The sequence below is a fragment of the Cnephaeus nilssonii genome (genome assembly GCF_951640355.1).
Source record: "Cnephaeus nilssonii genome assembly, chromosome: 4".
NCBI classification, from domain to species: domain Eukaryota; kingdom Metazoa; phylum Chordata; class Mammalia; order Chiroptera; family Vespertilionidae; genus Cnephaeus; species Cnephaeus nilssonii.
In genome coordinates, this window is record NC_137075.1 from 33,227,533 (window position 1) to 33,368,745 (window position 141,213).

The 141,213-nt window shown below is 46.6% G+C and overlaps 4 protein-coding genes and 4 pseudogenes across 11 annotated transcripts; 3 read left to right on the forward strand and 5 right to left on the reverse strand.

Annotated features, from left to right (window-relative positions):
* Window positions 1–2,181: 2,181 nt before the first annotated feature.
* On the forward strand, window positions 2,182–3,338 carry LOC307098853 (small nuclear ribonucleoprotein-associated protein B-like; annotated as a pseudogene). The gene is made up of 2 exons: window positions 2,182–2,508; window positions 2,626–3,338. The product of its transcript is annotated as a small nuclear ribonucleoprotein-associated protein B-like (transcript).
* A 1,066-nt stretch (window positions 3,339–4,404) lies between these two features.
* LOC307097651 (elongation factor 1-alpha 1-like) lies at window positions 4,405–5,839 on the forward strand (annotated as a pseudogene). The gene is made up of 2 exons: window positions 4,405–4,430; window positions 4,730–5,839. The product of its transcript is annotated as an elongation factor 1-alpha 1-like (transcript).
* Window positions 5,840–23,632: 17,793 nt separating this feature from the next.
* MMP14 (matrix metallopeptidase 14) lies at window positions 23,633–34,883 on the reverse strand. 2 transcript variants are annotated; one of them, XM_079768970.1, is made up of 10 exons: window positions 34,511–34,883; window positions 29,655–29,803; window positions 29,061–29,183; window positions 28,394–28,698; window positions 27,517–27,678; window positions 27,095–27,252; window positions 26,778–26,916; window positions 26,508–26,658; window positions 25,936–26,051; window positions 23,633–25,571 (listed from the first exon to the last, which is right to left on the reverse strand). In XM_079768970.1, exons 1-10 carry the CDS (start codon window positions 34,613–34,615, stop codon window positions 25,240–25,242), a joined length of 1,740 nt encoding a protein of 579 aa, XP_079625096.1. In that variant the 5' UTR covers window positions 34,616–34,883; the 3' UTR covers window positions 23,633–25,239. The 2 variants fall into 2 exon arrangements, with proteins under 2 accessions (XP_079625096.1, XP_079625095.1); XM_079768969.1 differs by having other exon boundaries at window positions 27,095–27,248; window positions 27,513–27,678.
* Window positions 34,884–37,090: 2,207 nt separating this feature from the next.
* MRPL52 (mitochondrial ribosomal protein L52) lies at window positions 37,091–48,676 on the reverse strand. Of its 2 annotated transcripts, none has more exons than XM_079770005.1 (6): window positions 48,528–48,676; window positions 41,975–42,124; window positions 41,822–41,879; window positions 41,673–41,740; window positions 37,929–37,993; window positions 37,091–37,548 (listed from the first exon to the last, which is right to left on the reverse strand). In XM_079770005.1, exons 2-6 carry the CDS (start codon window positions 42,000–42,002, stop codon window positions 37,396–37,398), a joined length of 372 nt encoding a protein of 123 aa, XP_079626131.1. In that variant the 5' UTR covers window positions 42,003–42,124; window positions 48,528–48,676; the 3' UTR covers window positions 37,091–37,395. The 2 variants fall into 2 exon arrangements, with proteins under 2 accessions (XP_079626131.1, XP_079626130.1); XM_079770004.1 differs by having other exon boundaries at window positions 41,822–41,882; window positions 48,528–48,675.
* A 1,992-nt stretch (window positions 48,677–50,668) lies between these two features.
* Window positions 50,669–86,118, forward strand: SLC7A7 (solute carrier family 7 member 7). Of its 2 annotated transcripts, none has more exons than XM_079767877.1 (10): window positions 50,669–50,877; window positions 55,634–56,176; window positions 79,206–79,331; window positions 80,132–80,276; window positions 83,051–83,174; window positions 83,401–83,504; window positions 83,791–83,887; window positions 84,812–84,961; window positions 85,173–85,356; window positions 85,567–86,118. In XM_079767877.1, exons 2-10 carry the CDS (start codon window positions 55,678–55,680, stop codon window positions 85,671–85,673), a joined length of 1,536 nt encoding a protein of 511 aa, XP_079624003.1. In that variant the 5' UTR covers window positions 50,669–50,877; window positions 55,634–55,677; the 3' UTR covers window positions 85,674–86,118. The 2 variants fall into 2 exon arrangements, with proteins under 2 accessions (XP_079624003.1, XP_079624004.1); XM_079767878.1 differs by lacking the exon at window positions 50,669–50,877 and adding an exon at window positions 54,095–54,595.
* A 235-nt stretch (window positions 86,119–86,353) lies between these two features.
* On the reverse strand, window positions 86,354–92,802 carry OXA1L (OXA1L mitochondrial inner membrane insertase). Its single transcript, XM_079769968.1, has 10 exons — window positions 92,692–92,802; window positions 92,121–92,282; window positions 91,153–91,366; window positions 89,214–89,357; window positions 88,880–88,965; window positions 88,557–88,721; window positions 88,284–88,388; window positions 88,010–88,172; window positions 87,847–87,927; window positions 86,354–87,768 (listed from the first exon to the last, which is right to left on the reverse strand). Exons 1-10 carry the CDS (start codon window positions 92,752–92,754, stop codon window positions 87,641–87,643), a joined length of 1,311 nt encoding a protein of 436 aa, XP_079626094.1. The 5' UTR covers window positions 92,755–92,802; the 3' UTR covers window positions 86,354–87,640.
* Window positions 92,803–101,388: 8,586 nt separating this feature from the next.
* Window positions 101,389–107,791, reverse strand: LOC307097652 (hypoxanthine-guanine phosphoribosyltransferase-like; annotated as a pseudogene). The gene is made up of 3 exons: window positions 107,729–107,791; window positions 101,774–102,281; window positions 101,389–101,549 (listed from the first exon to the last, which is right to left on the reverse strand). The product of its transcript is annotated as a hypoxanthine-guanine phosphoribosyltransferase-like (transcript).
* Window positions 107,792–114,469: 6,678 nt separating this feature from the next.
* Window positions 114,470–116,760, reverse strand: LOC307097616 (polypeptide N-acetylgalactosaminyltransferase 11-like; annotated as a pseudogene). The gene is made up of 2 exons: window positions 116,468–116,760; window positions 114,470–115,987 (listed from the first exon to the last, which is right to left on the reverse strand). The product of its transcript is annotated as a polypeptide N-acetylgalactosaminyltransferase 11-like (transcript).
* Window positions 116,761–141,213: the final 24,453 nt, after the last annotated feature.

Consider the following 141,213-nt stretch of genomic DNA (forward strand, 5'->3'; position numbering starts at 1 on the left):
AAACGTTAAAAGTGTACAAGTTGTTTTGTTACAATAAAATTAAATGTGTACAAAAAAATGCTCAACAGTAGGAATAAAGGTATAGTAACTATGAAAAAAAGAACAGTCTGAGATAAAGAATGACATAACATAAATAAAGAACACATTGGAAGGAATACACGGCAGATTAGGGAAAGCTGAGGGTCCAATCAGTGAATTAGAAGACAGAGTTGAAAATATCACTCAATTAGAGAACCAAAACACACACACACACACACACACACACACACACACACACACACACACACACAATTAAAAAGCAGGAGGACAGCTTAAGGGAGCTGTGGGTCAATGTGAAATGTAACAATATTAGAATAATAGGTGTGCCAGAAGAGGCAGAAAGGAAGAAAGGAATAGAGAAGGTGTTTGAAGAAATAATGGTAGAAAACTTTCCTAACCTGGTAAAGGAAAAAGTCACACAAGTTCAGGAGGCACAGAGGACCCCAAACAAGAAGAACCCAAGGAGATCCAAGCCCAGACACATCGTAATTAAAATGCCAAAAATTAAAGACAAAGAGAGAATCTCAAAGGCAGCAAGAGAAAAGAAAACTGTTACCTACAAAGGAGTTCCCATAAATCTGACACCTGATTTCTCATCAGAAACTCTACAGGCCAGAAGGGAATGGCATGAAGTACTCAAGGTAATGGAAAGCAAGGATCTGAGACCAAGATTACTATACCCAGCAAGGCTATTATTCAAAATAGATGGTAAAATAAAGAGCTTCCCAGACAAAAAAAGGCTAAAGGAGTTCATCATCACCAAGCCAGCACTACAAGAAATGTTAAAGGGATTGCTGTAAGGGATTGCTGAGAAGAAGAAACAGAGAGAGAAACCTAGCCATACAGAATTAAAATAGCTATAGATAAGTACCTCTCAATAATAACCCTAAATGTAAATGGATTAAATGCTCCAATCAAAAGGTGTAGGGTAGCTGAATGAATACAAAAACATGACCCAACTATATGCTTGTCTACAAGAGACCCACCTCAAAACAAAACACACACACAAGATGAAAGTGAAGGGATTGGAAAAAAAAATTTCCATGCAAATGGAAAAGAAAAAAAGGTGGAGTAGCAATACTCATATCTGACAAAATAGACTTTAAAAGCATTATGCTAAATGAAATAAGCCAGTTGGAGAAAGATAAATATCATATGATCTCATTCATTTGTGGAATATAATCAACAACATAAACTGAGGAACAAAAATAGAGCCAGAGGGAAAAAATATTCTAGAATATAATAGAAGTAATTCTGTTATTTGCAGAATTTTAATATTTCCTACAACTTTTGTGATATCATACTATGTTAGTACAATTTTGGGAATATTGTTATACTTAAAATTCTTTTATTCTTTAAATGTTAATGTTTATTGCGTGTAACATTACTATATTTAAGATAGTTTTTCTTGAAATATTAAGGTTTATTGTATGTAACATTATTATATTTAAAATCGTTTTTCTTAAAATAAAAAACTGGGGGGGGGAGAGTGAATTCAAGCCAAAAAAATAAGATGAGGAAGAAATTAATGAGGACCAAGGTACTTATAACAAGTTTAAACTTTAATTTGCTTAGCGATTTTAAGTGTCCAAGCTCACATAAATCACATCCTAGACCATTAAGTACATTTAGGAATGGGCCTATGGAGATGTTCTTGGAACTCTTTGAAGAATTATGAAAAATATAGAAGCAGTGAAAAATGGGCAAGTGCTTAGTTTTCCAAATGACAACATATAACTTTTATAGAGTACTCATCATATGCTCAGCACTATTCAAAGTACTTCACATATATTCTCATTTAATCCTCACCACACCTCTGGGAAGTAAGTGTTATTTTTGTCCTTGTTTTATAGTTGAGGAAACTAGAGGTATGTGCAGGAGACAAGGTTCTATGGTCTGAATGTTTGTGTCCCCCCAAATTATTTTTTAAAACAATATGTTTTATTGATTCTTTTAGAGAAGAGGAAGGGAGAGGGATATTGAAATAGAAACATCCATCAACTGCCTCCTGCATGCCCCTTACTGGGGATCAAGCTTGAAACCCCAGGCATGTGTCCCAGCCAGGAATCAAACTGGTGACCTTTTGGTTCGTGGGTCGATGCTCAACAAATGAGCCACACCGGCTGGACTCTTTAAAAAACAACAACCATCTCAATAAAAATACCAGGTTTAGGGCCTGGCCAGGTAGCTCAGTTGGTTGGAGCAGCATCCTGATATGCCACGGTTGTGGATTGGATCCCTAGTCAGGGCACATACAGGAATCAACCAATGCCGGTAGTAGCGGCGAGAAGTGGGCTACAGGAGGGCCAGGCCTTGGCGCAGGCGAACCCGGAGGGAATCGGAGCCATCAGAACTGCCACCATGACTGTGGGCAAGAGCAGCAAGATGCTGCAGCACATTGACTACAGGATGAGGTGCATCCTGCAAGACGGTTGTATCTTCATTGGTACCTTCAAGGCTTTTGACAAGCATTGAATTTTTTTTCTTTATTGATTAAGGTATTATATATGTGTTCTTACCGCCCCCCCATTGCCCCCCTCCAAACATGCCCTCACCCTCACCCCCTGTTGTCTGCATCCATTCAAGCATATGAATTTGTTCCTATGTGATTGTGATGAATTCAGGAAGATCAAGCCAAAGAACTCAAAACAAGCTGAAAGAGAAGAGAAGTCAGTCCTCGGGCTGGTGCTACTTCGAGGGGAGAGCCTGGTCTCAATGACAGTAGAGGGACCTCCTCCCAAAGATACCGGCATTGCCCGAGTGCCACTTGCTGGAGCTGCTGGGCGCCCGGGATCGGCAGGGCTGCTGGCAGAGGCACCCCAGTGGTGTTCCCATGCCCCAGGCCCCTGCAGGACTTGCTGGGCCAGTTCGTGGGGTTGGTGGACCATCCCAACAGGTGATGACCCCACAAGCAAGAGGCACTGTTGCAGCTGCTGCCACAGCTAGTATTGCAGGGGCCCCATCCCAGTACCCACCGGGCTGTGGAGGTCCTCCCCCACCTATGGGCTGAGGGGCACCCCCTCCAGGCGTGATGGGCCCACCTCCTGGTATGAGGCCTCCCATGGGTCCCCCAGTGGGGATCCCCCCTGGACGAGAAACTCCAATGGGCATGCCCCCTCCAGGAATGCGGGTCCCCTCCACCAGGATTGCACCCACCAAAGCCCTAGACTCATCTTGGCCCTCCTCAGCTCCCTGCCTGTTTCCTGAAAGCCTGTACACAATCCTTTTATTTCTGTGTGGCCTGTGAAACAAAATTTCTTTCTTTTTTTAAATATTTTTATTGATTTCAAAGAGGAAGGGAGAGGGAGAGAGAGATAGAAACATCAATGATGCGAGAGAATCATTGACTGACTGCCTCCTGCACGCTCCTTACTGGGGATCGAGCCCATAACCCAGGCATGTGCCCTTGACCGGAATTGAACCCGAGACCCTTCAGTCCGCAGGCCGACACTCTATCCACTGAACCAAGCCAGCTAGGGCAAAACAAAATTTCTTAATAAACTCTTAATAGGATATATTAAAAAAAAAGAATAAACAATAAATGCATAAATAAGTGGAACAACAAATTGATGTGTCCCTGTACTCAAAATCAGTTAAAAAACAAACAGGTTTAACATGCCTGAAAGCTGCGAAAACCAATGATGCCAGATACTGAATTTATATGGCACTGTCCTTTGAACACTGTCCCTCCCAATTCTTTTTCTTAATTTTTATTGTTGAGATTATTACAGATGTCCCTCTTTTTTACCCCCATTGCTCCCCTCCACCCAGTTCCCGCTCCGCTCCAGGCCTTTGCCACCCTATTGTCTGTGTCCATAGGTACTGCATATATGCATGTAAAAATTTTGTTTAATCTCTTCCCACCTCCCCCCACTTCCAGCTGAGAATCATCAGTCTGTTCCATTTCCATGCCTCTGATTCTATGTTATTCACCAGTTTATTCTGTTCATTAGATTTCTTATTCTTTTATTTTGATTTTTAGATTCAATTGTTGATAGGTATGTATTTGTTGCCATTTTGTTCACATATCTTAAAAAAATATTTTTATTGATTTCAGAGAGAGGAAGGAAGAGGGAGAAAGAGACTGAAGCATCAATGATGAATGAGAATCATTGATCGGCTGCCTCCTGCACATCCCCCATTGGGGATTGAGCCTGCAACCTGGGCATGTGCCCTTGACTGGAATCAAACCCAGGACCCTTCAGTCCGCAGGCCAACGCTCTATCCATTGAGCCAAACTGGATAGGGCTTGTTCATATTTTTTATCTTTTTCTTTTTCTTCTTCCTCTTCTTAAAAAATACCCTTCAGCCCATCCCTTTGAGCACTTCTGTCTGGGAGAAAGCTGCCCCTGAGTTCCTGCCCCAATGCCAGACAATCTAGTTCCTCCTATGTGTCTATGTTCCCAGAGCCTCGCCCTGGTGCTAGGGCTCAGAGGAAGCAGGACCTTGTAAGTTCAGTTGGTGGTGCTGGCTTTTTAAGCGGAACAGCTGGGTCTCCAGCATCGTCTGTGTCGCTGAGCCCCAATCCACACTAGTTTTTACAGCCCATAGTTCTTTTCTTTAAAAATATATTTTTATTGATTTCAGAGAGGAAGGGAGAGGGAGAGAGAGATAGAAACATCAATGATGAGTGAGAATCATTGATCAGCTGTCTCCTGCATGCCCCCTACTGGGGATCGAGCCTGAAAAGATACGAGGAAATTGTTAGAAGAAGTCAGCACCTACATTAAGAAAATTGGCTACGAGCCTGACACAGTAGCATTTGTGCCCATTTCTGGTTGGAATGGTGACAACATGCTGGAGCCACGTGCTAACTGCCTTGGTTCAGGGGATGGAAGGTCACCCGTAAAGATGGCAATGCCAGTGGAACCACACTGCTTGGAGCTCTGGATGGCATCCTGCCGCCAACTCGTCCAACTGACAAGCGCCTGCGTCTGCCCCTCCAGGATGTCTACCGAATTGGTGGTATTGGTACTGTCCCTGTGGGCCGAGTGGAGACTGGGGTTCTCAAGCCCGGCTGGTGCTCACCTTTGCTCCAGTCAACGTTACACCTGAAGTGAAGTCTGTTGAAATGCACCATGAAGCTGGGAGTGAAGCTCTTCCTGGGGACAGTGTGGGCTTCCATGTCAAGCACGTGTCTGTCAAAGATGTTCGCCGTGGCAATGTGGCTGGTGACAGCAAAAATGACCCACCAGTGGAAGCAGCTGGCTTCACAGCTCAGGTGATCATCCTGAACCACCCAGGCCCCATCAGTGCTGGGTGTGCACCTGTGCGGGATGGTCACCCCGCTCACATTGCTTGCAGATTTGCTGAGCTGAAGGAGATCGATCGTCGTTCGGGGGAAAAGCTGGAAGATGGCCCCAAGAGTTTGAAATCTGGTGATGCTGCCCTCGTTGGTATGATTCCTGGCAAGCCCATGTGTGCTGAGAGCTTCTATGACTACCCTCCTCTGGGCCGTTTCGCTGTTCGTGACATGAGGCAGACAGCTGCTGTGGGTGTCATCAAAGCCGTGGACAAGGAGGCAGCTGCAGCTGGCAAAGTCACCAGGTCTGGCCAGAAAGCTCAGAAGGCTGAATGAATATTATTCCCAACACCTGCCACCCCTGTCTTAGTGGTGGAAGAACGTCTCAGAACTGTTTGTCTCAATGGCCATTTAAGTTTAATAGTAAAAGATTTGTTAACGATTACAATACATCGTAAAACCTTCAGAAGGAACGGAGAATGTTCTGTGGCCGATTTGGTTCTTTTGTGTGTGTGGCAGTTTTTAAGTTCTTAGTTTTTAAAATCAGTACTTTTTAATGGAAACAACATGACCAAAAATCTGTCACAGCATTTTGAGACCCATTAAAATAACAAACTTTAATGAGAAACCTGTGTGTTCCTTTGGTCACCACTGTAACTTTCCGTTACACTGTTTAGGTAAAAGACTCCAGAGCTGCCCATGACCTGTTTCCGGTGTTATATCTGCTGATACTTTACAATTGGATAGTTCTGTCAACGTTTTTTTTCTGGGTGGGAACTTTTTTTTTTTCCACTTAAAGGGAGGAATCACCTGTCTCTTCATGGTAAAAGCTATGGCAGTGGTCGGCAAACTCATTAGTCAACAGAGCCAAATACCAACAGTACAACGATTGACATTTCTTTTGAGAGCCAAATTTTTTAAACTTAAACTTCTTCTAACGCCACTTCTTCAAAATAGACTCGCCCAGGCCGTGGTATTTTTGTGGAAGAGCCACACTCAAGGGGCCAAAGATCCGCGTGTGGCTCGCGAGCCGCAGTTTGCCGACCACGGAGCTATGGGAAAGGGGGTCTGTTGGTGTAACACTAAATAGGTTAGGACAGGTAAGCAAAGAGTAACTTTGTGTTGTAAGCTAGTGTCTAAAGGCCAAATTCTGTAAAGGCCACGTGTTAACATATAAAATTTTGTAGTTACATCAATATTGAGTAAATTTGTTGGTATGTCGAATTTTAGTTTCCCAGTTTTACTGGAATGTGAATTCACATTTACAAATGCTGAAGTAGTTTAAGAACCTAAAGTGAGGTTTGAATAGTATTGAGCATTGTCTTGCTGCAGTTACTGTATCCAAATTCTAGGAAAAATAAATTGATGCTGGAAAAAAAAAAAAAAAAGTAAAAGGCCTGGGGTGGGAAGAAAAAGGGTCAGGAAGGCCTTTTAAGGAGCAGTTTCAGTAAGTTTCTGAATATCCTGGGTTGGGATACAGATGTTGAGGTTGGGTTAAAAAGAGCTGACTGGAAAAGAAATGCAGACAGCGTTTGCATATCTTTGGCTTGAGAGAAAAGGGGGAAATTGGGGAAATCATTCAAGACTGCAGCAGTGTCCAGGAGAGAGCTTTTCAAGATGGGGAAACCTCTATGTTTGAAGGGAATGGGGCAGTGGAAGACTCTACCATATGGTTGCCTTGTGCTTTGGAAGAAAATGAGATGTGAGGTTGGGGACACCGCTTGGAGGTTTGAGAGCTACCTCAGTCATGTCCATTGTTAGAGCCCCTGGTATATTACAAAATTAATACTAAGATGGTTTTGAAAATATTTGGTATATTTTAAATGTTTACATGTAACAAATGAAACTTTTAGCACAGAGCAATAATATAGTGCTATTCACAGAACACCTACAGGCATTTTTTAAACTACAACATTTAAGAACCTTTTAGGTGTGAAGATGGGATTAAAGGATTCTCCTGGCCCCAGGGTGAGGGTGAATTTAGGAGGATGTGTGCAGGTTAGAGCCACCCGCCACCCTTCCCCAAGAGGCCTGGCCATGATCTCCAAAGGCCTCAGGGAAGTGTCACAACAATGCCCCTCCCTTAGAAAGGGAGTTACAGAAGCCTGCTTGCCTTGGCTGGAGGGGGTTCTGTCACAGCGTTCTGAGGTTCAGGAGTACAGATCCACCTGGACCCCCACCCAGGAGCCTATGCGACAGGCACCCTGAGTGGTCAGTGTCTGAGGTATCCATAGGGGGGCAGTGTGACAACTCAGAGAGCTCTGAAGAGCTCCAAAGTGTCTCCCTCACTTCCTCCCGCAGACCCTCTGTCCCATACCCGGCCAACTCCCTCTTCCTTCTGGGAGTTAGTTATTCGAGCGCCCCCTGCTCCCCCCGCCCCAGTGACTGGAGACAAACTCTGACTTTTCCTTCTCTGCAGCTGTAAGACTAAGGCTTGTCATCCTGTCGCACCATAGCCCCACCCCTTTAAGTACAGGTATCTGGGGGGATACATGGAAAGTGGAAAAGGGGAAGGGATAGGCTGGTGGCATCTGTGGGGCGGTTGGCTTTGCCTCTGCGTCTCTTTCTTCAGGCTTGGCTTGCAGTACCATTACCCATCACAAGGGGGAGCTACCACCTTGCAAAACTTGCCCAGCGGTTCTCAGCTGCAGAGAGGTGGCGCCCCCTGCCAGAGAGGGGTGGGTTTCTGGGCGCCTTCTCCAGCTTTCCTCCACCCAGAACTTACTAGTACGTGCAGGCCAACCGCGTGGAGGAGAGGCTGGGGACCACTGGAATGGAGCTTCCAGGGGTGTAGCAGAGACCCTGCTGCTGGGCTCTGCGGGTCCAGGCACAGGCTGAACTTGGAGTGCACTGGGAAGAATTGATGTTTTCAGAAGAGCTAGGCTAACACAACAGAGTACTGACCCCTCCCGCTTAAGGGAAGGCTGGTGGGGAGGGTCAGCACACAAGGAGGAGCCTTATAGGGTCAAAGTAGTGGTTCTGAACTTACGAATCTCTTTACCTCAATATATTTTTCTTTAAAAAATATTTTATTTTTAAAAAAATATATATATTTTAAAATTGATTTTTAGAGAGAGAGAAACATCGATGTGAGAGTGCAACATGGATTGGCTCCTGCACACCCGCCACCAGGGCCCACAACCCAGGCATGTGAACCAGCAACCTTGGACGATGCCCAACCAACCGAGCCACACTGGCCAGGGCGTTTTCCTTTAGTTTTTTAACCTTTTAAAGACTGAGGTGAAATATAGCAACGTTGCAGAAATAGGGTTTACAGACATGAAATAAGTTTAGCTATACAGCTCAATTGTTTTTTAACTTATGTATTCACTAGTTATTATGCATAATATTATGTGCATATGTATACAGTACTTACATATTCACAGGTGCCACGGTTTACGTCTGTATGTCACAGCTCTTATTGGCAATTCAAGTCAGCAAGTTTTTATTAAATTAAGGAGCTTCTGTCTGCCTAGTACCATCCTACTCTTCTGTAAGAAAAGTCAAGACAGTCCTAGCCGGTTTGGCTCACTGGATAGAGCGTCAGCCTGTGAACTGAAGGGTCCCAGGTTCGATTCAGGTCAAGGGCATATGCCTGGGGTTGCGAGCACGATCCCCAGGGGAGGGTGTGCAGGAGGCAGCAGATTGATGTTTCTATCTCTCTCTCCCTCTCCCTTCCTCTCTGAAGTCAATAAAAATATATTTAAAAAAAGAAAGAGAAAGAGAAAAGTATAAGGACAGCCCGGCTGGTGTGGCTCAGCGGTTGAGTGTCGACCCAGGAACCAAGAGCCAGCCAGGGCACATGCCTGGGTTGCAGGCTCGATCCTCAGTGTGGGGGCCATGCAGGAGGCAGCCAATCGATGACCTCTCTCTCATCGATGTTTCTATCTCTCTATTCCTCTCCCTTCCTCTCTCTAAAAATCAATAAAAATATATTTAAAAAAGAAAAGAAAAGGAAGGAAGGACAGTACATGTTTGTCCAGGTGCTGTGATGAGGTCAGTCTTATTATAAATTGTAGTCATTCCTTGACAGAAGGAACCATTAGGGCCTTGGAGGGCAATGGCTGGGTGTGTCATCACTTGCAGTGGCCGTATTTTTGGAATCCAAAGTGAGACAAATTGTCATGTCTGAATATACTAACTCACAGAACCTCAGGAGATATTATTGGATCCAGGACACATGGTCAGGGCAGCCACACTCCTAGCACAGAGCCAGGCACCGAGTGGCTAAGGAGAGCATTTTTGGAAATGGATCCTGCTCTCTGGCCTCGGCCTACGTGTATCTGGAAGCTGTACAAAGGGTGATGTCTTTGACCACAGGCGGATCAAAATGAGTTGGAGCCTGTTGCGTGTGTGTGTGTGTGTGTGTGTGTGTGTGTGTGTGAGAGAGAGAGAGAGAAAGAGAGAGAGAGAGAGAGAGAGAGAGAGAGAGAGAGAGAGCGCGCGCGGGAGGGAGAATCCCTTAGGCCCGTGGTCGGCAAACTGCGGCTCGCGAGCCACACGCGGCTCTTTGGCCCCTTGAGTGTGGCTCTTCCACAGAATACCACGGCCTGGGCGAGTCTATTTTGAAGAAGTAGCGTTAGAAGAAGTTTACGTTAAAAAAATTAGGCTCTCAAAAGAAATGTCAATCGTTGTCCTGTTGGTATTTGGCTCTGTTGACGAATGAGTTTGCCGACCACGGCCTTAGGCCTTCGGAGGCACTGGTGTCCCATCACCTGCCCTCCCCATCTGTGCTTTGTGGTCAGCCTGGCCTTGTCTCACCCAGGCCCCATGACCCCATCTTGCCCAGACCAGGGAAGGGCCCCTATCGGGAAATCGAGTGAGTGAGCAGGATGTGACCCATGGTGAGGCAGCTTCCAGACCCGGCCTGATCCCTGAGTCAATGAGCTACTTCAGGTACTTAAAAGGAACTCCTTCTGCCAGTTCACTATAGTGCTGCCACCTATTCTGCCCCCTCTACTGCCCCTCCTTATACAGGTGTGGGTCTTCAGGGACAGGAAGGTAATTTCCTCTCTAAGCCCCAGAGGGCCCCTTGGAGGAATAAGGGATGGGTGTGTATTGGGGGGGGGGGGGGGGGAAGCTGGCCTCAGCATGGAAGCAGCAGAAGCTTCTCTCCTACAATGTGGTGACATCTCTGGTCCGGGGTGCCCCAGCCTGTTGTGGAACCTCCGGGGCCAGGACTGGTGAGGGACAGGGGAGGCCAGAGGGGGTTGGGCCTGACTGGGGAAGGCTGGCCTGGAAGGCGCTCAGCCATCGGCCCTGAGCCAGGGTGGAAAGTATGTGTGTGAGCTCATCTGGAAGGTGGCTTCTGGCCAGTCAGGCCTGCCTCCCTTTCAGGCCTCCTCTGCCCAGCCAGCCTCCTTGCAAGCTGCCTCTAGGTCTCCCCCTTGTCTCTGGGTCTCCCCTGTCTCCTCTCCCAAGACTGAGGGAGGAATGCAGAACCCCCCAGGCTGGGTGTGCAGGAACTGGTCTTCTAAAGAGGTGAATTCAGATCTGGGGGGCGGATAAGAAGGGGGAACAGGGACTTCAGGACAATGGAGCATCCTTGACAGGAGTTTTCTTGGGGTTTTGGGGAACGGGAACTGCCCCGGAAGCCCTCCCTCTCCCTCCTAAGTCCTTGCCATGGCCATTTAGCACCCCCATCCCTCCCCATTGTCCTACTTAGTGCCTTGGCTTCTGAGTCCTGCTGCCTCCTTTCTTTCCCCACTAATGCCTGTTCCTGCCCCCAAGAAGGGAGGTGACGGCTGGCAAAGTGGATTCCTGAGGAAGAGCCCTTCTCCCCCCTGAACCCCCAATCCCCATGCTGATGTGATGCGCCTCAGGGCACAGTGGGCAAGCACATGATCCCCTACCATGTAGATACCCAGCTAAATGGGGTCCATCCAGGAAGGGACACTCAAGAGACATGGTCACAATCTGCCTGTACAGGGGAAACACCAGACAGGCCTGAGTTTTAATTTTGGACGAATGAGCTGTGACCTCAAGCAAGTCTTATCTGGGCCTCAGTTATGGCAGCTGTAAAACGGAGGCAGTGTTAGTGCTTGTGCCATTGGGTGTTGTGAAGGTCTCAGCTGGTTTACCACCTCCCCTGCGCTGGAAAGGGAAATGGGGATACAGAGGGGAGAGGGCTGGGAAGTCCATCAGATTGTGGGCCCTTGGGGAGAGACTGTGAAAGGCCAGTAGAGCTGACCAGACTGGTGTGCGTGTGTGTGTGTGTGTGTGTGTGTGTGTGTGTGTGTGTGTGTGTGTATGCGTGTGCTGGGGGTCACTCTGCTCAGTCCTCTCTCCTCTACAGCACTCAGCTCCACGTAGATCTTCCCTTCCCATCCTGCTGACCCACTGCCTGGCCGGCAGCCTTGGAGGCCTGGGCCCAGCTGGTGGCCAGAGCCCTGGAGAAGAGAGGTGATGACAAGGGAGTCCATGGCTCCCCACTCCCAACGTGTGCGGGGGGTGGTGGTGGGCAGAGCACCGCCTCCCCTCAGTGCTTGCCCCAGTCCAGTCTCCTCAGAGCTGGTTTCTCTGGGTTCGGCCCAAACCTCCTTGCAGAGTCCCCTTGGCTCCCCTCTGGCTGCTCTAACTCACATGTGCTGCTTTCGAATAAAGGAACTTGGAACCATAGACATTGGGTCTGGCCCAGTGGACAAAGGGGGTAGGGCCAGTGAAAGTGCATTTGCAGGCCTCTCAGGAGCCGCAGGGCCCTCTGCTCTCCTCTCACCCGAGCCTGACCAGGGGTTTACTCAGCTGGGCCTGGAGAGCACCAGGTCATTTCCTAGGGTGGCCAGGCAGCCTCACGGGGTTGGATTCCTCAGGCCCAGGGCAGCACGGGACCAGCAGCCTCCACCCGGCAATGTTCCCTGCTTGCGAAGCCGCTTCCCCCCCTTCCCCCTTTGTCTCTGGTTCTCCAGTCCCATCTCTCCCCCTTGGCTTCAGAGAGCATCTTGTGATTCCGGAATCAGGGCCAAACAATTTCCTCGTGATGGGGAAACCGCACTTAGCCTCGGGAGCCCTAGGCTCCCCCTTCTCTCCCCTCTGGCAGTCTTTCCTCCTCGGGCTCCTCCACTGGTTCCAGCTGTGTTTTGCAGAACTCCCACTGGATAACATCTGTAATTGCCTCCAGATGTGGGCCACAAAAACACAAAGGGACCATGAGCTCATCTGTGAGCTCCTTGCCACATGCATGGGCCCCACCACACCAGACACCCCTGACTTCCTCCTGCCGGCTTCTCATGGGTCCCTATCCCCTCTGGTGAGGGTGGCAGGGAGGTGGTGTCCAACGCCACTGAGACGCACAGGCTGTGCCAAACAGCTGTTGGCAAGAGAGGCACAGGAGGCCGGGCACAGGGTCAGGGTTCCTGGCTGGAAGGTGGGGTACCCCTTCTGCCAAAGCAATCACACCAAGCAGCCCTGAATAGCAGCTGGGTAGAAGGACTGGCCTAGGTGGGGCCAGGACTCTTGGAGGCAGGCTGTGGAGGGGGCCTGGGCTCAAGCCCAGTGGGCTGGGCTGAGGCAGGAAGGGAAAGGGGCGGGAGGACTTGCTCCCTCCAGCTGAGCTGACTCAGCAACTGAGCCAATCCTCCCTGCAGGCTGGTTTCAGAGGAAGGGTGGGTCGGCAGCCTGGGAACCCTGTCTGGGCTGCAGTTCCTAAGGAAAGAGGAAACAAAGCCTTGCTATTCTGTTCTGCCCTTCCAACCTGACCATCCTGCCTCTCTTGAACAATTGGGTTGCGATGCCTGTTTTGTCAGGCTGCTCCTAGTTGGCCATGGGGCAACCTCTGTCCCCCTCTGTTATCTCTGCCCCAGGAGCTGAGCCCCAGGCCTGGAAGGAACATAGATCCTGAGGGCTGGGGAGGAAGGCCTGCCACAGAGCTGGGGCTGAAGATGATCCTGGGAATCTCCCCGCAGCAGGCAGAGGAGTGAGGAAACGGGGTCTGTGGCCAGATCACAGGACCGGGTAATGCAGTGTAGAAAGATTTTCCGAGTGGCCTCAGCTTGACCACTTCCTCTTGCCTTTGTAGCCCTGGGTCTCTTTGTAGTCCCTTAGGCCAGGTTGGCAGAGAGCAGCTGGGCTCTGTGGACTCTCCCTTGCCCCATGGAGTATGTACGCCCTCCTCCCCAACTCCGGCCTCTGAATCCCTTTGTCCACCAAGAATAAACATATTCCTTTATGAAAAATAGCAAAACCCCAACTCTTATAAAGCATTGCTCATGAGCATGCTTCCCCTTTTTATTTTGTTAATCCTTACCCGAGGATTTTTTTCCCCCATTGATTTTTATTTATTTTTTGATTACTGTTTTTATTTATTTTATTTTAAAAAATCTTTGTTGAAAGTATTACATATGTTCCCTTTTCCCCCCATTGACCTCTCACAGCCTGGCCCTGCCCACCCCTCCCACCCTCCAGCCCACCCAGGCCTTCACCCCCTTATTGTCTGTGTCCATTGATTATGCATATATGCATACAAGTTCATTGGTTGATCTCTTCCCACCTGCCCACCCTCCCCTGCCTTCCCTCTGAGGTTTGATAGTTTGTTTGATGCTTCTATGTCTCTGGATCTATTTTTGTTCATCAGTTTATGTTGTTTATTATATTCCACACTAGTGGCCCAGTGCACCGATTTGTGCACATTGAAAGGAAATTAATTAGAAGAAATATTTTAATATCGCTATTCGCCCTTTCTCTGTAATAGAAGTGTCAACCAAATACGACAATGACAGATCAAAACACTCGCCTGTGATTGGCGCCAGCAAGAGTTTTATATGTATCATGCATGTGAGAGTCAACGTTTATTTTTAAATTGCCAGTGTGCATCATATGTACCAGCAGGTCAGTCAGTCAGACAGACAGACAGTCAGATGGTCAGTCACTTAGGCTTTTATATATATAGATATGAGTGAGATTATGTGATACTTATCTTTCTCTGACTGGCTTATTTCACTTAGCATAATGCTCTCCAGGTCCATCCATGCTCTTGCAAATGGTTTTTCTTTCTTTCTTTTTTACAGCAGTGTAGTATTCCATTGTGTAGATGTGCCAGTTTTTAATCCACTCACCTCTTGATGGGCACTTAGGCTGTTTCCAAATCTTAGCTATTGTAAATTGTGCTGCTATGAACATAGGGTTGCATATATTCTTTCTGATTGCTGTTTCTGATTTCTTGGGATATATTCCTAGAAGTGGGATCACTGGGTCAAATGGGAGTTCCAGTTTTTGTTTTGAGGATTTTTTTCTTTTTTTTTTTCTTGTTAATCCTCACCCGAGGATATTTTTCCACTGATTTTTAGGGACAGTGGAAGAGAGAGAAACATCGATGTGAGAGAAACACATCCATTGGTTGCCTCTTGCACAAACCCTGAAACCCTGACCAGAGCCCAGGCAAGGGAGGAGACTGCAACCAAGGTATGTGCCCTTGACTGGAATCGAACTCAGGGCCCTTTGGTCTGCAGGCCGACGCTCTACTCACTGAGCCAAACCAGCTAGGGCAGGAGTTCCATTTTTAATTTTTGAGGAAACTCCATACTATTTTCCATAATGGCTGCACCAGTCTGCATTCCCACCAGCAGTCTGCATTCCCACCAGCGGTTTACACATCCTTGTCGGCCCTTGTTGTTTGTTGATTTGTTGATGATAGCCATTTGGACAGGTGTGAGGTGGTACCTCATTATCATTTTGATTTGTATCTCTTGGATGATTAGTGACTTTTAGCATTTTTTCATATGCCTCTTGGCCTTCTGTATGTCCACTTTGGAGAAGTGTCTATTAAGTCCTTTGCCCATTTTTTTTTTAATTTTTTATTGAGGTATTATATGTGTACATATCTTACCATTACCCCCACACCCCACACCCACACTTGCCCTCACCCCCCAGAGTTTTGCGTCCATTGTTTATGCTTATATGCATGCATACAAGTCCTTCATTTGATTTCTTATCTCCCCCCCCTCCCTAACTTTCCCCCTGTAATTTGAAAGTCTGTTTGTTGCTTTACTGTCTCTGTATCTATCTTTTGGTTCATCAGTTTATAATGTTCTTTATTATCCATAAATGAGTGAGATCATGTGGTATTTTTCTTTCATTGACTGGCTTATTTCACTTAGTATAATATTCTCCAATTCCATCCAGGTTGCTGCAAATGATGAGAATTCCTTCTTTTTTATGGCAGCATAGTATTCCATTGTGTAGATGTACCACAGTTTTCTGATCCAGTCCTCTGCTGACGGGCACCTAGGCTGTTTCCAAATCTTAGCTATTGTAAATTGTGCTGCTATGAACATAGGGGTGCATATATCCTTTCTGATTGGTGTTTCTAGTTTCTTCGGATATATTCCCAGGAGTGGGATTACTGGGTCAAATGGGAGTTCCATTTTCAGTTTTTTGAGGAAACTCCATACTGTTCTCCACAGTGGCTGCACCAGTCTGCATTCCCACCAGCAGTGCACGAGGGTTCCTTTTTCTCCGCATCCTCGCCAACACTTGTCGTTTGTTGATTTGTTGATGATAGCCATTCTGACAGGTGTGAGATGGTACCTCATTGTTGTTTTGATTTGCATCTCTCGGATAATAAGTGACTTTGAGTATGTTTCCTTTGCCCATTTTTTAATTGGATTGTTTATCTTCCTTTTGTTAAGTTGTATGAGTTCCCTATACATTTGGAGATTAATCCCAAATGTATCATTGGCAAATATGTTCTCCCATGCAGTGGGCTCTCTTGTTGTTTTGTTGATGGTTTCTTTTGCAGTGCAGGAGTTTTTTATTTTCATAGCCCTATTTGTTTATTTTCTCCTTTATTTCCATTGTCCTAGGAGATGTATCAGTAAACATATTGCTATGACATGTTATCAAACAATGAATGGGTTACCAATGAGATCAAGAAAGAAATAAAAAACTTCCTGGATAGATACAAATGAAAATGAACATACAATAACCCAAAATCTCTGGGACACAGCAAAAGCAGTCCTGAGAGGAAAGTTCATAGCAGTACAGGCCTACCTCAGAAACAAGAAACATTAATAATAAACTATTTAATGCTACAACTTAAAGAATTAGAAAGAGAACAACAAGAAAAGCCCAGAGTAAGTAGAAGGAAGGAAATAATAAAGATTACAGCAGAAATAAATGACATAGAGAGTAAAAAAAACAAACACACACACACAAAAATCAATGAAACCAAGAGCTTGTTCTTTTAAAGAATAAACAAGATTGATGAACCATTAGCCAGAGTCATCAAGAAACAAAGAGAGAGGACCCAAATAAATAAAATCAGAAACAAAAGCATAGAAGTAACTACGGACACCACAGAGATACAAAGGATTGTAAGAAAATACTATGGCCCTGACTGGTTTGGCTCATTGGATAGAACGTCAGCCAGTGGACTGAAAGGTCCCAGGTTCGATTCTGGTCAAGGGCATGTACCTTGGTTGCAGGCACATCCCCAGTAGGAGGTGTGCAGGAGGCAGTTGACCAATGTTTCTCTCTCATCGATGTTTCTAACTCTCTATCCCTCTCCCTTCCTCTCTGTAAAAAATCAATAAAATATATTTTTTTAAAAGAAAATACTATGAAAAAGTATATGCCAACAAGCTGTACAATGTGAATGAAATGGACAAATTTCTAGAAAAATACAATCTCCAAAAACTCAATCAGGAAGAATCAGAAAACCTGAATAAGCCAATAACTACTTATGAAATTGAAGCAGTACTCAAAACCTCCCAGCAAACAAAACAAAAGCCCTGGTCCAGACAGCTTCACAGGGGAGTTTTACCAAACATTCAAAGATGAAACTAACACCTATACTCCTCAAACTATTCCAAAAAATCCAAGAGAAAAGAACACGTCTTTTTATGAGATCAGCATTATTCTTATTCCAAAACCAGATAAAGAGAATACAAAGAGAGAGAGAGAGAGAGAGAGAGAGAGAGAGAGAGAGAGAGAGAGAAAGAATTACAGGCCAATATCCCTGATGAACAAAATCCTCAACAAAATAGTAGCAAATTGGATCCAGCAATACATTAAAAAGATCATACACCATGACCAAGTGGGATTTATTCTAGGGATGCAAGGCTGGTACAATATCTGCAAATCAATAAACATGATACATCACATAAGGAATTTGAAAGACAAAAACACATGATCATATCATTAGATGCAGAAAAAGCATTTGACAAAATCCAACACCCTTTTTTGATAAAAACTCTCAGCGAAGTGGGACTAGAAGGATCAACCCTTGACATGATAAAGACCATAATGTGACAAACTTACAGCTAACATCATACTCAATGGGCAAAAACTAAAACCATTTCCCCTAAGAAGAGGAACAAGACAGGGATGTCTGCTTTCACCACTCTTATTCAACATAGTACTGGAATTCCTAGCCACAGCAATCAGACAAGAAGAAGAAATAAAAAGCATCCAAATTGGAAAGGAGGAAGTAAAACTCTCATTATTTGCAGATGACATGATATTGTACATGGAAAACCCTAAAGACCACCAAAAAGCTAGTAGGTTTAATAAATCAACTCGGCAATGTAGCAGGATACAAAATCAACACCTAAAAATAAATGGCTTTTTTTTTTTAGGATCAAATACTGTTTTTATTAAAAATTTCCACGTAGAGTATGTTTTTAGAATAGATGGCTTTTTTATACACCAATAATGAAGTATCAGAAAGAGAAACTAAAAAAACTCATTTACCATTGCAACAAAAACATTAAGATACTTAGGAATAAACTTAGCCAATGAGGTAAAAGACTTGTACTCAAAAAACTACAGGATGTTATAAAAAGAGATAGAAGAAGATATAAACAAATGGAAGAATATACTGTGTTCATGGATTGGTAGAATCAACATCATTAAAATGTCCATACTACCCAAGGCAATGTACAGATTCAATGCAATCCCTGTTAAATACCAAGAGCATATTTCACAGACCTAGAACAAATACTCCAAAATGTATATGGAACCAAAAAAGACCCTGAATAGCCACAGCAATCTTGAGAAAGAAGAACAAATTTGGAGGAATCACAATACCAGATATCAAGTTATACTACAAAGCCATCATAATCAAAACAGGCTGGTACTGGCATAAGAACAGGCATATAGATTAATGGAACAGAACAGACCCCAGAAATCGACCCATGCCATTATGTTCAATTAATATTTGACAAAGGAGGCAAGAGCATACCATGTGTCAAGACAGTCTCTTCAATAACTGATGTTGGGGAAATTGAACAGATACATGCAAAAAAATGAAACTAGACCACCAACTCACACCATACACAAGAATAAACTCAAAATGGACAAAAGACTTAAATGTAAGTCATGAAATGATAAGAATCCTAGAAGAAACCATAGGCAGCAAAATCTCAGACATCTCTCATAGCAATATGTTTATGGATACATCTTCTAGAGCAAAGGAAACTAAGGAGAAAATAAACAAATGGGGCTACATAAAAATAAAAAGCTTTTGCATAGTAAAAGAAACCATCAACAAAATGAAAAGGGAGCCCACTGTATGGGAGAACATACTAGGTATATCTGTTAATAATGTGGATTTTGTAACCAAAGAAAACACGATAATTTCAAGAGAAACATCAAAAGTGCTTTATTCAAAGTAATGTCCATCGCTAGCTATACATTTCCCCCATCTTTAGGTTAATTTGTGGATATCGTCCCAATAGAACTTTCCTTGTTTTGAGGCAAACCATTCAGAGACCCAATTTCCCACTTCTTCGTACGTTTTGAAGTGCTGCTCAGAAAGTGAGTGTGCCATCGATCGGAACAAGTGGTAATCTGAAGGAGCAAGGTCTGGTGAATATGGTGGGTGGGTGGGTTAATACTTCCCAGGCAAGATCTTTTAATGTGTCTTTAACTGGTTTTGAAGTGTGTGATGGTGCGTTATCATGAAGCAAAATTACTTTGCCGTGTCTTCTGGAACATTCTGGTTGTTTCACGATCAAAGCGTGGTTCAAATTGATTATTTGTTGTCGGTAGTGATCAATATTAATGGTTTCACCTGGTTTTGGAAGCTCATAATACACCACACCTTCCTGATCCCACCAAACGCAGAGCATTGTCTTCTTCCCAAAGCGATTTGGCCTTGCCTTGTAGTCGATGTAGATGGCTGACCTGGATCAACCCATGATTTTGTGCGTTTGGGATTCTCAAAATAAATCCATTTTTCATCGCCAGTCACAATTCAATGCAAAAAAGACTTTCTTTCGTGCTGTTGAAGCAACATTTTACTGATGACTTTTCGGTTTTCCATTTGTCTTTCGTTCAGTTGATGTGGCACCCATTTCCCTTCCTTTAAAATCTTTCCCATTGCTTGTAAATGATCAGAAATTGTTTGCTGAGCAACGTTTAATCTTTCTGCAAGTTGTTTTTGAGTTTGACATGCATCTTCATCCAATAATGCTTGTAATTGTTGGTCTTCAAACTTTTTCGGTTGACCTGGATGTTCTTTGTCTTTCACATAGAAATCATCACTCTTAAAGCATTTAAACCAGCGTTCACAAGTATCTTGAGATGGAGCATGTTCACCATAAGCTTCCTGAAGTATACGATAACTTTCAGCAGCACTTTTCTTCAAAATAGTGTAATGAATTAAAACTTCCCGCAAATGCTCTTTTTTTGGGGCATGAAATTCGACATTCTTAAGCATAAAAATATCTATGATGTTAACACCTTCAGAAAATTGACATATGAAGTTTTGAAGCTTGTTGTCAATACAACAAAATAGCATACATATCAAATCACATATATATCAACATATGTGTAACTCCATCTATTGAAAAAAATCCGCATTATTAACCAGTACACCTAGTATTTATCTGATAAAGAGTTAGTATCCAAAGTATATAAGAAACTCATGCAACTTAACAAAAGGAAGACAAACAATCCAATTTAAAAATGGGCAAAGGACCTAAATAGACACTACTTCAAAGTGGACATACTGATGGCCAAGAGACATATGAAAAAATGCTCAAAGTCACTGATCATCAGAGAGATGCAAATTAAAATGACAATGAGGTATCACCTCACATCTGTCAGGATGGCTACTATCAACAAATCAACAAATGACAAGTGCTGGCGAAGATGTGGAAAAAAGGGAACCCTGGTGCACTGCTGGTGGGATTGCAGACTGGTGCAACCATTATGGAAAACAGTATGGAGTTTCCTCAAAAAATTAAATATGATGGGGGGATAAAGACACATTTGTAATACCTTAATCAATAAAAAATACATAATAAAAATATTAAAGAAAACCTAAATATGGAACTGCCATTTGACCCAGTGATCCCATTTCTAGGAATATATCCTATGAAACCCAAAACAGAAAGAATGGATGTACCCTATGTTCATAGCAGCACAATTTACAAAAGCTAAGATCTGGAAACAGCCCAAGCGCCCATCAGTAGATGAGTGGATAAAAAAGCTGGGATACATTAATACCATGGAATACTATGCAGCAGTAAAAAACGAAGAATCTCTTACCCTTTGAGAAAGCATGGAGGGACCTAGAGAATATCAAGCTAAGTGAAATAAGTCAGAGAAAGACAAGTATCACATGATCTCACTCATATGTGAAATCTAATTAATGAAATAAACTGATGAACGGAGTGGATTCAGAGATATGGAAGCATAGAACAGAGTGAAGAATCTCAGCGGGAAGGTGGGGGAGGGTGGGTGGGTGGGAAGTAATCAACCAAAGACCTTGTATGCATATAGGCATAACCCATGGACACAGACAATAGGGTGGTGAAGGCCTGGGGTGGGGGGCGGGGGTAGACTGGAGGGGGTCAATGAGGAAAGAAAGGGGACATAGAACAATAAAGAATTTAACAATAAAGAATTATTTAAAAACAAAAAACAAAGATGAAAAAAAACCATATTGCTATGAAAGATGTCTGAGATTTTGCTGCCTATGGATTCTTCTAAGATTTTTATGGTTTCACATCTTACATCTAAGTCTTTTATTCACTTTGAGTTTATTCTTGTGTATAGTGTAAATTGGCAGTGAAGTTTCATTTTTTTTTTTGCATGTATCTGTCCAATTTTCCCAACACTGTTTATTGAAGAGACTGTCTTGACACCATTGTATGCTCTTGCCTCCTTTGTCAAATATTAATTGAGCATAATGGCTTGGGTCGAATTCTGTGTTCTCTGTTCTATTCCATTGGTCTATATGCCTATTCTTATACCAAAACCAAGCTGTTTTGAGTACAGTGGCTTTGTAGTGTAACTTGATATCTGGTATTGTGATTCCTCCAACTTTGTTCTTCTTTCTCAAGATTGCTGTGGCTATTTGGGGTCTTTTTTATTTTTTATTTTTGGCTCCATATAAATTTTTGGAGAGTTTGTTCTAGGTCTGTGAAATATGCTCTTGGTATTTTAATAGGGATTGCATTGAATCTATAGATTATTTTGGGTAGTATGGACATGTTAATGATGTTGATTCTACCAATCCATGAACTTGGTATATTCTTCCACTTGTTTATATCTTACTCTATCTGTTTTTTCAATGTCCTGTAGTTTTCCGAGTCTAGGTCTTTTACCTCCTTGGTTAAGTTTATTCCAAGGTATCTTAATTTTTTTGTTGCAATGGTAAATGGAATTGTTTAGTTTCTCTTTCTGTGAGTTCATTATTGGTGTATAAAAATGCCATAGATTTCTGGATGTTGATTTTGTATCCTGCTACGTTGCCAAATTCACTTATTAAGCCTAGTAGTTTTTTGAAGTCTTTAGGGTTTTCTATGTATGATAACATGTCGTCTGTGAATAATGAGTTTTACTTCCTTTTTTTCAATTTGTTTGCCTTTTATTTCTTCTTGTCTGATTGCTATGGCTAGCACTTCCAGTACTATGTCAAACAGGAGTGGTGAAAGAGGGCATCCTGTTCTTAGGTGAAATGGTTTGTTTCTGCCCATTGAGTATGATGTTGCTGTAGGTTTGTCATATACGATTTTTATCATGTTGAGGTATGATCCCTCTGTTCCCACTTTGCTGAGAGTTTTTATAAAAAAAGGTGTTGGATTTTGTCAAATGCTTTTTCTGAATCAATTGGTATGATCATGTGATTTTTGTTTCGCAATTTGTTAATGTGCTGTATCACATTTATTGATTTGCAGATACTGTACCATCCTTTGCATCCCTGGAATAAATCCCACTTGGTCATGGTATATGATCTTTTTAATGTATTGCTGGATCCGATTTGCTAATATTATGTTGAGGATTTTAGCATAAATGTTCATCCGGGATATTGCCTGTAATTCTTTCTTTGTAGTCTCTTTATCTGGTTTTGGAATTAGGATAATGCTGGCCTCTTAGAAAGAGCATGGAAGTGTTCCTTCCTCTTGAACTTTTTTGGAATAGTCTGAGTATAGGTGTTAGTTTGTCTTTGAATGTTTGGTAAACTCCCTGTGAAGCTGTCCGGACCAGGGCTTTTGTTTGCTGGAAGTTTTTAAAAATTTTTTATTACTGCTTCAATTTCATAAGTAGTAATTGGCTTATTCAGGTTTTCTGATTCTTCCTGATTGAGTTTTAGAAGATTGTATTTTTTTAGGAACATGTCCATTTCATAAACAAGATTTATGAACCTCCAGCCAGACTCACCAAGAAACATAGAGGACCCAAATAAACAAAATCAGAAATGAAAGAGGTGAAGTAACAACTGACCCCACATAAATATAAGGGATCATAAAAAATACTATAAAGAACTCTATTCCAACTAATTGGACAACCTTAATGAAATGGACATATTCCTAGAAAAATACAATCTTCCAAAACTCACTCAGGAAGAGTCCATTGATTTTTAGAGAGTGTGAAAGGGACGGGGGGGTCGGGGTGTGGGGGTGTGGAGAGAGACAGAAACATTGATGTGACAGAGATACATCATTTGGTTGCTTCCAGCATGAACCCGGACTGGGCCAGGGATCGAGCCTGCAACTGAGGTATGTGCCCTAGACTGGTATCGAACCTGGGACCCTTCAGTCTATGGGCCAACGCTCTAACTGAACCAAACTGGTTAGGACTCCCCTTTTCTCTTGTTCTCATAGCCACATCAAAGGAACGATTTGAAGGGAATTCATATATAATAATTATAATAAAAATATACATTAAACAAAACAATAACCCCAAACAAGACAAATTTAGCCTAACTGCCAGCACCATTCATCCCATTTTCCCCCAACCTCCCCACCCCTGACATCCTGTTCACCCTATGAGAGAACTGAAGCCACACAAGGAATGTGAAACACCATTTATTTTTTGTGGAAAGGTTGAACAAGGTAAAAAATATCCTTAAAGGGCACTGACCCAGCCCCGCCCTGCAGGTTCCTGGGGTCAATGCCTCTGCCCTCCCACCCCCATCCCTCCCCATGCCCCTTGTTAACAAAAAGGAACGATTTGAAGGAAATTCATATATAATAATTATAATAAAAATATACATTAAACAAAACAAAAAACCCCAAACAAGACAAATTTAGCCGAACTGCCAGCACCGTTCATCCCATTTCCCCCAACCCCCCCACCCCAGACATCCCTCTCTTTTCACTCCCGGAAGGGTCTCTCACTTTCCCAAGTCCCCAGTACCATGACCACCTGAGGTGGCTGAAGGAGACTTCAAATGGATGGGCTTGGCGGGGGGGGGGGGGGGGGGGGGGTGAGGGAAGGGCAGGACACAGAAAGGATGGGCTGAGGGGTGGGGGCACCAGGAAGTGAGGAGGTAACCTGACCAAGAAACAAGAAATGCTCAGGCACCTGCCCTCTCTGAGGCTTGCTGACTCGGTGCTGCCTGCTGCTGGGAGCTCTCTGCTCTCTAACTAGGTAGCGACTCTCTTTAAGGGCCAGCTGCCAGTCCCCAGATGGGCCATCTTTGCTCCTTCTTCTGGGCTCCTTCCCCTTTCCCTCTATGCTCTCTGGTCAGAGGGAAGGCACGAAGCGGAGCAGGTGTGCCTTTCTGGGGCTCTTCCTCTAGCTCCAAGAAAACGTGCCTTCCCCCAGGTGCCAGGCCACCCTGTGCATCCCTAATGGCCTGGCCTGCTCAACCTCCCGCGCTCAACCTCCAGCTGTGCACTCCTGCTGAACCTCCTTTTGGTCCCATCCTATCCCCTCCGACTGCTCGGCCCCTGGCACCTGCCCCAGCTGCCTGCATGTAAGCAAGGCTCTTTCTCTGTGGCCTTGAGGCTCACCCCCATGGCTCCGGACTGAGTCTCTTCCTACAGAGACTCACCCCCGTAACTGCACTCCCTGGCCTCAGCTCTTCCAACCTTGACATCCCCATCCAAGGCTAACATTTGGGAGAGGAGGGCTGTCAGGGGTTTCTGCAGCCTCAGTTAACTCCTTAATGGCTCAGGCTCCTTCCATGAAGGTCTTGGGGAGCAGTATGAGGGGGAGAGGCAGAGCTTTGTGTAGAAGACTGATCCTCTCTGAACTTTCCTCCCTAGGTCTTAAGGTGGTCTTATGCAGCCCCCACCTCCTCACCCTCTCGCAGGGTCTCCCCCCTTAGCCAGAAAGAGGGGTGGGAGGCTGCCAATTGGGTACACCTGGGGGCCTGCCGGGGCTGGAGTGCCCAGAGCCTCCTGAGGTCAGAGTTCAGAGGTTAAAGGTATGTCAGGGAATGGAAAGGAGCAGATGACCCCATTTGACCTTTACCAGTGAGGTCTGAGGGTCCTGCCTTCAAGTGCAGAGCCAAGACATTCAGATGGGGCTGGACATGCGCCAAGCTACAGGGGCCCTTGAGGGGCAGGGACTGGAAGGGGTGGCCCCTGTTCAGCCCCCAGGGGACCCATCTAGGGGAGAAGCAATGCCAGGGTTGAGGTGGGAGGGGCCAGTCATGGAACAGAGAAGGGAGGCAGGGTGGGGAGAGAGCTTGGATCGGGTGGGAGCAGCCCACCCACCACCATCTGCTGCCACTGGCCTTCAGAGGCAAAGTCCACGTGGTAGGAGTGGGCGGGCAGCGATGGGGGTCAGACCTTGTCCAGCAGGGACCGCTGGCAATAGAGCAGTCGCTTGGGGGTCCCGTGGCGTCGGAAGAAGAAGACTGCGAGGCCCACCGCCAGCACCAGCAGCAGCAGCAGCACAGGCAGCACCACCGCGGCTGCGCTCACCGCCCCGCTGCCTTCCTCGTCCACCTCGATGATGATCACCTCCGTCTCCTCCTCAGTCCCCCCATCTGGCCGGCCCTCCGAAGGGCAGCCCATCCAGTCCCGCAGGGCTGACTTGGGGTAGCCCGGCTCTACTTTCAGCTTCTGGTTGTTGAATTTCCAGTACCTGTTCCCCTTGTAGAAGTACGTGAAGACTGCAGGGCGCGGCAAGAAGGTGGCAAAGAAGACACAGGTGGGGCGGCACCCAGGAGACCCGGAGAGAAGAGCAGAGAGGAAACCTGTCAGTGTGTGGGCTGGCTGAGTTAACCTCTCGACCTCTCCTAACAGCAGTTTCCTCAGCTGTAAACGGGGTGATTCTAGTACCAGGTTGGAGGAGTGGTGGGGGCTACGGGGTCTGACACATGGAAAGCACGAGCCCAGTGACTGGCCCATGGCAAAGGCTCCCCCGTCATTATCATTGTCATTATTTCCCCACAACACTCTCCACCTTTCTTCTTCCTCTCTCTTAACTCGTTGCTCCGATCCTCCCCTCACAGACACTTCCCATGCCCTTCTCACCTTCATCACTGCCCATGAACGACCCTCTGGGAGACTCAGGAATTCCTTCCCAGATCTTGATGTTTTGGGGGTAGTCGTTCTCCACTGCCCTGAGCTCCTCGTTGAAACGGTAGTACCTGGTGGAGAGGAGAGGAAGGAAGTGGTTGGACACTGGGCACTTCCTCCGAGGGTAGCAGGACCCGGGACTGAATTCACCAGTAAGGTAAGGATGGCTGTGGACGGGGGTTTTGAGTAATGAGGGCCTGCAGCTGAAAGCAGCGGAAGGTGGGGGTGGGAGGGAGGGCCCAGGCTGTAAGGAGCCACCAGCAGCCCTTAATGACAGTGCTAGGCTGCTGGAGCGGAGGCCTGGTGCCGGGGCAGGAGGCGTCAAATGACCAGGTCTGAAATGGTGACCCGGTCACATCCCACTCACTCAGCACCCAACGGAGGCTGCTCATTGCTAGGCAACAACAGAGGCTCAGCTAACTCCTTCTCCCGGGAAACCACCCAGGCATAAAGTGGGTCTTTCTCCAGAATTGAGGGAATCTGGTAGCTGAGGAGGCAGGCCTGAGGTCAAGGGGTCAAGGTCTTACTTGTTTCCCCGGAAGAAGTAGGTCTTCCCATTGGGTACCCAAAAGATGGCGGCGTCAATCCTGTCAGCAGGCAGTCCTCGGCCCAGCTCCTTAATGTGCTTGGGGTAGCCAGGCTCCAGGGAAGCTTCGTCAAACACCCAGTGCCTATCTCCTGGGGAGACAGAAGGCCAGGATGGGGGTTCCACTTGGGTTCTAGGGTCTATGGAGGAGTCAAGTGGAATCTGCTCATCCAGGGAGACTCCCCACACCCAAAGACTAAGGCCTGGTTACCTTTGAAGAAGACAAATTTGCCATCCTTCCTCTCGTAGGCAGTGTTGATGGATGCCGGCAGGCCCCGCCAGAACTGGCCGATGGGCATTGGGTACCCATCCATCACTTGGTTATTTCTCACCCGCCAGAACCAGCGCTCCTGGGAGGCAGTCGACGTAAGAGTTCATTATGTCTTGTCACTCAGTCCTCTGATTCAGTTCCCAAAGCTCCCCCAACTGCCTCCGTTTTAGTTTTTAGTCCTCATGCTGCTGTTTCCACTCTGCCTCCCGGTCATGGAGGCCTTTTGTCCTCCAAACCAGCCCACTTCCTCCTCTCACCTTGAAGACAAACATCTCCCCGCGAAGCACAGCCACAGTGTCAAAGTTCCCGTCACAGATGTTGGGCCCATAGGTGGGGTTTTTGGGCTTATCGGGGAAAGAGGGCCTGGAGGTGGTCCTGGGTTGAGGGGGCATCTTGGTGGGCGCTGACTTACTCCCTGGGGCAGAGAACAAGGGAGCACTTCAGACTTGGTGGCAGAGGGAGAGGAAAGGGCAGGCATATGGGCAGACAACACCCTCGGAAAGGGTAGAGAGGCTGAGGCAATCAGCTAAGAAAGAACAGAAGAGGTGGACTGAAAAGTGGGAGCAGACAGAGGCAGAGTCAGGAGGGGGCTGTGGGGAGGTGGGAAGAAATACGAAGGCCAAGAACACACAGACAAGGAGCAGAGAGAAAGGAGCAGGTGCGGGCATAGATTACTTGCCATAAAGTTGCTGGATGCCCCGGCGGTCGTCATCAGGCAGCACAAAGTTCTCTGTGTCCATCCACTGGTAAAAGGGTGCCATGATGGCCGAGGGGTCACTGGAATGCTCAAGGCCCAGGGCATGGCCCAGCTCATGCACGGCCACCAGAAAGATGTCATTCCCTGGAGGGAGGAGAGAGATTATGACGGCAGCCTGGGTCCCTTCCCTCAGGCTCCCAGCTTTCCCATCAGAGGCTTTAGTTTCACCCCCAGCCTGCCTGCTGTTTTCCACTCAAAAAAGCCACCAAACCACCATGCTCTTCCGGGAGGAGGTGAGCGTGCTCTGGGGACTAGAGCCCAAGCCCAGGAGACTTGTGTTAAGGGAAGCTGAGGGCTCTATCTGGGCCTTTTTCTCCCAGGGTGACATTTGTCTGGATAAGCGGGTGATGGGGAGACTTTGAAGTCTTTGACTGAGAAGTCAATTATTGGGTGAGAGAAGGAACCACATATAAATAGTTTAAAACTGGATTTCTGCCTTAACCAGTTTGGCTCAGTGGATAGAGCGTCGGCCTGCGGACTGAAGGGTCCCAGGTTCGATTCCGGTCAAGGGCATGTACCTTGGTTGCGGGCACATCCCCAGTAGGGGGTGTGCAGGAGGCAGCTGATCGATGCTTCTCTCTCATCGATGTTTCTAACTCTCTATCCCTCTCCCTTCCTCTCTGTAAAAAAATCAATAAAATATATTTAAAAAACCCCACAAAAAACTGGATTCCTGCTTTGTTGGAAGTCAGACCTGGAGATCTTTGCGGTCCCTTGTGGCCCTGAGATTTGGGGATATGAGGTTTTGGGAGGAGGTGGGAGAACCCTGTACAAATGATCATTGAGTCCCAGGGCTCACCATTCAGATCCTGATTTTCCACAGTCCAGGGCTCAGCAGAGTCAAAGTGGGTGTCGCCTCCGATGTTGGGGCCTGGGAAGTAGGCGTGTGCCAGGAAGCCACCCTCGCCATCAAAGGGTGTGCTGTCGCCATGGAAGCCCTCAGCAAACATGATCATGATGTCGGCATGCTCATGGCCATTCTCAATGTAGGAGTAGGGTATCTCTCGGAAACGCAGCGGTGTGTGACTCTCCCACACGCGGAATGCCTTGCGGATGGCCTCATATGTGCGATACTCGCCTACTTTGGGGGTGTAATTCTGGATGCTGAGGTCCAGCCACGTGGGGAGAGGATTAGAGGATGTTAGGATTACAGGGGACAACATTCTCCTTCCCGGTACTCTCCCAAGTCTGACTGAACTGCTCAGCCACCTTTGCCACCTCAAGATGCCTTTGCCTCAAGTGCTGAGAGCTCAGGGACCCTCAGGCTTTGGCTTTGTGGCCCTGGGGTGTACCCCTTCTCCCTTACAGGCTGTATCTCTCCCAGGGTTACAGCATTTCCCTCCCCACTCCCAAGGATGCATCCCAGGAAGAGGTGAGTATGGCAAGATGCCTCTGAGTCTCTGTAAGCACAACTGATAGGGAAGGGTAACCTGGTGTGAGTAAGGCCACTTGCCTGATAGACTCACCAGAAAGTAATCTCGTTATGCGGCCACTTGGGGCCCTGGATGGCATAGCGCTTCCTTCGCACGTTGGCCTTGATCTCAGCCCCAAACTTGTCTGGAACACCACAGCGGGGGCGCTTCATGGCCCTGGGGTAGTTGAAGACGGGTCAGTATAGTGTATGAAAGAGAAAGGTCTTTGGAGGACAGGGGGAGTATCTGGCCCCAGGGTCAGTGTGAGGAAGGTTAGGGTAAATAAAAAGGCTCAGGCCGAAACCGGTTTGGCTCAGTGGATAGAGCGTCGGCCTGCGGACTGAAAGGTCCCAGGTTCGATTCCGGTCAAGGGCATGTACCTTGGTTGCAGGCACATCCCCAGTAGGGGGTGTGCAGGAGGCAGCTGATTGATGTTTCTCTCTCTCTATCTCTCTCCCTTCCTCTCTGTAAAAAAATCAATAAAAATATATTTTAAAAAAATTAAAAAAAAAAATAAAAAGGCTCAGGATCAGCATGTGGCGATGAGGTATAGGGGCACGAGTCAGGCATTCAGGTGGCAACTTCTACGGTGCTCAGCGTTTTGTCAGTGTGTGCTGGGCAGAATCCCTGCCAGGGTCTAGCACTTACTTCATGGTGTCTGTATCAACTTTGCCTGTCACTCGCAGACCGTAGAACCTCTGCATGGCAGCGATGGCAGCTGAGAGTGACTGAGGTAAGCGCTGTGTGTGGGTCCGCAGGTCCCCAGGGGGCAGGTAGCCATATTGCTGCAGCCAGGCCTGTAGGGACAGGGATGTGGCTTAGAGCATCCCCGCCTGGCCCGAGGGAAGCCTCCGCCTCCTCACGTTACCTGGCATGCACCCTCACTTGCTGAGGAAAGGGCAATGAGCCTTCAGCCCGGCTCCGGCAGTGGGTCTGGAGGAGCTCCAGGGCTGGACCTGAATTCTGGCCCCGGCCCCAGTATGCCTTGTCCTCTCGGAGCTGTAGGCCTCAGCTCTGGACTTTGGCTACAGCTGTCTTCATGGGAACCGAGTTTAACGGAGTCCTCAGATGTCTTCTCAGGGGAGAGAGGGGGGAGGCTGAGGGGCTCCACGCTTGAGCCTGGCAGGAGGCCCTCATGGGAGGGGGATGCCAAGCCTCCGGGCCTCTGATAGCTGAGATTTTTTAAAGAAAGGAGGGCAGGAAAAGAGCTAGGGCTGAGGCTGGCTGCTGATAGTGGTGAGAAGTGTGATGCAGCCAGAGCCAGGACCCTGCCCCTGTTTCCATCCAAACGGCATCTGACCCAGGGCTTGGGACCTGCACTGTCCATTTAAGGATCACGTGGAGGGAGTGGGAGATGGGAGTGAGGTGGATTCTTGGTGACTGTATTTTATTTCAGGTATGTGGTAAATGGTTCATAATATAAACGCTGACATATAAAAGCAGGGGTGGGGAACATTTTTGCTGCCAAGGGCCATACAAAATTATCAACTTAAAAATTAGCCTGCTATATCTGGCCAAACATTTAATTAACTCACCCCTAATGCCCTGCCGGGGCCAGACCAAATGAATTCACAGGCCTTTACAACCCTCACCCCTGTGCCTTAAAGCAAAGTTAGATTTTTGGTGTTTGATTGAAAGGACAGCCCTCGCTGGTTCTGCCCAGTGGCTAGAGCGTCACCTCGGACTGAAGTGTCCTGGGTTCGATTCCGATTCTGGTCAAGGGGACATACCTCGTACCTCAGTTGCAGGCTTGATCCCAGGCCCTAGTCCCTGGTCCCCACATTTGGGAGGCAACCAATCAATGTGTCTCTCTCACATGGATGTTTCTCTCTGTCTCTCCCACTCCCTTCCACTCTCTCTAAAAAAAAATAAAATAATAATGGAAAAATATCCTTGGGTGAAGATTAACAAAACAAAACCTGTAAAACCTCACTGGAAAAAAAAAAAAATCAGCCTTTATTGTAAGAGCAATGGAATATTTTCCTAAAGCCTGCAAAGTAAAACGAGCCAAATTATATATGGGATATGAAAATACTTGGATTTTCCTACAGGGAGATGCTACCCCGACAGCTGGTCCCTGATCCAGTGTTGCTTTCCTAAGCAGTCCAGAGGGGCTGCACGTTGCCTGGGATGGGAGCTTGAGGCTACTGGTGTTAGGTGCTGTGCCCTCCACCCTAGGTTATGAGGGTAAATCTCCATGTGGCCTTTCATCTCTAGGCACACGCCCCACTGATGAAAAAGTACTCTTGCATAGGGGCTAGAGGTGACTCAGGAGCAGCTGATTGGGGACCTGAGCCTGCAGGGGCCAAGAATTGCAATAATGGGCCCGGCTGGTGTGGCTCCGTGGTTGAGCACTGACCTATGAACCAGGAGGTCATGGTTCAATTCCAGGTCAAGGCACACGCCCAGGTTGCAGGCTCCATCCCCAGTAGGAGGCGTGCAGGAGGCACCATTGATGTTTCTTATCTCTCTCCCTCTCCCTGCCTCTCTGAAACCAATAAAAAAAAATAATTAAAAAAAAAAAAAGAGAATTGCAACATGGTTTTGGGAAGTGATCCCCCAAGGATGATGGAGGTAGGGCCTGAGATGTAAACAACCCGGCCTTTCCCCAGCCAACAGGCCTGGCCAGAGTCACCCTAGCACCACCTGCTCTGAGGGCCCCACCTCAAGGGTAGAAGGAGGAGTGGAGTTTAACCCCTGGTACACCAGAGGGGAGCCGAGAAGGGTGCTGCAGGCGCGGGCCGCTCTCCAACAGATGCATGCTTGCCTTGACCTGTGCTGGCTGATGCCTCAGCTCGTGCCTGCAGGAAGCCTGCTGTGGCATGAGCCTGAGTCTGCAGGAAACTCTCTGTGCCCCTAGTCTCACCTGCAGGGTAGACACCCCAGGCCTATGACCTGGGTAGGAGTTCAGTTTTGTGATCTAAGCGGAACTGGAAGTCAGGAGGACTGAGGTCAGGCCTCCTCAACCCCCAGGAAGCCAACCTGAGGGGAATTCTAGGACAGGATGACGGGAGGGTGGGTGGCAGACAGGTGGGGAGAATCCACAGCCAAGAGCTCTGGGATAAATCCCCCTACCTGATGAGTCTTTCAGGAAGGTAGGCAGATGAAAACATCGACGCCCACCACCTCCACCCCACACCCAATAGTTAAAAGTAGAGACTTAGTCAAAAAAGGGCCATCCCTGGCGTCAAGGGAACTGAAAGGCCTGGCAAGGAGGTGCCCCTGCCCCACTCCTCCATGCCCAGGCTTTCTTCCCTCACAGGGGCCAGCCCTGAGCAAAGCAAGAACCACAGCGACTGGGATTGGAACCACAGAAGAGAGGACTCCTGTGTCTGCGGCTGGGTGGGGGAAGGGCTGAGTGCCAGACAGGGAGGAGAGGGCTGTTCTGAAGCTGGTGCAGGACGACGGAGGAGGCCTGGTGGGAGGAACCCGGCTGCCTGAGGCCCGGGCCACCCCAGCTTGGCCTGGAGAGGGAGCAACTATGTTGGGTCGAAGAACTCTGTTGGTTGGCTTTGTCTTGAAAACGGACTGGTGGAAGGTATTCCCCTAGGGCAGCGATTTTCAACTTTTCCCATCTCATGACACACATAAAAGGATTATTAACGTTCTGTGGCACGCCACAAAATACATTATATTTTTTGCCGATCTGACCAACAGGTAAAATTTGGTACATTCACACTGGGCGGCTATTGTTGTGTTGGCTGTTGTCATTTTTTTTTTTATTTGACAATCAAAGGGAAAAGAGGTCAATGGCCCTGACTAAACAGTCAGGTATTGCACGAGTTTTAAAATTCTTGCGGCACAACAGTGAGCCTCAGCATGCTGCAGGCCAGCTGAAAACTGCTGCCCTAAGGGAAAGTCAAGGGAACCCATCCCACCTTCGGCCTAGGGGTTTAGGGTGTGTGTGGGGGGCAATCTCGCTGGCTCTCCAGCAGGCTCTGGATGGGAGCCTCTGGGCCTGCTCCTCCCTCCCTCGGCCTCCCACTCCTCCACAGCCCAGAAGCAAATGGTGGTTCTGACACTGGGACTGCCCGTGACCCACTTAAAGCAGAGACAGGGCTGCTGCCCCTCCGGAAGGGGGCCCAATGGGGCAGGGGAAGGGAGAAGGCAGGGCGGGCTGATGGCAGTGGGCTGCCCCCCAGATGCCCAGGCTCCTATTGTTGAGAGCTCTCCTTTCGGGCCTCAGATGCACACTTCATGCCTGGAAAGAGGATGCCTCCTCCTCCTGGCTAGTGCCAGGATTGGCCACCGGGCAGATTTTCACACTTCCTGGTCACCCCCTTTCCTAGGGCCACCTTTTCCTTTCAGCCTCAGATCCCTTCAGGACAGAGAGTGTGTTCTTTCTGGGGGAGATGTTTCCTCTGGGGATGGAACCCGGGCGCCGACGGGGTTGGAGGAAGCCAAGTCCAGATCCCCTCCCCCTTCTCGGGCACTTCCCAGCCCCTCCAGACCGCACCCAGGCACCCAGGCAGGGCTGAGTGGGTTGGGACGTCCCAAAATAAGAAGCTGATCAAATCCGTCTCCCACCTTCACCCCAAAATAAAAGGGAGAGAGAGGAAAAACCTCCTCAGACAACTCCCACGCGACTTCCTCCAGGCCGGGTGGGCCAACGTCGGCGAATGGTGTGTGTGTGGGGGGGGGGGGGGGCACCGGAGTCAGTCAAGACCTGTGTGGGCGCCCGGGTCCAGGCCCTCTCTCCACTGCCCCTGTGCAACGTCCCCGGTCTCCATGCAATTAACGCAGAAAAACAATGAACAACAACAAAAAAAAGGCCTAAAGGCGCGGAGGGGCGGGGGGCAGGGGAGGAGGCGGCGGCCCCGGCGAGCCCCCGCGCACAAGGAGAGCTTTGTGTGGACAGCAGGCCGGCCAGGGCGCCAGCGCCGGGACCCTCGACGCCAGGGCTCGGGGGCCGGGACCCAGAGATCCGCTCGGGCGCCGGGGCCGCCCCGCCGTCCACCCGCGGCCCCACCTGGGCGCTGATGCGCGGGTGGAGGGGAGCCAGCGGGGAGCGGGCAGCGGGGAGCGGTCGCAGCGTGGGGGGCCGGGGCCGCTGTCCTCCCGAGCCCTCCGGGCCTCCCCGGCGCCGGTCAGCAGGGAAGTTGGGGAAACTGCAAGCTCGCGCGCAGGACAAGAGACCGAGGCAGCGCGGGGTCTGAGGGGTCCACACAGTTCCCAGGCTCCCAACTGGCTCCAGAGCTGAGCGCAGGGCGCAGGGCGCAGGGCGCAGAGCGGGGGCCGGGGAGGTGGGGAGAGGGGCCGGCTGTAAACTTCTTCCAAGGGAAGGAGTGGGGGAGAAGGCGGCGGCGGGGTGGGGGGAGGAGGCAAAAGTTGGATCGCCTGGGAAGTTTGGGGATGAGGAGCGGACGGAAAAGGAGGGGGTCCTGCAGGCCGGAGCCAACGAGACCTCGAGAGCCCTCCGCTCCGAAGGGGGCTGTCCCCTGGGGAACCCCGGGCTCGCCTCCGCGGCCGCGCGGCCCCGGGCAGGGCCGGAGGAGCTCACTTACTTCGGGGCTGAAGCTGCTTTGGGCCGAACCGAGGGAGGCGAGCGCGGCGGCGAGCGCGAGCAGGGGGAGCAGCAGGCTGCGGGCGGGCCGCGCGGCGGGAGACATGGTCCGTGGCCGTCCGGGCAGACCGGCGTGCGGCTCCGCGGCGGGGCCCAAGCCTGGGGGTCGCGCCGCCACTCCCTCGGACGCCTTTGTCTTCGGGAGGCCCCGGGTTTGGGTTCTTAGAGGGCTGTGCGCTCGGAGGAGAGGCAGTGGTTCCCGAGAGCGCCTGCCGGCTCGTCGCCTCTCCTCCGTTTTCCGATCTTTCTTCTGCTTAGTCGGCGGACTAGATGGCGAGCCCTCTCTTGCTCTCTGCTCTGGTCCCTCCCTTTATCCCACAGCCTCTCCTCCCGCCCACGCCCCAATGCCCTCCTTTCCCGGTGCGGACGTGGTTGTTTCAGCCTGAATCCAATTACAGCCAAGAGCCCGGTAAAAAAAAAACCAAAAAAAGGAAAAACCAAACCTAAGTTGACTTTCTGTGGTAAAGGCTGCCATCTCCAGGGGTTGAGGCCACAGCCGAGAGCAAGGAACTGTGTGTGTGTGGCGGTGGGTGGGGGCGGGGGTCCTCAGGGCACGGGATGTGGGAGACTTTCTCCCCCTAGGCATATTTTGGATGGCTGGATTCCTCTGGTGTTCAGCGTTTGCCTCACCTCGGGGTGGGAAGTACTGGGAGGCTCAGTGGCTGGGGCAAACAAGTTCAGAGTCTGGGATGTGGTGGGGGGGTCTTCCATGTCCTGAGACCTGGGTTAGGGGATTGTCTGTTGGGACCTGTGATTAAACCAAATTGAATCTTTGTCTCTTATTCTTGACAACCACCTCTGTCCCTGTTGCAAACAAACAAACAAAAACAGTATCAGCCCTAGCCAGTTTGCCTCAGTGGATAGAGCATCGGCCTGTGGACTGAAGGGTCCTGGTTTGATTCTGGCCAAGGGCACGTGCCAGGGTTGTGAGCTCAATCCTCAGAGGGGGGCATGTAGGAGGCAGCCAATCGATGTTTCTCTCTCTACCTTCCTCTCTGAAATCAATAAAAAACCAACCAACCAAACAAACAAACAAAAAAAAAACACAAACAATATCAAAACCCAACTACCCATCAACAAACCCCACAACCACACTGAATGGGGGCGGGGCGGGGGGCTCCCATACTTGTAGAAAAACCAATGTGCTCTCTTTATTATGCCATTTGCAATCTGGCTGATCCTTAAATTAGAACTGGTTGGGGAGGAAAAGGGTGCAAGGCCATGGAATCTGGGAAAAGGCAAGTCAAGTTTGGTGCAATTGTTAGAAGAGAGATTGGAAGTTGGAACTTCAGGGTTTAATTCCGTACCCTGGGAAAGGAGGCAGTTCCTTCAAGGGTAAAATCTCCTTCAAGGACAGACTAGTCTCTGAGAACAAAAGGTGGAGGTATGCAGGGAAGGGGGAGGGCAGGCTACAGCTGAGAAAGGGAGACAGATAAGAGGTTGAGAACTAGATGTGGAAAGGCAGAACAAGAAGCAGGAAAGTGTGGGAGACAGAAAACTCAACCATCAGCGAAATCTAAGACCCAAGAATTACATTGGTCAGAGAGAGGGGAAGGGAAGGAGGTATTGGGGGGAAGAAGGGAGGGAAAGAAAGCAAGGGAAGGAATAACTGGGAGGCTGGACAGAAAGTAGGTCAGGTAAGAAACTCCAAAAATCCAGGAACTCAAGTTTGTGACATGAAAATGGGAAAAAAAGTCGTGTTCTGTATGGTAATGAGAGCAAAGGTCTTTTCTACACAGAATCCACGATCAATAAGATGAAAGTTTTGCCCAGCCAGTGTGGCTCAGTTGGTTGACTTGTCCCATGCACCAAGAAGTGGTCCCGGGTTTGATTCCCGTCAGAGCACATGCCTGGTTTTCAGGCTTGATCATACAGGAGGCAGCCCATCAATGTTTCTCTCTAAAAATTAAATGAAAGGTTTCCCTGTGCCGAAACCGGTTTGGCTCAGTGGATAGAGCGTTGGCCTGCGGACTCAAGGGTCCCAAGTTCGATTCCAGTCAAGGGCACGTACCTTGGTTGCGGGCACATCCCCAGTAGGGGGTGTGCAAGAGGCAGCTGATCGATGTTTCTCTCCCATCGATGTTTCTAACTCTCTATCCCTCTCTCTTCCTCTCTGTAAAAAATCAATAATATATATATATATATATATATATATATATATATATATATATATATATAAAGGTTTCCCTGGGCCTTGGGGGGCAGCTAACAGGTTTGTAGGAGGTATATGGGATATACCTAACCCACAATGACTGTTTTTGGGGTTATCTCCAGGGCTCCCTACATAAATTGGGGCCAGGAGGACAGTCCTCTCTCCAATCAATTTATAGGATTCAATCAGAACCAGGGAAACCTCAAGATCCAAATCTTTAAAACATGCAACACCCAAGTCTGGTTCTTCCCATGTCAGCCTTCCCAGTGTTGGTATCCTCTTGGGCCATGTATCTGGTTTAGGAAAACTGACACTAGTTGCTTGCCAAGAAATGGACCTCAGCTGGAAAGTCTTTTTCATAAAAATATTTATTAAATGTGTAACTGTATGCAGACTGAGCTGTGTATAGGTTTCTCAAGGCTTGAATGGTGGCTAAGACCAAGTAAACTGTGGCCCCCTTTTCATGTTTGCAGGGCAGTAACTGCTCAAAGTTGGGCCAGTCCTAAGACCTGCAAAGGAGGGGGTAAATATCCCAGAGCAATGTACCCCTGACCTGGAAGGGAGCCAGGGGTGAGGGCCTGTAGCCAGCCCTTCCAGGCAGTGCTCTTACAACCTGCTCTCCCTGGGGTCCAACAACAACAAAACAGGCTGGGAAAAGAGACAGGAGTGGCTTTTTATTGACGTGGCAGTGGGCTCTGCAGAGCAGCCCCTTTACGTTGAAGAGCATTTTTCTTCCTCTGTTCTTCTTTCTGCAACTTCTCCTGCTGCCTAAGCTGCCATGCCTGTAATCCGGCATCCATTTCCTGTGACAGCAGCACAACGCGTCTCTGAAACAGACAGGAAAACAGTGTGAATCACATCTGGGGCTTGAGCTCTGCACCATATATCCTTTCATTCACAGATCAAAGTCAGAGGTTTCAGCTGGAAAATGACACTGCTGACTGGGGAAGGGGTGGGGCCAGGTCCTGGGATGGGAAGCAGGGGGAAGACAGTAAAATGTGTGGCAGAATGTCTACTACTGGTTCCTGCCCTGGGAGTACCCCCTCTATTCCCTCCTTCTCACAGTACTGTTAAAACCTTGACTGTTAAAACAGTGTGAGGGGTACCTGTTAGCTTAGGTGTCAACACAGCTCAAGACAAATTACAATTGAAACTCTGTCCCTCAGATTACATGCAGGTTGCCCTGGATGGGGCTCTAGCAACTCACTGCAAATTTTTCTCTTTGGGCTTGTCTTCGAAGCTGGCCTTTCATCGGAGGAGCAGGGCGGCCATCTGGAGATAGAAGTGAGAGAAAAGGCATGGCCTGTAGATGTGGCCTGTAGCACCTTGCGAAAGCAGGCAGAAATGAGGGAAAAACCAGTTTCTAGCTTCTCTTTCATTTCACACCCACTGTAAAATTTCCCTAAAACATGTTCCTCATCTTCAAGGGTGAAGTATGCCAGAACCACCAAGAATAAGCTCCTGGGCATTTTCCTATTGTATCTCACTCACCCCTCAATAGCCTGGAATTCAAGGTTCTTTGCAATGCTGAATCACCTGTTTTCTCTTCATAAAGCCCCCACTCAAGCAAACTGATCACAGTTCTACACACCTTGAATCTTTGTTAAATTCCACCTACTCCATAACAAACACCTCTTGCCTTTCCTTCCAGCCAAATTCTCATCCTTAGGCCCACCTCAAGCCCTACCTGTCCCAGAAACCCTTCTCTTAAAACTCTCTTCTGAAAGAAGTGCATATCACAATTTACCATAGCTAAGATTTGCAAACAGCCTAAGTGCCCATCAACAAAGAAACAGATTAAAAAACAGTGGCACATCTACACAATGGAATACTATGCTGCTGTAGAAAAGAAGGAACTCTTAGCATTTGCAAGAGCATGGATGGACCTGGAGATCATTATGCTAAGCGAAATAAGCAAGTCAGAGAAAGATAAATATCACATGATCTCACTCAAATGTGGAATATAGTGAACAACATAAACTAATGAACCAAAATAGATCCAGAGACAGAGAAGCATTGAACTGACTGTCAAACCTCAGAGGGAAGGTGGGGGTAGATCAATCAAAGGACTCGTATGCATGTATATAAGTATTACCAATGGACACAGACACTGGGGGAGGGGAGGGGAGGGCATGTGCTGGGGGGTAGGAGTGGCAGGGGAGAGGTCAATGGGAGAAAAAAATAATATTGTAATAGCTATGTACAGGCTGGGGGGGGGGGTACTTGAAATATCAGGGGGACCACTCTATAAAGGAAAATTGTATGTTTCTCATCACAATAAAAAAGAGGAAAAAAAAAGAAGTGTATATCATTCATTTAATACTCATCTATTTGCCTTGTGACATTTATTGTACTATTGTTTTTTTTATTTAGCCATCTCAAATTGTTTTGGAAAGGAGCAGAGCACTGAAGTGTTATCATTTAATTTTTAAAATGTCCATGCTTTGTTTTCCTAGCTAGACTTTAAGTTCCTTGGGATCAGGGACTGTATTGCTAAGCTTTCACTATAGTGTAGTGTAGGCACATATGCACATAATGAAAATTTCATAAATATCTGCACACTTGCTATAAACTATCTCAAATGGCTTATAATGGAGTTGATAAGGGCATTTTCAACAAAGAAACAGAGTGGACTCTCTGCCCAAATGTTTGAAGGTAAGACAGGTAAGAGATATTATTTACTTATCAATAAAGGGAACCAATGTTGTGTATGCGAGGTGTTTACATTGGTCATTTCATTTTATCCTTACAAGAACCATATGAGTTAGGTATTTTTTACAGATGTGGAAACTGAGAGATACAATTAAGTAACTTGACCAAGACCCACAAAGTTAGCAAGTAGAGAAGCCTGGATTAAGAATCAATTCCAGCCGAAACCAGTTTGGCTCAGTGGATAGAGCGTTGGCCTGCGGACTGAAAGGTCCCAGGTTCGATTCTGGTCAAGGGCATGTACCTTGGTTGCGGGCATATCCCCAATAGAAAGTGTGCAGGAGGCAGCTGATAGATGTTTCTCTCTCATCGATGTTTCTAACTCTCTCTCCCTCTCTGTAAAAAGTCAATAAAATATATATAAAAAAAGAAAAAAAAGAATCAATTCCAGCCCTGGCCAGTTTTGCTCAGTGGATAGAGCGTCAGCCTGAGGACTGAAGGGTTTGATTCCGGTCAAGGGCACATGCCCGGGTTGCGGGCTCAGTCCCCAGTGGGGGGCGTTCAGGAGGCAGCCGATTGATAATTCTCATCATTGGTGTTTCTGTCTCTCTCTCCCTCTCTGAAATCAATAAAAATATTTTTAAAAAAGTTAGCAAGTAGAGAAGCCTGGATTAAGAATCAATTCCAGCCCTAGCCAGTTTGGCTCAGTGGATACAGCATCGGCCCCTGCAGACTGAAGGGTCCTGGGTTTGATTCTGATTCCAATTCCGGTCAAGGGAACGTACCTTGGTTGCAGGCTCAATCCCCAGCCTTGGTCAGGTACGTCCAGGAGGCAACCAATCGATGTATCTCTCTTACATAGATGTTTCTCTCTCTCTGTCTCTCCCCTTCCCTTCCACTATCTCTAAAAATCAATGGAAAAATATGCTCAGGTAAGGATTAACAACAACCAAAAAAGAATCAATTCCAGAGTCTTTCCAATATTCCATACTATTTCAAGAAGATCCTAGTAGCCCTGGCCGGTTTGGCTCAGTGGATAGAGCGTCAGCCTGCGGACTCAAGGGTTCCAGGTTCGATTCTGGTCAAGGGCATGTACCTTGGTTGCGGGCACATCCCCAGTAGGGAGTGTGCAGGAGGCAACTGATCGATGTTTCTAACTCTCTATCCCTCTCCCTTCCTCTCTGTAAAAAATCAATAAAATATATTAAAAAAAAAAGATCCTAGAAATGACAAGTAGAAAAAATATTCACCATCCTCCTCAGGCAGCAACTCTCCGCTTAAGCAAAATCATACTCCTGTAAAATCCAATAGGGTATTAATATTCAGGTCTCTGTGCTGTTGAAGGGGGCCTGGCCTCTGCCCTGTTCTAGTCCTGGCTTTGCTCTTACCTAGTGGGTGATCACAAGCAATTCACATTTCTAGGCCTCAATTTTCCTATCTGTAAACTGGAGTCCTATACGGGCACGAGGAGTGGTTTCAACTTTTCGAAGGTTCTCCCTCCTAGGGCTAATAATTCTTTTATTTTTATTTTACTTTGCGTTTTGTTTATTAAGTGAAGGGAAGAGCCCGGCCTGTGTGGTTCAGTAGTTGAGCATTGACCTATGAACCAGAAGGTCACGCTGGATTCCGGGTAGGTTGGATTCCTGGTCTTCAGGGAACATGCCCGGGTTGGGCTCGGTCCTCAGTGGGGGGTGTGCAGGAGGCAGCCAATCAATTATTCTCTCTCATCACTGATGTTTCTCTCTCTCTCTCCCTCTCCCTTCATCTCTGAAATCATAAATATATATATGTATATATATATTTAATAATAAAGGGAAGAGACCTTTCCGAAGGGCGGACACCATCCTCACTATTCACGTTTCTACTCCTCTCTCTGCGATGCTCCTGTTGGCAGCCGTTCCAGGAGCTCTCCCTGCATTTGGTACCAAATTCTCAATAATGCACTCAGCACAGAGAACTTTCTAAGAACCACACCACCCTTTCAGAAACAGGAAAGTCTTTTCACCCTCTCCCCCGGCATGGCGGGGCGGGGGCGCTCCAAGTCAGAACAGTTTCTGCTTACCTGCACAAGCCTGAAAGACCCCGTCTAGCTTTAGTTCCCATTGGCCTAGTTTGATTCACAAAGTAAACAACAGGGCTTCTTCCCCCGATGACGTTCAATACATAGTTCACTCAGACACACCGCCACCCTGACACCCTCTACCCCACCCCCATCCCCACCCCATCCCCACCCCATCCCCACCCCCCGCTCTCTGCAGGGCGTTCTCTCCGGGTGAAACGATCAGGTCAGATCGGCGCTCACCCGCGTAAGACCAGTCTGGAAGCTCCGTCAGGGGCCCGTAGCCCGAGGGGTTGGCAGCCATGCCCTGCCTGGGTGGAGAAGAACAGTTCGGTTAGGACTCAGCACAGCTTCGGCACCCCCATCCTCCCTTCCCCCAAACCCACACTCACTGCACTCTCCACTGGCTACCCGCCCGAGCCGCCGCGCTGCCGTGCAGCCTCCGGGCACCTGCTGGGAAAACGGCAGAGGCGAGAGAGAGGCCGTGCTGCCAGCCCAGGGGTCCCAGACCCCCGCTCCCCGCGCGGGCTCCCGAGCCCACTTACTGAAGAGCAGAATACCTAGAGCAGCCATGCTGCGGGCGCGGGACCGGAAGTGGGCGTGGCCTCAGTGGCCACGCGCTGCTCTTTGGGAGGAAGTAGGAAGCCGCCATCTTGAACCTGGTTTTCAATCACGGGCCCCGCCATCTTGGGTCACTGTACGGAAGAGAAGGGCGAGATTGCGGCTGGGAGTTTGCGCCAGACCAGTCGGTCATCGCCTGCATCCTCAGTGGTGGATGCTTCCTCAGGGGAAGTTGTGTCCTCTGAACTGTTTCTACGTCTTCCCTGCGGCGGTTCTTTGAAATTTATAGCTTATCTCCGTGGAGTAACATACACGTTACCTTATACTGGCCCTCAGCACTGTAACGTATTTTTCCCAGCCTATGAGTCAAACCTAGAGTGAATCAGAAAGTGCGGGCTTCCGTTTTCACTCATTTATCCAACAGAGACGATTTTTAAAGTATGCTTTTATTGACTTTTTAGAGAGAGAGGAAGGGAGAGAGAATGATTGGCTGCCTCCTGTATGCATCCCAACCATATGTGCCCTGACAGGATTGAACCGGTGACCTTTTGGTGCACCCCACTTATAATGGCAGATCATTATTCTGCCAGTCTATGGAGAGAAGACAATAATCAAATAATCACACATCACTGTAATATTAATTCTGAGAAGTGCCGGGAAGGGAAGTGTGTGATGTTGGTGAAATCAATGGAAACTTAATCTAGAGTAGGTTGTCAAGGCTTTCTTGAGGAAGAAGTAACAAGCTAGGATCTGATTCAATTTTTATAAAAGCAAGCAGCACACATTGCAACAACCTTGTGAGGTAGGTACTAGTAAGTGGCAAATTCAGATCTGTAACTCTTTCCACTTTTTCAATCACTTACTTGCCTTGGCTAAGTCATCCTCAATTTCTTCACTTAAAAAACTTTAGCCCTAGCTGGTTTGGCTCAGTGGATAGAGCGTCAGCCTGTGGACTGAACGGTCCCGGGTTCGGTTCTGGTCAAGGGCTCTATCCAGGTTGCGGGCTCAATCCCAGTAGGGGGCATGCAGGAGGCATGATTCTCTCTCATCATTGATGTTTCTTTTTTTTTTTTTTTAAATTATTTTATTGATTTTTTACAGAGAGGAAGGGAGAGGGATAGAGAGCTAGAAACATCGATGAGAGAGAATCATCGACCAGCTGCCTCCTGCACACCCCCTACCAGGGATGTGCCCGCAGCTAATGTACATGCCCTTGACCGGAATCGAACCTGGGACCTTTCAGTCCGCAGACCGACGCTCTATCCATTGAGCCAAACCGGTTTTGGCTCATCATTGATGTTTCTATCTCTCTCTCCCTCTCCCTTCCTCTCTGAAATCAATAAAAAAATATTTTTTAAAAGTTTAATATATCACATTTGTGCAAACATTTAAAAATTTTTAATTGATCTTTTTAGAGAGGGGGGGGGTGAGAGAAAAAACACATTGATTTCTTGTTCCACTTCTGCATTCATTGGTTGATTCTTTGTTAAAAAATTATCATTTCCTTCTGCAAGACTGGAAACTTTTTCCACAGGAGGTGCCTCTGAACTGTGCTTTGAAAGAGGGGAAGGGTGGATCCTAGTTTAAGAAGTAAAAGAAGCTATTTTGATAACAATAAGAATAGTATAGGCTAGGGCTGAACCAGAAGGGACGGGGACAAAAGAAACTTGGCTATAAAACACCAGATGGACCCAAAAAATTAAGCAAGGGAAATAAGGCAATAGAGTACCATTGTTATCTTACATTCATACACTCAATTTTCACTTATCAAAAAACACTTGTATATAAATGATTCCTACAACTTTCATAATAAACCTGTAAAGTAGGTAAGACAGCCCAGGAAGTAATCATTTATACAGATTGTTTGTAGTTTTCAGAGATCAGGAAATTGAACCAAAATATGGCTGTGGATTTATTGTTTTACAGTTGCAATAACCACTGAGTGACACCTTTCCTAAGCTGGGCTCCACGTGCCTTTGGCAGGTTCTGAGATAGACAACTGAGGCAGACAGCACTGGAATCCCATTACATAGTTTATAGTTGGGGAATCAAGTAGTAGAAGCCAAGCATTGGAAAAATAACCTCAGTGTCAACATTCACGATTGGCAAGAAAGGTGACAGGCTGGCACTACCACCAATGCTATCCTATCTAATAAAAGAATAACATGCAAATTGACCATACCTCTGCTACACCCACCAGTCACACCCACCAGCCAATCAGGAGTGAGCATGCAAATTAACCCAAACCAAGATGGCTGCGGCCATGGAGAGATCAGGAGGCTTGGGTTTCCCCGGCAATGGAGGAAGCCAAGCTTTCCGCCTGCCCTGGCCTGCCTTGGCCTCCGCTTAAGGCTACAAAGTTTCAATTATAGAAGATAAATAAATCCCAACAAAAATGGCGGCAGCCACAGAGCTGGAGAGAGCAGGAGGCTTGGCTCCGCTCAAGGATACAAAGTTTCAATTATAGAAGATAAATAAATCCCAGATACCAGGGCCTCCACTTTGGTTGCCGGGGGGCATGGCCAGCCTGCAAACCACCACAGGCCCCTTGCTCAGGCCACCCCATGCCCAAAGGGAACCCCCACCCTGATCTGGGACACCCTTCAGAGCAAACCATCTGGCCTCCACCCGTGCACCAGGCCTCTATCCCATCTAATAAAAGAGTAATATGCAAATTGACCATCACTCCAACACACAAAGATGGCTGCCCCCATGTGGTCAAAGATCCTGCCCCCATATGGACACAAGATGGCCACCACAAGATGGCCAGCAGGGGAGGGCAGTTGGGAGGGACCAGGTCTGCAAGGGAGGGCAGTTGTGGGTGATCAGGCCAGCAGGGGAGAGCAGTTGGGGGCTATCAAGCCTGCAGGGGAGGGAAGTTAGGGGTGACCAGGCCGGCAGAGGAGGGAAGTTGGGGGCAACTAGGCCTGCAGGGAAGGGCAGTTGGGGGGGACCCAGGCCTACAGGGGAGGGCAGTTAGGGGTGATCATGCCTGCAGGGGAGGGCAGTTAGGGGTGACCAGGCCTGCAGGGGAGGGCAGTTAGTGGCAATCAGGCTGGCAGGGGAGTGGTTAGGGGGTGATCAGGCTGGCAGGCAGAAGCGGTTAGGGGCAATCAGGAAGGCAGGCAGGCGAGCAGTTAGGAGCCAGCAGTCCTGGATTGTGAGAGGGATGTCCGACTGCCCGTTTAGGCCTGATCCTACCTAGATCGGGCCTAAACGGGCAGTCGGACATCCCTCAAGGGGTCCCAGATTGGAGAGGGTGCAGGCTGGGCTGAGGTACACAACCCCCGTGTACGAATTTCGTGCACCGGGCCTCTAGTATCTTTATAATGTTTGTAGAACCGAACCAGCAACATTCCTTTATTCTAGTAGCTCACACAGTAGGGGACACCACTGATTTGTAAAATAAAAAATAGGGTATATGCATTAAAGTGCACAAATAGGGTGGGTGGACACTGTGAATTCCACATGCAGAAGTGAACACATGTAATACCCGAATAGCTGTGGGAATAAAGGAGCTAGAGCTGGAGAACTCTGGGGGCAGGATAGGAAGTTTGACTAGGAAAACTGGGAAATATGGAAGGGAAAAGGTCTTGGGAAGGAAGACAAGTTCAGCCTTTGACGTGGTTGTTTTGATGTGGCAGGGTGACAATCCATGGGTTGTAAATAGCAGGAATTATGAGTGAGGATTTTGAGAAAGAGGGAGAGAGAGAGAGAGAAAGAGAGAGAGAGAGAGAGAGAGAGAGAGAGAGAGAGAGAGAGAGAACTAGTACTGACAGTTAACATTGGCCAGGCAAATTAGGTGCTTTTTTAACCATTGTGATGAATAATGATGATGTTGGAGAAAGAGCATAAGTAAAGCTGATGGGGGGAGGGGGTTGCCAATTCCACCTCATTTTGCATACTCTTCCCCTTTTTGCATGCTTGTGACCAAATTCTAAGGTTGGGGAAATGTCTTATTTCACATTCCTTCCGTATCTTCCTTCTTAGGACAGCTCAAGACCAAATCACTGTCACACTCAGCAAGAAGTGTGGAAATTGCCCTCACCAGTGTTCTCAGTGGTTAAAGAGTTGCCCCAGGCACTGAAGGGTCATGGGTTTGACTTCCGGTCAAGGGCATGTACCTGGGTTGCAGGCTTGATCCCTGCCCTGGCTGGGGCAACGGATGTGTGTGTGTGTGTGTGTGTGTGTGTGTGTGTGTGTGTGTGTCTGTCTCTCCTTCCCTCCCTTCCACTCTCTCTAAAAAGCAATGGAAAAAATATCCTCGGATGAGGATTAATAAACAAACAGAAAAGTGTGGGAATTGATGGCTAGAAACCACCAACCCACACAATACATTGCTGTGCATGTTATCCTTTTGCACTCGGATGTCGAGTGTGACTCCACACGGTTAGCATTAGAATAAAGGAATCGAGAAAAAAGCAAGCGAGTGCAAAGGGTTATTTTATTACATAATTTATTGTAACATATTCCTTTTTCTTTTCCCATGGCTGTCAAGTCCCTGCTAAATTAGTATGACCTCGGACTACACTACTTTTTAAAAAAATATCTTTTCATTGATTTCAGAGAGGAAGGAAGGGAGGGGTAGAAACATCAATGATGAGAGAGAATCATTGATTGGCTGCCTCCTACAGGTCCCCTACTGGGGACCGAGCCCATAACCCCAGCATGTGCCTTTGACAGGAATGGAACCCGGGACCCTCCAGTCCGCAAGCCGATGCTCTATCCACTGAGCTAAACCAACTAGGGCTACACTTTTTTCTTTCTTTCTTCCTTCCTTTCTTCCTTCCTTCCTTTCTTTCTTTTTTTTTTTTTAAAAATATTTTATTGAGTTTTTACAGAGAGGAAGGGAGAGGGGGAGGGATAGAGAGTTAGAAACATAGATGAGAGAGAAACATCGATCAGCTGCCTCCTGCACACCTCCTCTGGGGATGTGTCCGCAACCAAGGTACATGCCCTTGACCGGAATCGAACCCGGGACCCTTCAGTCTGCAGGCCGGTGCTCCATTCACTGAGCCAAACCAGTTAGGGCTACACTACTTTTTCTTGCCTGATAGCTTTGAAGTCTCTTTAGCAGGGTGCTTTTTCCCCAGGCTGGTCTTGAAGGAGGGTGGCTCTGTGAATCTCTGCAGAGGAGCAATGTTGGCTTTGAAACTGCAAAGCGAGACTGTCCAAAAGGTATACAAAAAAAAGGTAACTATTGCCGAAACCGGTTTGGCTCGGTGGATAGAGCGTCGGCCTGTGGACTCAAGTGTCCCAGGTTCGATTCCGGTCAAGGGCATGTACCTTAGTTGCGGGCACATCCCCAGTAGGGTGTGTGCAAGAGGCAGCTGATCGATGTTTCTCTCTCATTGATGTTTCTAACTCTATCCCTCTCTCTTCCTCTCTGTAAAAAATCAATAAAATATATTAAAAAAAAAGGTAACTATTATTTATAAGTCATCCTTTAGCCTTAAAACATGTGGAAGCTTTTCCAAATGCCTTTTTTGAACTCGCCCAGCAAATCCCTCTATTGTGGGGTCCACGCTGCTTTGCTTCTAAGACTCCTCAGATTGAAAGGTGCTTTGGTGGCTCCGGCCTCCCGGGCACCCTCAGCCCGAACATTTTTTGTTAAGTGCTGCCTCCTGGCGGCGGCTCTACTGCCCGACACCCATCAGGCCCGGCGGAGACCACTTTCCTTAATTTGGGATCTCCAAACTGACGCAACAGCTCCCCCGAGGGGGCGGGGAGCGGAGAACCGGGGCCGGAGACGCCCTTCCGGGAGACCCCTCCCCGGGCTCCGGTCGCGCGCGGTTCGCTCTTCCCTCCGCTCGGGCTTTGCAGTCCGGAGCCCCTCACAGCTGCAGCCGCTCGTCTCGGGGCCGGAGGCGGGGTTGCCCGGGTTTGGGGCTCTCGCCCAGACCCCCGTCGGGCCGCCCGCCCGAGCGGGATTGGCAGGGAGGGAAGAGGGAGCTGAGCGTTTGGGGCGGAGGACGCGCCGCGGGGTGCCCGCGGTCACTTTCCTTTCCGAGGGGCCGGGAGAAGGCCGGGGGCGGGTTACGGGGCCCCCCGGTTCTCGCCCTTTGCGCCCTGCGCGGATACCCACCACAACCCCCTCTTGTAGCGCTTCCCGGAGCCCGGGAGGCAACGGAAGGGACGCCGGGTGCAGTGGGGTCCAGGCGCCCCAAGGCAGAACCGCGTTCGGCCCCCGCAGCTAGACCTGTGCATCCGGGAAGACCGGCCTCCCGACGGGAACCGAGGGCGGGCGGGGCAGGGTCGGGGTCTGGGGAGGCGCGATCCCAGGGCCGCGGCCGCGGAACTACAGAGGCGGCGGGGCCGGGGGCCGGGGCCGGGGCCGGGCCGGGAGTGTGGCTGGGTGGGGAAAGCGGGGGAGAGGGGCAAAGGTGAACAGCGGCCCGCGGCCGGGCGGGGGCGGAGGCGAGTGGGGACGGGGCGAGGGCCGCCGGGGAGGGCAGAGAGAGCTGAGGGCGGGGAGCCGGGAGCGGGGTCTGCCAAGAGCTCATGCCTAAGGGTGGGCTCCACTCTGCTCGAACCCACCTGCTGCGTTTGCGTGGACCTGCGCGCTCCCCGCTCTGCCGTCTCCTCCGCCCTTTCCCCGCCGCGCGGCCGCCGCACTTTGCTCTCCTGGCATCCGGAGGGGTCACCCGAGCCTGGGTGTGCGACCGAGCACCGAGCTTTCCGGATGTGCGAGAGCGCAGGAGAGGAGGGCCTTTTGGTTTTCCTACTAATGAAACAAAAAGTCCGTTTCAGATCATTCTAGGCCCCCCAGTAAACCCGAACATTATACCTTCCCCTTCTTTCAACCCGTTACTCTAAAGAAGAACCAACACTTCCAAATACTCCTTGCTTAGGAGCCAGAGCAGCAGCAGCTTCTTCAGGTGGGCCAGAGGGCAAGTTCAAGGGCATTCCCAGAGCCGGGCCGCTAGGAAATCAGTGTGTGTGTGTGTATGTGAGGGAGGACAACATTGTTCATTCCTTCATTTATTCTTCCAGCAAACATGTCTTGGTCTACATGTGCCCTGTACTGGGCATAAAGCTCTGGTGGTGCGTGCATTCTAGTGAGGAAGTCGACAACCAATGAACTCCCAACTCCATTGAACTCCCAACTCAGGAGTGGTAGTGAGTGCCCTTGAAGAAAAGTCAAGCATGTAGCTTCTTCAGAGACTCCCCAGGAAGGACTCTGCTAGGTGGTGTTTAAACACAGACCTGAATGGAGTGAAGGAATGAACAATATCTCTGGGAAGAAGGTTCCAGGCAGAGGAAACAGCAATTGTAAAAGCTCTTGTCAGGAGCATGCTTGTGTGGCAGCAGCAGGGCCAGCGTGGCTGGAGTGGAGTGAAGAGGGTGGGGGGGCGGGGGGGGGGGCAGAGCCGAGGGGCAGCTGCAGACTTTCCAGGACTTCCCTCATTTACAAGTTGGACCTGACCCCAGAGTAGGATAAAGGGGTTGGCCAGCCGGGCAGCAGCCTGGGTCTAAAAGGGCACTAAATGATTCTGGGAGTAATTCAGACATCTGGTGCCAGTGAACTCTGATTTCTGTCTGTCTCTTGGTGAACTGTAAGTTGGCTCCCATCCACTGAGAGATCCTTAACAACTGCTTACCTGGACAGCCTGTCTCCAGAATAATTTTGCAACATGCAGGTACAGGTATAAGCTGCACGATGTAGTCCTGTGACCAGCTTTCAGTTGCCTAAAGGCAGCAGTCACAGCTGGAATTCTAAGAATGCACCATACCCTGTGAAGTGCCACTCCCTGAGAGAGATTTATGCTGTATCTACATTAAAAAAAATACTTTAAATTGATTTTTAGAGGAAGGGAGAGGGAGAGGGAGAGAGACATCAATGTGAGAATGCAACATCGATGGGCTGCCTACTACATGAGCCCCTCCCCCCCCCCCCCCCCCCGCCAGGAATTGAGCCTGAAATCTGGGCATGTGCCCTGACCAGGAATTGAACTGGCAAACTTGGGTGCATGGGATGATACTCAACCAACTGAGCCACACTGGCCAGGGCTGTATCTACATTTTAAATAGTTTAACATGGTGACCAAGAAGTTGTCTGCTTCAGAAAGTGTATGTAATGAATTCATGTAATAAGTTCTAATTTTGAATCGAAAGAATGAGGCTAACAGTTTTTATTCCCAGAGAGTCGTAGTTCCCTACTTTTGTTAAATAAACATGCAACAAATATTTAAATAATCCTGGTTTGGAGGGGTGCCAACTCATTAGCCCTGTGCCAGGCCACCTGGGGGGGCCTTCCTTCGCAACACACACATCACCTGAGCCAACTGGGGGCCTGAGCTGTGAGTGGGCTTGCTCAGCGTTTAGGTATGCGCTCACCTGTACCCCCACAAGTGACATTCCTCGGCATGCATTGCTTTACACAGGGGCTGACATGGCACTGAGACAAGAGGTGAGGCCACAGGGGTCCATTATTGCCCTAGCCATGGAGCCTATGCCCTCCGCAGGACCAAGGACAGTATTCCAGGGGGCGATGCAGAGGAAATGGGATTATGGGGAAGAGCTGTAAAGGCCCTGAGAAGGGCACTGCAAGTCCCTGGGAATAAATGTAGGGCAACAAGGAAGTTCGGGGGGCTGAGGTAGGGAAGAGGAGGAGCCTAGAGGGGGGCGGGCAGGCTTTGAGGTCTTCTGGGTCCCAGCTCCAGCCCGTCCTCCAGGCCCCTCCCCGCTGCCGCTGCTGGCCAGAGTCACACATATGTTTTCCTGTTTTTCATTTGGTCGGCACCCTCTGCCTTTTCTGCTCCCCAGAGTCAACAGCTGCTGCAGCTCCAGCCATACCCTGGTGCCCCTTCTTAGCACCTTCCCTCCCCCTAGTCCCAGCGTGCTGGTAGCCCCTCCTCCTCGCACCTGCCCAAAGGGCAAGGGACAGGTAAGAGGTGGGAGTCGGGGACAATGGGTGAGAGGGGAAGTGCAGGAGGAGGATGGAGCGTCCTGAAAATGGACTGATGGAGGAGACTCCTGTTTCCTGGTCCTGGCTCTGACCCCCCTAGGCAGAGCCCTCTGCCCAGAGACTTCAGCCCTACGTTAGTGGGAGTCCTGGCCACAGGAGTAAACAATTTCTTGTTTCACTTTTTTAAAAAGGGGCTGTCGTAGCCACAGTGGAGCATAGAAAAACAAATGGAGAGCAGGGGAGGGAGGAGCTGAGCGTCCAGCCTGGGGTGATGGGGCAATCTAGCTGTACCAGAGTGTATCTGTTTTCCGTTTCTGTTGTTAGGGAGGCAGCACAGACCAGTTGGAGCTAGGAAGGCAGGACCTGGGGTCCCTGGGGGAGAAAGTATCTGCTCACATTTAGCTCCCTGCGCATGACTGAGGAGCCAAGTCCCTGAGCTGTGTGCTGGTTCCTGGAGGAAGGGTGTTTGGTGTTGCCATTCATGGGTAGGGTCAGGGCAAGGGGTTCCACTGGCTGCTGTGCCAGGCACTGCATACTGGGGGCCCTGCCACCTGTGTTTCCCGAACCCCTGAACTGCAGCCTCCCCCACAGGCTGTAGGATGTGTGCGGTCCTGTAATCTCCACTAGGTCCCGAATGCACGTCAGCCAGGGGAAGAAGGCAAGGGGTGCTGCGTATCTGGAACGCCTTTATCTCACGGGGCTCCAGACTCTGCAGAGTTCTCTAAAGAGCCCTTTAGGAGAGGCCCTGCTGGTCCCAGGCTGCCTGACTGGTGGAAGCCGTACCCTGGGAACCAGGGTCTCAGGGAGGGATGTGAGCTGCCAAAGATGGTGCTTTCTGCCCACAGCGCTGGTGCTGGGCGGTGGTTGAGAAAAGAGGGGGCATCTTTTCCATGAAGGGTAGCCACCTCTACCCAGTTGGTGTGGCCAGTGGAGCGCAGGCTAGGATGAGGGTCTACCTGTAGCATTCCTGGTGAGTCCGCCAGGGTATGCTGTTGGCTGGAGTGTCCCAGGATTCTCAGAGGAGTCTTTCACCTTTCAGGTACCACTACCCGGGAACTCACCCCACAGGCTTCTCTCCCACTTTCCCTCGTGCTCCCTCCTTCCTTTATCCCGCCTTCATTGCTTTTTTTTTTTTTTTTAACGTTCCATTAGGACACATGCCCACCCCTTGGTGCCAGTGAATTTGGTCTTAAAAGGGCAGGCATGATGATGTATTTCCACGTGCCTTGTTTGCTTTAGCAGTGGGCACCCTGGCCAGGGCAGTGCTGCCAAGGGGACTTGTAATCCCCTGCAAAGAGAGAGGAAGGGGAGGAGCAGCCAGGAAGGAGATGGATGGGCTTTGTTGGAAGGTCTAGGCTTTGGGGTGAAGGAGGGCAGAGGCTTTCTTCTTAATGTAATCACTGCCTCCTCTAGATAACTCATTTAGGGAGCCATCAGAAATGCCTTCTTGTCTGAGGAAGGCCTAGAGGCTGGGCGGGGGGCGGGGGGGGGGGGGCTTGGGGAGGTATGGCAGTGCCAGTTAAGATCTTGGGCTCTATTGGCTAGCCTCCCTCACTAGTTTGCCACCCTGGCATGGGATTTAGTGCCTGCCTTAAGGGACTGCAGGGAGGATTAAATGAGATCAGGCATTTAGGTGCTTAGCAGTGTGTCTGGCCCCGATGAGTGCTCAATAAATGACAGCTATTATAGGAGTATTTAGGGGGCACCTGGGAGAGAAGGGCAGTCTCCTCTGGTCAGATTTGTGGACATAAGAAATGTCCAAACCTGTAGAGAAATATATATATATATATATATATATATATATATATATATATATATATATATAAATAAATATATATATATATATATATATATATAATTTCAGAGAAGAAGAGAGAGGGATAGAGAGATAGAAACATCAATGATGAAAGAGAATCATTGATAGGGAACCTCCTGCATGTCCCACACTGGGGATTGAGCCCTCAACCCATGCATGTACCCTGATCGGGAATCGAACTGTGGCATGCTGGTTCATACATAGGTTGAAGCTCAACCACTGAGCCATGCTGGCCAGGCAGACCTATAGAGAATTTTTATGAGTTTACTTGGGCCAAACTGGCAACATATGCCAGGGAAGCAAGTTCTCATACGGTCCTGAGAATAGCAGTATTATAATTTCTTTAATGCATTTGAAATTAAGGAAGAAATGTAAAGAAGATTACATGAAGGTGGGAAAAAGTAAGGTGGGGATTAGATTATAGGTTAAGGTTATGTGCATTCTTGAGGGTAGTCATTCTTAGAAGGAGGTCCTAAAAGGGTGGGCATATACTAAAAGGAGGGGCATTTCAAAGGTGTGTTACCTATATGTGTAGAAGCAATGTACAGGGCTTGCTTAAGCCAAAGATAAGCCTTTTAGTAAAGAAGTTATATACCTATATATAGGGGTGTGACTATCTAACATGACTTGCCTAGTTAGGAATTTATGATTAGATTATCCTGTGAGGTTGCTTTTCATATAATCTTTTTTTTTTTTTTTTCATCCACAGATTTCAGACATTTGTGAGGGTGGCTTGGGAGAAGCAAGATCTCTGGGAAGGCTAACGTCTGGATCACTCTCTTGGTTTAAAAATAAATTTTAAGGGGCTAGGATGGGAGGGTGTAGGGTAAAGATAAGGTCCCTGGGACTTTTGTTCTCCGGTAGAATAACCAAAGAGGGTTTTTAGAAACGTTGTGGAAAGGGACAGGTAGTTGCATTTCAGAAGGGATAGAATGTATTTCCTTTGGCAAAAGAGACACCAAATACCATATTTAACTAGACTATAAAGGTAAAATAATCTATGATTTCCAAAAAACACTCTACTTTTTCTTTCTGTTCTGGGTCTGTATGTTCAGGGAAATCTTATTTCCCCATATTTTCAGGAAATTGGAGTTAACTTGTATTTGGGGAGGTGTTTACAAGAATTATGCTTCCCCAAAGATCCTGGTATGTCTTTTTAAAGATGAAAGGGCACATGGAAGGGGAGGGGATACAGCCAGAGGTTTGGGTATAATTTTTTTGACCTGGTTTCCTTGGAAGTAGCTTGAGGCTCAGCCGCGGGGTACTGGCCCAAGTTCAGGGGCAGCCACTCCTCACTCGCGGGGAAGTGTGCAGAGTTCTCCTCTTAGGACGGCCAGTCACGAGGTGCAGGGATTGCACTCACACTTCCTCTAATCCCAGCGCATGAACAACCCTTCGGAGTGGAGTCACGTTGTGCAATCCTCCTGCCTTTCTTGCTTGGGGTGAGAGAGAAGTGGGCTAGGGTAGGGCCCTTCTCAGCCACTGCCGGGGCCTTATCAGGGCTCATTTGCTAGGGGACAGTTTCCCCGGGGCTTCAGAGCCATGCCCAGCTGCCAGTCCCTTTGTTCTGTTCCTTGTCAAAGGAGATTCCTGAGGGAGCGCCTTTCTTATCTCGGAAAGTGCTGAGCCCAGAGCTCCTCGCTGCCCTTTTTTTCCAGGGGTGAGGGGCCAGTGAACCTTGGACCCAGACAGTTGCTTAATACTCCTCTCCCCCGCCCTCATCCCCTCCGCCCTTCTTGACTTCTTGATTTGACTTAAGTCCGTAAGCACTTGGCCGGCCATTCCTTTCACTGCTGGCTGAGGAGGAGGAGTGGTCAGAGCGCAGCTCCTGGCCTCCCCTGGCTGCTGCCTCCGCAGGAACCTGCTTACACCTCTGGCCAGGTAGTGCGCGCTGCCCACTCTCTCTTTCAGCCCCGCTCACTTGCCCCCAGCCCCCTTGGCTGCTGCGCAGAGTCTGGCCACTTGCTCTCCCCAGCGCCTCGAGCCCTAGTATCTCTCCACTCGCTTGGCCAGCCTCGCCTGTCTTTCTCTCAGCGGCCTCCTGCTCTGCGGAGCCCGGCATCAGCTGCCCCACTTCAGCTGTTTCTTGGCCTTGGCTTTCGGTGGGTGCTGGATCTCCCGGGAAGGGAGTGGCCACCAGCGGACTCCAATCATGTCTAGGTTGGGCTGCACATTGGGATCACCCTTTTCCCATTCATACTGTTGGGGGTGATGCAGCTGTGCTGACGAGAGGGCCTTGGTGGCAGGGGGTCTGAAATACGGACGGATGGGAGAGGTGTCTGGGGAAGGAGAAGACTAGCCTGTCTTCTTTCAGGGTCAGGTGAGGCTGCTGGGACTTGGCTAGGGTTGAGGGCTTCACCTCCGCAGGTGATGGCTGTGGGTTTCCAGCAAGGAATCTCCGAAGCCTTTATGTTTGCCAGAGCTAGAATCCTTGGGGGGGAAAAGGGCCGTGTTGTGAGGAGAACCCACCGATGATTTGCTTGCAAGGTTGGCTCCTCGTGCTGCATCCTCAGCACGGGTGAGAGGGGAGTCTGAAATTGGAGGCGAGGCAGACCTTTTTGAGGTAAGGCAGGAAAATGCCAGCTCAAATCACTGTGCTTACACCTGGTAACTGCCAGATGATTGCCCTCATGCCTGCCTCTTGTCACAGCAGGCTCCGATAGAACCAGGACTCAGCTTTCTATTTTGTAAATCAGGTAGGCAGCACCAGCCTCACGATCCTCTCTCTGGGGAATGATTCACGTTGGGGCTGTTTTGATGAGCCAGAGCCCCCACGAGAAGAAGAGTTTAATGGGTGGGAAGCAAGAGAGAGGTCTCTGCCCTGGTAGGTGGAGCGGGTTGCCCATACTGGCCCCTATGGGGGCAGCATTCCATGGAATTGCCAACCACCTGATGTGTATCTTCATCGTTCTTCCTTAGAGGGCCATGCCAGGAAGCTGGTGAAGCCCTTCTTCCCCTCCGCCATGGTGAACGGTGTGAAGTATGAAGTGGCCTCCCAGCACACGGGGGATGCCTCCCCTTTGGCGGAGGAGGCCCGCTCAGGGTCCCAGCAGGTGAAGCTGAAGAAGGAGATCTCGCTGCTGAACGGCGTGTGCCTGATTGTGGGGAACATGATTGGCTCGGGCATCTTTGTGTCCCCCAAGGGCGTGCTCATGCACAGTACCTCCTTTGGCCTCTCCCTGGTCATCTGGGCTGTTGGGGGCATCTTCTCTGTCTTTGGGGCCCTTTGCTATGCGGAACTGGGCACCACCATTAAGAAGTCTGGGGCCAGCTATGCCTACATCCTCGAGGCCTTCGGGGGACTCCCTGCCTTCATCCGACTCTGGACCTCCCTCCTCATCATCGAGCCCACCAGCCAGGCCATCATCGCCATCACCTTTGCCAACTACATGGTGCAGCCCATCTTCCCGAGCTGCTTTGCCCCCTACGCTGCTGGCCGCCTGCTGGCAGCTGCCTGCATCTGTAAGTGGGGCTGGGGCAGGAGGTGTTGAGGGGAGCGCCAGGGCAGAGGCCTGGATGTGAGTCCAGTCAGCTGGTGAGAAGGAGACGGGAAGAAATGCATGCCTCTGGAAATGCTTTTATTTAAAAACATTTTTAATGTATGCTTTGTGTGAAAATTCGAACAGTGCCAAAGTGTAAAAAACCCACCAGTTTACCTTTTGCCCAGCTGCCCATGGTAAGCATCATTAGCAGTTTGTGTGCCCTTCCTGATTTTTTCTTGCTCCTTCAGATGTAGTTTTGTTCTATGGTTTACAAAAAGGAATCATAGTCCACATATAATTCTACAGTGTGCTTTTCTCCAGGAATTTATCAGTGACATTCTTTTCTATTTATAGATCTACTTTTAAAAAAATGCTTCATGTTATTCCATGTTAATTTTAAGAATATTGCTTATTTAAATATTAGGTCCTCGGTTAATGGCCATTTAAGTTAGTTCCAACTTTTCCAGTCTTACAGGGAATGCTCCAGTGAATATCTTTTTGCATATGTGTGAGTTTTGCTGTCGGCTAGATTATTAAAACTATTATAGATGATATGGTAGGTTGACTTACTGGTGAAACTAATTTTAGGATATGCTGCTCTTGGGGACCCCTCAAATGTAGATAGATAGTCACATGTCTGTGTAGAGCAAGGATTATTCCATCTAAGTATAATTTCTAAGAAAGCTGCATCCCTTTAAACACCAGAATTCTCTTATTTCAACCATCTTTGTTGAAATATCTTTAAAACCAGTGCTATGTCTGCTTGCCTTAATAACTGGACATTTCTTTTGGTGACTTGGGATTACCATTGCATATCTCAATTCTTGTATGATTATGAGGCCTTCCCAGGCCAGCAGGGTGGGTGGGGATGATCGCTTGCTCCTCAGTGGCCTTATGCTGCGGGCCTAACGTCAGTTCATCAGGTTTTATTCTTTTCTGATTTTGATCTGTCATCTCTGACAGCTGTCATTCCTTGATTCTGGCATTGTGCCTACTTCCATCAGCCATCCCCTTTTTAATATGCTGCTTCTAATTTGGGAATAGAGGTGTACTCAAACTCTTGTACACCCACATACACGCACACGCACACGTACACTCTTGTACAGATACATGCAAAGTAGCCACAATTATCATTAGTTTGCAGAGCTCCCAGTGAATAGAAGACAGAGTTTTGTGCATGGATTTATGACATGTATTTGAGACAACTCTGGTAGAGTGAAGAGTGCACCAGGCTTTGTTTGAGACTGGGCTCAGTAACCGGGGGACCTTACGCAAGGTAGAGTGACCGTTCACTTCCAGGCTCCTGCAAGAATGAAATCAGATTCAGTGAAAACCATAAATCATGACTTCGATGTTACATAAATTATTATATTTAAAATTAGTATATCTCTTGGCTGCTAATAGGACTTCGTCCTATCTCTAGTAACATCAGAGGCACAGAGATCTGGGAGAAGGTCAGAAGGACAACCAAGATTGTAAGAATTTAAGGACATGTGAGTTTCTTCCTTCAACTATTGCTTAGTGAGTACCCAGGACAAGTCAGATGCTGAGACTTCTGAGGACCTTCTGTCCAGATATGGCCTATGCAGTAAATCTCTATTTAACCATAATCATGCAGGAGGAAACCAAGAAGGAGAAAACCAGGAGGGAGACAGACATGCTAACAAAGAATTGTCATGCGAGATAATAGGTGTAGTGATAAAGGCACCATAGGAGCACGCAGGGCAACTTTCTCCTTGTGGGGAGGAGAGCTTAGGAAGGCATCACAGAGACTACAATGTCTGAGCTGAATTTTGAAAAGATATGTAGCTGTCTTCTAGGACATTTCTCACAGGGGTAACTGCACGGAAAAAGGTGTGGAGTGCCAAAAGGTTCAGAGAATTGCAGGTAGTTGGTAGACCTGGAATGTGGAGTACGAGACAGGGGAGGAGATAAGGACTGGAAATACAGCCTAGGGTCAGCTCAAGGAGGGTTTTATACGGTGCCTAAACAGGTTAGACTTTATTTTGGAGATAGGGGGGAGCTAACAATTTTAAGTGGGGAAGTACAATTTGCTTGGAGGAACTCTGGTGGACATGTGGAGAGTGTTTTTGGAAAGAGAGACAAGGTAGGGAGACCGGTTTAGGGAGCTAAAACCTGAGTCCATATGAAGTTGGTGGAGGCCTGCCCTCTGGGCAGGGCCTTTGGAACTGAGATGAGGGGGTAGATACAGAAATCGTTATAAGGTGGAATTTCTAGGACTTCTGGATGTGGGGGTGTGTAGGAGCTCTTTGAGGTGATGTTAAGGATTCAAGCTTGGGCAGATGGAAGGTGATGGGCTGCCATCTGAAATAGGGAAGGTGGTGATGAGGGGGCATCTGGGGCTTCTGTAGGGCTGCTCAGGAGGCCCTTCCATGAGCAGTGCCTTCCTTGGGTCATCATGACCCAGAGTTGATCATTTTCTCACCAATTGAGTTTCACCCAGAAAAGAGGCTGATGTGTATAAATGATAATGTTTATTAAATGTACATTGGTGAGCATACACATGTAATTTCTAAATTCCAGAGGGCATGTGTTCACTATCAAGGCATGTGGAGGGTATATAGCACATGGTACTCCTTTCTAGTACCATGGCCACTGGGAAACCAATCTGGTAATTGGGGAGTTACTTGCAGGGCATGAAATGAGAATGAAGGAAGAATGTTTCGACTATTCAGAAACAATTTACTGCTTGTGGTGGGGTCCATAAAACATGGAGCGGAAAGACAGAGCTCCTGCTGTAGGGAACTCATCGTGTGGTGGGGACTGGCAAAAGTAGTAAATTAAACATATTGTATATGCTGAGTGCTAGGAGTAGGGTGGCGTGTAGCTTATTTAGGAAGTGATTTCTGCACTTGACACTGAAGGATGAAAAGGAGTCAGAAGTGGGAGAAACACCCACTTACATGACCTTCAAGGCCCACTTCATCTGATTTCTTTGACTCATCCCAGACTTCTCCCCACCCCTTTCTCTGCTCCGGCTATACTGTTTGTCTTGATTTTCTCTCTCTCTCTTTTTTATTTATTTATTTATTTATTTATTTATTTTTTTAAAATATATTTTATTGATTTTTTGCAGAGAGGAAGAGAGAGGGATAGAGAGTTAGAAACATCGATGAGAGAGAAACATCGATCAGCTGCCTCTTGCACACCCACTACTGGGGATGTGCCCGCAACCAAGGTACATGCCCTTGACCGGAATCGAACCTGGGACCCTTGAGTCCGCAGGCCGACGCTCTATCCACTGAGCAAAACCGGTTTCGGCTTCTCTCTCTCTTTTTAAAAAAAATTTAAAAAATACATATTTTTATTGCTTTCATAGAGGAAGGGAGAGGGAGAGAGAGAGAGAAACATCAATGGTGAGAATCATTGATTGGCTGTCTCCTGCATGTCCTCTACTGGATTGAGCCCACAACCCGGGCAAGTGCCCTTTACTGGAATCAAACCCGGGACCCTTCAGTCCACAGGCTGATGCTCTATCCACTGAGCCAAACCAGCCAGGGGCTGTCTTGATTTTCTTTCAATTTTCCTGGTTTGTTCCTGCTTTTGGGGTCTTGTATTTGGGGAACAATTTTTGTTCCTTTTGCTATATACCTTCAGAACTTCTTACTTCACCCCATTCATATCTTTGCACAAATATTACCTTATCAGAGATCTATCCTACTTAAAGTCATGGCTCTCAGTCTCCCACTTGCTTTTTTGGATTAATCCTCACCTGAGGATATTTTTTACATTGATTTTTAGAGAGAGTGGAAGGGACACAGAGAGAGAAACATCGATGTGAGATCAAAGTACCCATTGGCTGACTCCTGAACACAACCCAGGCATGCTCCCTGACTGGGAATTGAACCAGCAACCTTTCGGCACAGGGAAGGACACCCAACCACCTGAGCCACACAGGTAGGGCTATCCTTTCATCTTGAATGTAAACATCATAAGAATAGGGACTTTGTTTTGCTCACTGCTGAATCTCTGGCACTTAGTACAGTGTCTGTTGTCTGGAAGGTACTCAATAAATATCTGTTGATGAGGAAAGGGCAAGGACATTCTAGATACAGGGAAAGGCAATGTAAAGGCACAAAGGTGAGAAGAATGTTTGTGGAGGATTGTGGGATGTGAGAGAACAAAGGAAGGCAAGGGGCTAAAGCTTGAGACAAACCTTCCTAGAGGGTTTAGATTTTATTTTAAAGCATGTGAGGAGTCATTGAAGGGTTCTAAGCAGGGGAACCATGTAGCTGGGTTGGGACAGAAGAACAAGGCTGAAGATAGAGACCCTGATAGGAAGCTCTCCTGGAAATACAGGCAGGAAATGACAAAGGCCTGAATTAGGGCAATGGCAGTGGGGATATGGCTTATTCAGGAGATGATGTTTCTGGGAAAGGACAGATGGGAGAGTGATTTAATTATTTTTTATTATTTTTAAAAAATATATTTTTATTGATTTTAGAGAGGAAGGGAGAGGGAGAGAGAGAGAGAGAAACATTAATGATGAGAAAGAATCATTGATCACATCCCCTACTGGGGATCGAGCCTACAACCCTGGCATATACCCTTGACTAGAACTGAACCCGGGACTCTTCAGTCCGCAGGCCAACGCTCTATCCACTGAGCCAAACCGGCCAGGGCTGGGAGAGTGATTTAGAAGTTATAATCAGTATAACCAATGACATTTATTGGGATGTCTGGCCTAAGGAAGAGGTAGGTGATGTTCACCAGCCTGTAAGTTCTGTGCCATATAGAGTGTGAGCCTGTCTTATGATCCACTGTATCCCCAGCAAAGAAACAAAGAGAGGAACTCAATTAATGTTCCCTGAATGAAGAGATGTGGTTTCTGGCTTGGGCAATCAGTAGGTGCTGGCATAATTTATAAGGAGGGGGATGCAATCATGTTGAATTTGAAATTTATTTGTAAGATAGTAGGCAGATGTGCCTATTTGGAGCTCAAGAAGAGATGGGGCTGGAGAATGAGCATTCACCAAATATTCATGAAGTGCTTGCCATCCTCCCAGCACGGATCATTGTCTTTATGGAGCTGTCAGTGTGTGTGTGTGCTAGTGGAAGGCTAGGGTAGGCAACACTACACAAGATTACAATGGATTATGATGCGTGTTTTGATTTGTGAGATGCAAGGAGCCACAGGAGGAGACCTGAACTAGCCTAGGAGTTTAGAAACTCTCCTTAAGGAAGTTTAACATGATACCTGAATGAAGAAAAATTAACCAAGAATAGAGAGGGGAGAGGAGTCTCTCAGGCAGCAAGAACAGAATGTATGAAAACTTGCAGACAAGAAAGAAGGACATCTTCGAGACACTGTAAGGAGGTCAGGGTGGGCTACAGTATTGAGTTTAAGGTAGAAAATGTAGAAGTAGAGGGAGGGACCAAGGTTAAGGGAGGAGTTTATGGAAAAGACTTAAGCCTGCCTTAGCTTGGTTTGGGGGTATTTTCTGGAACAGTTGGGTGAAATAGCTTTTATTTTTTAAATATATTTTTATTGATTTCAGAGAGGAAGGGAGAGGGAGATAGAGATAGAAACATCAATGATGAGAGAGAATCATTGATTGGCTGCCTCCTGGGGATTGAGCCCACAACCTGGGCATGTGCCCTTGACCAGAATCAAACCCGGGCCCCTTCAGTCTCCAGGCTGACCCTCTATCCACAGAGCCAAACCGGCTAGGGTGGGTGAAATATCTTTACCCTGCAATAAGGTGTTCTCCATGGTTGGAGTGTTTGGGTACCTTGAGTCAGCATTTCTCTCCCTGGAACAGTGCAGAGGATACCTTCATTCCTTGGGAGGCAGCAGTCATGGTGGTTAAGAGCATGGAATCAGGCAGACTACATTTATTAGCCTCAGTTTCCTCATCTTTATAATGGGGTCTTTATCTCATAGAGGCATGATCTCTATTTCTGCCATACTTTCACCCTTTTCTGTTTAAACAGTGACCATTTCAAGAGAACTTTCAATAAAGGTTTCTGCTTTTGTCAGAGTGGCTTACTGTCCCTCTATAGGTATAATCTTCCTTTAGAACTGATGAATTACAGCTCTAGATAGGCTAGCATTGCAACAGTCCTAGAAATCACCAATTATTATGTAGGTCTGTGATTTTCAACCTTTTTTATGGCACACATAAACTAATTATTAAAATTATGTGGCACACCAAAAGATAGATTTTTTGCCGATCTGACCAAAAAATAGGTATAATTTTGATTCATTCACACCAGATGGCTGTTGTGTTTGTTGTAATTTTTTTTATTTGACAGTCTAAGGGAAAAGAGATCAGTGCCCTTGACTAAATAGTCAGATATTGCATATTTAAAAAATTCTTGCAGGCCCTAGCTGGTTTGGTTTAGTGGATGGAGCCTGCAGACTGAAGGGTCCTGGGTTCAATTCTAGTCAAGGGCTTGTGCGGGAGGCAACCAATGTATCTCTCTCACATTGATGTTTCTCTCTCTCTCTCTCTCTCTCTCCCCTTCCCTTCCACTCTTTCTAAAAAAATCAATGGAAAAATATCTTTGGGTGAAGGATTAACAAAACAAAAAAGGAGAGGGAGAGAGAGAGGTGGGGGAGAGAGAGAGAGAAAATTGCTGGCTTAGGTACATTTTTTGTGTGCGCATGGATGACTTTACTCACTTTTGACTTCATTGTCAGGGTAATCACATGTTGCCCTTTCTGCCAGAAATTCTTTCTCCCCTCCTCCAACCCCAGCACCAGCCTCCATATACTAGTACTCAGTGCCAGTAACAGTGGTCCTGGTACCCATCTGCACCCCTTCACTGCCCCAGGCTGGATGGGTTACCTGGCAATGACTTTCATTCTTATAATTGCCCATGTTCACTTTTCTGTGAAGGCTGGGGCCTGGGTATTAATCACAGAGCCTGTACAGGCCTGGATCACAGTGGGTGCCCAGGACTTGCTTCAATGGGTGGATTAATTAATTCTGAGTTTGGAAGGACCCTTCCCAAGCAGAGAGGTATGCAGACGGCCCTTCCTGAGGCTGATTATTCTGTTTTTCCAGAGTTCTTTGAGGTCACTCCAGATCCCTGCAGCCATTACCTGAGGGAGATAATCCCACTCCCAGGCTCACATCCCCGAATCCAGACAGGAAGGCACATGGAGTGGTGGAATGTAAACATTTGGAGCCGGCCTGAGTGACTTCAGTTTTTAATTGTAAGATGAAGATAACACACCTACTTTTAGTTTGACACTAGCTCTGAGATCGGAAAGGAGGGCTGAGACTCTCCTTCCTCTGCAGGAGTCAGGGCTAGGTGTCCAGAAGTCCAGCTCCACCCAACGGCCCTTTCTTCGGAGCTGACATGCTTTGGCCCACTGCTAGCAGCGTTGGGTCATTCTGCTGCTGCTTACACGTGCCCATCACATGGTCTAGTTTTTTTTTTTTTTGTCTAGTTTCTTGCCTTTCGCTGACAGGATATTTTACCTCCTGTGTCTTCAATCTGCCTGTTATACCAGTCAGCCAGCAACACATCTCCAGGGTCCCCTGTGAACAGACAGACTACTGAGTCTTTGTGCCCCTGACACTTGACCTTAGTGACTTGCATGTAGCAGGTGCTTCAAGAAATGTTGACTGGATGAATGAACAGAAGATATGTTTCCAGATTCAGCTTAGTTGAGAGGGGCTGAGTGCTTTTGGCTCTCAGGGTGGTGGTGGTGGGGGCTATGGGGGCAGTTGCAGGAATTGGGCAGAGGGGAAGGCAGACAGTTTATACTGAGTCTGCTAACTCTACTTGGGGACTATAAAGGACTTCAGATCTCTGTATATTTGTCTGAAAGCTTTGGCCACATGTCCCCTGCAGCTGTTCCTGGTACTAGAATGACTGACTTCGTGTCCTTGTGGCTAATGAGATGGAACAGCCAGATACTGGGCCCCCAAATGATATTTGCCCTTTGCACTTTATTCTTGGAAGCTGGTTATCGCTCCCGGAGGGGTTTTCCCAAGAGTCATTTTAAGTTCATGGTGGGGAAACTTTCATTTCATGTTCCACATTCACAGCAACAAAGAAGCTGGAGTCAGAGTCTTGGGTTCTCTCTGACGTGGGGTCAGTGTGAACTTTGGAGCAAACTTCCATCAACAGCGAGGGTGGAGAGTCCTGTGCTGGTTTGATCCTCAAGGCTCTTCAGGGGTTCACCCTTGGTCTCTTCCTTTATATGTTCTCGTTCTCTCGGCCTCGGCAGAGCCTAGAGGGAAGTTGGGGAAGGAGTCAGGGACAGTGGGTCCCAACCCTGGCTGTACATTGAAATTACCTGGGAGGTTTAAAAAATACCCACGGCCCTTCCTCTCCCTCCCTGTTCCCCCAACCAAATAAATCTGCACCACTGGGTAGAAGAGTGAGAACTGGCTTGGAGAATGTGAACTGAAGAAGTAGAAAGTTGCTGCTCAGGAGAACGGATGGGGAGCTTGGGAAGAGAGCTTCTCAATTGTCACGGAGCCTTAGGATCACTGGGGGAGCTTGGAAAACATGCTGATGCCGGGGTTCCACTTCAATTTCTGACTTCACTGCCTGGGTGGGGCCCGAGATTGGACTTTGTTAAAACTTGTCAAGTGAGGCCAATGTGCAGCCAGGATAGAGAAGCGCTGAGTTAAGGGAAGGGTTTAGTTCTGTATGTAATTACTTAAGGTAGCACACCTGCAGCAGGCAGGCCATCAAATTTCCCTGGGAACTCTGCCACAGATCCCTGCATCCGAACTCCGGAGGTGGAACGCCAAAGCTGTCGGTTAACATCCCTCAGGTGATTCTGATGCTCACTCAGGCTTGGGAAGAGAGCTTCTCAATGGTCACTGTGCCTTAGGGCAGTGATGGCGAACCTCTGACACACATGTCAGTGCCATTTCTGATGACACGCGGCTGCTGAGGTGGCCGCATGCCGAGGATGAAACATTTATGTTATTTAAACTATAAATATCGCGAAATAATGTTTTTTCCTCAAAGTGACACACTACCCGAGTTATGCTCAGTTTTTTGGCGAAGTTTGACATACCAAGCTCAAAAGGTTGCCCATCACTGCCTTAGGGGTTCAGTCCCAGGAGGCAGAATAGGAGGCATCTGATTCAGTGACCTAGATGCTCTCACCCATGATGCCCGAGGAAGCGAAATGGTTTTCTAGCCTGAAAGGTAAGAGTTTGAGGTCTGCTTTCTGAGAGTTATAAAAGCACCTAGGAAGAATGGAAGAAATAATACCTCAAGGAAGCCAGGAAGGGAAAGGGAATTGTAAGGTGTAGAGAGTATCCTAAACCAGCTTTAGGGAACACAAACAAATCAGGCAGTACAGAAAAGGAGGAAAAACTTGCAATGCCTGGCTTTAGGCAACAGATCTGAGACTTTTTCAGAGAATATAAATCTGATACTTCTATGGAAACAGCAGTGGTAGAATGTTCTGGAGACATATGGGTACTAGCAGGCCTGGGCGTACCGATTAAGGAGCATGGCTGTCCCCTGAGAGACGTGTTTTTTTTTTTTTTTTTAAAGATATATTTTTATTGATTTCAGAGAGAGGAAAGGAGGGGGAGAGAGATATAGAAGCATCAATGATAAGAGAATCATTGATCGGCTGCCTCCTGCACACCCTCCACTGGAGATCAAGCCTACAACCTGGGCATGTGCCCTGACTGGGAATCGAACTGTAACCTCCTATTTCATAGGTTGACGCTCAACCACTGAGCCATGCCGGCCGGGCATGTGTGGTTTTTCTTGAGCAACATATGATGAAAAGCTTATTCACACCAGTTAAGCCTACAGACCCCCATCCTGCCAAGTCCTGTGGGATGAATGGCGTCACTAGTCAGAAGACACCTGAGGTGTGTCATGTGACTTTGCAATTCAAGATAGTGAAGTGAGTGGCAGGTAGAATTTTCATCTCACTGTCAACTGAAGGCTGTGTATGTGAAGGAAAAGAAGAACAGAGAGCAGACTGCCTGATTGTAAATGCTAAGATACCAGAAAGGTGGACTCTGGCAAGGGACAGAGCAGATTTCTTAGGGATTGGAAGAGATGTGTTTAATAAGGCTTTAAAGTGAAATTTTAAAGGAAAGGATAAAATGCACAGATTATAGTATAAATCTGGGTATTTTGGAGACTTTGAGGTATTATACAGAAAGGAGAATAAATATGGAAAATTTGCTCAGTAATGCATTTGTAGAAAATAGGATAGAAGATGGGGAGTGATGTTTTAGACTCACATCTATAAACATTTAAGGCTAATAAACTTATTTGTTTTTTACTTTTACTGCAAGGTAGAAACAATTTCATATTTGATTAGAATATGACATAAAAGAGTATATTTTGTTAAAAAATGATGGGTTTACCAGAAGAGCTGAGACTAATGTGTTTGTATATCAAAGAGAGATGTGCTTGTACGAGGCCCTGCTATAATAAGGGATGCCTACTCTCTCTGGGCAAGGTCAGGTTTTGATTCTTTTGATTGCAGTGAGAGGGAAATTTCACTACACTAGCATACAGAGACCTGTCAAAGGATTTTACTTCCCCAGCGAATGTAATGAACAGGACCAGCCAATTCTGCTTGCAGCTCTTCCAATTTCTTCTTACAGCTAAACGGAAGTTACAGATATGTGGCCCACCTCTTAGAAAGGCACAAAGACACCAGCCTCTGGTAATCCTATCTGCTTACATTGAGAAGAATTATTACATGGTGTTGTCAGAGGCTCTAGGATCCACTTAGGGAATTTTCCTGAAGGTCTCTCATAGCAATAGTGCATGGAAATAGATCCTCACCCTAAGGGAAGAAGCATGGTGAACAGAACAAGAGGATAAGAGCAAAAAGAGGTAGGAATGATGTAAGTGTGGACATACACTGAGTGGCCAGATTATTATGACCACCTGACGTTTGTAGGCAAATTAGCTATACACTGCATCGTATGGGATATGGAAGCCGAAGGCCTGTTCGAACACCTCTGCTGTCTGCAGTTACCAAGATAAAACGTCTCCAATTCGCACAGGAACACAAGGATTGGACAGTCGAGCATTGGAAAAAAGTCATGTGGTCCGATGAATCACGTTTCCACTTGCATCATGCAGATGGCAGAGTGAGAATTTCACGGAAACAGCATGAAAGCATGCATCCCACATGCATGAGTACAACCCTTCAAGCTGGTGGGGGCAGTGTTATGGTTTGGGGCATGTTTTCCTGGCATGATTTGGGCCCTTTAATTCGTGTGGGACAACGCTGAATAGTACAACATACCTAAGTATCGTTGCTGATCAAGTTCATCCTATCATGTTGATGGCATATCCCAATGGAGATGTCTTCTTCCAACAAGACAATGTGCCATGCCATGGTGCTCGTATTGTGCAGGAGTGGTTTCAAGAACATGAGGGAGACTTTACCTTGCTTAGGTGGCCCCCACAATCACCAGATCTCAATCCAATTGAGCATTTGTGGGACAAAGTTAAAAGAGCCATCAGGCAGCTGGTTCCACAACCATCAAATCTCACAGAACTGGACAGTGCTATTCATCAGGCATGGTGTCAGATTCCTCACATCACCTTTCAACATCTCGTGGAGTCAATGCCAAGAAGAATCGCCGCAGTATTGAAGGCAAAAGGTGGCCCAACGAAGTACTGAAGGGGTGGTCATAATAATCTGGCCACTCAGTGTAGATTGCACACTGTCAGATCAGAGGGAGACTATTTTGCTGTCTTACTGAAGATTACAAAGTTTGTACAAAATGGAAAATATGGTAGTAATAGAAACCTCAAGTCCCTGAGCATCTTTTGCTAAAGTTAGTAGCCTTCTATTAAAAACAGTACCTCTATAAATTTTTAAAAATGGTTTATTATGGCTCTGGTTGGGTGGCTCAAATGGTTGGGGCATCCTCCTGTACACCAAAAAGGTTGCGGGTTCGATCCTGGTTGAGCTTGTTTGGGAGGCAACCGATTGATATTTCTCTTTCACATTGATGTTTTCCTCCCTCCCTCCCTCCCTCCTTCCTCTCTCCCTCCTTTCCTCTCTTGCTCTCTAAAATCAATAAACATATCATTGGGTGAGGCTTTTTAAAAAAAAGTTTATTATGGAAACTTTCAAACATATCCAAAAGTAGAGTGAACAATATGATGAACTCCCAGGGTTCATGAATGACAATCAACATTGTTTTATCTATACTTACCCCACTAGATTATTATTACCCCTGACCCCACTAGATTATTATTATTATTATTATTATTATTATTATTATTATTATTTGCTTTTTTAAACTGCTTTATTAACTTCACAGTATGTAATGAGCATCTTCCCATGCAATAGGTAAACTCCCCTGCTGACAGAAACTTACAAATTGGGTCAAAACACAACATTCAGTTTAGAAACTGGTAAAAGGAGACCCACTGGAAACAAGCAACACCAACAGGTTCACAGTGAAGGCACATCACGAACATGTAAGTTTAGGAAACAGGTGTATCTCCCTATTAACTTCAGGGAAAACATCAGGACTCAAGGCGTAAGGCAAAACTCATCGTGATGGTCATGGTGAGGGGGTCAGTGCTAACTGCCCGCAGACTTTGACTTAACTGCTTTCCCTCATGTTTTCCATCAGCTGTCTCATCTCTTCCCAATCCTTTCCGTGTTCTCTGTCTCATCCTTGCCTGCGGCTCTCCATGCCTCTGCCCCATCCCATCTGTACTGCAGGATGGGCTGCCCAAGGGGGAGCCACCCATGATTTCCTCCCAGCACACACTGTTCACCAGCTTCCAAAGGGAGGGCCAAGGCTCTCCTTTATTAGCACCTTGCTCCTTTTCATCCTTTGTTTCATTTTCCTGTTTGGCATTTTCCATGTTGAGATTTTTTTTTTAATTGCTTGTTCCTCTTCGGACGCCCTTACTCCTGGGCCTATCCTCCTCTGAATCTTGCAGTGAGTGCTTGGCAGTGACAGTTGGACCCTCAGACCTGCTCCTCTTCGCATCTGCCTCCTACTCTTGGGGTTCCCCTGGTCTGTGGGCCCTCAGGGCACAGAGAGCAGCAACCGAGAAGAGTGCGAGTTATCTCCGAGTCTGACACACGCACTAGCAAGGTGCTACCACACTAGATTATTTAAGGTAAATCCAAGACATCAAGTCATTGAAGCTGTACAGGCTTCGATATGAATCTCAAAAGGATAAGGACTTATTTATTATTATTATTAAACATAACCAGGGAAATGAGGAATCCTTGTGAGGAAGTGACTTTGCTTGTTCAGTTTTTGTATCTCCCAGAAAAAGAAATGCTAGGTTTCCTCTGAAATACACTCTACTTTTTTTTTTAAATAATAAATCTTTATTGTTCAGATTATTACAGGTGTTCCTCTTCCCCCCCCCCCCCATAGCTCCCCTCCACCTGATTCCCCACCCCACCCCATACCCTTACCCCCCGCCACTGTCTTCATCCATAGGTGTAAGATTTTTGTCCAATCTCTTCCTGCACCCCTCAGACCCCCTGCCCCCTGAGAATTGTCCATCCCCTCCCTTTCTATGTCCCTGATTCTATTATATTCACCAGTCCACTCTGTTCTTCAGATTTTTTATTCACTTGATTTTTAGATTCACTTGTTGGTAGGTATGTATTTGATGTCTTTTTGTTGTTCATAATTTTTACCTTTACCTTTTTTTTCTTCTTCCTCTTCTTAAAGAATACCCTTCAGCATTTCATGTAATCCTGGTTTGGTGGTGATGAACTCCTTTAGCTTTTTCTTGTCTGTGAAGCTCTTCATCTGACCTTCAATTCTGAATGATAGCTCTGCTGGGTAGAGTAATCTTGGTTGTAGGTTCTTGCTGTTCATCACTTTGAATATTTCTTGCCACTCCAGTCTGGCCTGCATAGTTTCTGTTGAGAAATCAGCTGACAGTCATATGGGTACTCCCTTGTAGGTAACTGTTTTTCTCTTGCTGCTTTCAAGATTCTCTCTTTGTCTTTTGCCCTTGGCATTTTAATTATGATGTGTCTTGGTGTGGTCCTCTTTGGATTCTTCTTGTTTGGGGTTCTGTGTGCTTCCTGAATTTGTAAGTCTATTTCTTTCACCAGGTGGGGCAAGTTTTCTGTCATTATTTCTTCAAATAGTTTTTAAGTATCTTGCTCTTTCTCTTCTTCTGGCACCCCAAAAATTCGGATGTTGGTACTCTTAAAGCCGTCCCGGAGGCTCCTTACGCTATCCTCACACTTTTGGATTCTTCTTTCTTTCCGCCTCTCCGGTTGGGTGTTTTTTGCTTCCTCATATTCCAGATCTTTGGTTTGACTCTTTGGATACAGTGATCTACAGTTGAGTTTCTGTGTATTCTTTATTTCAGACAGTGTATGCTTAATTTCTGACTGGTCCTTTTCCATTTTTTTGGTATTCTCATTAAGGTCCTTGAAGGTCTCTTCAAGTTTCTCAGCAGTTTTTAGAAGATTCTTGAGTAACCTTATAAATGTGGTTCTGAACACTGTGTCATCCAGTAGTTTACTTTCCTCCATCTCTCCTATTCGTGACATGCTTCGGTGTCTCCGCATTTTGGCTGCCTCCCTGTGTTGATGGAGTGGCTTTGTGTGGTCAGTGATCTATAGGGGCCGGTAGCTCAGCTTCCCCAATCACCCTAGGTGGTCGCTCTTGGTACACCCCTTTGTGGGCTGAGTGCAAAGTCTTGTTGTAGTTAAGCTTTGATTGCTGTTGGTACACTGGGAGGAATTGACCTCCAGGCCAATTGGCTGTGAGGACCCGCTGTGTCTATAATGGAAGCACTGCTGCGCTGGAGACACGCTTATGGTACAGGGCTTGTTTCAGTGGGGCTTTGGTGCTCACTGAGTCCGTCTCCCGAATGTGTCACTTATGGATGTGAGGAGTTGAAATCTGGTGTCTCACACTGACCACTAGGTATACTGGCTTCTGGATCTCCAATGGGGTGCAGTTCAGCTGCTTCTGAGGCCACCCTGCAGGAGCTACAGCGAGAACTGCCGTCCTCTCCTCCCTGCTTGGAGCTTGGAGGCTTTGGAGCTGTCTGTACCGGGTTGCAAGTTTACTAGTTTAAACTGCAATAGAAAAGGCCATTCATATGCAAAAGCCGCTGCTAGGAGCTTGGGTGTGTTTGTAGATTGTGCAGGGCGGAGTCTCAGGGCGTCACTGAGTCTCAGGGCATCACTAGGCTAGGGCGTGGCAAACAGCGATGGCTGGCAGTGAGCCGCCTCCAACCATGTCCCCACATCTCGTGCCCGGCACCGCCAACAATTCTACCTTCACGCAGCTCTGCTAGCAAGCCACCCTCACTCTCCTACCCGATGGCAGACAGCCCAGTCTCTCCCCAGAAACTGGATTTCAGAGAGATTGGGGGCCTGTCTCTCTTCAGATTGAAGAAAGCAACGCCCGCCTCCAGCTGGGCTCCGCCACCAGCTCATAACACGTGTGCGCTCCCCTGTACCTCAGTTTTTCAGCGTTTGTGTCCTGATTGCTCCCGTCTCTTTCAGTTTAGTTGTAGAGGTTCCGCTCAGCCAGCTTTCCCGTGGTTCTGGGTGATAGACGTTCTGTCTTTTAGTTGTAGTTTTGGAAATTGTTGTGGACGGCAGCAGCCCAGATGTTTATCTACACCGCCATCTTGGATCTCTCCTGAAATACACTCTAAATTCTAGGCAAAGGGATGCAGAAAAGTTCAGGGCAAAGAATTATAATTTCATAGCCAGGGATTAAAAGAAAAAAGACCAGGAGCTCTCTAAAGTGAAATTATAATAAAGTAGTTGGAAATTATCTTATTTAAGAAGAAAAGGAGAGTCATCTGAAGAAACCAATGTGATTGAACACATTGCTTTTTGATAAGCTTAGAATTTTAGAAACAAGATACACAAAAGAAGGTGAGAGATGACGTAACTTAGACTAAATACAGGGGTGGCCCAGAACTGCGAGAAGGGTGTCCTGAAGGTTAATGCCCAGCATAAGCTAAGGTCTGAAGAAAAGACTGAGGACAGACAATAAAAAGTTCTAGAGGAATGTTCAGAGTGAAAACAGCAAGGGCATGGCAGTTAGTTATATGAAAGTAGATGGTGGCCAGAAAGAAGAAAGCCTGTTTTTCTTCTAATTTTTCCTAGCAGGGGATTGCTAACCTAGAAAGGGTTAATTTAAAAAACACACAACAAAAACAAAAATAAAACAACAGCAGGCTAACAGATCTAGGCCAACAAAAACTCAAGGCCAAGAGAGTTAAGCAGGTAGTAATAAAACATGTTATTGCTTTAAACGTCTTTAACTATCCACTTGCAGACAAATGGAAAGGATTCATAATTAGTTGAGATGACAGAATCCTGGCATCTCCAGGATCTTAGAGAACAGGAAGGGTGTGAAATGAAGCTATTGAGTGATGTATTAGGCTATAAGAAATACCCCCAACTATTGGCTTAAAACAACACAAATTTATTATCTTAACCATTTCATAGGTCGAAGTCTTCACTGGGTCTCACTGGGCCAAAATCAAGGTGTCAGCAGTGCCTAGAGGAGAATCCATTTTCTTGTTTTTTGTAGCTTTTAGAGGCTTCCCACATTCCTTAGCTCATGGACCTGTTTCGTCTTCAAAGCCAGCAGTAGCTGGTCAAGTCTTACATCACATCACATCACATCACATCACATCACATCACATCACATCACATCACATCACATCACTCGCTCTGACACTGATTCTTCTGCCTCCCAGGGCCTTGTTCTGCCCACCACAAGAAAGAGGAAGAGGTGGATTCGGAGCATTCTGCACTGACAATTTGAAGTTGATTTCTGCCCAAATTCTAGGCTCACTTGATTAGCAAAGTTTGAGAGGAAAGAAGAATCTCTAGTAACCTGTATAGATTCACTAAAAACAAGCCATGCTAAGCTAACCTTGTATTTTGTTCAATTTTTTATTAAAATGCAATATACACCAAGAAACAGTACACATTATAAGTGCACAGCTTGATGAATTTTCACAAATTGAACACACATGTAACCAGCATCTATGTCATGAAAGCAGCCCTCAAACCCTTCCTGTGTTCCTCCTAGTCACCCCCCTCTGCCCCACCAAACACACACAAAGGGAAATAAGTCACTGTTCTGACTTCTAGTAGTATAGATTAGTTTTGCCTGTTTTTATGTGAATGGATATAAAGGGTATGTACTTTTGTGTCTGGCTTGATATATATTTGGCAGTGGGCACAGTTTATTCCACGTCATGCAGACACTGACCCACACGCTTAGGCATCTACCCCGTCCCCCATGACCCCCAGAGACATAGAAAGACACTTGGCTGAGTGGGGTCAGGGTCCGAGGGTCCAAAAGCCTCCGTCCTGGGACAAGGCAGCAGTGTGGGCCCAGGTGGTGGTGTGGGCCCAGGTGGTGGCGTGGGCCCAGGTGGTGGCGTGGGCCCAGGTGGTGGCGTGGGCCCAGGTGGTGGCGTGGGTCCAGGTGGTGGCGTGGGCCCAGGTGGTGGCGTGGGCCCAGGTGGTGGTGTGGGCCCAGGTGGTGGTGTGGGTCCAGGTGGTGGTGTGGGCCCAGGTGGTGGTGTGGGCCCAGGTGGTGGTGTGGGCCCAGGTGGTGGTGTGGGCCCAGGTGGTGGTATGGGCCCAGGTGGTGGGGCTGTGTCCTTTCTCCCCAGAGAAAAGTGCAGAGACAGGGCCGAGGCCCCAGGCAGGAGGCCCCACTCCACAGCGATTGGCAGCAGGCAGGCCAGGGGCAGGGTCCTTCCGGATCCTTCCTGAGGGCTGGGCCCACCAGACTGTTCACGGCTCTCGGGAGGTGCGGAAGCCGAGGTGCCACTGGCTGGCTGGGCATGGTTCATCCATATTGTGGGTAGTAGTAGGTGGCTTATTCTCACTGCTGTTTAGTATTCCATTGTATTGATTTAGCCACTCTACTGTTGACAGGCATTTGGTTTGTTTCTAATTTTTGACTGTTACAATGGTATAGTTATGAACAATCTAGTGTAAATATGTACTAATTTTATTTGAATCATTTGATAGCATCATTAGATTGTTAGAACAGAGACATGTGTATACAGTTTTCAGAGAGGTTCTTGGAAAACTCTCATGATATTCTTGTTGACCAGCTGGAAAAAGGTGGACTAGATAAAGGAATAGTTTGGTGGATTCTTGATTGATGTTCTGGAATAATACCAGCATAGAGGAGGGTCTATAGTGATAGATTACAGGGCTCTGCCTATCCTGGTCAACATTTTTATCAGTGACTTCCAGTGAAGTTAGTTCAAATGCCTTCAATTTTGTATTTGAAATGGAAGGCATTTGAACTGACAAAATTAAGGTAGATGGGACAGATGCCTAAAGATTCACAAAGGAATGTAAAGTGCCATATTTGGGATTTTTAAGAAGTTCATTTTTATAGGCCCACTAAAGGAGAGGGAAAAGCTCATCAGTTTCAGGTGGGGAAAAAGGACTTGTAGTTGACAGTGAACTCAAACTGCAACTCCACTGCAAGTTGTCTGCAGTTTCCTGTGTGTGTCTCAGGTTTTCAGGGAGACACTGACAGAGTGAAGTGCTGTAAATGCAGAGGAGAGAACTGGGATGGTGAATAGTCTGGAAGCCATATTTGTCACACAAGAGATTGAGGAAACTGGATTATTAGCCTGAAAGAGGGAAGACTCAAGGGGGACAGACATAAATATTTAATGATAAGAAGGGCCCTTCTGTGGAAGAGGCGTTAGCTTGATTCAGTGTAGCTCCAGAGGAGAGGCCTAGAACTACTGAGTAGAAACGGTGAGAAACGCGTTTTGGGTTAGTGGAGAGAACAGCTATTAATCTCTTTTAAAAAAATGGAATGAGTCCAGCTGGTGTGGCTCAGTGGTTGAGTGTTGATCCATGAACCTGGAGATTGCCAGTTCAATTTCTAGTCAGGCACATGCCTAGGTTGTGGGCTTGATCCCCAGTAGGAGGCAGCTGATGGATGATTCTCTCTCATCATTGATGTTTCTATCTCTCTCCCTCTCTCTGAAATCAATAAAAACATAATTTTAAATAAATGGAATCATTTGTCTAGTAAAGTACTGAGATTTTATAGTCCCTGGGCATTTGAAACAGAAAATGGATTCAATGGTGGCCTAAGTTTTGTGTGTTACATTGTGTGTATTTGAAATTCGGTGCTGGGAGGATTATAGGTTTACCATTCTTTTTCAGGGACTTCTTAGTTTGGGCATGTACACTAAAGCTGGGTACCTGATCCTGAGTGGGCCTGCAAGCTTCGTTCTGTTCTGGATCTACTTAGGTGGTTTCTTCCTGTCTTTTAGTTCCAGAGTTGATGCTGGGCCTTCGTGCCTGAACTACTCCAGGAGCCCATGGAGACTGGGTTTAGATGCTTAGAGCAGTGACTTCTTCACAGCCTCTCCTTTCTCCAAAGCAGGTGTCAAAGCAGGAATGGAGCTGCACCTGAGTCAAGGGTCCAAAGTGATTTCAGCCCATCTGCTTGTGGACTTGAGTCAGGGTTGGGTGGAGACTGAATTGCACCTAGAGATAGGAGGGTAGGGCATCTCTGTCCTTGAGATTAACTTGAAGCTGCCTTTAAATTCTAACTCCATGGTCCTCCCTGCCTTTCCCTGCTTCTGAAGCAGGAGGTGGGGGCTCTGCTTCAAGAACAGTGCACTTGGCTGGGCTCTGGGGGCCTCCGGTCAGCTGTATCCGCTGCCTGGGGACAAAGAGCCCAGTCAGCACTGCTGCTTGCCATACCATTTCCTGTTTCATGGCCAGGAGGTCCCGGAGGAAGCTGGGTTTGGGAGAAGGTGTTCTCTGTAGGCAGTTCCTCTGCTTCCTGATTTCTTTCCATAGAATTCCCTTCTCCATTAAAACCAAGCCCCGCCGAAACCGGTTTGGCTCAGTGGATAGAGCGTCGGCCTGCGGACTGAAGGGTCCCGGGTTCGATTCCAGTCAAGGGCATGTACCTTGGTTGCGGGCACATTCCCAGCAGGGGGTGTGCAGGAGGCAGCTGATCGATGTTTCTCTCTCATCGATGTTTCTAACTCTCTGTCCCTCTCCCTTCTTCTCTGTAAAAAATCAATAAAATATATTAAAAAACAAAACAAAAACCAAGCCCCTATGCTCAATACAGAGTGCAGATCATGGCAATATGGTGGGACAGTGGCTGAGAAAGAAGGTTGAGTGTGGGTGGGTGGTGACTGGTGGGTAAAAGGAGGGATACAAATGGATGGAGATGGGAGTAGAGAAGCAGTAGGGGACTAAAATATAAGCAATCCATGTATTTTCATTTCAGAATTTGTTATAACAAAGGACAGAGCTGAGAACAGAACCCATGGCACAGGGCTACAGACTGATTCTGAACCAGAGCTGGTCCCGTAGCCTATCCCATTTGGTATTATGACCCGAGGTACTCTGATGGCTAAGCATGGATTTTATGGCAGCATCAGTTTGTCCCTGCGTTCCATTTATAAGACAGAAGCAGAACCCCAGGGCTTAGGGGTAAGGGTTACAGGAGGAAGAGAAGGGCTGGAGGCAGAAGTACAGTGAGGCATAAAGGATGGGTGACTAGCTGAGGAGGGTCAACAGATAGGAAAGATTTGTGGAGGGTGAGATAAAGGCACTTTAGCCATTTTGTAGGGTGCTTGTGGAGACTGTATGCTTCTGTCTTTAATTATTAACAGCACTGGGGGAAAAAAAAATGCCCAGCTGGCGTGGGTCAGTGGTTGAAAGTTGACTTATGGACCAGGAGGTCACGGTTCGATTCCCCATCAGGGCATATGTCCCAGTTGTGGGCTTGATCCCTAGTGTGGGGCGTGCAGGAGGCAGCTGATCAGTGATTCTCTCTCATCATTGATGTTTCTTGCTCCCTCTCCCTTCCTTTATGAAATCAATAAAAATATCTATAATAATAAAAGTAAAAAAAAGTGTAATATGCTAATTAGACCAGACAGCAGAACGACCTTCTGGACATCATTCTGGATGTCCTTCTGGACAAAGCCATGGCAGCAGGGGCTGAGGCAGAGGCAGTTAGGGGTGATCAGGCAGGCAGGCGAGCAGTTAGGGGTGATCAGGTAGGCAAGCGAGTGGTTAGGGGCGATCTTGCAGGCAGGCAAGTGGTTAGGGGCGATGAGGCAGGCAGGCAGAGTGATTAGGGGCAATCAGGCAGGCAGGTGAGTGGTTAGGGGTGATGAAGCAGGCAGGCCGAGTGGTTAGGGGCAATCAGGCAGGCAAGTGGTTAGGGGTGATCAGGCAGGCAGAGTGGTTAGGGGTGATCAGGCAGGCAGGTAGGTGAGTGGTTAGGAGCCAGCGGTCCTGGATTATGAGAGTGATGACATCCCCCAAGGGGTCCTGGATTGGGAGAGGGTGCAGGCCAGGGGACCCCCCCCTCATGCACAAATTTCGTGCACTGGGCCTCTAGTGTGTGTGTGTGTGTGTGTGTATCACTAGGAAGTTACAGGTACATTTTTGCCCAGCCCTTGTGATAAGATTTGATTGTTTGTTGTCTTTTTTATTAGGCAGAAACGCAAGTGCATGGACAGGAATGTCCTTTTGCTGGGAAGAGCAGAAAAGAATTTGGGGAGTGAGTAGAATAGGAAGGTTATAAGGTAAGGGAGAGAAAGAGAGAAGAAAGGACTGCTATTCTGAGAGGCTGGTCTTTTCTGCTTCTCAGGATGAAGTAGCCTCTGGCCAGTGTGATGAGGCTAGGACACAACAAAATGGGAGAACTAGGGACATGGAAGGACACGCCACTGCCAGAGCTGAGACAGGGAGTACTTTCCGACTGTGCTGATGGCCTGAAGCAGGCAAGCCCAGCACTGGGCCTCACTTTCCCACTGGAAAGGCAGGCTGACTCTGACCTTGCCCTTTTTGAGAAGGACTGTTAAGCTATCCTTCTTGTGCTCCAGTTGCTGAGCTGGGAAGGAAGGGGCAGTGAAGCGATTCACTCTGCCACAGTGGGGTATGTGCCTGCCTGCCCGTGTAAGAGGTTGGCAGTGGAGGCGGGGAGGCGGAGGGCGGGGGGGGGGGGGGGGGGGGGGGGGCGCGAGCAGGATGGTTGAGTGACATTCTGCTGAGTTTCAGAATTATATCTTGCGACTCTTCCCTGCCACATCCTGGCGCTATTGGTCAACCTCACAGCATGTGTGGGCTTTCCTTCTTGAATTTCTTTTTCTGAAGTGGATTGTAACTTTTTTGTGGAGTGTGATGGATTTCTCTGAGGTTCTGACAAAAGCTACAAACCCTTTTCTTAGAAAAATGCATATACTTTGGCTATTCCTACATCACACTTTACGAAACATTTCAGGCTTTGTGGAAGCCCTAGGTTAAGAACTCTGGCTCTAAGGGCAATCCATGAATGAACTTTACTGAAGCTCATCCAGGTAAAGGGATTACCTCTACCTCGGGGGAAGGACTTGAGGACTGTTTGTGGCTCTCATTTTTTCATTGTCCAGTCAGGAAAAATGCCCTGTCCCCATTCTGTAGGAATCTCTGTTCCAAGAATCTTTCCAAGCACAAAAACAAGCAGCTGAGCTGGCAGGCAGTATCAGGAAGTCTGGCCTCCATCCTAAGCTCTGGCTACAAGTCCTGACCTGCTGGCCCAGACATTGGATAAGTCATAACAGGACTCGTTAAGGTTAACAGTAATACCACAGCATCAGTGTCCTGGGTCCTAGAGCCCATGGGGGGGAGGGGGTAGGAGGGCGAAGAGGGGGCAGAAACCGTGACTTTTCAGAGACAACAGCTGAACACATCCTAATTCCCTACAGTTTCCAGTTGCCTCCCACTGCTGTGAGCACTTTTGTATGTAAGCAAATCTACATTTACTTTGTGTCTCCCATTTGTGTCATCTCGCTGAGTGTGTGTGTATGTGTGTGTGTGTATGTGGTGCTGTGTATATAGGTGCTCAGCAAGTTCTTTTGCATGATAATAGTGAGGACATTCTGGGCAGAGGTTTCTGGTGCAGTGCAGGTCTGAGCCCAACACTTGTCTTTGGCCAAAGGTCTATTACTGGTACTGGAAACATTACTTGGGAGTGTAAGGCCATCTGGATGGTGCAGTCAGTCACCAGTCAGTATTTTTTTTCTTTCAGGTCTCTTAACCTTCATTAACTGTGCCTATGTCAAGTGGGGAACAATGGTACAAGATGTTTTCACCTATGCTAAAGTACTGGCTCTGATCGGTGTCATCATCGCAGGCATTGTTAGACTTGGCCAAGGTAAGAAATAATAGCAACTAACCTTTGTTAAACATTTTCTGAGTCACACTCCTCTAAGCCCCCTTTGTGCATTATCTCATTTGATAGGCCCTATTATTCCCATTTTATCGATGAAAAAACTGAGGCTTCAGAATTAAGTATCTTGCCCAAGATCCTAGCTATTAAGTAGTGGAGCCGAAATCTGTACCCAGGCACTCTGATCCCAAAGCCTGTCCTTTAACTTCTATGCACACTGCTTCCCAGTGGAGGATGATCTTGGCAAAAGGGCTGACAGCCGTGCACTGGGAGATGGCTTTTGCAGATTGTCAAGCCCAATCTTGTGGCTGTGATTGTTCTCCCCTTGGGAGTGAGCAAGGGCCGAAATGAACTCTTTATACCCACTCCTCTCTAGTATCCAGGCCTGAACACCTACCCTACAACTACTCTGCTGACCTGGGCACATTGAGCCTTGCCCTTCCTCCACCCTGTATCAGCTCAGTCTGGTGTTAGAAAGGAGGCCGAATTGGGCAGTTTGCAGGGCAGGACAGAACTGCATCACCACTCCTGCTCTCCAGCCCTTCTCCTCAGAGTCCACCTTGGGGCCTTCCTGTCAAGATCCCCATTCTGTGCCCTGCACTTGGCCCATCACTGTAGATGCCTCTGTTCTGTTTCCTGTTCCTCCACTGATAGCCTTGCTGCCAAAGGTGTTCTAAGCTACTCACCTGCTGTTCATTTTACTCTTCCATTCCGTTACTGGACCACCTTGAGGTTGGGGAGTAGGTCACTAATCCTTCTGCCTTTCCATGTTCTCTGGGTTCCAGGAGCCTCGAATCACTTTGAGAATTCCTTTGAGGGCTCGTCATTTGCCATGGGTAACATTGCCCTAGCACTGTACTCAGCTCTGTTCTCCTACTCGGGCTGGGACACCCTCAACTATGTCACTGAAGAGATCAAGAATCCCGAGAGGTAGGTATCTCACCATCAACTTTCCATGGCAATAATGATAGCCTTCATTTACGGAGCTTCTACTGTGTGCCGCACAGCATACCACAACCACTGAGATACGTTTTTATCAGCCCCATTTTAATAGATGTGAAGCCTGAGGCCCAGAAAAGTATCTTATCTGTGACCATAGTAACGGAGCTATGCGAAGTTTCTCGTGTTTTAAAAAAATTTTTTTTTAGGGTCTTTTCACACTTATTCATTCATCCCTGTATTAAGGCAGGCTGTACAATGGACTCCTGTATGCTTTCACAATAGACTTTCCTTGCTAGGTCTTTCACTCACCCATATCCCCACATAGAGAACTTAAGCTCATAGACTCCCAGAACCCTTCCTGTTTCCCTTCTGATCCTTTGTTTCTCAATTTCATCCTGGCATAGTGGTATTATTTGTCATTCAATGGGATCACCTCACCATTGTTACCCTAAATTACCCTCTAGTTATGCAGAGTGAAGAGCACTGGACAGGGATTAGCAAGGCCTCTCTTTCCACCGATTTGTTGGATGACCTTGAAGGAGTCTTTGACATCTATCTGCTTCCTTATCTCTAACAGAGGGGGGTGAATTATATGATCTCAGAGCCTTTCCTGGCTTTGAAATTCAGTAATTCTGGGAACTAAGATTTGCCAAGGAGCGGAGTTTATATAAATTTTTAGTCAAAAGAATAATAATAAATTCCTTTTGGCTTTGAGAAACAAAGGATACTTTTGGTACACTTCCAGTGTTGCAACCCAGAGCTAATAGAAACAGGATTGAGGCCTAGGTGGTACTTCCACCTACTGGACAGAAGCTGAATGACTTGAGTATTTAGTTCCGCCCCTTCCCCCCCCTCCATTCTCACTGTGAAGAATGTTTATAAAGATCATGGCTTTATTTGGGCTACAGCAGTGGTCCGCAAACTCATTAGTCAACAGAGTGGCAAACCGCGGCTCTCGAGCCGCATGTGGCTCGCGAGCCGCGGTTTGCCGACCACTGGGCTAGAGGGACATTGGGAAGTCTTTGCTTCTTTCTCTTGGCCACTGGTTAGGATGGTATCCAAGGTTTTCAAACTGAGTAAGGAGGTGGGTGGACATATCTCATTCATATATCATATCTCAGGTTGCTCATTCACTGTTCTTCCTACTGAGGGACTATCTTTTTCTGGAGACTTGGCCTTCATAATTTCTTCTTATATTTCTCAACCTTAAGAATTTTTTTTTTATATTTTAATTTTTTCAGTATTCACAATTATAAAGAATTCTTGGATGTAAAACAAAAAGCAAAACAAACCCATCTTCCTGTGCTGTTATTATAAGACATACTAGGTGTACCAGTTAATAATGCGGATTTTGTAATCAAAACACGATAAATTCAAGAGAAACATCAAAAGTGCTTTATTCAAAGTAATGTGCATTGCTAGCTACACATTTCCCCCATCTTTAGGTTAATTTGTGGATACCGTCCCAATAGAACTTTTCTTGTTTTGAGGCAAACCATTCAGAGACCCAATTTTCCACTTCTTCGTACGTTTTGAAGTGCTGCTCAGAAAGTGCGTGTGCCATTGATGGGAACAAATGGTAATCTGAAGGAGCAAGGTCTGATGAATATGGTGGGTGGGTTAATACTTCCCAGGCAAGATCTTTTAATGTGTCTTTAACTGCTTTTGAAGTGTGTGATGGTGCGTTATCATGAAGCACAATTACTTTGCCGTGTCTTCTGGAACATTCTGGTTGTTTCACGATCAAAGCGTGGTTCAAATTGATTATTTGTTGTTGGTAGTGATCAATATTAATCGTTTCACCTGGTTTTGGAAGCTCATAATACACCACACCTTCCGGATCCCACCAAATGCAGAGCATTGTCTTCTTTCCAAAGAGATTTGGCCTTGTCTTGCAGTCAACGTTGATGGTTGACCTGGATCAACCCATGATTTTGTGCGTTTGTGATTCTCAAAATAAATCCACTTTTTATCGCCAGTCACAATTCAATGCAAAACAGACTTTCTTTTGTGTTGTTGAAGCAACATTTTATTGATGACTTTTCGGTTTTCCATTTGTCTTTCATTCAGTTGATGTGGCACCCATTTTCCTTCCTTTAAAATCTTTCCTATTGCTTGTAAATGATCAGAAATTGTTTGCTGAGCAACGTTTAATCTTTCTGCAAGTTGTTTTTGAGTTTGACACGCATCTTCATCCAATAATGCTTGTAATTGTTGGTCTTCAAACTTTTTTGGTTGACCTGGACGTTGTCTTTCACATCGAAATCATCACTTGTAAAGCATTTAAACCAGCGTTCACAAGTATTTTGAGATGGAGCATATTCACCATAAGCTTCCCGAAGTATACAATAAATTTTTCTTCAAAATAATGAATTAAAACTTCCCACAAATGCTTTTTTGGCATGAAATTCGACATTTTTAAGCATAAAAATATCTATGATGTTAACACCTTCAGAAAATTGACATATGAAGTTTTGAAGCTTGTTGTCAATACAACAAAATAGCATACATATCAAATCACATATATATCAACATATGTGTAACTCCATCTATTGAAAAAAATCCGCATTATTAACTGGTACACCTAGTAGTTCTTTGTTAATCCTTTATTTTACTTTATTTTGGCATTGTAGCTGTTTCTCCAAATATGATTATCCTTTCCCTTGATGTTCTTTAGTTCTTAAGAGTTCAAAGCTAAGGATTAAAGGAGAGATGAGGATATGACTATGGACTAACATATCTTCTATTCTATTTGGCTGTAGGAATTTGCCCCTCTCCATTGGCATTTCTATGCCCATTGTCACCATCATCTACATCTTGACCAATGTGGCCTATTACACCGTGCTAGACATGAAGGACATCCTGGCCAGTGATGCTGTTGCTGTGGTAAATGATTTTCATTAGCAGAGAAGGCTGAGGGTGTTTTTGGGCTTCTAGGTACAGTGCAGCTCTTGAAAGTCCCAGTAAAGAGACAGTCCTTGAAAGGATACTGGGATACTGGGCTTGCAAGGAGGTACTGTTACCTCTGTGGTGGAAGGGTTGGATTCCAAGTAGTGGGAATCTAGGGATATGCCTGTCCATGCCTCTCATCCCTAATGACTCTTTTCCTTAGACTTTTGCAGACCAGATTTTTGGAATATTCAACTGGACAATTCCACTAGCAGTTGCATTATCCTGCTTTGGTGGCCTCAATGCTTCCATTGTGGCTGCTTCTAGGTATGAGCGGTATCTTTTACTGGAAAGCATTTTGAAAACTATGGCAGGGGGAGGTAGGACTTACAGGATCCAGACTTTAGTCACTGTGCTCCCCAAATGACATTCACAACCTCTTTGCTCTTATTTCCATCAGTAGCCTCCAGTACTTACTAATCTCTATATTGAACTCCATTCCATATTATCTACTCTTTTGGAGGTGATTGCAGAGTGAGGGCCCTTTAGCTCATGAGCCAGGCCACACCCAGTATCCCATGTTTCTCAGTCTCTCCTATTTTACCTAAAATAGGCTTTTCTTTGTGGGCTCAAGAGAAGGCCATCTCCCTGATGCTATCTGCATGATTCATGTCCATCGGTTCACCCCAGTGCCTGCGCTACTTTTCAATGTAAGTGATCCCAAGGATGAGGCTGAAAGCCAGATTGTGGGGGAAACTTTAGTAACAGTAGAGGCAACTGTCCTAGCTTCCTAAATACTCTAAAGGAGATTCTAACAGAAAAAAATACTAATGGAACATAGTGTGGGCAAGACACACTCTGCTAACTGCTGCGGTGGTTCCTAAGAGAGAATCTATCTTCTCTAAGGAATGGTAACCTCCTTTGGTTTAGGATAAGGCATAAAGCACATGGGATTATTTGTAATGATTGCCATGATAGTCAGTGATGTAGTGTTTAGGGAAGAAACTAATCACTTCCATGGGGGAAAAGGGTGAACGAAGAAAGACTTCTTTGACTAAGTGCATTTGAAGTAGATTTTTAAGGTTAGGGTTGCAAACGGTAGTAGACATGGGCTTTAGGTTAAGAGAAACAATCAGAAAGTTCTGAGGTAAAGCAATGTGAAGTTGGGTAGTGGATGATAAGCTGGAAATGTACGTTGGAGCCATTATGGGGAGGCTTTTAAGCAAAAGATTAAAAAAATTTTAAAATATGTATTTTTATTGATTTTAGAGAGGAGATAGAAAGATCAATGAGAAAATTGATTGGCTGCCTCATGCACACCTGACACTGGGGACTGAGCCTGCAACCTGGGCATGTGACTTTACTGGGAATCGAACCATGACCTCCTGGTTCATAGGTCAATGCTCATCCACTGAGCCACACCAGACAGGCTAAGCAAAAGATTTTTGAGGAATTGTTTTGAGCTATACTTTATAGAAAAGGAATGAGGTATTGAAACTCAGGAGGTGCTAGAGGGTGGGAACAGAAAAGGACAGATGGGGAGACTCTGAGGATTTGACAAAGAGGAGGGACTCAGTAAAGGGGAGTGAAAAATACCTTGAACAAAGGCCCTGAGGAGCTGACTGTACTTACAGGGACTCATGGCATTGATATACTTATGCGTGGAGGACATCTTCAAGCTCATTAACTACTATAGCTTCAGCTACTGGTTCTTTGTGGGGCTCTCAATTGTGGGTCAGCTTTATCTGCGCTGGAAGGAGCCTGATCGACCTCGTTCCCTTAAGGTAAGTCACCTCCATCCCACCTCTGCTCCATCTGCCCTGGGGATTCTTATAAGATGGTTTGTTTAGAAACCTTTGCCCTGGACTTGCTGGTGTCAGTGTGTTGAGATGAAGGGAATGGGAAGGCAGCTCAGTGCTCTGACCTTCCCAAAGGTGGGATTACTTTAATTATCAATCCTGAGCTAATTTCCAGTTGTTTCTTCTGTGCCCTTAGCTCAGCCTTTTCTTCCCCATTGTCTTCTGCTGCTGTACCATCTTCCTGGTGGTCATTCCACTTTACAGCGACACCACCAACTCCCTCATTGGCATTGGCATTGCCCTCTCAGGCTTGCCCTTTTACTTCTTCATCATCAGAGTGCCAGAACACAAACGACCTCATTGCCTCCGAAGGATTGTGGGTAAGATCTGGATCCTCAGGTTAGCTTGGCTAATGTACTTATCTTTTTTTGCCTCTTCTGAAAATCCTGTTCCAAGTCACCTTGGCCTTAGCCCCTTCCTATCGTTAACCCTAAGGCTTAACTGAATTGTCTCCTCAGGCCCAATTCAGTGCCACTGGAACTCAGACCAGTTGACCTCTTCTGAGTTTTGATTCAAACTTCTCTTTGTAGCATCTACTACATGGTACCTCCAGATCCTATGTATGTCAGTAGCTGCAGAGATGGATTTGGAAGATGAAGGAGAGATGCCCAAGCAACAAGATCCCAAGTCTAAGTAAATAACACCTGGAATCCTGACATATGAAAAGCAGAACCTCATCTTCTACTGGTTGGAGCCAAGGAAGTTGAAAAGGAAAGCTTACTTCTTTGGAGGCACCTGTCCAGAAGCCTGGTCTAGGCAGCTTCAACAACCTTTGAACTTGCTTTTTTTGAGATAGACAGTAATTTATTTGTTTTGCTACATATTGTTCCAGATTTTAAAAAAGGGATAATAAAGCAGACTGTGGTGGGAGCATGTCAGGTGTGGGCTGGGTTATTCTAATAGCACATTCCCATGTGTTAAGATATTCACTCACCTCTGGGTGTGCCTTACACCTCTTTTCCTTTAAAAGGGCCAATAATGCTCCAAACTTCCTGTCTCTTTTAGAGACAAGAGAATGTATGGGTGCTGGACAATAAAAGGTTTATGTTCCTAAGCTTTGAGTGGCTTCATTTTACATAGTGTCTCTGGGACAGTTCCTATTAGTCTGGCAGGAAAACTAAAACCCCCCACACAATCTAATGCTTGAAAGTATCCGAGTATTTCTTCCCTCTCAAGCCTGTTGCTGAAGGTTGATAAAACCAATCTCTACCTCTAAACTGCTGTAGCAAAATGTTAAGGTTGTTAGATAAAAATGACATCAACTTTCATTCTTTTTTTAAAATATATTTTATTGATTTTTTACAGAGAGGAAGGGAGAGGGAGTTAGAAACATCGATGAGAGAGAAACATCGATCAGCTGCCTCCTTCACACCCCCTACTGGGGATGTGCCCGCAACCAAGGTACATGCCCTTGACTGGAATCGAACCTGGGACCCTTCAGTACGCAGGCCGACGCTCTATCCACTGAGCCAAACCAGTTAGGACTCAACTTCCATTCTTCTTAATTACCGCTAAGAATTTGAGCCCAGCTGGCATGGCTTAGTGGTTGAGTGTCAACCTATGAATCAGGTCACAGACTGATTCCAGTCAAGGTACATATCCAGGTTGCGGGCTCAATCCCCAGTGGGGGGCATGCAGGAGGCAGCCGATCAATGATTCTCTCTCATATTGATGTTTCTCTCTCTCTCCCCCTCTCCCTTCCTCTCTAAAATAAATAAAAATGTATTAAAAAAAGAATTTGAGCACATCTACTTCTTGAAGGATATTTTATAGGTAACCTTGTGGTAAATAAATGTGATTATTCTATTTAAATACTAGAGGCTCAGTGCATGATTTAATCATGCACCTGGTGCACCAGCGGGCCGGCTGTCCGCCAGTGCACCAGGCCTTCCGAAAGCCTCCGGCACGGCGGAGGCTTTCGAAAGGCCTTGTGCTGGAGCAGACAGCCGGCCAGCTCCCCCGCTTTGGCTTTTGATCGTGGGGGAGCTGGCCGGCTGTCCGCCGGTGCACCAGGCCTTCCGAAAGCCTCCTGCGCAGCCATGGCTCAGCGTCCTGCTGGCCCAATCAGCTACCCCGGCCACCCTGAGTCCCGCCCCCTGCGCCTCCTGCTGGCCCAATCGTGGGCGTAGCGGAGTGATGGTAATTTACATATTACCATTTTATTATGTAGGATAATCTCAATTTAGCAGGCATATCTCTGAATGCAAATGTGGCTGGAACAACACATTTATGGGGTGAGGATCTAAGCTCTTAGCACCAGGTTACTTTCCTGAGACACTTCCTAAGAGCACGGGCCAGCAAGAGCAATCACCATCAACCTGTTCTTTAGTTTTCTGAAGCACACAATCCACCTCCCCACTTAATAAGTACCAGGAAGCAACATATAATACAGAGGTTTACTAATTCTGTAGATGGAAAGATCACTTGGCTCCCCAGTGCTCTTTTATACTTAGATGTAAGAGTTTACAGTGGAATCCACTTTTAAAACAAACATCTCCATGTCCCATAGTTTCTAGGTCTGGGGCAAGGACCCAGCAAAAATCTTGTTCTAAGGCCAAGTCTTTGGAGAAGCAGAGTTAATGTCAGTATGAGCAGGGAACAAATTCAGCCGAGTGTGTCACGCCAGGGTTTCTTTGACTTTGGTTTGTTGCAGCTGCTGTTAGGGGTGTTAGGAGGGGGATTTTCCCCATGCTGTAGTAGAGGGTTGTGGGTAAAGGTCTGTCGTAATGGACCTAGGGGAAGAAGAGAAGGTTAATGAACAAAGGAAAGGGAGAAACAGTGACAGAATTTAGCCCGAAAGGGTTATTTACCCCTGGCTGCTAGTTCCAAGTGATTCTGCATGCGCCGTTCACGCTCTTGTAGCTGATGGTTGATTTCAGCATTCTTCCAGCCTATATAGAATAAGACAGTTGGGTCTCATACCTACTTTTAGGCCACTTTCCCCTGGTCCTGATCCAGAGGACAGGCCCTTACCACGTTTGAAGCTCTTTATGAAGCCTTCCCGTGGAGGTAATTTGTCGGGGTCATGCACAACACGCTGGGGGATTTTAAGAATAGTGCGTACAGCTGGAATACGGAGGCAAGACACCTGGACCAGGGAAAACATATTCGAGGAGAACCAATACACGAACACTGCCTAGATGGAAAGGAAAAGAAGGCACTTAGAAGCTGCAACCCTGAGCAGCCTGCTGGGAGGTGGCTAGGCTAGGAGAAAGGACTTGAAGCTCGCTCCTAAGTCATTACTTACCGAGGGGAAATGGACAGTTATGGGTAAGACTGCCAGCGGTATCAATCTCATAACATTTCTCATCCAGTGAAGGTCAGAACTTTGCACACCAGTCTCAGCACCTAACTGCGAAAAAAAGCAGAGGAAGAGTAGCAATTTTAGGGACTATGGCTCAAATTTCTTATGCATCAAAACTATTCCTGCAGGGATTGAAGAAGGACTATTCTGTACAACTACATTACTCCTAATCCCAGTTCACTTTGCAGGCCTGGCACTTGGCCAACCTGGGCTTACCTCAAGGACACCCCACATTGTAGCAGTGACTACCATTGGTAATATGTAGGTGGGGTCAGAGAGTGTGAGATCCTGGAACCACCAGAGGCCACCTGTCTGTAGGCTGGGCACAGGAAGGTTGGCCATTTCTCTCAAGGAAATGAAGAAGGAGATGAAGATTGGTGCCTATTACACAGGATAAACAGTGTCAGTATCCTTTATCAGAGGGGATATTTTCATTATTCCATTATTGAAAACCACCTGCTTTTTGGACATCCAGGGCAAGGGAAACAGGAGGTAATCTGATTGGCTCAGGATAAAATAAGGAAAATGTTTTTACTTACCTGAGTCAGAGGTAGAATGAGAGGTTTAAAGAGTTTAATGTCATGCTTTTTCTGATACAATGTCATCTCCGAGGAGGCCCTGTAAACTGTGAAGTGAGGGGAAGTTAGTGGTTGGGCAGATAGTGACATTGGTGGAAGTGACCATCCTCATTACCCGGCCCATCACATTTCTAACTGACCCTGACAGTCAGTGGAACCATTAGGCCCAAGAAGTAGGTAAAACTTTAAGACCTGCCTAGATGTAGCAACTCCTGACTTAGGTTGTTTCTTTCCCTCTGCAGAATGTCAGGAAAAGTGTAAATGTGGTCTCACGCTCATCCTGCAATTGACTCACACTCAGCATGGTCTCCTGCCAACTTGGCCTCTCTGATTCGAATGGAAAACTTCTGGATCTCTGGCATGTGGTTGTGGATCTTGGCTGCCTCTCGTTGGCCCTTCACAATGAGAGGAAACACCAGGCAGCGGGCAAGGACTGTACCTACAAAATACACACGAGGATTGGAGTAAAATTAAAGCAGTTCTGCAGCTAGAAGGTTGAAGATTTCTAGGTTCTCACTGAAAGGATCTCTCTTATTCTAGTCTTTCCACACTGTGACTCATACCCAAGGGGCCCAAAACAAAGGGTAGGGATATGAGTTAGTTTCTTCAAGGCTCCGTTCTCTGCTTTGACATCACAAAAGTCTAGCATTAACTTCTCTAAACAAATGATCATGAATCTAGTTTGTTTCCTTGAACAAAAGGCGGCAGTAGGTACTTTTCTAGACCAATGGTTTCTAAACTTTTCTATCAATGGAACATCTTCCTCTCTGCCCCCAACTCTTAGTCCCAATATGTATAACAGATAAAATCAAGCTGTCCTAGGTGAGGGGATAGTCTGGCTGGCTATAGGACTGTTTAAGTTCTGGACTTGCTTTGCTCAGAGGTACCTTTACAGAACTCTGGGGTTCTCACAAATAAGGTTTAAAAGCTGCTGTCCTAGAAACCTCTGGAGCAGGAGGTAATATGGCGGCCTGCTTGCTTAAGCTCCTTCCTATTTCTTTCCTTTTTTAAATGTTTTTATTGACTTTAGAGAGAGGGCACGGGAGAGGTACAGAGATAAAAACATCAATGAGAAAGAAACATCATTAATCGGCTGTCTCCTTAACACCCCCTACTGGGGATCAAGCCTGCAACCCCGACATGTGACCTGACCAGATATTGAACTGGTGACCTCTTGGTTTATGGGTTGACACTCAACCTCTGAGCCACCCTGCTCGAGCCCTATTTCTTTTTTTACACTTCATATTTCCCAATTATGCCAACAAATATTTAATTTATGGTATCTATAGATAAACAAGTGGGTTCCGGCTAAAAAGAGATGGAGGTTGGGGAGAGATTTAGGTTAGGCTTTACCAACATTATGATGATGATGTGCCGTGGAAAGAGGGGAGCTAAGGATGGAACCCAGAATACCAGCACTGGAAATGGGAAGTTGTAGTCAGAAAGACGGAAGAAAATCAGAAAAGACTGTCACAAAAGCCAAGGAATATATTTCCAAGTCTAGCGTCTAACACAGAAAGGTCAACTATAAAAAGCAAAGTGGATTTAGCAACGATATAACTGGCAGTTAAAATGAAGTGGTATTAGTAAAAGCCAGATTGCTGAGGGTCAAAGAGTGGAAAGAAGCTTACTATGATACAGAATATCCTTTTAAATAACAGCTATGAAAAGAAGGAGAAAGACAGCATAGTAGAAGTTAAAGGTAAACTAAAGATAAAGGGAAAATATTTCCTTCCAAGAAACACATGGTATGCTTGAGCATGTTTGTATGTTCAGAGTAGGGCAGTAAAAAGGGAGTTGGAGACACAGGGAGATGATCACTGGAGCAACGTGTTCAGGAGGATACAGAATCTGAAGCATAGTTTTAGCCTGCAATGTGAGTGTCTTCCCAATTTTGGGGTTTAACTGCTTGACCTGACCTTCTACTCTCCTGAACCAGGGCAGCTTCATCACTGTTAACAAGGTCCTCTTGCTCTAACCCCATGCTCACACTCAAATATCTACACTTCTTGAATTACAGATGCTCTAGTGGTTTTATAATGCCCTTTAGGAAATACAGGTAGAGAGTATCTAGTATCATGAGCCTTTACCCCTCATTTGAATCATCTGTTTTTTCTGACCCCTAAACTTCTGCACTATTTCCCTGACCCCCTCACAGAACTGCTATTCTTTAAAGTTCTCTCCCTAAGTCCCCATTTCCTCTAGGATCCCTTTCCAGGTTGCAGTCCTCTTACACAGAGCAATGGCCCCCCACCAAGGCAGGCCAAGGTCAACATGCATATATTCCAGTAGGTTCTGGATCATTCCCACTGGGGTATATGACCCCAGCCCAAGTTCAGCGAAGCTCTGTTCTGCAGCAGCTTGGACTACATCTGCAGTCTCTCCAGAAGCCGCCTCAGTTACTGCTGTGGGTGAGGGAGTTGCAGGAATGACCGGAGGGGCCTGAACCTGTGCAAAAGGAAGCCATGTGTAATATTCAGTAGGTGGGACACAGAAATTGAGGGTTCCCTTATGATAACCAGTACTGGGTTGTTCTCTGGACTCTACTTCTTGTTATCCCAGATTAGCCTAAATGTCCACAGAACTCAGCTCTTAAAAAGAACATTTTATTCCCCCCCCCCCCCCCCCAAGTAGGAAAATAACTTACTATATTACAGTAAGATTTCATGAAAGTTATTTCTTGCATCAGTGTTTTCCAAACTTCATTCGAGTATCACTGTTATGATTTTGTACATACTCAAACTATTGTACTCCTAATTTCCCTTTAAAACTGAGTTTTTAAGACCCAAATATCTAAAAAAAAAAAAAAAAAAAAAAAGAAAAAGAAAGAAAGAAAAACCCGACCAAAATATCTACTTGGTCTTATCCTCAAAAATATCAATATCCATGAAGTCACGTAAATGATATGCAAGTTTCAATTTTTCTAATACACACACCTGGAAACACATGTCACATCGCCATCAGTGGCTTGGCACTACTCTGGGCAACAATGGCATGCATAGAATGTAAATCTCTCCTGCTGTACTCTCAAATCCTTCCCCCAGCGGATTTGAAAATATCCCAAGCAGAGATGCTACCATCCTGGGGAGCTGTGTGCAGCGTGGGAAGAACTCTCCTGCACCTTCCACTTCCCTCTAGTCAAAACAAAAAACCAACCAAGGGGCACCACTCCTAACACTGCAGGGCTGGGAACGCGTCTTACCGGGGCTTCTGCAAATGAGATGGCAGAGACACTGAGGCCTCGGGGGCTGGGGGCCGCCAGGAGGGCATAGTGGGGGCGCCCGCAGCACCGGCTGGCTGGGAACGGGAACCCGGCGGTCAGCGGTTTCCGGGGCCACTGTGCGGGCCCAGCGACGCGGTGGAACTGCGCGCGGAAAGGGAGGAGGAGACTTTCATTGGGGGCAGAAGTCCCGCATTTTGCGCCCCACCCCCACCCCGGCCCCCCAAGAAGAAGCAGGCAGCCCGCTTCCACAGGTGAGGACAGCAACTCTCCGCGAGTCCTGTACCTCACCTGCCGCCGGCCCACGACCCACAAGTCCAGGCCGAGGTCCCCTTGGCGGGGGGAAGCCTGTTCCCGGGTCCAGACCACGACACAGGGTCGCTCAGCCCGTGGGGTCATAGAAGGTAACCCTTCTGCGTCCTCAGGGGACCCGAGGTCAAGGGACACAGGCTGGCGAGCAGGTCAGCGCTGCTCACGCCCCAGAATGAGCGCCCCCGGCTCGGGTCCCGGGGACAGGGCAGCACCCCGCAGTTCAGCCCGGGCGCTTCCTTACTTGCCGCTGGGGCCACAGCAGGCGGAGAAGCTCCCGGCGCCCGCACAGCAACACCCCCGCCATCTTGACGGGAAGAGGACTTCCGCTCGCACCTGCGCACTCGGAACCGCAGCCCCGCGCGCCGAGGCCCTTTTGGAAGCGGGCGGAAGCCGGAGCCGGAGCCGCGGTCGCGGCGGTGACGGAGTCTGGCGGCCATGTTGGAAGTGGGCAAGAAGGCGCCCAGGGCCGCATTTCTGGAGAGTGGAGGGAAGAGCCACAGAAGTGGATGAGGAGTTTCCTCCATCTCTAAATCCTTGATTCTCCTGCGACGTGTCGAGCTAAAAAATAGCCTCCGGTCAGCCTTGGCTGTGTCGGGTGTGGGTGTTTTTTTTTTTTTCTTGCCCAGTGATGTTCGATTCTTATTCCTAGATAATATTGTAGCAGCAGATCCAGTGAAACTTGAGTGTACTCTGGCGTCTGGCAGAAATTGAAGGAAGGCAGCTTCTAGGAAAAAATTGTCCCTCAGATAAAACAAACAAACAACAACTACAGAGTTTTAAGAGGAGACTCCATCTTTCCCTTTTCCCTTCCTCAGTGGGGTTGTGTGAGGAGCATCTTGTGACTGAGGGGACAAGTCTAAAGATGAAAAGCTATCATGAAGATGGCTGTGTGGAAAGGTAGAAAACCTCCGAATACTTGATGATGTCATTGAGCTGCTGCCTCAAGCTTGGGACCCGCCCATCCCTAGACTTCGTGGTGTAAGATAATAAAAGTCTTGACTGTCCGGATTCTAAGTCTCTGTTGCTTGGGTGTTTTGTTTCTCAAAGCGAATAACATTTCTTAAAGATATATGAGGTGAAGTTCCTTCCCTCCAAATAAAAAAGAGTACAGCTCAGAAAGGTGAAAGTTGATTATATTGGAACCCCTAAAAAGTCAACTACAAATGCTTTTTGAATGACAAAGCATAGCTTGGGGAAGATACAATAGCTTGAAGTTATTTCAATCACTGCTTTTTGGGGATCGTTATGAATATACATGACAAATGGTAAAAATAGGAGGAAAAGAAATAGAATATAGATTTAGTAATAATTAGGAGTATGACCGATTAATCACATGTTGGATACTATTGTAAGCAAGCTTTTATTATTATTATTTTTTGTTACTTTAAAGAATCAATACAGTTGCCCTAGTTGGTTTGACTCAGTGGATAGAGCATTGGTCTGTGGACTGAAGGGTTCCAGGTTCGATTCCAGTCAAGAACACATGCCCAGGTTGTGGGCTCAATCCCCAGCAGGGGGTGTGCAGGAGGCAGCCAATCAATGATTCTCTCTCATCATTGATGTTTCTCTCTCTCCCTCTCCCATCCTCTCTGAAATAAATTAAAAAATATATACATAAAAGAATCAATACAGTTAGAACTGATGACAAACACACAGCTCAGGGCACTTGGGGGAAAATAAAACTATCCTGTGTAGAGAGTTACTTTGGTGGCCCCCTGAACCTTGTCCAGCATGGCCAGGTTCCGTGAGCCTGAGGAGGGGCGGTGAAGGATTAAAGAAGACAGACAAAGAGAATACAGCTGGGGCTTGGGGGATCTCCTGAACCTGGATGAGGACTCAGAGAGACCCAGCCTGCAAGCTGAAGCTTTATTTTCTAGTCAGAGCACACAAAGCAAAACAAGGGAAGTGGTCAACCTGTTTACAATGTTCTTGTGAGTTTCACTTTGTTTTGGCAGCACTTGCTGCACCTCCCACAGCCCATTAGCTACCTAGGAAGGAACTAGTGAGAACTATAAGGTCAAACTTAATTATGCCAAGAGGGCTCTGCCCTCCAAGCTGGGACTTGTTTGTGGCTCTGCCACAGGTCAGTCCAAGGTTTGAACCTATAGCCGCTCCCTACAGCCCCCAATAAACGATATTTCCCATTATTTGAACCCTTGTACAGCCTTGTACAGCTACTATAGAAAATAGTTCAGAAGGCCCTTAAAAAACTAGAAATAGAACTACCATATGATCCAGCAATTTCATGTCTGGGGATATGGAATTTCCTTTCCGAAAAGGAAAGCACTGTATTGATGAGATATCTGCACCCCCATATTCTTAGTAGCACTATCTACAATAGCTAAGTTGTGGAAACAACCTAAGTATCTATCCATGGATGAATAAAGAAAATGTGGTATACATATAAATGGGATAAAATTCAGCCATAAAAAGATGGAAATCTTGCTATTTGTGACAACATGGATAGACCTGGAGGGCATTATGCTAAGTGAAATAAGTCATACAGAGAAAGAATTACTGTATGATCTCACTTATATACGTTTAATAATAAAAATTATCAAACTCATAGAAAAAGAGGTCAGATTGTGGTTATCACATGTAGGGGGGAATTGGATGAAGGTTGTCAAAAGGTTCAAGTTTCCAGTTATAGATAAATACTGGGGATGTAATGTACACTATGATGACTATTGTTAACATTGCTATATGGTATATTTGAAAGTTATTAAGAGAGTAAATACTAAGAGTTCTCATCACAAAAATAAATTATTGCTTTTTGGTATCTATATGAGATGATGGACTTTAACTAAACCTATTGTGATAATCATTTCACAATGTATATGCCAAGTCATTATGCTGTACAACTGACACTTATACTGTGCTATATATAATTTGTATAGATGTAGATGTTAATACAACTAACTCCATCTCAGTGTCCTGGATTTATTTCATGCTGTGACCTTTGGCCAACTTCACTGGCTTTAGCAAGCATATCAAAGCCTTCTAGTTGATGATTATCTGTGTTCCAAAAAATGTAGCAATAAAACTTTTTTTAGTAATGTCTGGAATGGCATGACAATTGAGATAAGTATTAAACTGATATATTGATGATAATAATCACTTATCACAAGACCACCAAGAGGTATGGCACCTAGCCAGTACTGCATTCTTTGTCCCATTGTCTTGTCAACAATTTGTACCTGAGCCTGGCCAGTGTTGCTCAATGATTAAGCATTGATCCATGAACCAGGAGGTCATGGTTCGATTCCTGGTCAGGGCACATGCCCAGGTTTTGGGCATGTGCCCAGGGGGCATGCAAAAGACAGCCAACCGATTATTCTCTTTCATCATTGATGTTTCTAACTCTCTCTTCCTCTCCTTTCCTCTCTCTGAAAGCAATAAAAAATATTAAAAAAAAAAGAATTGACATAATTAAACACTGACTTTTACAATCTATGAACATGGTGGGACGCTCCATTTGAAAAAAAAAATTGGTACCTGAGTTATACTATGAAAAAGTACTGTGCTCAGCTGGTGTTGCTCAGTGTTTAATTGTCGAACAATGAAACAGGAGGTCACAGGTTTGATTCCCAGTCAGGGCACGTTCCGGGTTGCAAGCTTGATCCCCAGTAGGGGTGTGCAGGAGGCAGCTGATCAATGATTCTCTCTCATCATTGATGTTTCTACCTCTCTTTCTCTCTGAAATCAATAAAAAAAATTTTTTTTTAAAAGTAGTGTAACAGAGGGGCTGGGTGAAAAAAGTGAAGGGATTAAGCAAAGAAAAAGCCTCAGAGACACAGACAACAGTATGGTGATTACCAGAGGGAAAGGGGTGCTGCGGGGAGCTAGAAGAGGGAAAGGGGGTGATAAATGGTGAAGGAAGGAGACTTGACTTGGGATGGTGAACACACAATACAATATACAGATTATGTAAAATTGTACACCTGAAATCTATAAAATTTTATTAACCAATGCCACCCCAATAAATTCAATAAAAACTTTAAAAAATATTGTAACAGTATTTTTCAAGTGGCAGATTATGGAATAGCTGAAGATTTATTCAAGGTAGTTCCTGAAATGATGGAGCTATTAAAGAAAAAAATGAGTCATCATCATGTCTTAAGAAGAAAAATTATTAGAGTATTCCTCTGAAATCATAGATATTCATGGCTATTATAACCATCATTGGAAAGCTGCATTTCATAACTTGAGGAAAAATTCTAACAGATGCCAGAATGCTTTTTTTTAATGGGGCTGTTATGTTTCTTTTTGACAGTGGTTCCAAACATTATTTTTGAAATTTTCTACTTCTGTAACAAAATATAATAAAGTCTTTCCATAGTTTTAAAACAAAACAAAAAATAAATAAAAAAGTATTATAACAGGTGTCTGTTAGCAGAGGCTAATTTACACAGAACTGCTGGGTCATCTGTCCACTCTCACCTACAACTCTGTAAGTAAATTAACCTTTAATACATTCTGTTTTATTCTGTGGAGTTTCGTGTATTGTTCTTCCCTCTGACGATACCTTCTTATTATGGTGGCCATTACACCTTTGCCCTAACACTGGGCACAGTTATACCTCAACACTGGAAAAAAGTTTTCAATATGTGCACGCATGCCTGTGCACACACACATTGTCACAATGTGAGGTAGCTGATGGCTCTGTTAAGTAATCTTATTGTAGTAATTATTTTGCAATATATATGTAAAGGGTGGGTCAAAAGTAGGTTTATAATAATTAATAATACAATAATAAATTTTTGCATACTCACAACTGTAAACCTATTTTTTCCCCAACCTGTATATAAAAATATTACATTGTATAGCTTAAACTTATTAATTATATATGCCAATTATATCTCAATAAAGTTTGGGGAAAAGCTCTGAGGAATATACAAAAAGATTCTACTAGAACTAATATGTAAATTTAGCAGGGTATAGGATACAAGGTCAATATACAAAAATCAACTTCATTTATAAACACTAAAAATGAACAATGTGAAAATTAATAAAACCATTTACAAGAGCATCAAAACCAAGAAACATTTAATAGCAAATTTGACAAAATATATGTGAAACTTGTACACTGAAAGTTATAAAACATTACTGATAAAATATGTAGAAGGCCTAATTAAATGGAGAGATACACCATGCTCATAGATTGTAAGACTCAGTATTGTTCAGATGTTAATTCTTCTAAAAATTATTTACAGCAAGTTCAATAAAAATTCAATAGAAATTGATAAGTAATTAATATATTTATATGAAAAATGTAAAACACTTAGAATAGACAAATTTTTTTTGAAAAAGAACAAAGTTGGAGGATTTACAGTATCTGATTTCAAAGTTTACTATAAAGTATCAATAATCAAGACAGTGTGGTACTGGCATAAGAATAGACATTTGGATCAAAGGAACAGAATAGTTTCCAGAAATAAATCCACACATAAAATCAATTTATTTTAATAAAAGTGCCAAGGGACCCCTGGTTGCATGGCTCAGTTGGTTGGAGCATAGTCCTGGTTTTAGGTTCACTCTCAGGGCACATACCTAGGTTACTTACAGCTTCTATCACTGGTCAGGGCACATATGGGAGGCAACCAATTGATGTTTCTTTCCCTCTCTCTCTGAAAATCAATAAAAACATATTCTCGGGTGGGGATTTTTTTTTAAAAAAAAGTGCCAATGGAGTTTAAAGGGAAAAAGGAAAGTTTTTCCAACAAAGGTTCTGGAATAACTGGATATCCCTATAGAAAAAAAATTCAGACCCCAACCTTTAGCTTGTACTACATCTATAATAATCTGTTATAATAAAAGCATAATATGCTAATTAGACCAGATGGCCGAACAGCAGAACGGCCTTCTGGACGAAGCTGGGGCTGAGAGGACTGAGACAGCTGCTGTGTCTGTGTGGGCTGAGCCCCTTGCACGAATTTTTGGCATCAGGCCTCTCGTTACATATAAAAGTTAACTTGGACTGGATCATAGTCTTGAACTTAAAGCTAAAACTATAATTTTCCTAGAAGAAAGCACAAAAGAAAACCATGGGAATAGGCAATAAATTCCTAGATAGGACACAAAATATCACTAGTCATAAAAGTAAACTTTGATAAATAGGACTTCATCAAAATTGAAAACCCTCTGCTCTTTGAAAGACACTATTAGAAAAATTAAAAGGCAAAGCACAGACTGGGAGAAAAATAATCACAATATATGTATTTGACAAATGATTTGTATCTACACTATGTAAATGAGTTTTCTTACAACTTAATTAAAAGCAGAGCCATCCAATGGAAAGGTAAATGTTTTAATCAGACATTTCACAAAAGTAGATATCAGAAGAAATGGTCACATGAAGAGATACTCATTATTGTTAGTCATCAAAGAAATGCAAAATAAAACCACAATGGTGTACCACTGCACATCTACTAGAATTGCTGAAATGAAAGGATTGACAATTCCAAGTATTGGTGAGTATGTATAATTTAGTTGTAATTTTGATGTGTCACTTTCATAAATTTCTAGTAAGAATGAAGAATGGTATAATTACTTGGCAGATTCTTATAAAAAACTAAATGTACATCAAATAGTTCTACTTTTAGGCATTTATTTGAGAGAAGTGAAAAATATAAAAAAGACTTGTACATAAGTGTTCACAGCAGCTTTATTCATAACTAGTGGCCCGGTGCACGAAATTCATACACATTAAAAGGGGATTAATCAGAGGAAATATTTTAATACTAGAAGCCCGGTGCATGAAATTCGTGCACGGCGGGGGGTTGTCCCTCAGCCCAGCCTGTACCCTCTCCAATCTGGGACTCCTGAAGGGATGTCCGACTGCCCGTTTAGGCCCGATCCCATCGGGCCTAAACGGGCAGTCGGACATCCCTCTCACAATCCAGGACTGCTGGCTCCCAACTGCTTGCCTGCCTGCCTTCCTGATTGCCCCTAACCGCTTCTGCCTGCCAGCCTGATCACCCCCTAACCACTCCGCTGCCAGCCTGGTTGATGCTTAACTGCTCCCCTGCCAGCCTGTTTGCCCCCAACTTCCCTCCTCTGCCAGCCTGGTCACCCCTAACTGCCCTCTCCTGCAGGGTTGATCACCTCCAAATGCCCTCCCTTGCAGGCCGGGTGCCTCCCAACTGCCCTCTCCTGCTGGCCATCTTGTAGTGGCCATCTTGTGTCCACATGGGGGCAGGATCTTTGACCACATGGGGGCAGCTATATTGTGTGTTGCAGTGATGATCAATCTGCATATTACTCTTTTATTAGATAGGATAGAGGCCTGGTGCATGGGTGGGGGCCAGCTGGTTTGCCCTGAAGGGTGTCCCGGATCAGGGTGGGGTTCCCTTGGGGCGTGGAGCGGCCTGAGCGAGGGGCCTGTGGTGGTTTGCAGGCCAGCCACGCCCCCTGGCAACCCAAGCAGAGGCCCTGGTATCTGGAATTTATTTTCCTTCTACAATTGACACTTTGTAGCCTGGAGTGGAGCCAAGCCTGCTGCTCCCTCCGGGGTGGCAGCCATCTCTGTGGCAGTTAATTCACCTTCTACTATTGAAACTTTGTAGCCTTAAGCGGGTGAGCCCGGCCAGGGTGTGCGGAAAGCTTTGCTTCCCCTGTTGCCGCCAGCAACCCTGGCCTGCTCTCTCAAGCTCCATTCTGCCACCATTTGTTTGAACTTGTTTACCTTCTATAGTTGAAACTTTGTAGCTTGAGTAGAGGCTTAGGCCTGCAATGGCTATGGAAAGCTTGGCTTGCTCTGTTACCTGGGAAACCTTGCTCACTGTGGCTGTAGCCATCTTGGATTGGGGTTAATTTGCATACTCGCCCTGATTGGCTGGTGGGCGTGGCTTATGGAGCGGAGTGATGGTTAATTTGCATATTACCATTTTATTAGAGAGGATTGCTATTTGCCCTTCCTCTATAATAGAAGTGTCAGAAATGAGAGAAAATTAGTAAAATATATATGAAAATCTTCCTCCTGTCAGGGTCTGGAGCACACTGTGGGACCCAGAGTCAAGTCCCTGCCCACCCGTGGTGCCTCAAAATCACACGAGACCCAGACCCAGCCAGTCCCACCCCCATTGGGTGAGATCCAGACCCAGCCGGCCCCATCCGCATCAAGCCATGCTGGGCGGGGGGGTGCAGCCTCAGGTCCCCTGTCAAGTCCCGTCGGGTGGGGGGCATGGCCTGAGGTCCCTGGCCTGTCACCTGGGAGAGGGGTGTGCCCTGAGGTCCCCCATCAAGCCCCGCTGGGTGGGGGGCATAGCCTGAGGTCCCCTGTCAAGTGCTGCCAGGCGGGAGGGCGTGGCCTGAGGTCCTCTGTCAAGCCCCACCAGGCAGGGGCCACAGGCTCAGGTCCTCTGCCCCCGCCCAGCGCCACGCAGCCTCAGGTCCCTGCTGATTGTTCCTTAAGGCTCCTTACGGGAACTCGGCCTCTGCTGTGGGTGCAGCCATCTTGTGTTACGGAAGCCCCATCTCTGCTGTGGGCACAGCCATCTTTGTGATGATGTGACAGTCAATTTGCATATTCCCTCTTTATTAGATAGGATAACACTAAACCGGAAGCAACTCAAATGGTCATCAATGTGTGAATACTATTCAGCAATAAAAGTAATGAACCACTAATACACATAATAACATGGGTGAATGTTGAAAACACTATGCTTACTCAAAAAAGCCAGACACAAAAAATACATAATCCAATTCTATTTACATGAAGTTCTAGAACAGTAAAACTAATTTATAGTGACAGAAAGCAGATCAGTGATTGCCTGGAGCTGTGTGTGGGTGGTGAGGGCAGAATTGGCTGCAGAGGGGCATGAGAGTAAATATTCTATATCTTAAATACAAAACAGATAAAATTCTTAGAAGATATATGCAATAAGCTGACTGAGAATTTCACTGGTGATTTCACATGGGACTCCAGATGTTTCCAAAGTCAAATTAAACTATCAACGTAGGCTTTGTATTTTGTTTTCCCAGTTTCACTAATAACACAAACACAATTCAAATCCCTGAAGTATTCGTTATAGTAAGGGCATACCCTATAAGAAATTGTCTGAAATTTAAAATACAACAAAGTCTGGCCTATATCCAACACTTCGAGGGCTCCTTTAAAAAAATTTTTAAAATATGTTTTTATTGATTTCAGAGAGAAGAAGGAAGAGGTAGAGAGGGATAGAAACATCAATGATGAGAATCATCCATCAACGGCCTCCTGCACGTCCCCTGCTGGAGACTGAGCTGAAAGCCAGGCCCATGCCCTGACCAGGAATCTAACTGTGACTTCCTGGTTTTGGGTCCACATTAAACCACTGAGCCACACAGGCCGGGCTGGAGGGGTCCTTTTTACCAGCAAGCTTGAGACTGTGATCAGCTTTGGATTATGTTGCTTGATCCAAGAAAAGCAAGATTTGCATTGTTTTTGCCAGTGTCACTTATATCTTCAACGATCAAGACATTCTTTCCAGTTCAAGTTGTGAGACAATCTCTGCCGATTACTTTTATGTCCGTTGTTGACTGGTCATTTCTGTAGTTCTTCAGTCTGATAAAATCTACAGTCATAGGAATGGATCTATCACTATTTCGGTCCAGTGCTTTGATGTACTCTGTAGGTCAGCAAAGAATTTATAGCAACCCTTGAGTATGCACAGGGTTAGGATGTGATGGCCTAACATCTCCATCACATCTCGAACAAACTATTGGGTCCTTTTCATAATTAGTCCATGAGGAATAAAGACCTTTTCAAAATCCTCAGCGTAATGATTAGGCATAACAAAATAAATCTAGGTCATAACCTGGTTCATCATCACTAATCACGACGCTGGGGCTCTGGGCAGGCTCCGGGACTCAGGACAGTCTGAGGAGGATGAAGCTGGGTCCAAGGACTTGGCTGAGACGTAGCAGGAGGCAGCACCAGGCAGGAAAGCAGAGATGTTTTGAAATATTCTATATCTTGATTAAGATGGTGATTGTATAGGTGAATACATTTATCAAAACTCAACAACTATTCACTTAAATAGGTGAATTTTATGTTATACATCAATAAATTTGATTTATAAGTGGAAAAAGTTTATAGAATTAGTTACTGTTGAAATAGCATTCTTGCATCAGTTTTCTATGTATTTCAAGTGAAAAACTTAGTTTTCGGGATAATTATTTTATGTTTTTATTTTAAAGAATAGTTTATTGATATTTAGAGAGAGAAAGAAAGTGGATTGGCTGACTCCTGCAGGCCTCTACTACAGGGGCTCTTTAGGCATGTGCCCTGACCGGGAATTGAATCAGCGACCTTTTGGTGTATGGGGCAATGCCCAACCAATTGAGTCACACCCGGCCAGGACTATTTTTTAACCCAGCATGAATATTTGTTGTTTGATAGATGCAAATAAAGTGCTTTGGGAGTTCTGAGGAGAGATTATTTCTAATTAAAAGAACACCAGGGATGGCTTCATAGAGGAAACCATTTTTTAAAAAAGATTTTTTAAAATTAAATTTTAGAGAGAGAGAGAGAGGGAGAGAGAAACATTGATGTGAGAGCCCAACCAATGGGCTGCCTCCTGCATGACCCCCACCTGGGAGAGTTGCAACCCAAGCATGTACCCTGACCAGGAATTGAACTGGCAACCTTTCAGTGCACTGGAGGATGCCCAACTGAGTCACACTGGCCAAGGGCTGGATGTCCTTAGATTCTTGGGCTCTAGTAACACCACCACCTTCCATGGTTCCTCCAGCCTAGGGTGTGACAGCAGCTGCCCACTGTGGCCCATTTCTGGATTGCTTCACTTTTCCCCATTTGTCTGCTTAGTCCTTCTGAGACTATGTATACTGTGGAATAGTTGCAATGGATAAAAGCTACAGGAACTATTAAGAAGACAGTAAGAGATCCGCCCCCCCCCCCCCCCCCCCAACCAGATTTATGGCTTAAAACACATAGAGACCAGCTCGATCCAACATGGTGACTAATTTCACCTAATGGTCACCCCTAGCCTCATTATAGATCATGTAATACATTAGCATGCTAAACAACACACCCCGAGCTGCTCTGATCAGAAATGGAAAGCCCATAAAAGAACACAAAATGGCTGATGGAGCGCCTCTGAGAAATCTCCATCCCTTTCCTGGAAGATCCTGAATATCCCTCCTCCCCCTTATTAAATACCCTCCCTCCCCACCCCCACACCCAATTAAATGAACCTCAATAAAGGAAGCAAATTCCTCTAAAGGGGGCTGGCTGCTCTGTCAAGTAGCCCATTCGGTCTCATGGCTTCACTAGTAAAATCACTTGCACTTTGAACTCTGTGCTGGAGTTTGAATTCTGTCCATGAAGCCAAGAACCCACAGTAGGTCCTGGACTCTCAGCTCCCCAGACACCTGCATCCTCTCTATTTACCAATTCCTGTGGTAAAATTCCTCTGCCATACTTCACGTGGGTTCTGTTTCCTTGCTTGTACCTGACTAATATAGCTTAGACAGTCTGTAATTGTCTCTTTGCTCCAAACTCAACTGCTTTGTGATGTGGGGCCAGGAATCAACAAACTGCACTTCTGCTTCGCCATCTGGCTCCCTATTCAACTCTGCCAGGAGAGGGTGCTAGAGGGAGCTGGAAGGCTAGAGGTGGGAAAAATGACTTGCTCCTTCTTGTTTATTCCATGCGGGCTGCTTATCTAGTTTAAGGTGACCAGATTTTAACATTGGTAAAGCAGGACACCATTGACCGGCGCGCGGGGGTGGGGTGGGGGGGTTATTATTATTTTAAAAAAATATATATTTTATTGATTTTTTACAGAGAGGAAGAGAGAGGGATAGAGAGTTAGAAACATTGATCAGCTGCCTCTTGCACACCCCCTACTGGGGATGTGCCCGCAACCAAGATACATGCCCTTGACCGGAATTGAACCTGGGACCCTTGCATCCGCAGGCCGACGCTCTATCCACTGAGCCAAACCCGTTTCGGCCCGGTTGGGGGGGGGGGGGGGAGGGGGGATTCTTGATTAAAAATTTGGTCTATATTGTAATCGCTTTTGGTTTTTTTAATAAAAGGAAATTCACTTCTTAGATCATCGTTGAATTTGCATCCTCTTTTCTTACTCATTATGTTAAAAATCTAAAAAAATAATTTAAAATTATATTATAAATTATTATATACATATTGCTTAAAAACACAGTAAGTAGGTACATAATTACATGAACATATTTTATTGTTAGTTTATAAATTAAATTGATTGTTATAAAGTAACTATATTTTAAAAATTATTTTAATTTTAACCCTATATTTCTTTCTAAATAATAACAAGACTAACTTGTATTATTTTTCCTCTGAATTTGCCGTAACGTAAGTCGTAAGTGTCACTTTCAAGGCCGGCGCTAGACTTTTTGCCGCCACTATAAAATATAAATAATACGAGTACTGTCTGCTAAATTCAAGAAAATTTATGTATTTATGAAATAAATAAATAAATTACTTACCTAAATTATCTGAATAGCTGATTTGTAATGACATCACTTGTTTAACTAGCTTACTAGCACGTAGTACGATGTGTATCGTCTGAGAGACAGTTACAAAATGTTTTCGTCCTTGCCAATCCCAAAAAACGCCATTGCTCATTAAGTCCAAACAATGGTGGTCGAATTCTAACAACTGATCAACAATGCGAACTTTGATAAGCAGTTCTCGATAATCAGTTCTCAACAATTATTTGTTATTATTGAAGTTTAACATTATAAAATTAACAAAAATAATATAAAACTCATATCCTGGCTGAATAGCCACATGGCCTCCGAAAACCGTATATTCCCTTCCCGTTCTCCCCCGTTCCCTAGCTTGTCGTGCATTCTTTCCAAAAATCGGGACTTTTTTAAAACGCCGCGGGACGCGGGACAAATTGTTAAAAATCGGGACTGTACCGCCAAAAGCGGGATGTCTGGTCACCTTAATCTAGTTGTGTTTTCTGTGAGCAGCTCCCAGCAGTCTTCTTCACTCCACCAGTTCTTGTCCTAGCCGTCGCTGAATCCGGTTTTCAATTTCCCCAGCACTCTCAGAAGCAATCCTGTCACGTCCCCTCAGAGACACCAGCATCACTTGGCTTGTGCTCCCTCCTCAGATACCTGAACTGTGACAGGGCCCTTCTCTAAGCTTCAAAGTTCAAATAACCCTAGCTCTTCCTTTTGTTCCCTCAGCAGTGAGGGTGGGAGCTGCTTTCTGCAGTTGCTACTGCTATGTAACCCGTACAGTTACGTAATTAACAACTTTAGACCTACTTAACCCTTCTTTATATTCAGCTCTCTGTTCAAATAATTGGTGTGGTTTCCGTCTCTTGATTGGATCCTGACTGTAACTGTTGTGGAGCTGGATTTTGGGTCCGGTTTGGGGTTTGATTTTGAATATTTTGAATTTGCAATGACATTAGGCTATCCAAGTAGAGATAAACATCTTGTAAATAGATGGAAGTACACCACTGGAGTTTGTGGGAGATATAAGGAGTTGAAAATATTTTCTCACTATCAGCACTGATGTGATGATGGAAACTGTAAGCCTACAGGAATTCCTGGGTGAGTTGTGTGGGGAGCTAAGAGCAGACAGTTGACAATGGTCTCATGTATACTCACAAAGGAAAAACAGTAAAATTAAAGCAAAAATTATAAAATTGAAGATACAAACATTACTGGAGAGGGGACCTGGCCCTCACTGGGTCTACCTAGGACCAGGTGGTGGTGTGTGGGTTCTTAACTTTGTACAGGAAAGATTTCACAATATGAGTCCAGGTGATTTTTAGAGGACGTGTTGTAGGCTGCGGGAATGGCACCAGGTGAGAGACCCATTCAGAATCAGTACTCAAACTATAAGAGAACATCCTCCTATGTAATAAAAGGGTAATATGCAAATAGACTGAACGGCAGAACAACTGAACAACCAATCAAAGCGTAATATGCTCAACTGTTCGCTATGACGTGCACTTACTACCAGGGGGCAGATGCTCCAACCAGTAAGTTAGCTTGCTGCCGTGGCCCTACCGATTGGGCCTGAGTGAGATGGGCCTGACACGCCCTGGAGCCCTCCAGTGGTCCCTCCCTGGCCTGATTGTGCACCGGTGGGGTCCTTCAGCCTGGCCTGCACCCTCTCCCAATCTGGGACCCCTCGGGGGATGTCCGAAAGCCAGATTCAGCCCGATCTCACAGGCCACTCCCCTTGGGAGGGTGCCAGACACAGGTCTCATGGCTGGGGAGCTCGGCTGTGGCAGCGTGAGCCTCTCTGGAACGGGACTGCTTGGGTGCAAGTCCGAGACAGGCACAGTGGGGCTGGGATGAGCGGGAGCTGCAGGTAGGAGCTACAGGCGGCATTGGACTGCGGGTTTCCACCGATCCCTGCAGGCCACCAAGAGGGACCCCACCCATGCACGGATTCGTGCACTGGGCCTCTAGTTTATTTATAAAATCACAGAGGTAGAAAGAGTAATTTGTAGAAGAGATAGGCTGAGGAAGAGTTATGGAGGCAAAGAAAGGACCCTAGAAGCTTGGGAGTGAGGAAGGCAAATGGTAATGAAAAGGAAAATGGGGGGTTTGCAACCTAGTTCAGTATCTGGTTAAAAATGTAGTCTTACTTCCCCACTCTGACTTAACTTGGGCAGAGCTGCAGCACCTAACCCCAGGGCCCTGCCACAGCTGACGTGGGCGGAGCTGTGGGGACCCTAGGGGCCACCCACAGAAGGAGATATGTAGGTCAGAGCCTCCCCATGAGTTCAGTTCAGGCTTTGGATCCGGAATTCCCCTGGACTAGCAGATCTGTGAAATAAGGTTAAACTTTCCTCCCGCAGAGTGCTGGCTGATGGTTCTCCCGTGCATTCTACCACAACAGTAACGCACCTGGGGGTAGGGGTGGGAATGGGGAAGGGAAAAGGAAATGGTGTGGGTGTGCTCCCAGGACGGGGAGTGCACTTGGTCCTCTTTCTAAGGGTTTTAAGGGTGGAGATTCTAGGGACCGTCCCAGGGGAAGATCTCAATAGAATATTCAGCAGTTTTCCAGGTGTGTCCTTTTAAGATAGGGGTCTCCGCAGATTGATTGGCCAGCACCAGGGCAGGGGGTCATTATCCAATGGAGCTGGTCCTGAGGTCAGCTTTGGTGTCACTTGTCTGGTTTTGCTGCTTTTCTGGGCCTGGAGCTGAAATACAACTGAGGCCTAGATGTTATCTCTAGGGAGGGAAGGTCAGGGGGTCCAAACCGCATGACCAGCGATATGCTAGGGGAGGAAAGGTCACCCGGGGACAAGGTCCCACCCTACCATTGTCCTTTGGGAGGCATTTGGGTCTTTCTCCACCGTGGTGACCTTCTGTACCTGGCCCATTGTCCTTGCTCTGCTCATGTCTGTCTAACTAACTGTCTACCATTACTAATATTATAGTGGTAGTGCAGAAGGTTACAAACGTTGTAAGAAAAATTTACTACCTACTGAACTGGGGAATCTCCTCATTACACTTAGTGCTACTATGTGTCAGGGCCCATTACGTGTGTAGTTTACTGCCCACAGTGGTTCTAAGCCTTTTCTCTCCTTTATCCCAGACTGATGCTCCTCAGCACCTGTACCTTCCTCTGCTTTCCTTCTACTTTCCTGAAAAAGTAAAGAAAAAACCATGTGAAATGAGCCTTTCAGGGATGGGGAACATGCGGCCTTCGGGTCATATAAGGCCCACGAAATCATTTGGTCTGGCTCTGCCAAGGCATTAGAGGCGAGTTAATTAAATGTTTGACCAAATAGAGCAGGCTAATTTTTAAGTTGACAATTTTGTATGGCCTGTGATTGATGTTATAAATATCCAAATGGCCTAGCCTGTTTGGCTCAGTGGATAGAGTGTCGGCCTGCAGACTGAAGGGTCCCAGGTTTGATTCCGGTCAAGGGCACATGCCTGGGTTGTGGGCTCGATCCCCAGTAGTTGGTGTGCAGGAGGCAGCCGAACAATGATTCCCTCTCATTATTGATGTTTCTCTCTCCGTGTCCTTTCCTCTCTGAAATCAATCAATCAATCAATCACTCAATGAGTATCCAAATGGTCCTTGGCAGAAAAAGGGTTCTCCACCCCTGCAATCCATTCCAAAATAATTCTCCGTTTCTTTCTCTCTCCCTATCTCAGACAATAAACTGAACTTCCTCTTTTTAAGTGTAAACAATCCTTGTGCTCTCAGTTCTCTTTGTTTTCTCCCTCATGGATGCTATAAACATCTAGAATTAAAGATTTTCTCCCTTAATTATCTCTTATGTGTTTAGCTTACTCATCTTCAATTTTCTCTTCTCTCCTCTGCCTGCAGGCATACTCTTCTTCCCTGTGCTGAAAATAACACAACACAACATAAGACAGAACAAAAAACACCAAAACCCCCCAAACCTTCATTTGACCTTGGTGCAGCTCAGGCCATTTTTTTCATCCTTTTATTGTTACACGTTTAAGGATGGAACGCCATTTTCTCATTGCACAGTCACTTCTAGTTCCACTCTCTTGACTTCTGCTGTTCTTCAGCCCCTGTATCTGTCATTTAAACTGTTCACTGAAAGACAATCCTACTTTCCTAGCCGTAAGCACAGTGGGTTTTTCTCAGCCCTCATTCTCTTAGACTTCTGTATGCATTTGACACTGTCGATTATCCTCTTTCTAAAACTCTCCTCTCTTGGTTTTCATCGTCAAACATGTAATTTTCTGCTCATCTTTTTGCTCTAAGTTTTTCAAAAACAGTTTGGATGGCTGCATATACTGAGCTTAATTTCCAACATGTCTATTGCAGTTTGAAGGGGGCATGAAGAAATAGTGGGTGAAACCAAAAGCTGATTGCTGCTCAGACAGACTTTGTAGGATGATGCCCCTCGATGTTAAAATCTTCCTCAGCTTGCAAGGGATAGATATTTGTGTCTGAGGCTGGTTAAACAACCAATATTATAAGAGACAAATGTTCCCTATATAGTTTATTTCCCTAGCCAGTTAAACCCTGACAAATCTTGCCATTCCATTTCCCTTTATTTCTCTAAGTTTTAACCTTTCAATTTCTAATCCCTTAGATATATTAATTCTATTATTTAGGTATGATCAAGTTCTCTCTTCTGACTCTTTCCCCCGACCTAATGCTATGTGTTGATTTTGTCATATTCTTAGAATTCTGGAAGTGTAGCTCGCAGTGCTCTGTATATAAGAAAAAGCCCTACTTTGTTTGACAGGCTTTTCTCTCTTCTTAAATGTAGGGGGTAGTTAGCATGATTTATATTTTGAAGGGTAAAATGTTTCTGGGAGCCCAGCGAGCGTGGCTCAGTGGTTGAACGTCTACCTATGAACCAGGAGGTTAAGTTTTGACACCCAGTCAGGGGGTATGCCCAGGTTATGGGCTCACTCTCCAGTGTGGAGTGTGTAGGAGGCTGATCAATGATTCTCTCTCATCATTGATGTTTTTATCTCTCTCCCTCTCCTTTTGGAAATAAATAAAAATACATATATTAAAAAAAATTAAAATGTTTCTGGGAGATTTTATGTTTGTTATTCAAGATGCAGAAAGTAGAGTTTATGGTTATATGAAAAGATCTGTCTCTCCACAAATAACAAGTGTGCACTAGAAAAAAATCATCATCTTATTGAGACTGGATAAGAATAAGGAAAACCATAACCTGGTCTTATAAACAATTTCTTTTTGCATTATGCTAAGTTATAGGTGAACTTCTAGTTGTTATTATTGTTGGTTGATACTTATCACCGAGCCTTAGGCCAAATAGAAAGAGAAGTATTGTGAGTTGATGGAAAAAGGAGCCTCTACAACAAATAAAAAAAGAAGCCTGAAGTTATTTCTTTTTTTTTTAAATTGTAATATTTATTTATTTATTTATTTAATTTAATAAATCTTTATTGTTCAGATTATTACAATTGTTTCTCCTTTTCCCCCCCATAGCTCCCCTCCACCCGGTTCCCACCCCACCCTCTGCCCTTACCTCCCCACCACTGTCCTCATCCATAGGTGTATGATTTTTGTCCAATCTCTTCCTGCACCCCCCATACCCCTTTCCCCCTGAGAATTATAAGTCCAGTCCCTTTCTATGCCCCTGATTCTATTATATTCACCAGTTTATTCTGTTCCTCAGATTTTTAATTCACTTGATTTTTAGGTTCACTTGTTGATAGATATGTATTTGTTGTTCATAATTTTTATCTTTATTTTTTTCTTCTTCCTCTTCTTAAAGAATACCTTTCAGCATTTCATATAATACTGGTTTGGTGGTGATGAACTCCTTTAGCTTTTTCTTATCTGTGAAGCTCTTTATCTGACCTTCAATTCTGAATGATAACTTTGCTGGGTAGAGTAATCTTGGTTGTAGGTTCTTGCTATTCATCACTTGGAATATTTCTTGCCACTCCCGTCTGGCCTGCATAGTTTCTGTTGAGAAATCAGCTGAAAATCGTATGGGTGCTCCCTTGTAGGTAATTAACTGTTTTTCTCTTGCTGCTTTTAATATTCTCTCTTTGTCTTTTGCTCTTGGCATTTTAATTATGATGTGTCTTGGTGTGGTCCTCTTTGGATTCCTCTTGTTTGGGGTTCTGTGCACTTCCTGGACTTGTAAGTCTATTTCTTTCACCAGGTGGGGGAAGTTTTCAGTCATTATTTCTTCAAATAGGTTTTCAGTATCTTGCTCTCTCTCTTCTTCTGTCACTCCCATAATTCTGATGTTGGTACGCTTGAAGTTGTCCCAGAGGCTTCTTACAGTATCTTTAAATTTTTGGATTCTTTTTTCTTTTTGCTTTTCTGGTTGAGTGTTTTTTGCTTCTTTGTATTTCAAATCTTTGACTTGATTCTTGCGTTCCTCTAGTCTGTTGTTGGGTCTCTGTATAATATTTTTTATTTCAGTCAGTGTATGTTTAATTTCTAGTTGGTCCTTTTTCATATCCTCGAGGGTCTTGCTAAATTTATCGGCCTTTTCTAGGAAATTCTTGAAAAACCTTATAACCGTGGTTTTGAACTCTATATCCAGTCATTTGTTTTCCTCCATTTCTTTCATTTGTGATCTGTTTCTTTGTCTCCGCATTTTCGCTGCTTCCCTGAGTTGGTAGGGTAGCTTTGTGTGCTAGGTGTCCTATATGGCTCAGTGGGTCGGCCTCCCCAGTTACCTGAGGTGGACACTCTTGGTGTACCCCTTTGTGGACTGTGTGTACATCCTTGTTGTAGTTAAGTCTTGATTGTTGTTGGTATCACTGGGAGGAATTGACCTCCAGGCCAATTGGCTGCGAGTATCAGCTGTGTCTACACCAGGAGAACTTCTGTGCTGGAGACAGCCTTATAGGACCAGACTTGCAAAATTGCAAAAGCCTCTGTGCTCAGCTTGGATGGGCGGAGTCTCAGGGCTGAGCAGACAGTCTTGGCTTCCTGGCAGCCCTGCCCTATGAGGCCCCTGGGTCTCAGTGTCTCTCGGTAATCACTGCAAGCACCTCTAAGAGTAAGCTGCCCTCAACTTTTGCCTGCTGCCAGACAGTCCAGTTTCTTCCCCAATGAATCTGGATTCCCAGATTCTCGCCCGGAACAGGAGTTCAGCGCAGTCGGGAGCTTCCGGTTCCCTCCAGCTAGAGAAAGCCTGCGGCATGCTCAGCAGTCAATCCTCTCTGCGCGCACTTGCATGCACACCTCCAGACCCCTGCCCACCGTGGCTTCCCTGAGTCTCCGAGTCTCTGTGTGCCTTTCTTTCTACCTGACAGTCCAGACTTCCCCCGTATGAGCCTGGGTCCACAGGGTTTCGCCTGGAACTGGGGCTCAGTGCAGTCAGAACTGGGGTTCAGTGCAGTCGGGAGCTTCCTTCTCCCTCCCGCCAGAGAAAGCCAGCCAGGTACTCAGCCTCCCTTCCTCTCTGCGTGCGTGTCTCCGTACCTCAGCCCTTTACAGCTCCTCTGATTCTCCATGAGCTTTTCTCTTTCCTTCTAGTTGTAGAATTTCCACTCAGCCAGCTTTCCTGTGGTTCTGGATGATGTCCGTTCTGTCTTTTAGTTGTAGTTTTGAAATTGTTGTGCAAGGCAGCAGTTTAGGTCCTTACCTATGCCGCCATTTTGGTTTCTCTCTAATTGTAATATTTCCTGAAGTTATTTTTCTGTGAACTTTAACTATGATTTATTCCTGATTTCAAACATGGCAGGTTTTAGTACAGCCTTAAAATTAGTTCCTGCTGTTGTCATTTACTTTGAGTTAACCATTTATTGTTCACACTTAAAAATACTAACTAGGGAGATTTCTCTATTTAAGGTTTATAGCCTTTCTCTAATTTTTCCTCTGTTGGGGACAGAAGAAACAGCACCAGATGTTAGACCAGTGGGGTCAGACCAGACCTGAGTTTAGCAACCTTGGTACTTGAGTTCTGGCTAGGAAAGAATTCAGAGCCAAGACTCAAATTATAAAAGAACATTTATTTGGAAAATCACAGAGGAGAAGTAAGTTGTAGAAAAAATGGGCTTAGGAAAAACGTTATAGAGGTAAAGAAAGGGCCCTTGGAGTTTAGAAGTGAGGAAGGTAAAGGTGATGGGCCTGGGGGGAGAGGGAGGGGAAAGATGAGTGGAAGGGAAAAGTGTGCGGTGTGCTCCTGGGAGGGAGAGGTGCTGGGTTCTCCATACTAAGGTTTTCTTTTCTTTTTTTAATTAAAAGGATTCTTTATTTTAAATGCACATAGTACCATAATTCATCAAAATAATTTATAGTAGTTAACCACCTCTTAAATATGATCTTATAAACAACTAGAGGCCCGGTGCATGAAATTCGTGCATGGGGTGTGTGTGTCCCTCAGCCCAGCCTGCAACCTCTCCAATCTGGGACCCTTCGAGGAATGTCCGATTTCCCGTTTAGGCCTGATCTCTGACTGCCTGTTTAGGCCCGATCGGGCCTAAATGGGCAGTCGGACATCCCTCTCACAATCCAGGACTGCTGGTTCCCAACTGCTCACCGGCCTGCCTGCCTGCCTGCCTGATCTGCCCCTAACCGCTACTACCTGCCAGCCTGATCACCCCCTAACCACTCCCCTGCCAGTCTGATAAATGCCTAACTGCTTCTCTGCTGGCCAGATTGCCCCTAACTGCCCCCTCCTGCCAGCTTGGTCACCCCTAACTGCCCTCCTTTGCAGGCCTGGTTGCCCCTAACTGTCCTCCTCTATAGGCCTGGTCACTCCCAACTGCCATCCCCTGCAGGCCTGGTTCCCCCCAACTGCCCTTGCCTGCAGGCCGGGTTCCCCCCAACTGCCCTTCCCTGCAGGCCTGGTTGCCCCCAACTGCCCTCCCCTGCAGGCCTGGTCCCCCCCAACTGCCCTTCCCTGCAGGCCTGGTTGCCCCCAACTGCCCTCCCCTGCAGGCCTGGTAGCCCTGAACTGCCCTTCCCTGCAGGTCTGGTTGCTCCCAACTGCCCTCCCCTGCAGGCCTCTTCCCCTCCAACTGCCCTCCCTTGCCAGCCTGGGTCTCCCCCAACTGTCCTCCCCTGCTGGCCTGGTTGCCCCCAACTGCCCTCTCCTGCAGGCCTGATCACCTTCAACTGCCCTCCCTTGCAGGCCTGGTCCCTCCCAACTGCCCTCCCCTGCCAGCCATCTTGTGGCGGCCATCTTATGTGTTGGAGTGATGGTCAATTTGCATATTACTCTTTTATTAGATAGGATGTGTGGATTCAGTCAGTTTGTTTAAAATTAACTGTCTGCTATGAAGTCTTCTAAGAAAGGAAATCATGACTCAATCCATTCCATTATTAAAGGGGATTAAAAAGAAGCATAAACAAATTTGAACATACCTAGCAATTTCCTAGGTATTGTCCTTCTGTATAAACCTGACTCTTTATATTAAAACTGTATTCTGGTTTCCTACCATAAGTAAGAAATTCCTTAACAGCGGCCTAGAAATGTTTAATGTCTTGGTGACACATACTTCCTCACCTCCTGATGGTCGCTCGGTGCTCTGATAAAGACAGTATAGTATGTCTGCTGTTTCACCTCTGCTAATCTTCCCAGGAGGACACGCATTCCATTCTAGCCATCGCATCCACCTTAACCTTCCGAATGCCACTGCAGTGAGGAGGAGCCACCACAGATTGCCATAGCAACATAGCCTTTGTGACTCAGTGGATCAATGCTTTCAGGCACTGTCCAACTGACACCTGGTACAGCTGATTATTCTTCCCAAAGGCCCACAGCTGGGATCCTCCCAACCCGTGGCACTTCATGAGTTGGGGTGGGTCTGATGACTGAGTTTCTGACATATCCAGGCAAAGGAGGTTTCTTAAAACCAATTCATGCTCTTCATTATAAATCCAGATCTGATTTGGGTCACTGTAGTCACATGCTTTAAGCACTACTAGGCCTGCCTTCTGACTTGGGCATCTCTGGGCCAGCAGACACTTGCCAGTCTGGAGGTGATAAAGCCTTCCATGCTGAAGGATTTTTAGGTATTTTGGCCTTCTGTTGATAAAAATGGGTTGCTGGGGTTTGGCATTGGGCCCAGATATCTGCATCTCTGGATAAATGCTATCCAAATACCATTTAAATGATTTACAACCCAACTTCTCCCTCAATTCATCAAGCTCACTGATATTTCCATAGCTTCTTTAAGGAAAAATACTGCTCCTTATGTTCATCCAACCAAACTTGTGGCAGCCTCAAGGAGTTGTGTGTCGTGGTGGCCTGGCCTTCAGGGGAACTATAGGGTGGCCTTTTCTGGAAAAGGTGTCTGACTCTGGAGCCAGGGATGATGAAAAGCTTACCCCCACACATCCAAATCCAAAATGATATTTCCAAGTTTTCTCCTCCTCAGATGTCCATGCCGCTGTCATACTGTCCGAGTTCACTGAGTAGCTTCTATTCATGGCAAACAGCCCTCCAGCCATTGTAGGTGACTTTACTGGTGCAGTAGCTCCTTCTGGTCCTCTGAGCTTGGAAAGGGGAACAAGATCCCATTTGAAGTCCATTCCCCAGTTGAACCTTCCAGGCACCACAGGGGATGAGCTGTAGGCCAGCGTGTCTGCCCTGATGATATCGATCACTGGGCACAGGACCGTCTGCCCGTCCTCCTGGATGGCAGCCAGCAAAGGCTGCAGCCATGTCACATTCACTTCACGGTGGCTGTCCAGGACCATCAGGACGTCTCCTGCTGCGTGGGCTGCTCCTATCATTCTTCCTCGAATTAATCTCTCATGCTTTGTGTTTCTTATTAATTTAATTTTCCCAGGGAGGTGCTTTTGGACAAATTCATCTAGTTTTCCTTTCAAATCATGAAGTCACTGTTGCCATCCATGAGGATGATTTCATGGAGAAGCCGGGCTGGTGTGCAGTCCAGGACACGGTGCACAGTACGCAGCAAAGCAGACAAGGCTTCATTGTAGAAACAAATAACAACACTAGCGACCGGCAGATCCATAAGGTATGTCTTGTCTTTACATGCTGCATTCTGTGTATCTGGCATATCTCTGTGGTAGCCCAAGGGGTTGCTAATAAGCGTATTGAAGGCATGCTTCTGATACCCCAAGTCTCTCAACTCCAGATCATGTTCATTAAAAATCATACCCAGCCCTAACCGGTTTGGCGCAGTGGATGGAGCGTCGGCCCGCGGACTGAAGGGTCCCAGGTTCGATTCCGGTCAAGGGCATGTACCTTGGTTGCGGGCACATCCCCAGTGGGGGGTGTGCAGGAGGCAGCTGATCGATGTTTCTCTCTCATCGATGTTTCTAACTCTCTATCCCTGTCCCTTCCGCTCTGTGAAAAATCAATAAAATATTAAAAAAATAAAAAAAGGTTGTCATTAAAAAAACAACAACAACATACCCAGCCCTAACCAGTTTGGCTCAGTGGAGAGAGCGTTGGCCTGCAGACTGAAGGGTCCCAGGTTCGATTCCGGTCAAGGGCATATACCTTGGTTGCGGGCACATCCCCAGTAGGAGGTGTGCAGGAGGCAGCTGATCGATGTTTCTCTCTCATCGATGTTTCTAACTCTCTATCCTTCTCCCTTCCTCTCTGTAAAAAATCAATAAGACATATTAAAAAAAATCATACCCAGTTCAGAAGAGAATTTCATGTTGCCTTTTTCTGCATCTTCAATATGATTATCTACTACACCATCAATCTTGTTTGCTTTGAACTGTAATTCTAATATTTGACTTGGACCTCGGGTGAAATGGGGATAGAATTTTTTGGAATAGTGGTACATGGAGCCCAGATCCCTTGATGGGCACATTCTTAAGTGGCTGAGTCACTTCACTGAAGTTGAAATAAACAAAAAGCAAAACCGACCAGGTCACAGATGTAAGGCATCCATAACAGAAATATCGAACTGTGACGCTTCCCATTATAGAAGTAGCATAGCTGAAGGGCCATTTTCAGTTTCCTGGAGCAAAAGCTGCTGGAGCCATAAACTTGTGCTGGAGGCTGGGTGTGAACTGGCATCAGAGTTAGAAACTCCAGGGATGCAGTCTTGGGGGGCGGGCACACTTCTGTGGGCTTTACTTCCAGGAACCCCACCAGGTCTTCAAGGTGAAGGGGAGATCCCAGAAAGATACTCTGGTGAATCTCTGCTCCAGCAATGCAGGATCCTGGCCTTCTGGGACTCAGGCTGTGGCATCTTCCCTCCACCATAGCCCAGGTCCAGCTGCACTAGCTGCCTGGACTGGCTTGAATAAAACATAGTGCCATGCTAGCCTAGGCCTTGGGGGAATGGGGTGGGTGTGGTCCTGGATGGGAGAGCACACTGGGTCCTGGTCTTAAGGATTTTAAGGGTAGAGATTTTAGGGACGGTCCCAGGGGAAGATCTCAGTAGAATGTTTATTAGCTTGCTAGGTGTGTCCTTTCAGGGTTGTGGTCTCCACTGATTGATTGGTGGCAGCAGAGGGTCATTATTCAACGCAGCGGGTCCTGAGGTCAACTTTGGTGTTGCTCGTCTGGTTTGCTGTTTTTCTGGGCCTGGAGCTGAAATACAACTGAAGCCTAGATATTATCTCTAGGGAAGAAACATCAGAGGGTCTAAATGGCATGACTAGTGATATGCTAGGGGAGGAAAGGTCACCTTGAGGAAGAGGTCTTATCCTATAATTGTTCTTTGTTAGGTACCCAAGGCTTTCCATCCTGGTGACCTTTGGTTCCTGGCCCAAAGTCCTTGCTCTACTCATGTCTGTCTGTCTATCTATCACACCTCTTTCTTTTCTTAGGTTGTATTGCTTTTGCCCTCTACATCTGTTGAATTTGGGTACATTGTGAAGTTCAAATGCACAATCTATTTTTATTTCGGTATGAGAGAGTTTTAGAGTACAAGGCCACTTGGTTAGTGTTAGGTTGAGGCAGGGGGGAACTCCAGAGCCGATGCATGCATCTGCAAGGTAGATGGTGACAGAGATAACTGGTGCCTTCCTAGACCCCTGGCCCGAGGCAGAAATTCCACACCTCTCACGCCCTCCGCCCTCCCCTCACTAAACAGCTGTATAAAAGAAGTACCTATGCCCCCTTTTGGCTCAGACTTCCCTAGCCCACCCTCGGACCAGTGAATTTTGCCCAGGAGTGCAAGATTAAAACCTCCCCCATTTATAATCGCCTGGACTCTGGGTTTTGTTTCCTGTGTTGCAAACCTCTCATTTGGTGCCGAAACCCGGGTGGGTGAGAGCACCCTGTTTGACCTTTCACAGTCTGGGGTGCCCCCCATTCTTCTTTCTTTGTGGCTCGGAACCCTCAGGCTTCTCTCCAGCTCGGCAGTGTCAGCGGGTAAGTCCCAGCCCCTATTGATTCCTAGTGGTCGTTCTTCCGGCGTCTCTGTCCGTAAAACCACGGCCCTCGTAAGAGATTGCCTTCCAGGCACAGCCCTCCGGACCTCTCCTGGGAGGTTCCGAACCTCGGAGGCAGTGAAGATGTTCCTGTCCCCCTTGGCTCTCCGGTCTTTTAGCCTCACTCCGGACCCCAGGGGGTGGGGGAGACGTCCTCTGCCGTCCCTCGGATCCCCGTCCATAGCCTTGGCTCAACGATTGGGATGCTGGTCCTTGGGCCTCTGCTACCTACCCTAGGTTTCAAAATGGGCAATAAAAAATCCAAATCTGATCCTAAGACACCTCTAGGGTGCCTCCTCACCAATCTGGCTAAGCTAGGCCTGTCCCAGGATCTGCGTCCTAAACGCCTCATTTACTTCTGTAACATGGCATGGCCTCTGTATGAATTGGACAACAGGTCAAAATGGCCTGAACATGGGACTTTCGATTTTAACATCCTAACCAACCTCAATAATTTCTGCCAACGAGCTGGGAAGTGGCTGGAGGTTCCATATGTCCAGGCCTTTTTCTATCTGCACTCCCGTCCCTTCCTCTGCTCCTTCTGTTCCACTGCCCAGGCTCTCCTAGCTCGCGAGAAACCCCCTCTGCATACTGACACCCCTCCACTTTCCACCTTATCTGAACCCCCTGAGAATCTTTCCTCCCCTCCGACTCGCCCGCCTCCCTACGACAGGGCTTCTTCTGCCCTGCCGTCCGTTCCCTCCCTTCCCCCATCCTCACTCCCTGACCTCCCTCCACTGCGCCCTCCCCCAGAGCCTTTTCCCTTACCTGCTGACCTTCCCCCACCCCCTCCTGCTTCCCCAATCAGCAGGCACACCCGCTCCCAAGGCTCCTCTCCTCTGCCCCCTCTGGGAAGTTGCAGGGGCTGAGGGAGTGTTCAGGGTCCATGTTCCATTCTCCCTGTCGGATCTCTCCCAGATTGAGAAGCGGCTGGGGTCCTTTTCCACCAACTCCACCGCGTTCGTCAAGGAATTCCGATACACAGTAATCCTCACAACCCCCACCGTGGCCAAACTACTTGGTGGTCCATCGTGGCATCACTTCTCCAGACTCAAGAGGACCCCGGAGCAGCATGACTTCTATAAATGTGAGGTGTTGGGCCCCACTAAGGTTCACCTTAGCTGCCCTCCCCCTCCTCCTTCTCCTCCCAGCCCTGGGCAACCTACACCCACCCCCACCTGCTTATGTGTGGAGATTCAAGGTCCGTGAAACCTACAACCAGGATAGCACACAAGTCACTCGGCAAGTAGGATCTCAGGACTGCCCTCTGGTTGGATGCCAGGCAGAGATCCTGATTGCTGTCGACCTCCAGTCAGTGTCCAACGGTGGCCGACCATATGCCTGCTTTGCTTACGACCAGCGGAACCCAGACAGGTGTAATCAAGACGTCAACACCTATGGGGGTTGCCGCTGGTCAGGTTGTGTCATCCATGATGCCTACAATGAGGTTAGGTTTGGTCCCTTTTTCTGGAAGGATGGGACCTTCAACATCAGGGTCCGGGACCCCTGGGACCAGCGATGGGTTGCGGGCGTTATGGGAAAACTATATGGGAGTGGTTGGAGCTCAACCCCTTCAGGGACCATCTACATCTCCCGGGAATATGTCATGGCCCAGGAGGCCCAAATCCAGGTCTCCAACAGCATCCTACAGGCCGAACATTCCCTTAAAGGGAAGCTGCCTGATTTCCCCCGGGTAGAAGTCCTGTCTTCTTGGCTCCAACTTATCCAACACACTCTACTATTCCTTAACGAGACCCGCACCCTACCCAATGTCTCGCACTGCTTTTTATGTGTCTCTCTCCAAAGACCTTTGCTGGCTGCTGTCCCACTCATGACTCCTCCAGGAACCCAAGGACACGGTGAATGTCAGCCTCCCCTGGCTGGCATTCCCCTCTGGGAACCTGAAACTCTAGAACCCACCTTGCCCCCACGGATATGCTACCAGACCAGCAACCCGGTAACTGTGGGACGGGTCACTTGGAACTGTACCCAAAACCACACTGCAGCGAGTCCCACCAAGGCTAGCCCGGGTACCTTCTTTTGGTGCAACGGCACCTTAAGCAACTGCATAAACTCCTCTGACCCCGGGCCTTGCTTCGTAGTCACAGTAGTTCCCCAACTAACCTTGTATGGAGAGTCGGAGCTTGCCTGGTTGCTCCCTTCATCCCACCCCCAGGCCCGCCGGGCTGCCTTCCTCCCTGTCATGTTGGGGGTAAGTATTGCTACCTCGCTAGGCCTAGCTGGAGGGGCCCTGGGTAACAGCATAATCTTTTCTCAGGATTTCAATGATAAACTCCAGATAGCCCTGGAGTCTACTACTGTCTCCTTAGCCGCCCTGCAGCGGCAAGTAACATCGGTAGCCCAAATAGCCCTGCAGAACCGAAGGGCCCTGGACCTTCTTACTGCGGAAAGAGGAGGAACCTGCATGTTTCTTCAAGAAGAATGCTGCTACTACATCAATGAGTCCGGAGTGGTGGAACAGAACGTGCAGACCCTGACTAAGCTGAGTGACGAATTACGTGCAAGACACTCCTGGGACAACTCTCTTTTTGGCTGGCTCCAAAGCCCTTTAGCTACCTGGATCCTACCCTTGATAGGGCCCTTAATTCTCATCTGTGTCTTTTTTTCCCTAGCTCCCTGCCTCCTCAAATTCATCCGCTCCCGGATCTTGGAAATGTAAACTAGCTGACTATAAACGAGCTCCTGCTCCATCCCTACACTCGGCCCTTCAACCTGCCTCTGCCTGACCCTGGCCTTTAACATTCCCCACCCTCTTCGCCCCTGGTCAGCAGGAAGTAGTCAGGACAATTTCGGCGCCCCCTATCACCAAAAGGCCGGGATGTTAGGTCAAGGCAGGGGGGGAAGTCCAGAGCCGATGCATGCATCTGCAAGGTAGATGGTGACAGAGATAACTGGTGCCTTCCTAGACCCCTGGCCCGAGGCAGAAATTCCACACCTCTCATGCCCTCCGCCCTCCCCTCACTAAACAGCTGTATAAAAGAAGTACCTATGCCCCCTTTTGGCGCGAACTTCCCTGACCCACCCTCAGACCAGTGAATTTTGCTCGGGAGCGCAAGATTAAACACCCCCCCCCCCCCCTCTTTTTAATTGCCTGGACTCTGTGTTTTGTTTCTTGCGTCGCAAACCTCTCAGTTAGCAATAAGTAAGTCAGGGCAAGAATTCATCCTGTAGATACCACTAGCCAAATCAGGGGCAATTTGAGCCTCATCCTATCTAATAAAAGAGTAATATGCAAATTGACCATCACTCCAAAACACAAGATGGCCATCCCCATATGATCAAAGATGGCTGCCCCCATGTGGACACAAGATGGCCGCCACAAGATGGCCTGCAGGGGAGGGCAGTTGTGGGCAGTTAGGGGTAATCAGGCCAGCAGAGGAGGGCAGTTGGGAGAGACCAGGCCAGCAGGGGAGGGCAGTTGAGGTGAACCAGGCCTGCAGGGGAGGGTTGGGGGCAACCAAGCCTGCAGGGGAGGGCAGTTAGGGGCAATTGGGCCAGCTGGGGAGCAGTTAGGCGTCGATCAGTCTGGCAGGGGAGTAGTTAGGGGGTGATTAGGCTGGCAGGCAGAAGTGGTTAGGGGCAATCATGCAGAGGCAGGCAAGCAGTTGGGAGCCAGCAGTCCTGGATTGTGAGAGGCATGTCCGACTGCCCGATCTTGTGGGATCAGGCCTAAACTGGTGGTCAGACATCCTTCAAGGGGTCCCAGATTGGAGAGGGTGCAGGTTGGGCTGAGGTACACCAACCCCCCACGCACGAATTTTGTGCACTGGGCCTCTAGTAATTAATATTCATAGTAACATAATAATCTACTACCTAAAATGGGAATCCATAAATCCATACCAATGTTTACAAATGAATGAATCTACACTAATAAAAGAGAAAAATGTTAATTGACCGTACCTTCGCTACGCCCATAGCCAATCAGAACGAGTATGCAAATTAACCCAACAAAAATGGTGGTTAATTTGCATACGCTGAGGGAGGGAGGAGTGAAGACTGAAGACAGCATAGAAGGAAGAGGGAGGAAAGCGGAAAGCAAGGCGGCTGCGGGAGGGAAAGCGCGGGTGCGGTGGGCGGCGGAAAGTGCGGGGCTGCAGTGGAAGGGAAAGCACGGGCAGTGGTGGTGGGAGGGAAAGTGCAGGGGGGGGGCGGCGGCTGTGGGAGGGAAAGCACGGAGGGTGGGGGGGCGGCAGAGGCGGGAGGAAAAGCATGGGGTGGGGGTTGGGGAGCAGAGGTGGCAGGGAAAGCGCGGGGGCGGGGGAGAGAGGTGGCGGTGGCAGGAGGGAAGCCCGCCGGAAGCCCTGTTCTTGCAGGAATCTTCCTGCAATGGGCCTCTAGTAAATATATAAAAGGTAGAGAAGGGAACATCTCCTTCAAGCATAATGCCAGCTAACAAATGTGATAATGAGGAAGGAGTGATGAGAGTTAGAAAGTCACCATTTGGCAGTCACCATAGTTATAATTGCTTCTGATAAGATCACCAATGGAAGCTAAAATTAATGTGTTTTTTTTTCTCTCAGAATATGATACTTGTGGAGTCTCAAATTATTTCCCTCAAGATTATCTAGTGATTACAAAGGAAAAATAGTAACTTTACATTGGTGTAATCTGGTAGATCCTGATTTAATCAAATAATCAGTGTTAATATTACCAGTAACAGGACCAAGTAGCATCAATGATGGGATGCATTGACAAAGACACAACATTATTTTTGTGGTGTTCTTGCCAAAACTGCATAAACTGAATCTAATCATGAGGAGACATCAGACAAATCCAAGCTGAGGGATTGTCTGCAAATAACTGGCCTAAAAAACAAACAAAACAAAAACAAAAAACAAATAACTGGCCTGTAGTCTTGAAAAAAGTCAGGTTCATGAAAAACTGATTAACTGCCCCAGATTAAAGGAGACTACAGAGATATGACAACTAAATGTTACATGTAATCCTGGAATTGAGACTGGATTAAAAAAAATAAAAAGACAGGACATTGTTGGAACAACTGATAATATTTTACTATGGACTATGAATTAGATAATGGAATTGTATTGATGTTAAATTTACTTATTTTGATAATTGTGCTGGAATTATGTAAGAGAATGTCTTTGTTCACAGGAAATGCACACTGAAGTATTTCAGGGCAAATAGGTATGATGATTACAACTTAATTTCAAATGGTTCAGAAAAAACATATACATATACACATACAAAGAGAATGGGGTAAAATGTAAACACTTGGTGAATCTGGGAAAAGAGTATACAAGAGTGCTTTGCTGGATTCTTGCAACTTTTCTATAATTTGAAATTACATGACAATAAAAAGTACCCAATCCTGAATTATTTTTAAAAAAATTTTTTTTATTTTATTGACTTTTTATAGAGAGGAAGAGAGAGGGATAGAGAGTTAGAAACATCGATGAGAGAGAAACATGGATCAGCTGCCTCTTGCACACCCCCTACTGGGGATGTGCCCACACCAAGGTACATGCCCTTGACCGGAATCGAACCTGGGACCCTTGAGTCCGCAGGCTGACGCTCTATCCACTGAGCCAAACCGGTTTTGGCCCAATCCTGAATTATTTTGGGTTACTTTTTTTAAAGCTTTATTTATTTTATTTTATTTTGTTTTGTTTTGTTTTGTTAATCCTCACCTGAGGATATTTTCCCATTGATTTTTAGAGAGAGTGGAAGGGAGGGAAAGAGACAGAGAGAGAAACATTGATGTGAGAGAGACACATCGATTCGTTGCCTCCTGTATGCGCCCTCAATAAACCTCAATATATTTCTCAATGTAACTGTTGGGGTGGTAAGAACAGCACCAGATGTTAGACCATTGGGGTCAGAACAGACCTGGGTTCAGCAACCTCAGTACTTGAGTCTAACTAGGAAATAACTCAGAGTCAAGATTCAAACTATAAGAGAACATTTATTTGGAAAATCACAGAGGTAGAAGAAGTAATTTGTAGAAGAAATGGGCTATAGAGGTAAAGGAAGGCTCTTGGAGCTTAGATGTGAGGAAGGTAAAAGTGATGCACCTGGGAGGATGGGGAGGGGAAGGGAGAAGGGAAAGTATGGGGTGTGCTCCTGGGAGGAAGAGGTGCTGGGTCCTCTGTCCTAAGAGGTCTAAGGGTGGAGATTTGATGGGAGGTCCCAGGGGGAGATCTCAATAGAATATTCAGCAGCTTTTCAGATGTATCCTTTCAGGATCAGTAGAGACTGATTGATTGGTCAGCGCCAGGGCAGGGGTTATTATTCAATGCAGCTGGTCCTGAGGTCAGCCGTGGTGTGGTGTGGCTTGCCTGGTTTAGCCGTTTTTCTGGGCCTGGAGCCGAAATACAACTGAGGACTAGATATTATCTCTAGGAAAGAAAGGTCAGGCTGTCCAAACAACATGACCAGGGATGTGACTGGGGACGAGGTCTCATCCTACAATTGTCCTTTTTGAGGCAACCAGGGCTTTTCTGCCCTCGTGTCCTTTACTAGTCCTAGGCTATCATCCTTGCTCTGCTCATGTATGTGTAACTGCTTACCACCTAACTAACCAATTGAAACCAAAATGAGGGGTCTTCGAGTCTGAGTTTGTTGTCTCACACAATCGAAGAATGAAGTCATGAACAAAATGGTTAGTGGAGCTGAAGTTTATAGAAAAGCCAGTCCTGGAAAAGGGGCAGCTGGGGTTCCAGGAGCTGGCCAGCGTCCAGAGCTTCCTCTCCATGTTACAGGCGGGTGTTAAAGTCTATTAGGCAGAGTCCCACATGGCCATAAGCCACGTCAGGGCAGGGCTGTGCTCCCCCACCACAGGAATGAACATCAGGAAAACCATTGCATGCCAGGGAGAAGAGAGGGTGCGAGGAAGCACGTGCCTTTTGATTCAGGGGGTGGAGACAGCCCTGCTAGCTCTTGATTGGTCTTTTCAAAGAATTCTGCCTTAGTAACATCCCTGGGATTGGTTTTATACGCCTTACTATCTTGTGATTGGTCATCGACAAGTTGCCTGTTTTAGTAATATTCACACATTTTAAAGCTTATGTTTTCCTTGCACACCCTTCCTTCCCTGCCCAGTTGGGGTGCCGTAGTAACTCCGCCTCACTGGGTACTCTGGTCTTATTCTCCCCCCCTCCCCCATGCTCCCTGTCCCTGTCTACCTAGCTTCCCTCTGTGTCTCCTCAAAATCTTGCAACCGCAAAGACTGCCTTCTTGGCTAACCTTCTTGGTCCTGCCAGCTTCTCAGTCCCAGCCATTTCCTTGGCAAATATCCACTTGGTTTGTTGCCACCTTGTGGCTACCTCTTTGGTGGTCACACTGCCACCTTCAAGGGGTAGGCAAGGAAGGGCAGGGAAGAGGGCAGAGGAAGAGAGCATCCTGATATTATGACTCTTAGGCCAGTGTTTTATTTACTGGGTTTCCTAGTGAGAATTCAATAGTCTTCAAGAATTTATGCACACTGCCGAAACCGGTTTGGCTCAGTGGATAGAGCATCGGTCTGCGGACTGAAGGGTCCCAGGTTCGATTCCAGTCAAGGGCATGTACCTTGGTTGCGGGCACATCCCCGGTGGGGGGTGTGCAAGAGGCAGCTGGTCGATGTTTCTCTCTCATCGATGTTTCTAGCTCTCTGTCCCTCTCCTTTCCTCTCTGTAAAAAATCAATAAAATATATTAAAAAAAAAAAAGAATTTATGCACACTGAGAAGCTGGCCCCTAAAGATGTTCCAGTGTGCTGGGTTATTTTATGACTTAAAGTGACTAAAATTTGCAGGATTCAGCATTGTTTAATGAGCATAGGGGAATGAGAAGCAGCAGGAACAAATGTGAAAGAAAATGTGGGGAAAGTTAAACAGTCACTCTAGTTGGACATAGACAGAGCTCAATTGCAGTCTTAGTGTTATAGTGAGATGGTTCTCATCAGTGCTTCTGCCCCAGAGTGTGAGCTTGCCATAGAAAGGCTGGGTTGGGTTGGAGTGGGGATGGAAGGCGTGCTTTCACATCTATCCTGGAGTGGAATGAACATTTTAGAATGGTTTTGGAATCAACTTGGCCTTCCCAGATGCCCTGTGATCAGGCTAGACCTGTCAGTTAGCTTCAGACTAACCAGGCCCCTGATCCCAGGCTGAAGTCAAAATGGCTTCTGGAGGGCAGAGAAATATGTGATCCTCCTCAGCTCTAATCTAACCCAACCACTTTCATTGCTCTGTCCATTTGCTAATAAACTTCTAGAACTCCTTGACAGACCATCTCTCCTCCATATTTTGTCTAATAAACTAGACAGAATAAGAGTATGATGGTCTGGAATCAAACTCTGAAAAGTTAATGACGTTTATCTAAGGTTACAAAATTATATATATTTTTACCAGTCCAAAGTCTGTGTGCTCAATGCTCCGAAAGGCCAAAACTCAAAATGTCAGAGTTTGGAGTAAGAAAAGGTTTATTGATTGAGAAGGCCCAGCTCGAGAAGATGGGGGTGCCTTATAGCTCCCACATATCTATCTTAAGAGAGCCTAGAATTCAGGCACCTTTTATGTCAAAGCAAAGGAGGAGAGGTGAGGCAAGAGGTGGATGAGACCAAGAGGTGGATGAGACCCAAGAGGTGGATGAGACCAAGAGGTGGATGAGGGCTGTAGACAGCTAGGTGCTCAGGAAGGGATACACAGAAAAGCTCGAAATTTCTAAATACCTTTGTTCCTGGCAGGTCAGGTTATAGTCCTCCTCTGATCTGAGTATGATCAGATTCCTGTTACCCAGTTCTTCATTTCTTGGGAAAGGCATCTTCTGATAGGGGCTGTCTTTGCAAAAACTCAAGCCTCCAGCAGGATTCCTCTAGCTAACTAGCATATCTCTAACTGGAGCTTCTAGCATAAAGGTCTTGGGAGAAATGAAGGATAGAATTAAGAGAGCAAGCATTTCACTCTGCTACAATATGTATCATTTTGGTTCATCTTTGTCAACAGGTAATACTAATGAGCAAATTCATGAATTAGGTAATGTTAAGTACAATGATTTTTTTTTGATATAATCATTACTGACAATCTATAAGTCAGAGTTGTTTGAATTTCTAACGTGGGCAATAATTGCCCAGGTCCCATTTATCTGACTGTGTAGAACAGTGGCTAAGAGTTAGGACCCTCTCAGACTGCCTAGGTTTGTATCCTGATGACACTGCTTACTATAAGTTTGTCTTTAGGCAGGCCAGTTACCTTTTCTGAGCTTCAGATCCCTCATCTGTAAAAGTACACATGAGGTTTAAGTGAGATAACACATACAATTTGCAGAGTGGTGCCTGGCATATGAGAAGTACCCAAAAAATATCAGTTAGTGGTTGTTATTATCATTAAAAAATATTTTTATTGATATTGTAGAGAGAGGAAGGGAGAGGGAGAGAAACATTGATGTGAGAGCGCCCCCTATCGGGGAATCAAATCTGCAACCTAGGCATGTCCCTGACTGGGAATCCAACCAGTAACCTTTTGGTGCATGGTGCATGGGAAGACACCCAACCAGCTGAGCCACACTGACCAAGGCTGTTACTATCATTTTAAGCTGCATCCTTTGTAAAAAATTCTGTAACAAATCTAATTAGATTTCTTTTCTTGGTTCTCCTATAGATATCATGAGTTTATTATTATCTCTATATATAAAAGCCTAAGCGACTGAACGACTGAACAATTGGTCAACCCGTCGCTATGACGTGCACTGACCACCAGGGGCAGATACTCAACGCAGGAGCTGCCCCCAGGTGGTCAGTGCACTCCCACAGCAGGAGCGCCACTCAGCTGACCAATGGGCGCCAGATGCAGGGCTCACAGCTTGCGAGTACCACTGCAGCGGCGCTAGCCTCTCCTGATCGGGGCTGACTGGGCGCCCACCTGGGGCATGCACAGAAGGGCTGGGATGAGCAGGGGTGGTAGGCAGGAGTGGCAGGCAGTGTTGGACTGCCGGTTTCAGTCCTATCCTCACAGGTGGCCTGTGGGGATTGGGCCGAAATCAGCAGTCCGACATCCCCTGAGGGGTCCCGAATTGCGAGAGGGCGCAGGCCAAGCTGAGGGACCCCACCAGTGCATGAATCCGTGCACTGGGCCTCTAGGCCTATCTAATAAAAGAGTAATATGCAAATTGACCATCACACCAAGTCACAAGATGGCCACTCCCATGTGGTCAAAGAAGGCTGCCCCCATGTGGACACAAGATGGCCGCCACAAGATGGCCACCAAAGATGGCCTGCAGAGGAAGGCAGTTGTGGGATGTTAGGGATGACCAGGTCAGCAGAGGAGGGCAGTTGGGGGTGATCAGGCCAGCAGAGGAGGGCAGTTGGGGGAGACTAGGCCAGCAGGGGAGGGCAGTTGGGGGGCACCAGGCATGCAGGGGAGGGCAGTTTTGGGGGGGCCAGGCCTGCAGGGGAAAGCAGTTGGGGGGTCCAGGCCTGCAGGGGAGGGCAGTTGGGGGGGACCAGGCATGCAGGGGCGGGCAGTTGGGAGCCAGCAGTCCTGGATTGTGAGAGGGATGTCCAACCGCCCCTTTAGGCCCAATCCCCTAAACGGGTGTTGGACATCCCTCAAGGGGTCCCAGATTGTAGAGGGTGCAGGCTGGGCTGAGGGACACCCCCCCATGCATGAATTTCATGCACCAGGCCTCTAGTCTATATATATAAAAACCTAAGTGACTGTTATGACCAAAATGACCAGAACGACCAGTTGCTATGATGTGCACTGACCACCAGGGGTAGACACTCAATGCAGGAGCTGCCCCCTGGTGGTCAGTGTGCTCCAACAGCGGGAGCGCCGCTCAGCTGACCAACCCATTCTGGCAGCCCACCAGCCCGGCGCCAGTCACTCACTCCCTCATTAGTTCTGCTGGTCCAATTTCTGGAGAATGGGCCAGGCACTGATGGACCAGGACTGCTAGCATGTGCCACTGGCCTCCTGGAAGTCGGGCACCATGGCCTCTTCCCCTCCCTAGACGCTCTGCAAGGAAGAAACAATATAAAAGTGGCCACCAGGTGGCTCCTGACAACTGGCATGAATGTCAACAGGATGGATCCTGATCCCGGGCCAGCAAAGGTGTCCCATTGCCCGCCTGGAGGGCTGATCGCGTTCCTGCCCCCCTCGCCCTCTTGGGGTCCCACCTGTGCACGAATTCATGCACCGGGCCTCTAGTTTACTAATAAAAATGTATAGGGAGCATTCCTATTTGCTTCTCCATGAGTTTGAAATAGATGAGATTGAATTGGTTCATTCTGAAAAATAGCAGGTTGTGTCCAGCTTCAATCTCATTGATGTTTTCACCATTACCTCACCAGGAAGTTGAAACTGCTCTTCATAAATATGAATGTTCCACTAATGTGACCCACTGTCTCCTGAGAACTTTTCATTCACTGTGGTCTGTTTAGTTCTTTTTATTCCAGAAGGGTTTCCCTGCCAAGCAAAACAGAACTGAGTGATTTCAAACTTATATGTAACTCCCATTTAAAAAAAAAAATCCTGTTAACAAAGAAAGGCTGAGTGATGTTGGGTGGAGTTCTGAATTAGGAGTCAGAAGGCCAAAATGCTAGTTTCAACACTGCATCTATTTGAAAATATCTATTGTGCATCTGCTGGACATTGAGGGGATTCAAAAAAGGGTCCAAACATGTGGACCTTCCTCTCAGAGAACTTGCAATCTAGCCAGAGGAATAAAACAGCTGTAATATGGGGTTGAAGGAAATAAATGCCAAATTCAGCATCCCATGATATGCTGAGGGGAAGAAAGAAATCGTAATAAGGGGCAGGGAAGAGGTGTCCTGGACAACCAACACCCCCTTCCATCATTATGTGCTCTCCTTTGCACAGGCACACCTTGTTCAATTGTGTTTTGCTTTATTGCACTTCGCTTTATTCTGCTTCACAGGTACTGTATTTATTTATTTATTTATTTATTTATTTATTTATTTATTTTAACAAATTGAAGGTAAGAACTTCCACCAGCAAAAAGATTATAATGTGCTGAAGGGTTAGCATTTTTTAGCAATAAAGTATTTTTACATTAAGGTATGTACTGTTTTAGACATAATGCTATTGCACACTCAGTAGAATACAGAATAGTGGAAACATAAGTTTTATATGCACTGGACACCCAAAAAGTTGTGTGGCTTGCTTCATTGTGATATTTGCTTTATTGTGATATTCACGTTATCGTGATGGTCTGGAATGGAACCTGCAGCCTCTCAAAGGTTTGCTAGTATCACAAAGTCTGGAAACCTGGGAATGGTATTCCCCAGACTCCTTTGCTTTTAGGGTTCTTGTGTAGTTTATGGTCTACCAGTACAAGACATTTTGGCTTAATTTGGAAAGCAGAAGAGAAGCAGAAGACATTCCCCCCTTTCTTCCCACAGTGTGGGTGGAGGGAGTGTGGGCGGCCTGGACACGAGCTTTGGCAGTGGCCCTGGTGGCATTTCACCGGCCTTGGAACTGTCCCCACAGCTTCCAGGAGGTTCCTGACTGCTTGGAAGCAGCTTCTCTCTCTCCGCATTTACTGCCTAATAAAACTAGGTCCTCAGTTGGTTAGAGCATCATCCCAATATGCCAAGGTTGTGGGTTCGATCCCCTGTCAGGGCACATACAAGAATCAACCAATGAATGAATAAAAGTGGAACAACAAATCGATGTTTTTTTCTCATTCTCTCTCTTCCTCTCTAAAATCAATAAACAAACAAGCAAATAAAAAAACCCAGCAGCTAGGTCTTTGGCAATGCTATGCTCTTTTTCACCTCTGAGCCTTTACTCATCTGTTGCCTCCTCTGTCACCTAATTTGTCCTCCCTCCCACTTCCTTGGTATTTTATCCATCTTTATGTCCCAGAAACTAGTCAGCAACTGTTACATATCAATCAATCAATCAATCAATATTTTTTTGGGGGGGGAGATTAGATGAAGGAATGAATGAAAGAAAAGGAGAGGTTACAGACTTAGATCTATAAATGGGAGGGGGGTGAACATGGAGGACAGGGTAAGCTATGAGTAGTGACAAAACAGTAACAAATAGGGGGGTTGGGACAAGACATGGATAAATAGAAATACAGTCCTTTATTGCAGTAATATCATTGGGTTTCTAATAATCTAAGATATATGAAATAGACAAGCAACATGGGTTGCTAACTATATGAGCATTTGTTAAAATGGAGGCCAAATATGCAATGAGTGGGGAAATGAGTCTGCTACATTTTGAGGGTATGAATAATGAACTACCTGGTAGTAAACCAGTGTGGATGTGATCTATAGAAAAACACATCAAAGGAGAAGACACACAGGAGAGTAGGTTCTATATATGAATGGTGGGAAGGCCGTCTCAGGCTTAAGTAGAATAGATCATAATATTTGTATGGTACTTTACAATACTAAAAACATTTTTTTCTGGTGTGTTACCCTATTTTATCCTCATAGCAATCCCTTGAAAAAAGTATATACTACTACTACTAAGAAAAATAAGTTTATTTGCTTGAAAAATAATGTGTTTATTGTGGAAAACTAGTATATATAGATATATGAAGGAAATTACTTTTAAGTCATCATTGTTAACATCTTGATGTTGGCTTTTCAGAGCTTTTGTATGCATATTTATTTATTTCTAAAAAATGGGATCATATTGCATATTTTAGCTTGTGATTTTAGTTGAGACATTGTGAACATATCTGCATGTCATTAAATGTTCTTCTATACATAAGATTAATGGCTCCATAATATTCCATTGTCTGTCCAACTTACACCAAAATTTATTTAACTAATCATTTATTGCTAGCATTTAGTTGACTCCAGTTTTCTCTTCATAAACAATATTGAGATGAATGTCCTTATAGTTAAGCCTGTGAACATATCTTCAATTACATTGTTTTATTTTATTTTTAAAATCTTTTTTAAATTTATTTTAGAGATAGAGGAAGGAAGAGGGAGGGAGGGAAAGAGAGAGGAGAGAGGGAGAGAAGGAGAGAGGGAAAGGGAGAGGGAGAGGGAGAGAGAGAGAGAGAGAGGGAGAGAGAGAGAGAGAGAGAGAGAGAGAGAGAGAGAGAGAGAGAGAGACTGATACATGTGCCCAACATGCCCAACAAGGGATGGAACCCAAAAGCTAGGTATGTGCCCTGACCAGGAATTGAACAGGCGACCTTTTGATACACAGGACGATGCTCCAACCAGCTGAGCCACAGCAGTCAGGGATCAATTACATTCTTAAGATAACTGCCTAAAAATGGAATTATTGAATCAGTATGGCTATACATTTTAAGGCTTTTCTCCCCTCACATTCCCAGGCTGTGCTCCCAAGGGTTCACACTCGCTGTTGGAGAGCATATTTTCTCGGAATCTTCTAAACTTAGGTTATTCTAATTTTGGGGGCAATTTTTAGAGGTTGAAATAAACATTCTTTTCATTTTAAAGAATATTTTAAATTGATTTTAGAGAGAGATGAAGGGGAGAGGGAGAGAGAGAAACAGTGATGAGAGAGAAACATCGATCGGCTGCCTCCTGCATGCCTCCTACAGGGGATCGAGCCCACAACCCAGGCATGTGTCCTGACCAGGAATCAAACTGGCAACCTGTCAGTGCCACACCAACCAGGGCACATTATTTTCACTTTAAAAACAGGAACTGAGGCTAAGGAGGCTAAAGATGGTATAGAGTGGTTGACAGAGCCTGACTACATCCAGGCCAACTCCTCAATCCAGCATGCTCTGTTTATGCTCTCCCAGGGATGCACTGTCACTAGAGGGCCACATTTCCTCCCCGTAAGAAAACAGGTGTCAAGTCACCAATACTACAGTGTTAAAAACTCCCACATGATCATGGGTCCATTAGTAGAATCTGACTAGTAGGAGTTAAAGAGTAACTCTGTGTACTTAGTTTTGGTCACAGCCTTCTTCATGCATTGGGTTCAGTTTGAGGCTATGTAACTAAAACAGACATTTGAAATAGTCCATTGATAGGTCTTAAAAGTGATCAAAGAATTAGACAAGAGGATCTAGGAATGCAGGATACTGAGTATTAAATTATTTCTAAGGAGAAGAAAGGGCTAGAAGGAGCTCGGACCTTTGAAGATTTGAAGGCCTGAGCTCAGTGTTTAGTGTTTAGTTGACAGAGGGAGGTACATTTTGCAAGTGAGACACTGGCAAAGGGTGTGTTATATTTCTTGGAAGTTTCAAAGGAAAGATCTTTGCACTGTTCTCCATCTCAATACTTCTCCAATACAAAGGACGTGGGAGGAGGAGAAGAGATGTTGTTTGACTCTATATATGTAGGGAAAGCATGGTGCACCTTGACGTGGGCTTGGTGAGGCCACTTTCATGCTACTGGTGTCCTCTGGATCTATTTTTCAGCAGCCATCTTTCTTTCATGTTTTTAACTATTTTGGGGGGATGCAAAGGGTGTGTGGGTAAGAAGGTAGGTGGGATGAGGGGGAGCATGTGAAGGTGGGGGGTAGAGGAAAAGGAAGGGGCCGAGAGAGCTGAAACAAGGGAGCTTCTCAATTCCTTGTTGGCCCCCTTGTCTCACACCTCCCTGGCCAACCACCAGGCACTTCTTTGGTCTTTATGGGAATGAAGGTAAAAATCTAAAAAGGTTAAAATAAAATTCTAAAAGGCCTTGTTTTATGGTGGTGGGTTAGAGAGGACAGTTAAAGTCTTGGGTTTGTTTCCAACTCAGGCACTCACAATGTGGACTTGGGCCCACCACTTTACCTTTTCTAAAGTCTCAGGCATCCTCACCCACCCACAACTAGAACAATGCATAAATGGAACCAGGTACAATAAAATGAAGGGACTAGAATAGGTTAAGGGCCTTAATTTGGGGTTCATGAGTAAGCTTCAGAGGGTTCATGAATTTGTTAAGTATTTTTCTGGGGAAAGAATTAAAATGTTCATCAGCCCTGGCCAGTGTGGCTCAGTTGGTTGGGCATTGTTTTGAAGGGTTGCCAGTTCAATTCTTGGTCAGGGAACATGCCTGGGTTTCCATCCCCAGTAGGGAGTGTGCAGGAGGCTCAGTGGTTGAACATCGACCTATGAACCTGGAGGTCATGGTTCGATTCCCAGTCAGGGCACATGCTGGGTTGTGGGCTTGATCCCCAGTATTAAGCTTGCAGGAGGCAGCCCATCAATGATTCTCTCTCATCATTGATGTTTCTATCTCTCTCTCCCTCTCCCTTCCTCTCTGAAATTAATAAAAATATATTAAAAACAAACAAACAAACAAACCAAACACCACAGGCTGGGTTGCTTAAACACAACAGAAATTTGTTTGGCCAGTGTGGCTCTGTTGGTTAAATGTCATCCCATGCACAAGGAGGTCACTGGTTCGATTCCCAGTCAGGGCACATGCCTAGGTTTTGGGCTTGATCCCCGGTAGGGGGTGTGCAGGAAGTAGCAGATCAATATTTATCTCTATTGGTGTTTCTATCTCTCTCTCCCTCTCCCTTTCTCTCTCTGAAATCAATAAAACATATAAAAATTATTAAAAACACACACAAAACAACAGAAATGTAGCATTGGTCTATGTGGCTCAGTTGGTTGAGCGTCCAAGTCAGGGCACATGCCCGGTAGGGGGTGTGTAGGAGGAAGCCAATTTCTCAAATCAATAAAAGCATATTTAAAAAAACCAGAAATTTATTTCTCATAGTTGTGGAGGCTGGAAGTGTGAGATCATGGTTCCAGCATGGTTGAGGGAGGGCCCTCTACTGTGTCACAGGATTCTCGTTTTATCTTCACGTGGTGGACGGGGATAGAAAGTTCTGTGGGATCTCTTTGATAAAAGCACTAATCCCATTCATGAGGGTTCCACCCTAATGACCTAATGAGCACCCAAAGGCCTCACCTCCTATTAATATCACCTTTGGGGGTTAGGATTTTAACACATGAATGGGGGGCATAAACATTTAGATCATAGCAGACCATCTCTTTTTCTTGGTTAGAAATTTATTTTAGCACTTTTGAGTCATTGTGACCTCATTCTAGTGAGGGATGGGTCTGGAATTAGAAGCTTTGCCCTCATAAGGTCCCCAATGAAGAAGAGACTAAAAAGAAAACCATGAGAGAAGAATTGGATTTCATATTAAGATATATTATAGATATAGTAAAATATACTCATTTAAAACATATAGTTGAATGTGTTTTGACAAATGTCATAACTGTGCTATGATAACAACAATTAAGATACAGAAGCCCCCCCTGCCCCCCCTTAATTTTTCCTCCCTTAATTGGTTCCCTTCTCCTGTCCCCAGCCACTGGTAACTGCTGATCTGATTTCTGTGCCTTTTGCCTTTTCCAGACTGTCACATCAGTGGGCTCATGCAGTATATAGCCTTTAGTGTCTAGCTTATTTAACATAGTACATACTTTTGAGATTTATCCACATTGTTACATGTATCATTAGTTTGTTCCTGTTTATTGCTGAGTAGCATTCATGGTATGAATATTTCATAATTTATCTATTCACCAGTTGATGGACATTTAGGTTGTTTCCAATTTGGGGCTATCCTATCTAATAAAAGAGTAATATGCAAATTGACTGTCACTCCAAGACACAAGATGGCCACCCCCATGTGGTCAAAGATGGCTGTCCCCATGTGGACACAAGATGGCCACCACAAGATGGCTGGCAGGGGAGGGCAGTGGTGGACAGTTGGGGGTGACCAGGCCAGCAAGGGAGGGCAGTTGGGGGGGGGGACCAGGCCTGCAGGGGAGGACAGTTGGGGGGGACCAGGCCTGCAGGGGAGGACAGTTGGGGGGGCGACCCAGTCCTCTTTGCTTCTGACTGTTCTTCATCACTCTCTGATTTCTCTTCATCCTTTTTATTAGGATGACCAAAATCGACAACTTTGACCAATTAACCAATTTTATCTAATTTATTTTTTTAAAAAGAGTAAAATACACTTTTGGGCTTTTCCTACTCACTCTTAAGTTTTTCTTATCAGTCCTCTCTGATTTTAGTTTGTAGACAGAAGCATTTTCTGGTGATTCGTCTTTCCCTTCAGTCTGACTCTTGTTGGAAGCCCTTCCTCTTCTTCCCTCCTCAGCAGTATATCTCTCAGGCATCTCCTATATTCTCTGCTTTTGGGATTGGTGGTGGCATCCATCTGCATGGGCTCCTTGTGTGGGGACAGCAAGGTCTTGGCTTATTCTCAGGCACCCCCTGTGTGCAGAGCTCTTGCTTCCCTTTTCCACACTGTAGTGAAGGCAAAGAGAGAGAGTTATGTGATGCTGTGTGTCTAGGAAAGGCCCTGTGATCATGAGAGTCCTGCATTTTTATTATCCAACCAGAGGGAGGTATTCATTTCCACTTGAATAGAGCCACAAGCTCTTTTTCAGACTGGAGCTGGCTATTTTGCATAAAACAAAGAAGTTATACATTAGCATGGGATAACTGGCTCTTCTCAGTAGTTATCTAACAATGACTAGAGACAATGGCTTAATTATAAGCCACACAGTTAAAAGACTCATAACCCACACACAACATCTTATCAAAATTTCCATGTTCCTTTTGTAAGAGATTTAAATTGGTTTGTGGATCTAATGAAGAGACTACTTTGTCTTTTCCATTTCCTCACTGCTTCCAAATAAGCACTTCAAGCTTATTTCAGCCCCTGGCCTTTGACAAAGCAGTTCCCACAGCCTGGGTGCCTTCCCTCCTTTCTTTTGCATTTCTATTATTTACTTCTTTTTCAAAGCTCATTTCAGGCATGTCATCCTTTAAGTAGTTTTTGATTTTTTTTTTTTACAACTTCAGTCTGAGCTCTACTGTCTGTGAACATTCATTACTAGTACACATAATTTAACTCATAATTCTTCAGTTGTATGCATCGGCTATATTTCTTCATGAGCTCTTTGAGAATAGAGACCACATCTTGCTCATTTTTGGATTCTAGCACAGATCCTGGAAACATAAATTTTTGTTGAACTATAACTGGACAACCAAGGAGCCGGGCTGCCTGTCACTACATCAACAAATTAAGCAGAGACAGGGTTGAATCATATGTGAGCATTATTCCAATACTGCCAGCAGTATGGGAGAACAGTAGGTCATCCACAAAAATCTTCTCCGCATCTATTAGAAATAAGATGAGCCCCCAAACTAGGGGTCCTGGTAGAACACAAAGGATCCTCAGGAGCCAGACAGCAAGGCAGATGTCTTTACTCCTGCAGGAGGGTGCAAACGCACAGGGTCTGGCAGCACTTGCATACTGAGTGGGCGGTCCACTCAGGCTTTTATGTATGACAAACGTCATCTGTCCCTCACTCTTGATTAATCAAAGCTTGGGCTCACACTCTTGTGTGATTGGCTAATTTAAAGGGAAAAGGGAGGGGCTGACCTTTGCTGTTTCAAAATGGTGGTCTCCAGGGGAGCTGCAGGTCACGTGAACCAAATGGCGGCTGCCAGGTCACATGAGCCCAAATGGAGGTTGCCTAAACTGCCTTCTTTGACAGAAAAGATTACTTGTTTATTCTCACACATCCCACCATAAGCCAGCTGCTTATGTTGGGTTAAAGGACAAAGATTACATGGGAAAGCAGGAAATACAGGCCTGGGAAAGTAGGCATGGGATAATCATTACAAGTTACAAGTCATGCGGGTTGGGGGGGAGGGGTGGAAGAGGGTTGGCACCTCTGGGCACTCCCAGACCAGGTTACAGGGAACAGGGCCTGGAGGTTGTAAAGAGCAGGTGCTTCCTGGACTAGATTGTTTCAGCCACGAGGTTGTAAATCTTTCCATAATGATAGGCAGTTCTCTGAAGGAGGACGAACTGCATTCCACTGTTAGCTCCCATGTCCCAGGGCGTACAACTCTCAGCCAGGTAAAATGTGCTTTCTCTATTTAGAAGAGAATATCATGGTTAACAGAGCATGATTAATATTGCTTTTAATTATAATTAGTTTCCAATATTCTATTTCTGCCCCTAACAGAACCAATGAGTGAATGAATATTAGACATATGGCAATTACTCAGTAAATACTTGTTGGTTGATTGCTCGTGGAACTATTGTAAGAGATGCTGTGTAACCTTGTTCACTGGTCAGTACTGTTTGCAGAGATTCAGTTAGAAACAATGTCTTTCTCCAGCATTGATTTCTTGTCTCTCCCTCTGTTCCCTCCAGTGATTTGGACAGCAAAGGGGTAAATGACCTAAAAGAGCAGAGGATAGAGAGGATTAGGAGGGGCAAACAGACAACTAGAACATATCCTATCTAATAAAAGAGTAAAATGCAAATTGACCATCACTCCAACACACAAGATGGCTGTCCCCATGTGGTCAAAGATCCTGCTCCCATGTGGACACAAGATGGCTGCCACAAGATGGCCAGCAGGGGAGGGCAGTTGAGAGGGACCAGGCCTGCAAGGGAGGGCAGTTGGGGGCAATCAAGCCTGCAGGGGAGGGCAGTTAGGGGTGACCAGGCCAGCAGAGGAGGGAAGTTGGGGGTGACTGGGCCTGCAGGGAAGGGCAGTTGGGGGGGACCCAGGCCTGCAAGGGAGAGCAGTTGGGGGAGACCAGGCCTGCAGGGGAGGGCAGTTAGGGGTGACCAGGCCTGCAGGGGAGGGCAGTTAGGGGTGACCAGGCCTGCAGGGGAGGGCAGTTAGGGGCAAACAGGCTGTCAGGGGAGCAGTTAGGCATCAATCAGGCTGGCAGGGGAGTGGTTAGGGGGTGATCAGGCTGGCAGGCAGAAGCAGTTAGGGGCAATCAGGAAGTCAGGCAGGTGAGCAGTTGGGAGCCAGCAGTCCTGGATTGTGAAAGGGATGTCCGACTGCCCATTTAGGCCCGATCCTACTGGGATCGGGCCTAAATGGGCAGTCGGACATCCCTCAAGGGGTCCCAGATTGGAGAGGGTGCAGGCTGGGCTGAGGGACACTCCCCCCCCCCCCCCCGACCCCGTGCATGAATTTCGTGCAACGGGCCTCTAATTATTAAATATTTTATAACCTTAGTTATGAATTGCATTCAGTTCCATGGGTTGGTAATTATATTACCTATTGGTTACATAAAAATATGGGACAGCCCTAGCCAGTTTGGCTCAGTGGATGAAGTATAGGCCTGCGGACCAAAGGGTCCCAGGTTTGATTCTGGTCAAGGGCACATACCTTGGTTGCAGGCTTCTCTCCGGCCCGGGCCCTGGTCAGGGCTTGTGCTGGAGGCAACCAGTCGATGTGTTTCTCTCACATCTATGTTTCTCTCTGTCTTTCCCACTCTCTTCCACTTTCTCTAAAAATCAATGAAAAAATATCCTTGGGTGAGGATTAAAAAAAAAAAAGGGTGAATGCTGACTGAGTAGGGAAGGTTTTGTTCACATGTAGTTGGTAGAAACCACTGAATACAGTCTGTGTCTCTTTCTCAGGGTGGTAGGGCATTTAGAAGTGAAGTTCCCACATGGCCCTCTGGAGGCAGGGACACTTCACCCAAAGGGCAGGTCCCACATTCATGGCACCCACAGAGTCAAGAGTCAGGAATGTATTTAGGGAGAGAACCTGGATTAGCATCTTCAAAAAGGCCAGTTTTCTCTCTCCCCTCAGTGACAGCCAAGGGAGGAAACAGCCCCTCTGCACCCCTTAGGCTCCGCGCATAATAACCTGGCCACGCAGTGTGTATCCTATATAATAAAAGGAGTTCAGACCAGCAGGCAGGCCGGCAAACCGCCCAGGTCCCCTCCTCCTGCCCAGGCTGGCCGGACCCCACCCATGCATGAATTCATGCACTGGGCCTCTAATATATATATGTGTATATATATATATATTAGAGGCCCGGTGCACGAAATTCGTGCACGGAGGAGGGTTGTCCCTCAGCCCAGCCTGTACCCTCTCCAATATGGGACCCCTGGAGGGATGTCTGACTGCCCGTTTAGGCCCGATCCCACCGGTGGGATCGGGCCTAAACGGGCGGTCGGACATCCCTCTCACAATCCAGGACTGCTGGCTCCCAACTGCTTGCCTGCCTGCCTTCCTGATTGCCCCTAACTGCTTCTGCCTGCCAGCCTGATCACCCCCTAACCACTCTGCTGCCAGCCTGTTTGCCCCCAACTTCCCTCCTCTGCCGGCCTGGTCACCCCTAACTGCCCTCTCCTGCAGGGTTGATCACCTCCAACTGCCCTCCCTTGCAGGCTTGGTCCCTCTCAACTGCCCTCCCTTGCAGGCAGGGTGCCTCCCAACTGCCCTCCCTTGCAGGCCGGGTGCCTCCCAACTGCCCTCTCCTGCTGGCCATCTTGTGGTGGCCATCTTGTGTCCACATGGGGGCAGGATCTTTGACCACATGGGGCAGCTATATTGTGTGTTGCATTGATGATCAATCTGCATATTACTCTTTTATTAGATAGGATAGAGGCCTGGTACAGGGGTGGGGGCCAGCTGGTTTGCCCTGAAGGGCGTCCCGGATCAGGCAGGGGTTCCCTTGGGGTGTGGGGCGGCCTGAGCAAGGGGCCTGTGGTGGTTTGCAGGCCGGCCACGTCTCCTGGCAACCCAAGCAGAGGCCCTGGTATCTGGAATTTATTTTCCTTCTACAATTGAAACTTTGTAGCCTGGAGCGGAGCCAAGCCTAGGGCTCCCTCCGAGGCCGAGGCTGGCAGCCATTTGTGTTGGGGTTATAATTGAAACTTTGTTGCCTTAAGCGGGTGGGCCCGGCCAGGGTGTGCGGAAAGCTTTGCTTCCCCTGTTGCCGGCGGCAACCCTGGCCTGCTCTCTCAAGCTCCATCCTGCCGCCATTTGTTTGAATTTGTTTACCTTCTATAATTGAAACTTTGTAGCTTGAGTGGAGGCTTAGACCTGGCAAGGGCAGGCGGAAAGCTTGGCTTCCTCTGTTACCTAGGAAACCTTGCTCTCTGTGGCTGTAGCCATCTTGGTTTGGGTTAATTTGCATACTCGCTCTGATTGTATGGTGGGTGTGACTTTTGGGCGCATCTTGTGGGTGTGTCGGAGGTATGGTCAATTTGCATATTTGTCTATTATTAGATAGGATATATATATATATATATATATATATATATATATATAT

Bases quoted from the DNA above. Each gene is read 5' to 3' on its own strand.
- MRPL52 (XM_079770004.1), bottom strand. From the start codon at position 42,002: ATGGCTGCTCTAGGTATTCTGCTCTTCA. The intron at 37,994-41,672 runs GTGAGCGCCGAT...TTCTATCTCCAG, and splicing joins TCCAGACTGGTCTTACGCGG to ATGGCCGCCCTGCTCCTCCG. The intron at 37,549-37,928 runs GTGAGTTGCTAG...TGTCTGTTTCAG, and splicing joins CCCAAAGAGAAAAATTTGCA to AGACGCGTTGTGCTGCTGTC.
- OXA1L (XM_079769968.1), bottom strand. From the start codon at position 92,754: ATGGCGGGGGTGTTGCTGTGCGGGCGCCGGGAGCTTCTCCGCCTGCTG. The intron at 88,722-88,879 runs GTAAGTAAAAAC...CCTGTGTAATAG, and splicing joins TCATTCTACCTCTGACTCAG to GCACCAATCTTCATCTCCTT. The intron at 87,769-87,846 runs GTAAATAACCCT...TTCTTCCCCTAG, and splicing joins CTTGGAACTAGCAGCCAGGG to GTCCATTACGACAGACCTTT.
- SLC7A7 (XM_079767877.1), top strand. From the start codon at position 55,678: ATGGTGAACGGTGTGAAGTATGAAGTGGCCTCCCAGCACACGGGGGAT. The intron at 83,175-83,400 runs GTAAATGATTTT...TCTTTTCCTTAG, and splicing joins CCAGTGATGCTGTTGCTGTG to ACTTTTGCAGACCAGATTTT. The intron at 85,357-85,566 runs GTAAGATCTGGA...TTCTCTTTGTAG, and splicing joins TTGCCTCCGAAGGATTGTGG to CATCTACTACATGGTACCTC.
- MMP14 (XM_079768970.1), bottom strand. From the start codon at position 34,615: ATGTCTCCCGCCGCGCGGCCCGCCCGCAGCCTGCTGCTCCCCCTGCTC. The intron at 28,699-29,060 runs GTGAGTCTATCA...GCTGGACCTCAG, and splicing joins CATAACGAGATTACTTTCTG to CATCCAGAATTACACCCCCA. The intron at 26,052-26,507 runs GTAAGACCTTGA...CCTCTCCACCAG, and splicing joins TACTTCTTCCGGGGAAACAA to GTACTACCGTTTCAACGAGG.